The sequence below is a fragment of the Neofelis nebulosa genome, chromosome 8 (genome assembly GCF_028018385.1).
Source record: "Neofelis nebulosa isolate mNeoNeb1 chromosome 8, mNeoNeb1.pri, whole genome shotgun sequence".
Classification (NCBI taxonomy): Eukaryota; Metazoa; Chordata; class Mammalia; order Carnivora; family Felidae; genus Neofelis; species Neofelis nebulosa.
In genome coordinates this window covers 109,313,623-109,457,801 of record NC_080789.1, presented here as the reverse complement: position 1 = coordinate 109,457,801, position 144,179 = coordinate 109,313,623, and the positions used below count along the sequence as shown (strand labels likewise).

Sequence of the window (144,179 nt, the reverse complement as noted above, 5' to 3'; positions counted from 1 at the left end):
CATTGTTGCACTATATGCTAACTAATTAGGATGTAAATTAAAAAAAATAAAGTTAAAAAAGCAAATAAATAAATAAATAAATATTTAAAAAAAAGAAAAGAAAAGCTCTAGACATCTTAGGGGAGAAACAATAGAACAAAATGTGTGTGTGTGTGTGTGTGTGTGTGTGTGTGTGTGTGTCTACTGGCAAGCAGTGAGGAAGATAGGAAGAATTACTCCCATATGTGAGGTCCTACTGGACCTTCCTTAACCTTAAAGAGTCATTCAAAGGACAAAGAAACTCTTCCTGTTGTCCATGCTTGGTGGTGTCACAGAGAAGATTGATGATTCTCTATCTGGGTCATGGTTTAGAGAGTTCTAAAAAGTTTTAATGTGTATTTATAATGATTATATTTGATTTTTTTCTAAGATTTTATTTAAATTCAAGTTAGTTAATGTATAGTGTAGTATTGGTCTCAGGAGTAGAATTTAGTGATTCATCACTTACATATAATATCCAGTGCTCATCCCAACAAGTGCCCTCCTAAATGCCCATCACACATTTAGCCTATCCTTCTATTTACTTCCCCTCCGGCAACCCTCAGTTTTTTCCCTATAGTTAAGAGTCTCTCATAGTTTGCTTCCCTCTCTGTTTTTATCTTATTTTACTTTTCCTTCCCTTCCCTTGTGTTCATCTTTTTTGTTTCTTAAATTCTACATATGAGTGAAATCATATGGTATTTGTCTTTTTCTGACTGACTTATTTCACTTAGCATAATGCAGTCCACTTCCATCCATGTGTTGCAAATGGTAAGATTGCATTCTTTTTGATGTCTAATATTTAATTGTATATTGGCATTGTATATATCACATCTCCTTTTTTTCATTCATCAGTCGATGGACATTTGGACTTTTTCTATAATTTGGCTATTGTTGATAGTGCTGCTATAAACATTGGGGTGCATTCACCCCTTTGAATCAGTATTTTAGTATCCTTTCAATAAATACCAGTAGTGCAATTGCTGGGTCATAGGGTAGTTCTATCTTTAGCTTTCTGAGGAACCTCCACACTGTTTCCCAGAGTGGCAACACTAGTTTGCATTTGGACCAACAGTTCATGAGGCTTCTCCCCTTTCTCTGCATCCTCACCAACATCTGCTGTTTCCCGTGCTGTTGATTTTAGCCATTCTGACAGGTGTGAGGTGGCATCTCATTGTAGTTTTGATTTTTATTTCCCTGATGATAATGATGTTGAGCATTTTTTCATGTGTCTGTTAGCCATTTTCATGTCTTCTTTGGAGAAGTGTCTGTTCATGTCTTCTATTTCTCAACTGGATTATTTCTTTCTTGGGTGTTGAGTTTGCTAAGTTCTTTATAGATTTTGGATATTAGCCCTTTATAAGATATGTCATTTGTAAATATCTTCATTCCGTAGGTTGCTTTCTTAGTTTTGTTAATTATTTCCTTTGATGTGTAAACGTTTTTATCTTAATGAAGTCCTAATAGTTCATGTTTGCTTTTGTTTCCCTTGCCTTCAGAGACATGTCTAGTAAGAAGCTGCTATGACCAAGGTCAAAGAGTTACTGCCTGTGTTCTCTGGGATTTTGATGTTTCTGTCTCACATTTAGGTCTTTCATACATTTTGTATTTATTTTTGTGTACAGTGTAAGGAAGTGGTCCAGTTTCATTCTTCCTCATGTTGCTATCCAGTTTTCCCAATACTGTTTGCTGAAGGGACTCTTTTTTTCCATTGAATATTATTTTCTGCTTTGTTGAAGATTAGTTGGCCATATAATTGTGGATCCTTTTCTGGATTCTCTCTTCTGTTCTATTGACCTGTGACTATTTTTGTGCCAGTACTGTACTGTGCTGATGATTACAGCTTTGTAATACAGCTTAAAGTCCAGAATTGCAATGCCTCCTGCAATTAAAAAAAATTGCTAGAACTGATGCATGTATTCAGCAGAGTCACAGGATATAAAATCAACATACAGAAATCACTTGCATTTCTATACAAAAATAATGAAACAGCAGAAAGAGAAATCAAGGAATTGACCTCATTTATAATTGCATTAAAATCCATAAGATGCCTAGGAATAAACCTAACCACAAAGGTAGAATTCTGTATGTTAAAAACTATAGAAAGCTTATGAAAGAAATTGAAGAAGACACAAAGAAATGGAAAAACATTCCATGCTCATGGATTCAAAGAACAAATATTGTTAAAACATCTATACTACCCACAGCAATCTAAAAATTCAATTCAATCCCTATCAAAATAACACCAGCATCATTCACAGAGCTATAACAGATGATTCTAAAATTTGTATGGAACCAGAAAAGACCCTGAATAGTCAAAGTAATGTTGAAAGAGAAAAGCACACTGAGAGGCACATTCAATTTTGGATTAAGCTCTTGTGATGAATACAAAGATTTGTTTTTAAATTATATATGCATTGTTTTCTAATTTCCTGTGTTTCTTGTATATGTGTATACAGCTCATGAGCACATGTTTTTATAGTTTTATCTTTGTTTGAATGAGTGAGTTTTGTCATTTTATATTTTTTATGTCTTTATGACATTTGAATGTCACAAAGAATAACTCCTGGGCCAACTAATAGCAGATGGTTCACTGTTTAACTGCCTGAAATGCAGATGACTAATTTTACATGAATGAATATTTCCTTCCACAACATATAGCTTAGAGCCTAGGATATAATTGTAGGTTTTGCTCATGTGTTAGGGCAGATATAATTTATCCAACATTTCATAATATTGAGTTTCCATTCCTACATTTTCTCTTGAATTATGTTGTATTTTCCAGTGCTTGTTATCTGTGTCTGATTTGATTTTCAAGGTTATGTTAAAAACATTCCTACATGTAGGTTTCATAAAACCAACTCAAACTAATTTGAGATTTTGCTGGTTTATTAACTGAGGTTTCTAGGGGAAAATATATTCACCCAGTAAAATTCATAAACTAAAACAAGGTTGACTAATCTCTTTTTCTCTGTCTCTGTATCCTGCTTTTCTCTATGGTTTACATTTATATACGTATAGATAGTTGTTGGCAGGTCCAGATTCACATACTACTGATTACCAAGCTCAGCACACAGGTATGCATGTTGTCTCTTTCTCTCTTTGTTTTCCTTCTCAATTATATTATACAATTCCAGGAAAAGAATATTGATTTATCTCTGCTTAAATTACATAATTCTCTCTGAACCAGCTGCTGATAGAGGTTTCAGATTCTGAACAGTTAAGCATAGATAATGTGCCTGGCCCTAAGGCTAACCAGGACTTTTGGAACAGTGATGGTTAGGTTATCCAAAGAAAAATGCTTTGATATGCATATTTATGTCCATGTGTACATTCATTTATTTATTTGTTTATTTAGAGAGGAGAGGCAAAGAAAGAGGTAGAGAGAGAATCCCAAGCACGGAGCCAGATGCAGGGCTCAATCTCATGAACTGTGAGACCATGACTTGAGCCCAAACCAAGAGTTGGATGCTTAACTGACTGAGCCACCCAGGCACCCTTAATTCCATGTATACTCATAAAAATATTTCTACCTGAAATCATAAATTTTCCTGTATGCAATAAGAAATGCAATCTTTCTCTCACCAAAAAACAAGACAAACAAAAAAACAACTTGAAACGAAATTTTATTTTGTATTTTTCCTAAGCCAAGATATTGAGTAATACACATCTTTTGAGTAGGTCTGGATATGGCTTTTCATGGTCTAGTAACTTGCAAATAAATGACCCAGTTAACATAGTCAACATATCTCCATTAGGAAGTGAAATTTGGAGAAGTATTTACCACTTCTTGACAGTTTAGTGATTTCTTGGTTAACTAGTCTGGTCTCCTCAGACTAGTTAGCATGGTAGTCTACTCCTACCCATGTCCCTAGCCACATACTATCAATGATCTTAATTAACCTTGTTGGGTGTGCATTTGAGTGTGTATGTATTGGGATGTAATACTTGAGTCAGGCAGGGAATCGATAACAGGAGCTGTACAATTTAGGTTTCCTTATTTCTTTTATTTAAGTGAAGTCTCTCTTGTCTTACCTTGTGTTTTTCTATCTTTCAGTCTTTGTTAGTATTTAGGTTACCTTGAAACAAATAATTCATCTTTAGCAATTTTTTCAACTCACTGGATGAGCTTAATAGAAGATATTTAGGTTACAATAACTAATCCACTATTCAATAATGTGTACAGAGTATTATGTGCTAATGTAAATTTATGGTCTTTATAATTTTAATACAGTATACTATGCCATAAGTTTGTAGACAAATTTGTAGACTTCTTTGTATTTCAGATATTCTAGTATGTGACATTTTCATTTTATGTGTTATAGTTCTTGATTTCTCGGATGCATTTGATAATGTTCTCTTCTTACTCCTTCTCATGAAGTGCCTGATTCACACCTTTGTTTTTTCATATTGCTGTCTTTAAATGTTTCTCTCAACTTGCTGGCCACTATTCTTTATAATAAGTACATTGTTTTTCCAAGATTAAATTTCAAAACCACCCTTATTTTGAAATAAAAACGTGATGGATTAATTTTTAAAAAAATGACTCTTTATATCAATTATTAAATAATACCTTATATTATAAATTTGTTTTATATATTGTTAATGCTAATAGCCATCAACAGTCTTTTAAAGCCACTTATAATCTGAGCCTAATATGAAGAAAGTCAGCAATATGAGCCATTTTATCACTGGCTATCATAAGCTTAAGGGGAAAATTCTGCATCTGAAGATATTCTTCTCCTGTTTAAAATTAACTAACTTCAGTCCTTTCATTGCTATAAAGGTCTGCTAGCTGAGATTTGGAAGGAATGTTTTTATTATGATTACAGTAAAGCAGGAAGCAATTTTATCTTCTTAGTCACTTACAAGGAAAAGTCAACCACTAAAATTAAGCACATGAATTGGAGGACCAATATGTACTAGGACAGTTGTCCCATGACTCCTTTTACTGCTTTTACCTTGTTTGGCTGTCCTATACTCTCATTACTGTTATCCTTACAACATAAGCACAGTGTCTTCTTTTGTAGAGAAAATTGTTTCTACTCTTGTATTGGCAGAGAATTGGAGGTTATATTTAAATTCTTCCCAGTATCAAAATTAGATAGCAGATATCTACACTTCTTCAGCAGTGAATTTTCTCATACTTTTGAAATAATGCTAAAATCCCTCAGTATTCATGCAAGGGAATTATCTCAGCAAATGTAGTACCAATAAGTACAGGGTTTTGAATTACTTGAGTATTTATTGCTTTTAATCTGTTTCAAAAAGATTCATGTACTTATTTAAAAAATTTTTTAACGTTTATTTGTTATTGAGAGACAGAGAGACACAGAGCATGAGCAGGGGAGGAGCAGAGAGAGGAGAAGACACAGAATCCGAAGCAGGCTCCAGGCTCCGAGCTGTCAGCACAGAGCCCCACGCAGGGCTTGAACTCACAAACTGCGAGATCATGACCTGAGCCAAAGTCGGACGCTTAACTGACTGAGCCACCCAGGCACCCCTCAAATACTTATTTTTAAAAAGCACAGAAAAGACCAGTGAAAGAAACCATAATAATTGAAAAAAAGTAAGAAAAATTATAGAAAACAGTGGCAAATATTGACATGATCCTAAATAAGCTGGTTATTGACTGTATGTTTTAAGTTAATTCTAATATTTCTGACAGACCTTGACTGTTTTGACTGCTCCTCTCTCAGCTCTAGCCAAGAGGTTTCTATGAAAGTTGGTGTGTTTTTACTTGATCATCCCCAGTCACTGTACCAGAGGGAACCTGACCAAATTGTGTGTGTGTGTGTGTGTGTGCGTGCGCGCGTGTGCATGTGCGTGTGTGTGTGTGTGTTTTAACTTGGATAATTAGCTTGGTGGTTTAAGCCATAGAATATAAAATTGAGAATAATAAATGTTCATGTTTTCCATAACATGAAAGAAGTGAGTATGAAAAAAATGGAGCTTGACATGCTAAGAGAAACAAATCAAGAAGGGAAGACAGCACTCTCATAATTGAGTCCACAGTTCAAGTCTTTACTGAGATTCTGACAATCCCATTTTCCCTGTTCTTAGTAGTTCAATCCTTCTTTGGGACTCTGCAGGCCAATAAATCTTTTTGTCTAAAGTACACGTATTTCAGTTTCTGTCATTTGCAATCACAAGCGTCATAACTGATACACAATGACTTTAAATTTTCCATGGATATTTTAATTCCCAATCTGCTATATATTTCTGCGTCCTAAAAAGCTTATACATTTCACTTTGAACTTTTTCTAGCTTTCTTTAAAAATGTACTGATTAGAAGGGTGCCTCGGTGGCTCAGTTGATGACACGGTTGACTCTTGATTTCAGTTCAGGTAATGATCTCACAGTTTGCGAATTTGAGCCCTGCATCGGGCTCCATACTGCAGTGGAGAAACTACTTGGGATTCTCTGTCTCTGTCTCTCTCTCTGCCTCTCCTCCATTCACTCTTGCTCTCTTTTTAAAATAAATAAATAAACTAAAAAAACGTATTTATTAGAATGGGAACTGGGCATGAAAGAGTATAAGTAAACTAACAGAAAGGCCACTTTCAAAGCGCATGTCCTAGTTTCAGAAAGTGAATTATGTTGACTAGTGAGCACCGAATATATCACAAATCTGTGATCAATCACTATTTGGTATATTTGCTTTTCCTATGAAGATTTTTATAGTGCTTTAGGTATAGTAAGCTTTCCTTAAATTCTTTCTTTCTTTATTTTTATGTTTTAAATTTAATTTTTTAAAATTTACATCCAAATTAGTTAGCATATAGTGAAACAGTGATTTCAGGAGTAGATTCCTTAATGCCCTTTACCCATTTAGCCCATCACCCCTCCCACAACCCCTCCAGTAACCCTCTGTTTGTTCTCCATATTTAAGAGTCTCTTATGTTTTGTCCCCCTCCCTGTTTTTATATTATTTTTGTTTCCTTTCCCTTATGTTCATCTGTTTTGTCTCTTAAAGTCCTCATATGAGTGAAGTCATATGATATTTGTCTTTCTCTGACTGACTTGAATTGAAAAACATGTGAGGCGATTACTAACTATTCTTACATTCATAGCCATAAAGTTAGAATTGTCATCCATTATACACTTCAGGTTGGATATAACAACTATGCTTCGTCTACATCTCTTATATATCATGTATAACTACAATCTCATGGTACACAATTGTATCTCTTCACATTTCTCTATTTTCTATATTGGAAGGCATGAATTTAAGGCTTGATGTTAATTTCTCCATTTTTGGCCTAATATTTTGGAAAATTCACCAAGAGCTTGTCTTGTCAAAAGCACTTACTAGTCCTCATTTCCAGGAAGCACTCATTTTTTACTCCCATTCATTCTTTTCCAGACCAATACACAGCACTTATGTGCTGTATATGACATTTGTGGCATGTGTATTTTATTTATAAAAGGGAAAATTATATCATCTAAGAAGAATTTCTTTAACAATCCAGAAAAGTGCCCTATTACTTTCAGTCAGATTGATCTCATGAGCAGAGTATTTTTTTTTCTTTAGTTTCTTTTAGCACTTACAGGTCAAACTAGGAAAAAGAAAGGTGTGAACATTTGTATCAGTTTGAAAAAGGAAGTCATTTATTATCACACATCATATAACTTCCCTTCTCTTTTTATATGAGTCCCCTTGTTGAGATTTCAAAACCCGTTCTCTTCTTGCCTGCAATTCTGTTCATGGTGATATGGCATTTTCCCTAAAAATGAAACATCAATGTAAGCTTTATGATATTGGGAGGAACAAGGTTAAGAAAGGCATGTGTAAAATATGGAAAGTCCCAAACATAGTCACAATTCACATATTGTTTCTGTATTTACATGAAAACCTTGGGGGTTCTTTTTGTATATTGCTTTAAGCTCTTCAAGTTTTCCTTACCTCTTCTTAATGTGTTTAAATTGTATTTTCATTTGTATAACTCCTTTTTTAAATGGCTTTGAACTTGCAATATTTTAGCATATACTTCATTATTAATTTCTAGTTATTTTCAAGTTTCAAGTGATTTCAATTTTCATATGTATGATTTCTGTTTAAAAATAAAACTACATGATATCACCAAAACAGTGAATCAAAAGACTCTTGTCTCCATCCCCTGATAACAATCAATAAGCAGACAGCTATCCATGAGGAAAAACAGTTCTGGGGAAGCTCAGGAACCCACTTAAGGAAACTTTAGCAATATGATGGAACAAACAAAAACCTCGAGATTAACCACAAAAAAAGAAAGGAAGAATGGTTGGTTGCATTTTGCTTGAACCATCTTATCCTCAAACTGGCACTCTTAAGAGCCAAGAGATGATTCCCCAGATAGAAAGAGATCCTCTTGCTAGCAAGAAGAAGTTGTGATAGCACCCAAATTCTTCAGATTTTGGAGGCACCTCTGGAAAGACCCATTTCAGTTTTACCCCACCCAGAGGTGAGCAAAACTGACATATAAAGGGATAAGAAGGAACAAGAAAGAAGATCAGGGGCTATCAGTATCAGCCACACAATAAGAGTGACAACAGTTGCCAGTGACCTGTTCTGCAGAGAACCCAAGAAACTTTTGTCACTGAAGATATCAATGACCAGCATAGCTGCCATGGATGTCCTGCATATTTTATTGTTTTTTGCCCTTGGTATTCACATTTGCAGAAGTCAGCCACATGAGTCTCTCCCTGCTCATCCTCTGCCTCTCAGAGATGGGATTTTACCCTGACAACCAACCTAAGACTTTGTTACTGCATGAGTACAACACAACAGCCTGGACTTCTGTGCTTGACACATACTACCATGTGCATGCCTGATAGCCCGACCAGCTGTACACATGCACACTCTCAGCCTGATTTCTGTCACTGGCCTCCACTTCTGTGAGCTCTATCATAGGAAAACTCTGAAGCAATATAGTGCATGTGAACATCCAGAGCCCCTATAACTTCCAGTATACCTGTGGTTGACACTGGCCCTTGTTAATGACACTGGCCCCAAATACTATGTGTATGTGTGCAACCAGAACTTGCCACTACAAGGAAAATGCACCTGGTCGTCGGTTTATCATATGGACACCACCACTCTGACACGACCACTGCCAGCCCTGGTCCACAGTCACTGAACCTGAAGGTGCTGCTGAGGATCCAAACACTCCTTGCAACAACTTTAGACACCCTAAACTCAACAAGAATTGACTCAACAATTGTCAATGTTGTGGACACAGATAGACTGAACCAACAACATATTATGTCCCCCCAGACCCATCACATACCCTCACACTTGATACCCTGCAGCACTAGACCCAGTGTCACAGCATGATCCAGTATGCCCTTACCTACAGGAGAAGATATTTCTTTGCCTCAGCCAGCCCAGAAATTCTGAATGAAATGACTACTTCTTCAAGTGCATAGATACATACCTAAGGCTATAGAGTTCATGAAGAATCAGCAAAACTGACACCACTAAAGAAACACAGTAAACTTCCAGTGACTAACCCCAAAGAAATGGAAATCCATGAATTGTCATACAAAGAATTCAAAATAACTGTTCTAAAGATGCTTAGAGAGCTCGTAGAGGACATAGATAAATAATTTAACAAAATTAGGAAAACAATACAAAAACAAAATGAGTAAGTCAACAAAGTTATAGAAAATACAAAAAAATAGAAATTTTTTGGGTAAAGAATGCAAAGACTGACTTGAAGAACTTAATTGAGAGCATTGACAGCAGCCTGGACCAAACAAGAAAAAAATATATAATCTTGAAGACAGATCATTTGAAATTATCCAGTCAGGGACCTAAAAAGAAAAAGTAAAAGTGAAGAAAGTCTACAGAACTTACAGGACAACATGGAGAGAAACAATCCATGCATCACTAGAATCACAGGAAAGGGCAAGAAAAAAAGGAACAGAAAGCTTATTAAAATAAATAATGTCTGAGAACTTTCCAGGCTTGGGGTGATATAACAAAGCAGAGTGAAAGGGAAGTTTATAATGATAAATGTCCTTATTTTAAAAAAAAATTCAAATAAACAACTCAAATTTGCACTTTAACAAACTTTAAAAAGAAGAACAGAATAAGCATAAATGTAGCAGAAGGAAGGCGATAACAAAGATCAGAACAGAATTGAAACAGAATAGAAAAAAAAAAAAGAAAAGACCAAGAAAACTAAAAGTTGTCTTCTATAAATGATAAACAAAATTCACAAATCTTTATCTAGACTCACCAAGAAAAAAGAGGACTCAAATAAAATCATAAATAAAAATGAGACATTACAACTGACACTAAAGAAGTACAAAGGATAATAAAAGACTACTATGAATAATTTATACCACCAACTTAGGCAACCTAGAAGAACTGGGATAAATTCCTAGAAAAAGAAACCCTACTGAGTCTAAATCATAGAGAAACAGAAAATCTGAACAGATCCATAACAAGAAAGGAAATTAAATCAGTTAAAAAAAATTCCCAGCAAAAGAAAAATCTATGACTACATGGCTTCAAATGTTAATTCTACAAACATTAAGTTGATTTTATTTATTTATTTTTTTAATTTTTTTTAGTGTTTTATTTATTTTTAAGACAGAGAGAGAGCATGAGTGGGGATGAGGCAGAGAGAGAGGGAGACACAGAATCTGAAGCAGGCTCTGGGCTCTGAGCTGTCAGCACAGAGTCTGATGTGGGGCTCGAACTCATGAACTGTGAGATCATGACCTGATCCGAAGTCGGACGCTCACCCAACTGAGCCACCCGGGTGCCCCAACATTGAATTGATTTTAAAACATTAATACCAATTCTCCTCAAACTCTTCCATACACTTGAAAAGGAGATAACATTTGCAAACTTATTTTGTGAGAATAGCGTTACCCTGATACAAAACAGATAAAGATACTACAAGAAAAAAAATACTGTAGGTCAATATTTCTTTTTTTATGTTTTTTAACAAGGAGTAAATACTAAAAATCATTTCCAGAAAGTATTTAAATGGAGTGTTTCCTTATATTTGAATAAATATATGTGACACAGAAGATGGAGTGAAATTCATTGGTGAAATTCATTGGTGAAATGTCCTGGTTGATGTAGTCATTTTCAGGATGCTAAGAACAACTATAAACTAATTTTCTTTTGGCAGATTTTAAATAGTTAAATTAGGGGACTTTACATTAGGTCATACACATAGAAGAGAGTGCTGCTTTTTTCTATACTAGCAATGGAGCTCAGATTAAATGATCAGCCATATGCTACTGACCTCATTTCTAATAGGTTTATGTTAACCTTAGCAAAACATGAAAAGTCCTACATAAAAAGATTGCTGTGTGCTCACATATGATTTTCTTTCTGGTAGAATATTCAAGTACCCTAATTCTTAAAAGCCATGCCTTGGAAAACCTTGCTGCTCCTTAATGCAAATCATGCACACATGAGTTGCAGTGGTGTCATGCATCATTCACTGTTAATGAGTGATTCTAGTTCCTGATAACAGTTCACCTGAACACTGTATCATAACTAGTTTCTAAAATCAAACTTAGATATTAGTCACATTGGGTTCTACTTACTCTTATTTTAGGAAAGGACTTATTGAGGTCAGAGTTCCAAAATATAACCTTGAGAGAATGCATATCAAGGTAGCTTAGGGAGAATGAAGTTTCTGAGTACTATATGTTCTGAAGGAATTTGAGACTTTTTGATTCAATATATAGATAGATTTTGATACCAATATTTCATAATCTTTTCTTGTATACATTTTTAGCACTTTTGATCTGACATAAAATATATATTTACTTGTTTTGGTATATATTTTATTCTCCAAACTATAAACACCATGAGGCCAAGAGCTTTTGTCTCTTTTGTTCACTTTTGTATGCAAGTCAATGTTTCTAGTGAATATAGATCCAAAAATTGTCAACAAAATACTAACCAAATTCAACAGCACGCTAAAAGTGAGATTTATCCTTAGGATGCAAGGATAGTTCAACATATGCAAATCAATAAATGTGATATACCACATTAATAAATTGAAAGATAAAAATCATCACATTAGATGTAGAAAAAATATTTGACAAAATATATCATCCTTTCATGATAAAAATGCTCAATAAATTGGGTATAGAAGGAATATGTTCAATATAATAAGGCCATGGATGACAAATCCACATCCAACTTCATACTCAAATGGTAAAAAGCTGAAAGTTTTCTCTTAAAGAGAAACATGTAAGGAACAATTACATCATTACTCCTACTTGACATAGTGCTGAAGCACTAGCCAGAGTAATTTGGCAAGAAAGATAAATGAAACACTCAAATTGGAAAGGAAAAAGTAAAATTGTTTCTGTTGGCTGATGATATGATTATGTATATAGAAAATCTTAAGATTCTACCAAATAACTGTTAGAAATAGTTTTTAAAAATCAGTAAAGTTTCAGGATACAAAATCAACATACAAAAATCAGACATGTTTCTATACACTAACAATGAACTATCTGAAAAAAAAATAATCCCATTTACAATAACATGAAAAAATAAAATTTAGTAATAAATTTACACCAAGAAAGTGAAAGATCTATTCATCAAAACTATATGACATTAATTTTTAAAAAATTGAAAAAGACACAAATAAATGGAAAGACAACCCATGTTCAAAAGAGTTAATATTGCTAAAATGTCCATACTTCCCAAAACGATTCAATATATTCTCTATCAAAATTCCAATGACAAATTCTATTTCACAGAAATAGAATATTTCCATTTCTAGAAATAGAAAAAAATTCTAAAATTCACATGAAATAACAAAAGACTCATATACTCAAAGTAATGTTGAGAAGAACAAATCTAACAACATCACAATTTCTAATTTCAAACTACACTACAAATATATATCCAAACCGTATGGTACTGGTTAAAGCAGACAAGTGGATCAATGGAACAGAATTGAGAGGCTAGAAATAAGCCCACATATACAGTCAACTAATACCTGACAAGGGAGTCAAGAATATTAAATGGGGAAAAGAGTGTCTCTTCAACAAATGGTGTTGGGAAAACTGGATATTAACATGCAAAAAAAAAAAAGAAAGAAAGAAAATGAACCCCTATTTTATATCACGCAAAAATTAATCAAAATGTATTAAATATAGGACTAAAATGAAACCATAAAAATTCTAGAAGAAAACATAGGAAAAATACTCCTTTACATTGGTTTTGGCATGGATTTCCTAAATATGACAGTAAAAGCAAGAGTAACAAAATAAAAAATAAATAAGTGGACTACATCAGACAAAAACCTTCTGTACAGCAAAGTAACATTTAACAAAGTGAAAATATAATCTACAAAAAATTTCTAAACCAAATATCTCTAAAGGGTTAATATTCAAAATATATGAAGAGCACATACAACTCAATAGCAAAAAAAAAAAATCCTATTAAAAATTGAGCAGAGGGCTGAATAAATATTTTTTCCAAAGAACACATTAAAATGGCCAAAAAAACACATGAAAAGGTGCTAATCAATCATCAGGGGTATGCATATAAAGTTATAATGAGATATTATCACACACTTGTTCTAATGGCTATTATCGAAAGACAAGAGATAAGAAATGCTGGCAAGAATGTAGAAATAAGGAAACCCTTGTGCACTGTTGGCTGTAATATAAATTGGTCCAGCCACTTTGGAAAACAGTATGGCAGTTTTCAAAACAAAACAAAACACAAACAAAAGAAAAACAACCAAATAACAAAAATTAGAACTACTATTGATCTAGCAATACCATTTCTTGTTAATCAATTGCAGAAGATGAAATCATTTTCTGAAAAAGATATTTGCATTTGCATGTTCAGTGGAACATTGTTCATAATATTCAACACATGGCAACAACCTAAGTGTCCATTGACAGATGAATTGGTAAAAAAAAATGTGCGTTATCTATCTATCATCTATCTATCTATCTATCTATCTATCATCTATGTAATCTACAATCTGTCTATTTCATCTATATGTAATTGAGTATTATTCATCAATTAAAAAAAGGAAATTCTGCCGTTTGTGACATGGATGGATCTTGAGGGTATTATGGTGAGCTGAATATGTCATTGAAAGAGAAATACTGTACGATGTCAGTTATATTTGGAATCTAAAAATCAGCAAGTAGAATGGTGACTACTAAGGGTAGAGGACTGGGGAAAATGGGGACATGTTGGTCAAAAAGTACAAACTTTGAATCAATAAGTTCTGAGGGATCTAATATGCAGCATAGAGACTATATTTGACAATACTTTATTGTATGCTTAAGAGTTGCTATTAGAGTTGAGTTTTAATGTTCTCACCATCAACAAAAAATGGTAATTGTGTGAGGTGAAAGATGTGTATCTAACCTAATTAGGTAAACATCTGCAATATATATTTGTATAAAATCATCACATTGTACACCTTAAACTTACACAATGTTATATGTCAATTACAGTTCAATAAAACTGGGAAAAATGAACTCGTTTTTTTAGAACAATTTATCTCAAAGAACATTGTTTTATTCTGTCAAAATAATAACATTAAGTGAGCTATAAAAATATGTATTTGAGAAGTCTTGAATAATTGTAACACAAGGTCTATAGAAATGATTTCTGCTTAACAACAAGATTATATTTTGATGTAAAATGGAATCTGATTTAGGTATTAAAGGAAGGTGGGGTGGACAATCTGAAGATGATCATGGAGAATGAGGACTAAAGTACATGCTGGAAAATACACAGTGCGTTATGTTGCTCCCTTGTAAATGTCTAGTGCTCTAAAAAAGCACAAATCTCTCACAGTTCTCTGATAAGTTTTACTCATTTACTTCTCTGGAAAACTTTCCCCTTTGTATCATCCCTTCCTCTTAGCAATATAGGTGGGACATCATGCTGGAGTACAAAGAACATTGGGCAGAAATCTGCAGATATGATTATAATATTGTATCTACTACACCTTTCTGTGCAATGTATGCCATTTAACTTTCATTGGCTCCATTAAATAAAGGTAATGGCATATGTAATCTGTTAATTATTTACATGTTTATTAATCATAAATACCAGATATTAAGTATATTGTAATGAACAGAACAGTCTCTTCCCTCATAGAACATACAAGCAAGTAAGGGAGATGAACATTTTTAAAAATACAAAAATAGGGGGTACCTGGGTGGCTCAGTTGGTTAATTGTTTGACTCTTGATTTTGGCTCAGGTCATGATCTCATGTCATGGTTCATGAGTTCAAGCCCCTTGTCAGACCTCTCTGTCTCTGTCTCTCTGTCTCTCTCTCTTTATCTCTCTCTCACTTTCTCTCACCCTCTCTCTCTCTCCCACTCTTCCTCCCTCCCTCCCCTGCTCATGTGCTCTCTCTCTCTAGATGGATAAATAAATAAACAAACAAAAAAAAGCAAACATATAAACATATACTGTGTAATAAAATTTAGAAATCTATGATTATATAATGATACTGGGGAGCCAAACATGGTCTTCCTGGATAAATTATGCTTTGGACCTAAAATCTAGTTTAGATAGAGATGGGGGAAAGGAGTTAAGAGGGTGGAGCAGCATGGAGACCCTGAACTTGTCTAGTCCCTGAAATGCAGCTAGATCAGCATCAAACCATTTCGAACAGGAAATTGATCTGAGGATTAATGCAACAATCTATATAACCTGAGCCACAGAATTCGGCAGGTACACAATGCAGAGAGGTGAACTGGGGGAAAGACAACCCATGGAGGATAAGGAGTGGTTTTTTGCAGAGAGAGAACAGAGAGAGAAAAATAAAGGGGGAGAGTGTGGTGCATTGGGATAGTGCAAGAAAAGCACTCTCCCAGAAAGTATCTGGAGAAAAAGAGAGAGGAAGAGTGAAAACTCTCCCAGGGGACTGAACCAGAAATTTGTTCACTAAAACCACTGATGGGAAGAAAGGAGAGGGTTTCAATATCAAAATTCAATGAACAGTGGAGCACAGAGTCTGAAGTTTCAGAGCTCAGTGTCTGGTGGTGCTCTGGTGAGGAAGTATGGCAAATCCCCAGAAGCAGGCAGTGTGGTCTGAGGGGTCCATGTGCCACATGGGAAGAATCAGTTCCCCTGCTTGGAGTGCATTTGGTAGAGGACATAAGGCCTTCTCATATGCAAAGTCCCAGTGAACCCCAGAGAGCAGCCACGTTTGCCGGTATTGGGACAATGACTCCAGAGCGCAATGGAACCTGGCACCAGCTGTGTGTTGTGATTTGCCATGATTTCTGAACCTCTGCTACTATGCGATCAGATGAATGTTTCCTGGGGCAAGTCAGCACTGGGCTATTGGTCAACGAGATCATTCCCTAGAGAGTCAGTGTGGCCCAAGCCAGAGGAATCTCTGATGTATGGGGTTTTGAAAAACAACCCCATCTGAGATAAAACTCTGGAGGCAGGTGCCACCTTGCAGGTGGACAGCATGGAGAGGAAAGGTGGGGAGATAGAGGTGGGGAGTGGACTGAGGCTTGAGACAAAGGAGGGGTGTTTGACCATAGGTTGATGAAAGCACAAAGTTTCTGTGCCAGAGACTAGGGAAGTGGGTGAAGCCATTACCACCTCATGCATGCATGCACACTGATGCACCCCAGTAAGCTAAGCAGCACCATAGAGTGGAGAACGGAGCCATTACACCAAGCCCCACCCAACTGCACCCTCCCAACCACATCATCTAGAAGACCAGCACAAGTCACTCCATCTGCTTGTTGTACCAACTATAGAGTGCTTCATATCTTCAGTTCCAGGGGAAACTGGCTATAACTTCATTCAGGTTTCACTTTGTTTACTGATTCTTTATCCGTTTTCTTTGTTTCTGTTTTTGCTTACCTTGTATTCTTTTTTCTTTCTTTCTTTTCTTTCTTTTTGTGGATACAGAAAGAAAAATTTATTCCTTTTTACTTTATTTTTAATTTTCTTACATTTTTATTCTGTTTTGTTTCATTTTATTTTATTCTATTTTATTATACATTTTTTATCTTTAAAATTTTCTTACCTTGTTATTTCTTTCCTTTACCTTTTTCTCTATTCTATCAAGCTTCTTTCAAAAAGCAGACAAAAGCACATCTAAGATCTAGCTTCCTTTATTTGATCTTTTGTTTTATTTTTATTTTTTAATTTTAATTTCTAATTTTATTAATTTTTCTCTACCTCCAAAATGACAAAATAAAGGAATTTACCCCAATGGAAAGAACAGGAAGAAATGACAGCCAGGGACTAATCAACAGAGATATAAGTAAGATTTGTGATCTAGAATTTAGAACCACAATAATAAGAATTCTAACTGGAATTGAAAAAAGCATAGAAAACCCCAGAGAGTCCCTTTATGCACAGACAAAGTAAATAAAATCTAGTCAGGTCAAAATTTAAAATGTTGCAACTGAGATAAAATCTTGCATGGATGCCATGACAGCAAAGATGGGTGAAGCACAGCAGCAAATCAGCAATATAGAAGATAAAATGATGGAGAATAATGAAGCAGAAATAAAGAGGAAACAAAGGCAAAATATTACACTACAAGACTTAGAGAACTCAGTGGCTTATTAAAAAGGAATAACATCCAAACCATAAGAATCCCAGAAGATGAAGAAAGAGAAAAGGGGGAAGAAGGTTTATGTGAGAAAATTATAGCAGAAAACTTCGCTAACCTGGGGAAGGACACATATCACAATCAAAGAAGCACAGAGAATTTCCATTAGAGTCATCAAAAACTGACTATCACAAGGTGTATCATAGGCAAATTCACAAAATACAGAGACAAAAAAAAAGAATTATGAAAGCAGCAAGAGAAAAAAAAAAAAGTCCTTAACATAAAAGGGAAGACAGATCAGGTTTGCAGAAGACCTATCCACATAAACTTGGCAGACCAAAAAGGAGTGGCAGGATATAATCAACATGCTGAATTGGAAAAATATGCAGTTAATAATTCTTTATCCATAAAGGCTATCATTCAGAATACAAGGAGAGATAAAGAGTTTCCCAAACAAAAACAAAAGGAGTTCGTGACCACTAAACCAGCTCTGTAAAAAATTTTAAAGGGGAATCTTTGTGTGAAGAAAAGACAAAACAAAATAAAAAAGACCAAAAGCAACAAAGATTAGAAAAGACCAGAAAACGTCATCAGAAACACTAACTCTACAGCAACACAAAGGCACAAAACTCATATCTTTTAGTACTCACTCTAAATGTAAATAGCTAAATGCTAAAATCAAAAGACATAGGTATCATGGGGTTCCTGCGTGGTTCAGTCACTTACACACCCGACTTTGGCTCAGGTCGTGATCTCACCATCTATGGGTTTGAGCCCCACATCAGGCTCTGTGCTGACAGCTCAGAGCCTGGAGCCCGCTTCAGGTTCTGTGTCTCCCTCTTTCTCTGTCCCTCCTCGGCTCATAATCTATGTGTCTCTCTCAAAAAAAATAAATAAACATTTAAAAAAAGACATAGCATATCAGAATGGATAAGAAAACAAAAATCCACCTATATTTTGCTTAGAAGATATTTATTTTAGATCTAAAGACACATGCAGATTGAAAGTAAGAGGATGCAGAACCATCTATCATGGCAATCATCATCAAAAGAAAGCTGGAGTAGCCACACTTAGATCAGAAAAAGAAATAGAATTTAAAATAAAGACTGTAACAAGAGATGAAGATGGGCATTATATCCTAACTAAGGGTCTATCCACCAAGATCTAACCATTGTAATTATTTATGCCCCCAACGTGATACACCCAAATATATAAATCAATTAATCACAAACATAAACCCATTGATAATAATATCAAAATAGTACAGAACTTCAACACCCCACTTACAACGATGGATATATCATGTAAGCAGAAAATCAACAAGGAAACAATGGCTTTAAATGACACACTGGACCAGATGGACTTAACAGATATATTCAGAACATTTCATCCTAAAGCAGCAGAATATACGTTCTTCTCAAGTGCACATGGAACATTCTCCAGAAGAGATCACATACTGGATCACAAATCAACGCCCAACAGGTACAAAAATATAGAGATCTTACCTTGCATATTTTTAGACAACAACACTATTAAAGTCAAAATCAACCACAAGAGAAAAAATTGGAAAGACCCTGAATACATGGAGATTAAAGAATATCTAAAATCATCCTCGATGGGGAAAAACTGAGACCTTCCCCCTAAGGTAAAAAACATGACAAATATGTCCACTCTCACCACTGTTATTCAACATAGTGTTGAAAGTTCAAGCCTCAGCAATCAGACAACAAAAAGAAATAAAAGGTATCCAAATTGGCAAGGAAGAGCTCAAACTTTCATTCTTTGCAGACAACATGATACTCTATATGGAAAATGCAAAAAACTCCATAAAAAACTGCTAGAATTGGGGTGCCTAGGTGGCCCAGTTGGTTAAGCATCCGACCTCATCTCAGGCCATTATCTCATGGTTCGTGGGTTCAAGTCCCGTGTCGGGCTCTGTGTTGACAGTTCAGAGCCTGGAGACTGCTTCAGATTCTGTGTCTCCCTCTCTCTCTGCTCTTCCCCAGCTCACACTCTATCTCTCTCTCTCAAAAACAAACAAACAAACAAACAAACAAACAAACAAACTGCTAGAACTGATACATGAATTCAGCAAAGCCATAGGATATAAAAATCAGTGTACAGTAAATGGTTGTAATTCTATACACCAATAATGGGGCAGCAGAAAGGGAAATCAAGGAATCAATCCTATTTACAATTGCACCAAAAAAACATAAAATACTTAGGAATAAGCCAAACCAAAGATGTCAAAAATCTATACACTGAGAACTATAGAAAGCTTATGAAAGAAATTGAATAAGACCCAAAAGTGTTCATGGATTGGAAGAAAAATATTATTAAAACGATGATACTACCCAAAGCAATCCACATAGTCCCTTTAATCCGTATCAAAATGACACCAGCATTCTTCACAGAGGAGACCAAACATTCTAAAATTTTTACAAAACCACAAAAGACCCTGAATAACCAAAGTAATGTTGAAAAAGACAACCAAAGCTGGAGGCATCACAGTTCTGGACTTTAAGCTGTACAAAAAGCTGCAATCATCAAGACAATATGGTACTGGCACAAAAGCAGACACATAAATCAATGGAACCAAACGGAGAACCCAGTAATGGATCCACAAATGTAAGGCCAACTAATCTTTGACAAAGCAGGAAAGAATATCCAATGGAAAAAGGACAGTCTCTTTAGCAAATGGTATTAGGAAAACTGGACTGTGGCATGCAGAAGAATGAACCTGGAACACTTCCTTACACCATACACAAAAATAAACTCAAAATGGATGAAAAGCCTAAATATAAGACAGGAAGCTATCAAAATCCTAGAGAAGAAAACAGGCAACAACCTCCTTGATTTCAGCCGGAGGAACTTCTTACTTAACATGTTTCTGGAGACAAGGGAAACAAAAGCAAAATAGAATTATTGGGACCTCATCAAGATAAAAAGCTTCTACACAGTGATGGAAACAGTCAGCAAAAGTAAAAGACAGCTGATGGAATGGGAGAAGATATTTGCAAGTGACATATCAGAATCCAAAATCTATAAAGAACTTATCAAACTCAACACCCAAAAAACAAATAACCCAGTGAAGAAGTGGACAAAAGACATGAATAGACACTTTTCCAAAGAATATACCCAGATGGCTAGCAGACACAGGAAAATTTGCTGAACATCACTCATCATCAGGGAAATACAAATTAAAACCACAATGAGATACCACCTCACACTCTCAGCAGGGCTAAAATTAATAACTTAGTCAACAACAGATGTTGGCAAGGATGTGGAGAAAGAAGAATCCTTTTGTACTGCTGGTGGTGCAGCCACTTTGGAAAACAGTATGGATCTTCCTTAAAAAATTAAAAATAGAACTACCCTACAACTTACCAAGTGCGCTACTAGGTAGGTATTTATCTAAACAATACAGGAGTATTTATTTGAAAGGGCACTCCAATTTTTATAGCAGCATTATCAACAATAGCCCAAATATGGAAAGAGCCCAGACTTTGAATGGATAAAGAAGATGTGATACACACACACAAACACACACACACACAATGGAATATTACTGGGCGATCAAAAAGAATGAAATCTTGCCATTTGCAACAATGTGGATGGAACTAGAGTATATCAAACTAAGTGAAATAACTTAGAGAAAGACAAAAATCATATGATTTCACTAATATAAGGAATTTAAGAAACAGAAAAGATGAACATAGGAGAAGGGAAGGAAAAATAAGATAAAATCAGAGAGGGAGAAAAACCATAAGAGACTCTTAAATACAGAGACCAAACTGAGATGTTTGGATGTGAGGATGGGCTAAATGAGCAATGGAAATTAAGGAGGGCACTTGTTGGAATGAGCACTGAGTGTTATATTGAGGTGAATCACTAAATTCTATTCCTGAAATCATCATTACACTATATGTTAACTAACTTGGATTTAAATTTTTTAAAAAAGGAAAAAAAAATAGAGATGGAATGGAGTGGTATAGTGAGAAATAAAGAAATATATATTATATATTTATATATTATATATATTTATATTATATATTATATTGAATATATATTGAATATATATATACATATATATATATATATATATATATATATATATACACTTTTGAAATGCATAATGAACATAATGTGTAGGAATCAGAGGCAAAAAGATGTTGGACATTTTTCTTGGAATTATACTACTTTCAACTTCCAAATTTTGTTAGGTCTTACAGATATTGCTCACATTCCAAACTTTTCCCTTGAATCTTATCACTAAAATCTCCAGTCTACACTGACCTTTTAAGTTCTGAAATTCCATTTGTACATTCAGTATAAATAAAACTGTGTTTTGCATGCTTTGTACACTATAATGTCTACCACAGTGCTGGGCACCAGCATCTTTTAAAAAAAATCTTGTTGAATTTCTTGTTTGCCTTTGCCCTTAATGCAGGCTTCCTGTCATAGTGCTGAGACTAAGAATAATTCAAGCGTTGAAATGTTGATGCAAGGAACAATAGTAAATGTCTTAAGGTTTTGGGTCCTATCAATCTCATCTAGATTTAGGAAATGTGAAGTACCCTGACAGTACCACCAATTTCCTCTTACAGTGTTTCTAAAGGCACTATTCTATTATACTTAAGCATCTCTGACTGATGACATTAACATCTTGAACTCCTCAAGAAAATCAATACCACATAGTACAAGATGTTTCTGCTAAAATTGCCTATAGTAACAATGGTTTTTATTTGGATCATTCTCATTCCTGAATAATTTCTCTAAACTAGAATAAAGTACTAATCGAGATATGAAAAAACGTGTCACATACAGATCACCTCTTAAGTCTTAACAAACAAACAAACAAACAAACAAACAAACACTAGTTGTCTGTCAAAGAAGGAAAGATATACTAAAATTCATAATATCAGATTAACTGTATTGTAATATTCTGCTTCCTCTTATTTTATGTCTGGTGGAGATAGCCAAAAACAGAACTAAATTTTCTTTTTTCTTTCTTTTTTTCTTTTCTTTTCTTTTCTTTTCTTTTCTTTTCTTTTCTTTATCTCTTCTCTTTTGTTTCTCTTCTCTTCTTTTTCTTCCTTTCTTTTGTTTTCCCATCCCTTTCAATCCCTTCCCTTCTCTTTCCTTTTCCTTTTTTCTTTTCCTCTCTTTTTTTTCTTTTTCTTTTTCTTTTCTTTCTTTCTTTTTTTTTTTTTTTTGATAGAGAGGAGAGTGCATGAGCTAAGGAGGGGCAGAGAGAGAGAGAAAGAAAGAGAGAGAATCCCAAACAGGTTGCATGTTGTCAGTGCAAAGCCTGACTAGGGGACTGATTCTTGATCTCAGGAACCACAAGATCATGACCTGAGCTGAAATCAAAGGTCAGACACTTAACCAACTGAACCACCCACCTGCCCCAGCAGAACTAAATTTTAATTATACTCACATTGCTAGCTTTACCACTGTATACAAATATCTCTGTGAAGTATTTGTATATACCTATATAGACAGAGGATCTGATAAAAGTGTATTTTAAAATGAAAAATGTGAAGCACAGATGTATCTAACATTTTACAGCTTAAATATTCTTATATTAAATCACTTAAATCAATGTGCTATGAATGTGTGAAACTTACTAAAGTATCTTATAAGAAAGAATCATTCTTTCCAACATTCTCAGCTTTTTCTGCTTTATATCAGGGTTTTCATATATCAAATTTGCAAAAATAAAGCATGAAAGATTATTTTATAAATAAAATAAAGTAGGTATGTTATTTTACTTTATTACTATAAAGGTAAATGTAATCTATAAGGTAGATGTCCTTGGACTATTGACACAGCTCTCTAAAACCTTTTTGGATAAATAAGACCAAGATTACATAAACTGGATTGCACACTGCTGAGAAAAAGAAGGGGAAAGTAGTCCCTGAGGATTTAGGTGACTGAGAAAAATTTAAGGAGTTTTTATACTTGGATACAGCTTTAAAAAATGTTTTACCTATTTTTCCTTGCTCTGGGTACACATTGGAGGGCTTTACCAAATTTTTAAATAAGAGTATGAATTTGTAAATTGTTTAGAGTAGCCTCTGATTCCTAAATAATTGCCATTGTTGTTACATGAAGAAGAAGGAGAAGAGGGAGGGAGAGGGTAAGAGAGAAGAGGAAAGGGAGGGGGTAGAGGAGAGAAAGAGAAAGAAAGAAAGAAAGAAAGAAAGAAAGAAAGAAAGAAAGAAAGAAAGAAAGAAAGAAAGAAAGAAAGAAAGAAAGAAAGAAAGAAAGAAAGAAAGAAAGAAAGAAAGAAAGAAAGAAAGAAAGAAAGAAAGAAAGAAAGAAAGAAAGAAAGAAAGAAAGAAAGAAAGAAAGAAAGAAAGAACAGAGGGAGGGAAGGAGGAAGGAAGGAAAGGAGGAGGGAAGGAAGGGAGGAAGAAAGGGAGGAAGAAAGGAAGGGAGGAAGGGACAAAGAAAGAACTCTTTTAGCATAGTAAGAAGCTGTCAGAATTATTTAATGGAATAATTTGTAAAGTATGTTTTATTTTCCCTTTCAAGATTCAATGTTTTTATTGCCTGCTTATAGCTTTCCTATCTAAAATCTGTTCATCTTCTATGATTTGAAAAAAACAAAACATGCAAAATTGGTCTGTACAGGTGGCAGATTTGAAATTATTTATAGTGGTTGAAATGGGATATGTATCTTTATAATATTCTACCTCCAACCCTGCCTCATTTTTGAACTTGCTCAGTGCCATTTGATTTAATAAATTTTATATCAAAGCAAATCAAACTTTGATTTGAATATTATGAAGGGGAATGCATGATAGGGGCTTTGATAAACAGTGTTTCTTTCTCCCTCCCCCCCACCCCCTCGTTCTTGATCTCTCTGTCTTGTTCTTTGAGAGAAAATACTTCTTGGGTGATCAACTAGACAGTTTACTGGATTTCAGCAATAAGTAAAGGTATATCCCTCAAATATATTACATAAAAATTTATTAATGGGAAAGAGTACTTCATAGTATGCAAAGTGGAAATAAAAGGATAGCTTTTAATAGATAATTTAGATATATTAAGTTTTGTAAAAATAAATCCCCTCTTTTTGATCTGCAAATTAGACCTCGACTAATTCCTGAAATCATAAACAATTTTTTAAAAATAATCATTGTTTTAAATAAAAATTTTTAAGTAAAGCAAAACCTAAATACAAGAAAGTGTATAAACTATTAGTGTGAAGCTCAAATAATTTTTACAAAGTGGCACACCTATGCAAGCAGCACAGATTACGATATAACATTAAGCTCCCTCTCCTTCCCACCCAGCTTCAGTCTCTGCCTCACTCCAAAGCTATATCCTGATTTCTAATACCACAGGTTTGTTTTGCTTGATTTAAATTTCATAAAAATGGAAACATATGGCAGTACTCTCTCATACCTGACTTCTTTCACTAAACATTTTGTTTGTAAAATACTTTATTCATTTTTATGTCTATATGATATCCTATGTGACTAAGGTTTATCTATTGTCCTCTTAATAAATATTTGGAGTTTCTCATTTCACGTTGACACTAATAGCCCTTCCATGGTTATGGTTTTAGTATATTTTTTGCTGAAAATATACACACTTTTTTTTGGACATATTCCTTAGACTACTCTGGGACTAATTTCTGGGTTAGGACATATTTAGTAGATATTTCCAGTAGTTACCCAAAATTGCACTCTTACAAAAAGTATATGTGAATTTCAGTTACTCCACCTCTAAATCAACATATTGTATGATTTTTGAAAAATATTTTACATTCTGATGATAATACAGATATATCATATTTGAATTTACATTTTCTAGTAACTAATAAAACTGAGTATTTTTAAAACATATACTGGTTATTTAAATATCCTATTTATTAAGACTTCCTCAAATCCTTTGTATTTCCATTTAATTGCCTATCTTTTATTAATACTTTATATATTCAAGATATATAAATAAAATATCTTCTCACATTCTCTAGCTTGCATATTCATTATCCTAATAATGCCTTTGATGAACAAAAATTCTCAATTTAATATATTCCAATTTGTCAAATTTGTCCTGATATAGATTTTTTATGTTCTCTTTAGAATTATTAAAAAATACTAGAAAAAAGTTATGTATATATATATATATATACATATATGTGTATATGTATATATATATATATATATATGAAGATGTTTAGGTTTTAGTCTGTGTAGTACTACATCCACTGTTATAAGTTTGTCATATATATAATTTGATCAGGGCAATGTGCATTGAAAAAAGTCACATTTCCATATAATTATGAATTAAATATGAATTCCTCTAGGGCTCAGCCTAGCAGGATATAAGTAAGTTCAATGGCAGCCATTTTAGTTTTTTTTCTCATCCCCTGCATATACTCATATACGAATTCTGGGTTTAAGAGGTGTCAGGGAAAGACCGTTAGTGGTACAGCCATGGTACAGTCCATAGGAGGTATAGTGCAAAGGAGACTTTGCTTTTGTTTTACTTATATAGGAAGTGTGATGGAGTGCTAGGTTCAGCTAACTGTACTTGGGTGCTATTGTTCAAGAAAGACACTCTCATCTCATCTGGTTAAAACATTAACCTCTGCTACCTTGCTGCTAGTCTCTCTCTACTCTCAAGAAAAGGTTAAAAGGATGAGCACTGGGTGTTGTATGGACACTTATTTGACAATAAATTTCATATAAAAAAAAAGTATCTCAAATCTAGTTGGCTTCACCTTGGCCAAAGTGCTTTCCTTCATAATCATGTATTTTGAGATGAGACAACATCACCTCCTTCAAAAGATGTTAAGACACTGGTTAAAGAGAGGTTGACCTTTCTTCCAGAGTGATAGTGGATAATGAAGATAGTAACACAATCTATTTTTTTCTTACTAATATATGCCATTATAAAAGAAAATTCATGGGGCGCCTGGGTGGCTCAGTCGGTTGGGCGGCCGACTTCGGCTCAGGTCATGATCTCGCGGTCAGTGAGTTCGAGCCCCGCGTCGGGCTCTGTGCTGACAGCTCAGAGCCCGGAGCCTGTTTCAGATTCTATGTCTCCCTCTCTCTGACCCTCCCCTGTTCATGCTCTGTCTCTCCCTGTCTCAAAAATAAATAAAACATTTCAAAAAATTAAAAAAAAAAAGAAAATTCAAAGTATGAAAAGATTCTAAACTCATAGTATTTTAGATATTCACAAGTAAATATTCAGGATCTAAAGTTTGTTGATTCTTTCAAAAGAAATAATATCCAATATTAGAAAGCTAATACATTAATAAAATATATTTGATATATAAAATGCAAAGCATAAAATCAGATTCTCTTTCTCTTTCCCCTGATCATGGCTATCACCTTTAGTAAAATAATTTTTTCGAGTTAATTAAAGAAATCTTCTCAGAGTATTTACGTATCTTTTTTTAAATACTTTCCAGGCAAATATTGAATTGGAAAATATAATGGTATTTTGACTTTAACTTTTAAAAATGTAGTTCCTATGTGTTTGTCTTTTTGTTTTATTTTTGTGTGTTTTTTGTGGGGTTTTTTGTTTATTTTTAAATGTTTATTTATTTCTTTTTGGGGGGGGTGGCGGGGGAGAGAAAGCAGGGAAGGGTTAGAGAGGAAGAGGGAGACAGAGAATAAAAACAGGCTTTAGGTAAGCAGGTTCTAGGCCTGAGTGGTTAGCACAGAGCCTGACGTGGGACTTGAACTCATTAACTGTGATATCAGGACCTGAGCTGAAGTCAGACCTTTAAATGACTAAGCAACCTAGGCACCCCTTCTATGTATATATCTTAAAAATAGGAGACTTTCTTAAAGTTACAGGATGGGATGAAGTAATGCCTGATATGCGCACTCTTTATTACATGACCATATGGAAGTTATGGTCATGAGCAATCGATTATTATGATTTTCCTTAAGAGAAAAAAATAAAATTTGACTGAAGTCTTGGTGTTGGTAGGTTAATAGCTTTCCATTACTGTGTGTTCTCTATACTACTCATGGCTTTAACTCCCTGGGTTCTTGCTTAGATAATTTTATCTACCACATGACTCAGATAATTTTATCCCCCATCCCTGACACCTTCTAATGATTAATTTTAATTTTTTTTTCAACATTTTTTATTTATTTTTGGGACAGAGAGAGACAGAGCATGAACGGGGGAGGGGCAGAGAGAGAGGGAGACACAGAATCGGAAACAGGCTCCAGGCTTCGAGCCATCAGCCCAGAGCCTGACGCGGGGCTCGAACTCACGGACCGCGAGATCGTGACCTGACTGAAGTCGGACGCTTAACCGACTGCGCCACCCAGGCGCCCCTAATGATTAATTTTAGAAAATATCATTAGGTTATCTTAAACATAATGTTATTTTCTAGAAGAACTTGAACTTTTTAAAAACTTAACTAGATAAATAAATTAAACCTAATTTGACAGGGCTTATAAATAAGATGTACAATAGGACAGAAATGAAAACTCCACAAATATCCAGAAAAAAAATGATATATTTTTCAGAAATAGTTTCTAGGGTGAAAGGGTAAAGCCATAATATCCTTTGACTTTCCCTTTCCTTAAGCCATTTGTTATTTTTGACAAATAGTAACAGGTTTTTAACTTTTTAAATTCCAGTTAGTTAACATACAGTGTAATGTTAGTTTCAGGTGGACAATTTAATGATTCAACACTTACATACAACACAAGGTGCTCATTACAACAAATGCATATGACAGTAAAAAGTGATCTCTTGCAGTTCTCATGTATTTTTCATCATGTTTAGTGCAATACCATAAACTGTGAATGACAACATTAGACCCATACAAAGTGTCACTATGATGCTGTAAGTGTTCCCAAAAAGCAGACAAGTCAAAGTATTATAAGAAAAAGTTGAATTGCTTGGTAAATACTGTACATTGAGTTCTGCAGCTGGAGTTACCCACCATTTGAACATAAATGAATCTAGCATAAAAATCTTTGCAAAAAAAGAAAAAGAAATTCACGAAACTGTCACTGCAGCTCTGCCAGCAGAAGTGAAAATCTTGCACTTTTCATGAAATACTATTTTATCTTGTATTAAAAATGAAGCTTCTATGTGGGTACAAGATTGCTATAAAGAAGGCATACCTTCTGTGTTGAGAAAAATCAAAGTTATATGACAACTGAAACAAAAATCAAGGTGAAGGATCTGGGGCTGGAGAATTTGATGCCAGCAAAAGATGGTTTGATAATTTTAGAAAGAAGTTTGGCTTAAAAAAAAATGCCAAGATAACTGGAGAAACAACTTCTGTCAACCAAGAGGCAACAGATGAGTTCCCAGATGCCATTAAGAAAGTCATTGAGGGGGAAGAATCTCTGCCTGAAGAGGTTTTTAATGTAAATTAGAGTGCCCTCTACTTGAAAAAGGTGCCACAACATTTATTAGTAAAGAAGAAAAGTGACCACTAGGATTTAAGAGAGGAAGGGATAGGCTAACTGTACTGTTTTGTTCAAATGCAGTCAGGTTTATAACCAGGACCTCCCTTATATATAAAGCTGGTAAACCCTGAGTCTTAAAGAGAAAAATAAACACCAGCTGCCAGTCTTTTGGTTGTACACCAAGAAGGCCTGGACAATAATAACCCATTTTCAGGGTTGATTCCATTCATGTTTTGTCTTAAGTTAGGAAGTTCCTTGCCAGTAAGGGACTGTCTTTTAAAGTTCTTTTGTTATTGAACAATGCCCCTGGCCATCCAGAACCCCATGAGTTCAGCACTGAAGGAATAGAAGTAGTCTATTTGCCCCCAAATACAGTGTCTCTAATTTAACCTCTAGATGGAGAAGCCCATAAGGACCTTTAAGGCTTATTATACGTGGTGTTCTACGAAAAGGATTACCAATGCTATGGGAGAGAACCCTGATAAAGAAAACATCACAAAAATCAGGAAGAATTACACCATTGGAAATGCTATCATTGTTATAGAAAAAGCCTTGAAAGCCATCAAACCTAAAGTAATAAATTCCTGCTGGAGAAAACTTTGTGCAGATGTTGTGCACAGTATCTACAGTCTTTTGTGTCATATAATAGACTTAACAGGATTTACAAAAGATCCAGTTAAGGGAGTAATGAAAGAAATTGTGGATATGGCATAAAAGGTGAGGAATGAAGTGTTTCAAGATATGGATCTTGGAGAAATTCAAGAGCTAACACACACCACACCAGAGGAATTAACAAATGACTTGATGGAGATAAGTGCATCTGATCCAGCGCCAGAGAATGATGAAGATGTAGATGAAGCTGCCAGAAAGGGAATTGACAGTAGACAATGTGGCAAAATGTTCTGATTATTCAAGAATGCTTTTGCCTTTTTTTTTTTTTACAACATGGACACTTCTATAATACAGGCAATGAAACTAAAGCAAATGGGAGAATAAGGATTGGTATGGTATTTCATTTTTAGAGAAATGAAAAAGCAAAAAAATGTATGACAGAAATTGCAATATATTTCTGCAAAGTTACACCAAATACCTGCCTTTTCTTCCTCCCTTTTCTACCTCCTCTACTTCTTCTCCCTCTGCCACCCTTGAGACAAGAACAACTTCTTCTCATTCTTCTCTTCAGCCTACAATATGAAGATGAGTAAAATGATGATCCCCTTTCACTTAAGGAATAGTAAATAATCATTATGCTGTACAATTTAAAAGCCCATCTCTTGTGTATGTATGTGTGTTTCTGTGAAAATCTAAAAGCTATATGATAAGAACTGAGACTGTTTTTCTATCATTGTCATCATCATTTCCTAAATATTCATTGTCTGGAACATCATGTGTAATACTTGTATGGAAGTGGATAGCCTATCTTTACATAGACATGAGAGATATTTATCATAAGATTACTAACATGTTAGTTTTCTTACTATTTTATAACTGTTTTTTTATTATGAAATTTATTGTCAAATTGGTTTCCATACAACACCCAGTGTTCATCCCAACTGGTGCCCTCAATACCTATCACCCACCCACCTCTCCCTCCCACCCCCCATAAACCCTCAGTTTGTTCTCAGTTTTAGGAGTCTCTTATGTTTTGGCTCCCTCCCTCTCTAACCATTTTTTTTACTTCCCCTCCCCCATGGTCTTCTGTTAAGTTTCTCAGGGTCCACATAGGAGTGAAAACATATGGAATCTGTCCTTCTCTGTATGACTTATTTCACTTAGCATAACTCTCCAGTTCCATCCATGTTGCTACAAAAGGCTATATTTCATTCTTTCTCATTGCCATGTGGTACTCCATTGCGTATATAAACCACAATTTCTTTATCCATTCATCAGTTGATGGACATTTAAGCTCTTTCCATAATTTACCTATTGTTGAGAGTGCTGCTATAAACATTGGGGTACCAGTGCCCCTATGCATCAGCACTCCTGTATCCCTTGGGTAAATTCCTAGCAGTGCTACTGCTGGGTCATAGGGTAGGTCTATTTTTAATGTTTTGAGGAACCTCCACACTGTTTCCCAGAGCAGCTGCACCAGTTTGCATTCCCACCAACAGTGCAAGAGGGTTCCCGTTTCTCCACATCCTCTCCAGCATCCATAGTTTCCTGTTTTGTTCATTTTAGTCACTCTGACTGGCGTGAGGTGATATCTGAGTGTGGTGTTGATTTGTATTTCCCTGATGAGGAGCGACGTTGAGCATCTTTTCATGTGCCTGTTGGCCACCCGGATGTCTTCTTTAGAGAAGTGTCTATTCATGTTTTCTGCCCATTTCTTCACTGGATTATTTGTTTTTCTGGTGTGGAGTTTGGTGAGTTCTTTATAGATTTTGGATACTAGCTCTTTGTTCAATACGTCATTTGCAAATATCTTTTCCCATTCCGTCGGTTGCCTTTTAGTTTTGTTGATTGTTTCCTTTGCTGTGCAAAAGCTTTTTATCTTGATGAGGTCCTAATAGTTAATTTTGCTTTTAATTCCCTTGCCCTTGGGGATGTGTCAAGTAAGAAATTGCTGTGGCTGAGGTCAGAGAGGTTTTTCCCTGCTTTCTCCTCTAGGGTTTTGATGGTTTCATGTCTCACATTCAGATCCTTTATCCATTTTGAGTTTGTTTTTGTGAATGGTGTAAGAAAGTGCTCTAGTTTCATCCTTCTTCATGTTGCTGTCCAGTTCTGTCAGCACTATTTGTTAAAGAGACTGTCTTTTTTTCCATTGGATACTTTTTCCTGCTTTGTCAAAGATTGGTTGGCCATACATTTGTGGGTCCAATTCTGTAGTCTCTATTCTATTCCATTTGTCTATGTGTCTGTTTTTGTGCCATTACCATCCTGTCTTGATAATTGTAGCTTTGTAGTAGAGGCTAAAGTCTTGGATTATGATGCCTCCCTCTTTGGTCTTCTTCTTCAATATTACTTTGGCTCTTCAGGGTCTTCTGTGGTTCCATACAAATTTTAGGTTTGTTTATTCTGTATTTAAGAAGCATGCTGCTGCAATTTGATTTGGAGTGCATTGAATGTGTAGTTTCTGGTAGTATTGACATTTTAACAATATTTATTCTTCCAATCCATGAGCAGAGAATGTTTTTCCAATTCTTTATATCTTCTTCAATTTCCTTCATAAGCTTTCTATAGTTTTCAGCATACAGATCTTTTACATCTTTGTTCAGGTTTATTCCCAGGTATTTTATGCTTCTTGGTGCAATTGTGAATGGGATCAGTTTCTTTATTTGTCTTTCTGTTGCTTCATTATTAGTGTATAAGAATGCAACTGATTTCTGTACATTGATTTTGTATCCTGCAACTTTGCTGAATTCATGTATCAGTTCTAGCAGACTTTTGGTGGAGTCTATCAGGTTTTCCATGTATAATAGCATGTCATCTGCAAAAAGTGAAAGCTTAACTTCATTTTTGCCATTTTTGATGCCTTTGATTTCCTTTTGTTGTCTGATTGTTGATGCTAGAACTTCCAACATTATGTTAAACAGCAGAGGTGAGAGTGGACATCCCTGTCATTTTCCTGATCTCAGGGAGAAAGCTCTCAGTTTTTCCCCATTGAGGGTGATATTAGCTGTGGGCTTTTCATAAATGGCTTTTATGATGTTTAAGTATGTTCCTTCTATCCCAACTTTCTCGAGCGTTTTTTTTAAGAAAGGATGCTGAATTTTGTCAAATGCTTTTTCTGCTTCGATTGACAGGATCATATAGTTCTTATCTTTTCTTTTATTAATATGATGTATCACATTGATTGATTTGCGAATGTTGAACCAGCCCTGCAGCCTAGGAATGAATCCCACTTGATCATGGTGAATAATTCTTTTTATATGCTGTTGAATTCGATTTGCTAGTATCTTGTTGAGAATTTTTGCATTCATATTCATCAGGAATATTGGACTGTAGTTCTTTTTTTGCTGGGTCTCTGGTTTGGGAATCAAAGTAATGCTGGCTTCATAGAATGAAGTAACTCCAAACATTTTTGGGGGGAGGAGTAGAAACAATTATGGTTGCTGGATTCTTAAACAATAGTTTCAGTAATTGTCTGGTAAAAATAAATATATGTTGCGAAAAGAAAGAAAGGGAAGGGAAGGGAAAGGAAGGGAAAAAAGGAAGAAAGAAAAGAACAAAGAAAGAAAGAAAGAAAGAAAGAAAGAAAGAAAGAAAGAAAGAAAGAAAGAAAGAAAGAAAGAAGAAAGAACAAAGGAAAGAAAGAGAAGGGAAAGAAGGAAGGAAAAAAAGGTAGAAAGTGAGAGGTATTTGAATATTTGGATTTTCTATATACATAGATTAAATTTACTAAATAATCTGTCTCTTCTTTATATTTCCCATAGAAATAAAAATTTAACCTTTGTGTAAATATTTGTACAACTGAAAGCCTCTCTAGACTGCTTCCTTTGTCCTAACAGAAGTCAAGTATATTCCTGAAATGAAAAATATATACTATTAAAATAAAAATGTTTATTTAGACACAGAACATAGTGTTTGGGGATAATATAATGAAAAATGGCTGTTTCAAAATGAAGTAACTATGAGAATTAAATCCATAAAATAAAATGTATATATTTAAGATGAAAATTAAATAGTATTGTAAGAGGATTTTCTGGCAAAAAGGAAGATTTAAAATGTTAACCTGAGTATACACAAAGCGATAAAACTGATTTGCCACATACAACTATTTTGAAATATAAACTGACTTAGTAGAGACAAAAGAATCTAAAAAAAAACAATAAAGTCTTGTAATAAGCTTTAAAATAGGAATAAACGCACTGGGTGTTGTATGGAAACCAATTTGACAGTAAATTTCATATATTAAAAAATAAATAAATAAATAAATAAATAAATAAATAAATAATAAAAGCAAGGATGTCAAAGAATGGAAAATTAATGATGGATAATGCTTAGGAATGAAAATAAATGCCTACTTCTCCTGTTTGAAAAAAAAAATAAATAAAATAAAATAAAATAAAATAGGAATAAACAGTGAACTGACAAATTACTGTCTTACAAATCAGACTTTTATATTTTTTTGAAATAAGAGAACAAATATTAACAAGATATTTATGAACATTTTGCGAACAATGGAATTCTTATCTGCATACAGAGAGATAAAAACCTTAGCTTATAAAAAATAACCTATTATACAAAGAAGAAGGCATATTAAATAGGAAAAATAAACACATAAATGAAATACAGTCTTGGATATTTACAAAACACATTTTCCCTAGGAATACAAAATTTAAACTTCTTTTTTTGTTTTCATTTCAAGTTTTTTTTGTTTCCAGTTTAGAGAACATACAACCCTCAGTATGTTCTCTACAATTAAAAGTCTGCTTTATGATTCCCCTCTCTCTTTCCTTTCCCCTATGTTTTTCTGTTTCATTTGTTAAATTCCACATATGAGTGAAATCATGTGGTATTTGTCTCTCTCCAACTGACTTATTTCACTTAGCATAATATACAGTGACTCCACCCACATCTTTGCAACTGGCAAGATTTTATTCTTGTTTATGGATGAGCAATATTCCACTATATCATCAGCTAATCTTTGACAAAGCAGGAAAGAATATCCAATGGAAAAAAAGACAGTTTCTTCAACAAATGTTAATGGGAAAATTGTACAGTAACATGCAGAAGAATGAAACTGGACCACTTTCTTATACCATACACAAAAATAAATTCAAAAGGGATGGAAGACCTAAATGTGAGACACAAAACCATCAAAATCCTAGAGGATAACACAGGCAGCAACCTCTTTGACATCAGTCACAGGAACTTCTTACTGAATATGTCTCCCGAGGCAAGGGAAACAAAAGCAAACATGAACTATTGGGACTTTACCAAAATAATGAGCTTCTGCACAGCAAAGGACACACTTAACAAAACTAAAAGGCAACTTTCAGAATGATAGAAGATATTTACAAATGACATATCTGATATAGGGCTGCTCTTCAAAATCTATAAATAAGTTAGCAAACTCAACACTCAAAAACAAATGATCCAGTTAAAAAATGGGCAGAAGACATGGATAGACGTTTTTCCAAAGAAGACCTACAGATGGCTAACAGATACACAAAAAGATGCTCAACATCATGCATCATCAGGGAAATACAAATCAAAACTACAATGAGATATCACACCTCTCAAAATGGTTACAATTAACAACATAGGAAACAACAGATGCTGTCAAGGATACAGAGAAAGGGGAACCCTCTTACACTGTTGGTGGGAATGAAAACTGGTGCAACCACTCTGGAAAACTTGTTCTTCTTTAATATGTTCTGGGTCTCCATAGCTTTGTGAGGGAAAGTTTTGTTGTTTGTTTGTTTTAATTTTTTATATATTTTTTTGCTTTTTTAAAAACATATTTATTTAAATTCAAATTAGTTACCATACAGCATAGTATTGGTTTCAGGAGTAGAACCCAGTGATTCATCACTTACATATAACACCCAGTGCTCATTGAAACAAGTATCCTCCTCAATGCCCATCACCCATTTAGCTCATCACCCCACCTACCCCCCCCCTCCAGCAAAGCTCAGATTGTTCTCTATATTTAATATCTCTTATGGTTTGCCTCCCTCTATGTTTTTATCTTATTTTTCCATTCTTTCTCCTATGCTAAGGAAAATATTTGTTTTACATTCTATTTACAGGAAACACTTAGGACATCTGATACCTACATTATGTTTAAGTAAGTTTTATCTATTCATTAACCTATGAGGCATAGTCATTCTTTCTTCTAAACATTCAGGTTCTTTCTATTCAAAAATGTCTCCTTCATGGAGTTGCTAGAACCATCCTGAGTCACTACATTCTACCCCTCACATCATCTCCCTTTGTAATTTGTATGTACAAATTTGATCTATTGTGCTTTATTTCATATTCTATGAATGATTATATCATAAAAAGTTTAAAGTCTATATCATAGTTTCTTTGCCTGTGACTTCTGTACAGATGCAATACTCAGTAGGCAAAAAGAATTTAAAGTGTATAGAAGTTTAATGGATGACATGGTAAAATTTACTAAAATTGAAAAAAAATTTTCTAAATCATTGATTCCTACCTAGTGAATCACAGGCTTTTCACTGAAATCATTATTAATACTACTTGGTATTTAACACACATTGTGAGAAGATTGAATTCGCATGAATCCCTGTGTGCTGTTACCAAACCCAGTCTTAAAAAAATATTCAAAGAGCATAAAAATCATGGAGATAATTCTTCATGTGGCAATTGTAGTACTAACAATAGAGTTGAATAGAAGAAAAAATATATTTTTTTGAGCTTAGCTGATAAGGAGTACAAAAAAAAGTGCCTAACAGTATCAAGAGCTTCCTTCACCTCTTAGTCCATGCTTATACATATATCTCAGACTCTTCTTTCCTGCAACTCAGGAGAGGCTGCAACTCTTCTGTTCAAGGTATGTCCTTCAACCTTTACTATTGAAATGATTCCTGTTCTTTTCAAAGATTTTGATCCACTAATACTCATTTGCCCATAAATTTTAAGTCTTTCCTTTTTACAGACTTTAAGTCAATAAAAATATCATTAGAAAAATTATCTACACTTGTCCTGCTGCTTCCCCTTTACTTCTGTCTTTATCCTATCCTATTTAGGATTTTATAACTGCAGGATTCTAAACTGCCTGCCTAGCATCACTAGAAACATTCAGTTGATAATCCCAAGCTTTATTTTCAGTTCTTATCTTACTTAAGTTTAATGTAGCATTTTAAAAGTAAATATTTATTAAAATATAACACACCTATAGAAAATTGCATGAATCACAGGTATATAGGCTAAATGAGTTTTTTATATAGTATAAGCTACCTCTTTCTTCCTTCCTTCTTCCTCCTTCCTTCTTTCCTTCCTTCCTAACTCCCTTTTTTCCCTTCATTTCTCTTTTCTTCTCTCTCTGTTTTTTTAATTCTCTTATTTTGGAATCCCCCTTCATAGTTCTTTCTCTCTTATCCTTTCTTTTCAGCTTCTATTGCTGTTCCCTTTCCATATTTTTGCTACCTAGGTGTTTGCCTTCAGATTCTATCTTTGGATCTTTTTCATAAAAACCTAGGTATTCTTCAGAGTGATCTTATCTATTTCCATAACTCTAATTAAATCTAATTACCATTTCCATAACTCTAATTTCCATAACTCTCTCCAGTTTGATGTTTCATAAATACCTCAGACATAACACAGCAAAACTAACAACATAAAGCTATGAGTTCTAGAAGACTGCTTGTGTTAAAGTCCTAGAATTTTACTGACTAGATATGTGACCTTGGACAGGTCATTTGATATCAATGTTTTCCTTTTTATTATGAAGACACACCATGTATATTTTCTTGTGGCTAATATAGCAGATTGCCCCAAACTTGGTACCTTAAAATAAACAGAAATTTATTTTCTCATAGATCTAGAGGCCAGAAGTCCAAAATCAGTATCATTGGAACAAAATAAGATGTCAATATGGCTTCATTCCTTCCAGAGACTTTATGAGAAAAATTGCTGTTTGTTTCTTTCAGTTTCTGCTGATTGCTGGCATTCCTTAACTTGTGACCACATCACTCCAATCTTTGCCCCCATGGCTACACTGGCTCCCTCTGTCTGTATCAAATGTCCTCTGCCTCTCTTTTATAAGGATAAATTAGATGGCATTTGGGACCCACCAGAATAATACAGGATAATCTCCCCATTTAAAATCCTTAAATTAATCACATCTCCAAAGAATCATTTTCAAAATAAAGTAATATCCATAGATTCTGGTGATTAAGACATGATACCCTTGTGGGGGCCATTATCCTAAATATTTCATACTTCTTTTTTTAATGATTATAAAACTGAGTTTATTTTGTTTTTATTTCAAGGTCGTTATTCACCCTACTCTAAATGATAATAGAAATTATCTCATGGAGTTGTCATGTGGTTAAAAGGGTAATTTCAAATATAAAACTTAGAATACTTGAACAGAGTAAGTACTCACTATTTATTATTTTTATTGTTCTTTTTTTTTTTTTTTAATTTTTTATTTATTTATTTATTTATTTATTTATTTATTTATTTATTTTTTAATATATGAAATTTACTGTCAAATTGGTTTCCATACAACACCCAGTGCTCATCCCAAAAGGTGCCCTCCTCAATACCCATCACCCACCCTGCCCTCCCTCCCACCCCCCATCAACCCTCAGTTTGTTCTCAGTTTTTAACAGTCTCTTATGCTTTGGCTCTCTCCCACTCTAACCTCTTTTTTTTTTTTTTTTTTTTTTTTTCCCTTCCCCTCCCCCATGGGTTTCTGTTACGTTTCTCAGGATCCACATAAGAGTGAAACCATATGGTATCTGTCTTTCTCTGTATGGCTTATTTCACTTAGCATCACACTCTCCAGTTCCATCCACGTTGCTACAAAAGGCCATATTTCATTCTTTCTCATTGCCACGTAGTATTCCATTGTGTATATAAACCACAATTTCTTTATCCATTCATCAGTTGATGGACATTTAGGCTCTTTCCATAATTTGGCGATTGTTGAGAGTGCTGCTATAAACATTGGGGTACAAGTGCCCCTATGCATCAGTACTCCTGTATCCCTTGGATAAATTCCTAGCAGTGCTATTGCTGGGTCATAGGGTAGGTCTATTTTTAATTTTCTGAGGAACCTCCACACTGCTTTCCAGAGCGGCTGCACCAATTTGCATTCCCACCAACAGTGCAAGAGGGTTCCCGTCTCTCCACATCCTCTCCAGCATCTATAGTCTCCTGATTTCTTCATTTTGGCCACTCTGACTGGCGTGAGGTGGTATCTGTGTGTGGTTTTGATTTGTATTTCCCTGATGAGGAGCGACGTTGAACATCTTTTCATGTGCCTGTTGGCCATCCGGATGTCTTCTTTAGAGAAGTGTCTATTCATGTTTTCTGCCCATTTCTTCACTGGGTTATTTGTTTTTCGGGTGTGGAGTTTGATGAGCTCTTTATAGATTTTGGATACTAGCCCTTTGTCCGATGTGTCATTTGCAAATATCTTTTCCCATTCCGTTGGTTGCCTTTTAGTTTTGTTGGTTGTTTCCTTTGCTGTGCAGAAGCTTTTTATCTTCATAAGGTCCCAGTAATTCACTTTTGCTTTTAATTCCCTTGCCTTTGGGGATGTGCCGAGTAAGAGATTGCTACGGCTGAGGTCAGAGAGGTCTTTTCCTGCTTTCTCCTCTAAGGTTTTGATGGTTTCCTGTCTCACATTCAGGTCCTTTATCCATTTTGAGTTTATTTTTGTGAATGGTGTGAGAAAGTGGTCTAGTTTCAACCTTCTGCATGTTGCTGTCCAGTTCTCCCAGCACCATTTGTTAAAGAGACTGTCTTTTTTCCATTGGATGTTCTTTCCTGCTTTGTCAAAAATGAGTTGGCCATACGTTTGTGGGTCTAGTTCTGGGGTTTCTATTCGATTCCATTGGTCTATGTGTCTGTTTTTATGCCAATACCATGCTGTCTTGATGATGACAGCTTTGTAGTAGAGGCTAAAGTCTGGGATTGTGATGCCTCCTGCTTTGGTCTTCTTCTTCAAAATTACTTTGGCTATTCGGGGCCTTTTGTGGTTCCATATGAATTTTAGGATTGCTTGTTCTAGTTTCGAGAAGAATGCTGGTGCAATTTTGATTGGGATTGCATTGAATGTGTAGATAGCTTTGGGTAGTATTGACATTTTGACAATATTTATTCTTCCAATCCATGAGCAGGGAATGTCTTTCCATTTCTTTATATCTTCTTCAATTACCTGCATAAGCTTTCTATAGTTTTCAGCATACAGATCTTTTACATCTTTGGTTAGATTTATTCCTAGGTATTTTATGCTTCTTGGTGCAATTGTGAATGGGATCAGTTTCTTTATTTGTCTTTCTGTTGCTTCATTGTTAGTGTATAAGAATGCAACTGATTTCTGTACATTGATTTTGTATCCGGCAACTTTGCTGAATTCATGTATCAGTTCTAGCAGACTTTTGGTGGAGTCTATCGGATTTTCCATGTATAATATCATGTCATCTGCAAAAAGCGAAAGCTTGACTTCATCTTTGCCAATTTGGATGCCTTTGATTTCCTTTTGTTGTCTGATTGCTGATGCTAGAACTTCCAGCACTATATTAAACAGCAGCGGTGAGAGTGGGCATCCCTGTCGTGTTCCTGATCTCAGGGAAAAAGCTCTCAGTTTTTCCCCATTGAGGATGATGTTAGCTGTGGGCTTTTCATAAATGGCTTTTATGATCTTTAAGTATGTTCCTTCTATCCCGACTTTCTCAAGGGTTTTTATTAAGAAAGGGTGCTGGATTTTGTCAAAGGCCTTTTCTGCATCGATTGACAGGATCATATGGTTCTTCTCTTTTTTTTTGTTAATGTGATGTATCACGTTGATCGATTTGCGAATGTTGAACCAGCCCTGCATCCCAGGAATGAATCCCACTTGATCATGGTGAATAATTCTTTTTATATGCTGTTGAATTCGATTTGCTAGTATCTTATTGAGAATTTTTGCATCCATATTCATCAGGGATATTGGCCTGTAGTTCTCTTTTTTTACTGGGTCTCTGTCTGGTTTAGGAATCAAAGTAATATTGGCTTCATAGAATGAGTCTGGAAGTTTTCCTTCCCTTTCTATTTCTTGGAATAGCTTGAGAAGGATAGGTATTATCTCTGCTTTAAACGTCTGGTAGAACTCCCCTGGGAAGCCATCTGGTCCTGGACTCTTATTTGTTGGGAGATTTTTGATAACCGATTCAATTTCTTCGCTGGTTATGGGTCTGTTCAAGCTTTCTATTTCCTCCTGATTGAGTTTTGGAAGAGTGTGGGTGTTTAGGAATTTGTCCATTTCTTCAAGGTTGTCCAATTTGTTGGCATATAATTTTTCATAGTATTCCCTGATAATTGTTTGTATCTCTGAGGGATTGGTTGTAATCATTCCATTTTCATTCATGATTTTATCTATTTGGGTCATCTCCCTTTTCTTTTTGAAAAGCCTGGCTAGAGGTTTGTCAATTTTGTTTATTTTTTCAAAAAACCAACTCTTGGTTTCGTTGATCTGCTCTACAGTTTTTTTAGATTCTATATTGTTTATTTCTGCTCTGATCTTTATGATTTCTCTTCTTCTGCTGGGTTTAGGCTGCCTTTGCTGTTCTGCTTCTATTTCCTTTAGGTGTGCTGTTAGATTTTGTATTTGGGATTTTTCTTGTTTCTTGAGATAGGCCTGGATTGCAATGTATTTCCCTCTCAGGACTGCCTTCGCTGCGTCCCAAAGCGTTTGGATTGTTGTATTTTCATTTTCATTTGTTTCCATATATTTTTTAATTTCTTCTCTAATTGCCTGGTTGACCCACTCATTCGTTAGTAGGGTGTTCTTTAACCTCCATGCTTTTGGAGGTTTTCCAGACTTTTTCCTGTGGTTGATTTCAAGCTTCATAGCATTGTGGTCTGAAAGTATGCATGGTATAATTTCAATTCTTGTAAACTTATGAAGGGCTGTTTTGTGACCCAGTATATGATCTATCTTGGAGAATGTTCCATGTGAACTCGAGAAGAAAGTATATTCTGTTGCTTTGGGATGCAGAGTTCTAAATATATCTGTCAAGTCCATCTGATCCAATGTATCATTCAGGGCCCTTGTTTCTTTATTGACTGTGTGTCTAGATGATCTATCCATTTCTGTAAGTGGTGTGTTAAAGTCCCCTGCAATGACCACATTCTTATCAATAAGGTTGCTTATGTTTATGAGTAACTGTTTTATATATCTGGGGGCTCCGGTATTTGGCGCATAGACATTTATAATTGTTAGCTCTTCCTGATGGATAGACCCTGTAATTATTATATAATGCCCTTCTTCATCTCTTGTTACAGCCTTTAATTTAAAGTCTAGTTTGTCTGATATAAGTATGGCTACTCCAGCTTTCTTTTGGCTTCCAGTAGCATGATAAATAGTTCTCCATCCCCTCACTCTCAATCTAAAGGTGTCCTCAGATCTAAAATGAGTCTCTTGTAGACAGCAAATAGATGGGTCTTGTTTTTTTATCCATTCTGATACCCTATGTCTTTTGGTTGGCGCATTTAATCCATTTACATTCAGTGTTATTATAGAAAGATACGGGTTTAGAGTCATTGTGATGTCTGTATGTTTTATGCTTGTAGTGATGTCTCTGGTACTTTGTCTCACAGGATCCCCCTTAGGATCTCTTGTAGGGCTGGTTTCGTGGTGACAAATTCCTTCAGTTTTTGTTTGTTTGGGAAGACCTTTATCTCTCCTTCTATTCTAAATGACAGACTTGCTGGATAAAGGATTCTCGGCTGCATATTTTTTCTGTTTAGCACACTGAAGATATCGTGCCAAGCCTTTCTGGCCTGCCAAGTTTCAAAGGAGAGATCAGTCACGAGTCTTATAGGTCTCCCTTTATATGTGAGGGCACGTTTATCCCTTGCTGCTTTCAGAATTTTCTCTTTATCCTTGTATTTTGCCAGTTTCACTATGATATGTCGTGCAGAAGATCGATTCAAGTTACGTCTGAAGGGAGTTCTCTGTGCCTCTTGGATTTCAATGCCTTTTTCCTTCCCCAGTTCAGGGAAGTTCTCAGCTATAATTTCTTCAAGTACCCCTTCAGCACCTTTCCCTCTCTCTTCCTCCTCTGGGATACCAATTATGCGTATATTATTTCTTTTTAGTGTATCACTTAGTTCTCTAATTTTCCCCTCATACTCCTGGATTTTTTTATCTCTCTTTCTTTCAGCTTCCTCTTTCTCCATAACTTTATCTTCTAGTTCACCTATTCTCTCCTCTGCCTCTTCAATCCGAGCCGTCGTGGTTTCCATTTTGTTTTGCATTTCGTTTAAAGCGTTTTTCAGCTCCTCGTGACTGTGCCTTAGTCCCTTGATCTCTGTAGCAAGAGATTCTCTGCTGTCCTGTATACTGTTTTCAAGCCCAGCGATTAATTTTATGACTATTATTCTAAATTCACTTTCTGTTATATTATTTAAATCCTTTTTGATCAGTTCATTAGCTGTTGTTATTTCCTGGAGATTCTTCTGAGGGGAATTCTTCCGTTTGGTCATTTTGGACAGTCACTGGAGTGGTGAGGACCCGCAGGGCACTTCCCCCGTGCTGTGGTGTATAACTGGAGTTGGTGGGCGGGGCCGCAGTCCGACCTGATGTCTGCCCCCAGCCCACCGCTGGGGCCACAGTCAGACTGGTGTGTGCCTTCTCTTCCCCTCTCCTAGGGGCGGGATTCACTGTGGGGTGGTGTGGCCCGTCTGGTCTACTTGCACACTGCCAGGCTTGTGGTGCTGGGGAGCTGGCGTATTAGCTGGGGTGGGTAGGCAAGGTGCACGGGGGCGGGAGGGGCAGGCTTAGCTCGCTTCTCCTTAGGTGATCCACTTCAGGAGGGGCCCTGTGGCAGCGGGAGGGAGTCAGATCCGCTGCCGGAGGTTTGGCTCCGCAGAAGCACAGAGTTGGGTGTTTGCGCGGAGCGAGCAAGTTCCCTGGCAGGAACCGGTTCTCTTTGGGATTTTGGCTGGGGGATGGGCGGGGGAGATGGCGCTGGCGAGCGCCTTTGTTCCCCGCCAAGCTGAGCTCTGCCGTCCGGGGGCTCAGCAGCTCTCCCTCCCTTTGTCCTCCAGCCTTCCCGCTTTCTGAGCAGAGCTGTTAACTTATGACCTCCCAGACGCTAAGTCGCGCTTACTGTCGGAACACAGTCCGTCCGGCCCCTCCGCTTTTGCCAGCCCGACTCGGGGGCTCTGCTTGGCCGGCGAGCCGCCCCTCCGCCCCAGCTCCCTCCCGCCAGTCCGTGGAGCATGCACCGCCTCGCCGCCCTTCCTACCCTCTTCCGTGGGCCTCTCGTCTGCGCTTGGCTCCGGAGACTCTGTTCTGCTAATCCTCTGGCGGTTTTCTGGGTTCTTTAGGCAGGTGTAGGTGGAATCTAAGTGATCAGCAGGACGCGCGGTGAGCCCAGCGTCCTCCTACGCCGCCATCTTCCGGCTATTTTTATTGTTCTAATATGTTTCCTTTTTTCATATTCTCTTTCTTAGGAAAAGCTACCCAATATGAATGCTGTGATCATGTTATATAAATTTTATCTTCTTAATAAAAGATTTCTACTGACTTGGCTTAACCCTTACCAGCCCTTGCCACAAATTTTATAGCATACTGACTCTCCCTCATACTTCTTCTTCAACCTGTTGCTGAAGTTCTATGCCTAAAGTAAACACTACTCATAATTTTCCTCAGTTTAACAGCTTTTTTTGTATTCTCTTTGGCCTTTTCTATTTTCACCCAATTTTATAATGGCTTCCACACTGTCTAGGTTTGTTTGTCTTGTGCCCCACCTTGCTTGATTGAAATCAGAATTCAAAATTAATCTTAGATATCAGATGCCCAAGAATTTTTAGTCCTTACCATATTCTTAGTAGACTTCTAATAGACATACTGGCATTCATTTATTTCACAAAACATATTTCACAAACTGATCAGTATATGATTAGCAATGAAAACAGAAAGAGAATGAGACACAGTCTATTATGTAAGGTTGTTAAAAAAACAATTGTGGTAGGTGAAAAAATAGACCTGCAAAGATATATTTACTCTCTAATCCTTAGAACCCATAAGTAATTACCTTACATTATGATATGTGATTAAGAATCTTGAGACAGGAGCTTATCCTGGGCTATCTGGATAGACCATGTATTCCTATAAAGAGAAGCAGAAGGAGGTTAGAAATAGACACACACAGAGAACACAATTTAAACAGAAGATAAAGATTGGAATGATGCAGCCACAAACCAAGAGAAGCCAAGAAATACAACAGCCACAAGACACTAGAAGAAGCAAAAGACATATTCTGCCTGGAGCTTCTGGAGGTAGTATGACCCTACCAACACTTAATTTTGGACTGCTGGCATTCAGAACTGTGAAAAAATACATTTAAATTATTTTAAACCACCAATGTTGTAATAATTTTTTATAGCAATCCTAGTACATTAATAAAACAATGCAGAAGCACAATGGAGATCAGCCTGCAACTCCTAAATCAACATGGATGCAACTAATCAGGAAGGTTTCTTAGAAGAAGTCTTGGCTGAAATGAATGTCTCAATTGAATAAAACCTAATCAGATAGAAAAGAAGAAAACAGGGGCGCCTGGGTGGCTCAGTCGGTTAAGCGTCCGACTTCAGCTCAGGTCACAATCTCGCGGTCCGTGAGTTTGAGCCCAGCGTCGGGCTCTGGGCTGATGGCTTAGAGCCTGGAGCCTGCTTCCGATTCTGTGTCTCCCTCTCTCTCTGCCCCTCCCCCGTTCATGCTGTGTCTCTCTCTGTCTCAAAAATAAATAAATGTTAAAAAAAAAAAAAGAAGAAGAAGAAAACACACATCATGTAAGACCCAAAGGGAAGCAAGAAACTGTGAGGTGTTCAGAAAACCAAATGCATTTTGGTACTGCTGAAATTTTATCAACAGTGTCCATAATGAGGATGGAGATAAAGTTAGGAACAGATCATGGAGAACAATTTTTCCTTTTATAAATAATTATAATTTTATTCTATAGGTTATAAGAGCCAGTGACATTTCTGAAACAAGATTCTATTTAAAATGGTAGTTATATGGTAGTTGCACTACAGTGAACAAGATGGGTAATAGTGATACCACTTAGCAAGTTGCAAGAATAAAAGAGTGGACATATTAAAATTTTTTCAGTAGATGTAATCAGTAAGACTTCATGATTATTTAGCTGGCTTGGAAGGAAGGAAAGAGAAGAGGGAGAAAGACACTCATGTTTCTAGCTTCAATGATTGCTTGGCCAGGGGTAACTATAGAACCTGCAGGTAGAAATATTTAATATGTGTCTGAACATATAAGTTTGAAATTCATGGTAGAAGTGTAGGCTTAAAGATGCAAATATGAAAATTGCCTTAATTTATAACACAGTATTACATGTACATATTTTAATTACCTCTCTTTCTACTACACCAAAACTTAAGAAAGGGTCTATGTCTTATTACTCTTCATCTTCTTAGCCATTAGCACAAATTCAGAAGTCATACAATGTAGGCTTAATAAATAAATTAATGTTTTGCTTTGAATATTGGTGCTTTCAGTATGTAAAATTAGATCCGTTTTGAATAAAATGCTGCTTAATAGAGTTTAATTCTGTAGAAAAAGTCTAAACACATTCACCCTCAAAAATAATGCCATCACCTGATTTAAGAAAAGGAAAACATCATTATAAATTTAAAAAGGGAAGAGTGACTGAGTGGCTCAGTCAGTTAAGCATTTGACTCTTAATTTCAATTCAGGTCATGACCTCAGGGTCATGAGATCAAGCCCCACATCTGGGATTCTTGGAGATTCTTCTTCAGATTCTCTGAAGAAGGGACAGACTCTCTGTCCCTCCCTGATCATTCTTTCTTTCTTTCAAAAAAAAAATTAAAAATTTAAAACTAAAAAGGGAAATTATATACAAAAAATGGGAACAGAACATTTAACATCAAGGAAACCTTTACAGCCACAAATAAGAAATAAGAGGTAAAAGCAAATATTCCCAATACTAAGCTACATTCTCACTTATGCTATTTTAAACTGTTCTATACCACATGGAAATTTTAATAAAATATGTATCATTAAGGGATGGAAAAATTAATATTTGGTTATTTTCAGCTTTGATTTCTGTGATTCTAGGAAATTTGTACTTTATTTTCCTTTGTTTTTAAAAACAAAGCATTTAATAAAAGACTCCCTCTCTGTCAAGCAACACTAAAAATAGCTGTAGTTGGGCAAGGAAGATTGTCTTTAAGAATTCAATTCAAATCAAAGATTTTTATGAAATATATATTTTTAAATTATACCCACTCTTTAGTACCCCAATCATTTTCTGTTATAAGGTAACACATTTTACTCAAAAAGTTACTTTTAAAAAGATATACACATTATTAGACTCAATAATTAGCCACCAACGATTGTATTGATTAGTTAGGTATTCACACTTCCCCTGTGTAGAGGTCAAGGCTTAGAATGGAAAAAAAATACTCTATGACAACACAGGAAAAGAAAAAAATGGGGGTCGTGGTGGTATTTTTCTCAAATAATCAAAGCAGATTGATTTGATTAAAATACTTTTCATTGCTAGTAAATTTTTAGTGTTTTTTGTTTGTTTTGTCATTTTTTCCTTCACAAATAACATGTGAAGTAGAATTTTAGCCCTTGAGTACATTAAAAGCTTCCAAGAGTAAAGTCATTCTTTAAAACTTGTATTCTTTGAGCTGATCTATGGTAAGGATTGTGCACAGCAACTTCTTCTGGAATTGCAGCTGCCTTGATTAATGACCCTAGTATAAACAACAAAGCCTGGCATGTGAAATGTAATCAATATAATATTTGTTGAATGGCACAGTCATTATTAACTTTTACTTCACAGAACTAGCCTAAGAGTAACTTTTAAGAAGCGGCATGGACGTGCCCAGAAACTTAAGCACTGAAATTATAAGAGGGGTGCCTGGGTGGCTCATTTGGTTAAGCATCCAACTTCAGCTCAAGTCATGATCTCAGGGCTTGTGAGTTCAAGTTCCATGTCGGGCTATATGCTGTCAGCGCAGAGCCCACTTCAGATCCTCTCTCTCCCTCTCTGTCTCAAAAATAAATAAACATTAAAAAATATTATGAGTTATAACACAGAAGAAATTGAAGTAAAGGAAGAGAAGAAACAAGCTTTGTTGTAAAATGATTGCCATACCTTATCTGTGAGATTGAATATACTTATAAATGAAAGTAACATAATAGGCAAGATCATTAAACATAATATCTGCTTAATGGTGCCCTTTTCTTTTTTTTCTTTTCAATATATGAAATTTATTGTCAAATTGGTTTCCATACAACACCCAGTGCTCATCCCAAAAGGTGCCCTCCTCAATACCCATCACCCACCCTCCCCTCCCTCCCACCCCCCATCAACCCTCAGTTTGTTCTCAGTTTTCAAGAGTCTCTTATGCTTTGGCTCTCTCCCACTCTAACCTCTTTTTTTTTTTTTCCTTCCCCTCCTCCATGGGTTTCTGTTAAGTTTCTCAGGATCCACATATGAGTGAAAACATATGGTATCTGTCTTTCTCTGTATGGTGCCCTTTTCTAACAAGAATGGAAAGCATGCATATATACATACCTATATAAGTAAATTATTACATTAATTTTAAATAATTATAATTTAATTCATAGTGAAATAAATTGTTTGAAAATTAATAAACCAAAATAACTTGAGCACTGGGTCTTTTGACAATTTTGGTTCATCAGGTGTGACAGTATAAGGAGGGTCGGTAGTACTATAAGTTATATTCTGTTTTATCTTTATGGTACAAAAGGCTGAGGGGAGTACTTCTAGCCTTAGCTACTCATTTCTCCTTGAGACTATATTCTAGATGTTAAAATGTATTTTCACTTTCAAGGCTCTTTAATTAAGTTGAAACATTCCAGTCTGGATTCCAGCCTGGATTCATTTAAAATGATTTTTTTAATTTGTTTACTGCTTGTATGTTTTCAATGTAATAGCATTTAACATTATTCTGAGTGCAAAGAGTGCATATATCATTTAATCAAATACATATGTGCTTAATTTGTATAATATTAAGAGAATTCTCTATAAACTATAAAAAGGAGTTTTTCTTAATTTAGTGGTTTGGCAAAATTCATCCCACACATTTTAAAAGAATAAATATATTCTCATAAGCGATGGATGAGAATCTTGAATGTATAATAAAATATAAAAACTCAAATAAAAGAGATACTTACTGACTCTTGATTTTGGCTCTGGTCATGATCCCAGGGTCATGGGATTGAGACCCACATCATACACTGGGCTCTGTTTTGAGCATGGAACCTGCTTTGAATTCTCCCCCTTTCTCTTTCTGCCCCTCTCCCCGACTCAAATGCTCTCTCTCTAAAATAAAATATATTTTTTAGGAATTTTAAAAAGAAATTCTTATAAAAGTATACATAAAAGAAAGTTGACATGGATATGCAATGAAGTCCATAAGGATCTATAATGAAAATAGGAGAATAAAGAATCAAAATTTTAAAATCATAGTAGTTTTCCTCTCTGTGCTCTATTGGCATGTCAATTCAAAGGAGGATTAGTTTAAACTTTTTTTAAGTTTAAAGTTTAAATCTTTTTTAAGTTCAAAAATTTAAATTTAGGGGCGCCTGGGTGGCACAGTCGGTTAAGCGTCCGACTTCAGCCAGGTCACGATCTCGCGGTCCGTGAGTTCGAGCCCTGCGTCAGGCTCTGGGCTGATGGCTCGGAGCCTGGAGCCTGTTTCCGATTCTGTGTCTCCCTCTCTCTCTGCCCCTCCCCCGTTCATGCTCTGTCTCTCTCTGTCCCAAAAATAAATAAAAAACGTTGAAAAAAAAATTTTAAGTTAAAGTTAAAATTTATAATTTTAATTGTATGATTTATAAATATAAAAAATAAAATAAAGCATTATTGGTATAAAATATAACTTCAAAACAATCGTAATTGCATTGGGGAATTTAAATAGTATAAACACATCAAACTAAATTGACATTCAAAGAACATTTCTTGAGAGCTATACCATTATTGTGAGGGTTTTGCAGCTGAAAAAATCATGTTTGGAATAGTAATTTGTGATTTATAATCTCACTTTCAACCCTGAATGGCTTCATCTCCCCAAAAATCAAAATCAAATCAAATGATTCTTGATATAAATCCTGAAGTATCACTTGAAAGGCTATTTCTAGAAAATTTTGTGTAAAAGAAACATAACCTTGTTAAAAAAAAAAAAAGTCCTTTCAAGGCGATTTCATTGAAAAGTATAATGTGCATTCCACTGTCCATGTTTTTTGATGTTTTGTATTTGTGTTCTTAAAAGCAATGAATAGTAATCACTTTTGAATAGATTAGAATTTCATGTAGTAATTTTTAATAAATAATAAAATTAGAAATCTAATTTTTATCATTTAAAACTAGAGGATTTATTACATTTTTATTGTGCTAAAATATACATAACATGAAATTTATATTCATAGTGTTGTGCAACCAACCACCACAACTTTTTCATCTTGCAAAACTTGAACTCTATACCCATGAAACAATAACTTCCCATTCCTCCCACTTCTCAGGTTCTGTCAACACCGTTCTATGTCCTGTTTCTGTGATTTTGACTCTAGGAGTACCTAATAAAAATGAAATTATATAGTATTTATTTTTTCGTGACTGGCACACTTCACTTAGCATAAGTGCTTAAGATTCATCTATATTGTAGCATATGCCATAATCTTTTCTTCTTAAGGCTGAATATATTCTATTGTATATATATATATCACCTTTTGCTTATTCATTTACTTATCAGTGGATACTTGAGCTGCTTCCATATTTTAGCTATTTTGAATAATGCTGCTATCAACATAAGTGTAAATATCACTTGAGACCTTGCTTTTGATTCTTTTGAATGTATACCCAGAAATACAATTGCTGGATCATGTGCCAATTCTATTTTTAATTTTCTGAGGAGCCTCCTTACTGTTTTCCACAGTACTTGTACCATTTCACATTTCCCCAACAGTGCACAAGGCTTCCAATTTCTCCATATCCTTGCCAACACTCATTATTTTTTGATGGTTTTGTTTACAGTAGTCATTCTAATGGGTGTCAGGTAATATTTCACTGTAGTTTTGTTTTGTGCTTTCCTAATGATGATTGATTTCGAGTATCTTTTTGTGTACTTATTGGTCATTTGTTTATCTTCTTAGGAATGTCTATTTGTCTTTTGTCCATTTTTGAATCAGGTTTTTTGTTGTTGCTGTTGTTGAGTTTTATGAGTACTCTGTATATTCTGGGTATTTATCCCTTATTGGATACATAATTTGCAAATAATTTCTTCCATTCTGAGGGTTGACTTTTCATCTTCTGTTGATAGTGTCTTTCAATGCATAATTTCCTTTTAATTTCCATGAACTACAATTTTTTAAAGTTTATTTATTTATTTATTTGGAAAGAAAAAGGGAGCAAAAGTGGGGAAGGGGCAGAGAGAGAGAGGGTGAAAGAGAACCTAAGCAGCCCCCACACTATAGGCTGAGCCTGACATGGAGTTCAATCCCATGATTGCGAGATCATGACTGGAGCTGAAATCCAGTCGGTGGCTCAAATGACTGAGCTACTTAGGTGCCCCATGAAGTTGATATTTTCTATTTTTATTTTCTCACCTTTGCCTTTAGTGTCATATCAGAAAAAAGGGGGGGAGGGTTGCCTGAGTGGCTCAGGCAGTTAAGCCTCCATGATTTCATGGTCTGTGAGTTCAAGCCCCAAGTCGGGCTCTGTGCTGACTGGAGCCTGCTTCAGATTCTGTGCCTCCCTTTCTCTTTCCCTCCCCTGCTCATACCTCTGTCTCTCAAAAGTAAATAAATATTTAAATAAACAAGCAAACAAACAAACACAAAAATCAATGTCAAATCCATTGTTGTGAAGCTTTGGTACTTATGTTTATGTTTTAGAATCAAGGCAAGCCATCAGCATTTTTTTTTAATGGACTCATTAAATTTAGTTCACTTAACTATATTTACAGATTCCAGTTTCTAAACTGACTTAAAACAAGCTGTAACATGTTTCTTTAGTCTTCTCATAGTTCAAGTTTCCAGTTTTTAATTGTACTTTAATCTCTTATTTTGTATTCCTTTCCTCCTATGATCACTGTACAATTATACAAGCTCTTAGCATGAGTAGGTGAGTGGTAGTGATCACGGAAATATCTGAACCAAGTAAGACATGCTAAAAATACCAGCAACTACCATGGATAAGAGTTCATACCCATAGGCATTAATCAAAAGTAAAATACATATGATATTATTTATGTATTTATATAATGTATATTCTATATATATTAAATGAAAATAATTTCAAGAGCAAGGAATTACAACACTGTCTTCAAAGGACTCAAACAGGTAGAATTCCAAGTAAATGCCTCTAAAAATTGACAAAAAAACCCTAATGATTGAAATATTAAATGCAATGATAATTCAAACTGCTCTGTACAACAGGTGAAGTTAAAAATAAAATCAATAACTCAAAATATATGGAAGCATTATATATGTCTAAATAAATTATGCATAATGAAGTAGGAAGAGAAAAAATTATGGCTGGGATTTCTCACTATTGTGATCATTTTCTCATCAAAATTTAGAACAGTGCCTGGAACATAGTAAGGCCTCAGTGATTGTCTGCTGAATGAATTAATAAATATACTCAAAGTATACTTTGCTTATATGTTATTATGAAGCATACATTGTTTTGCATGTAATCATTTAATATTTAAAAATTTTAATACATAATGATATGCTAAGGTTTTTTTTATATACTTATTTTTCACACTTTATACAGTTCCAGGAAATCATTTTATACAGTTCCAGGGATTTATTTATTCATTTAGGCCAGGGGTCAGCAAACTGTAACCTGCTGTTCATTTTGTATAGTTTGCAAATAAAAAATGGATTTAATATTTTAAAGTTTTGTTAAAAAATGAAAAAAGAACATGAACAGAGGCTATATGTGGCTCATAGAGCCTAAACTATTTACTATCTGTCACTTTGAGAAAACACTTGCCAACCCTTGAAAAAGGCTATCTATTTTATTAACATATAGTTATTAATAATATACTTTATTATTATTCCTGATATCTCATTATTTTCTTTCCTTTATATTCTAAAATTGTACATGTCTATTTCCTTTTTTTTCCCTAAAAATTTTGTGAAAACTGTGTCATATTTGGTAATTTTTTGAGCAAAAAAAAAATAGCTTGCTAATATTTCCTAGCTGTAATTACTGTTATTTTGGCCTATTTCACTGAGTTATGCCTTTCACATTTACTTTTTGTTTGTATTTATTTTTTGCTTGTTGTATGCTTTGTTCCAAGTAAAATATCATTCCTCTTAACCTTAATCTATTAACTTACCAAAAAATAAATCAGCTTTAATTAAAATTCTAAGTCATGGAAAGGAGCAATTAAAAAACAACACACTGCTAAGAGACGAAACAATCAATAGGACAAGAATCAGATATAAAACAGACTTTGATCAGACAAGGAATTTGAATTACATTTGATTAATATTGAAAGATTCTAATAAAAAAGAAAAACATGCAAGATGAGAAGTGTCATTTATGAAAACAGATATAAATTATAGAAAGTATTATTGGAAATACTAGATTTTAAAATGCAGTGACAAAAATGAAGAATACTTTTGATGAGCTCATGAGGAAACTCAAAAGAGCCTAGAAAATAATCAGTAAATGTGAAGGTACACAACTTATAGAAATTATACTTATATACATTGTTAAATAAAGAGAGTTATATGAATTATATACACAAGTCATATCAATAGAAATGAGTAAAGAAAGAATAGAATTATAGTAGTAATAAAAATAGATTATTCAATATATTCAATATTAAACAGTCTAACATGTATTCTGTTATTCCAGAATATTAAAACAGAGAAAACTGAACTTGGAAAATATTTGAACAAATAATGACTGATGATTTGTCCAAAATTAATGATATACATCAAATCATACATCTAAGAATCTCATAGGCCATGAAGTGGGGTACACACAAACACACACACACACACACACACACACACACACACACCTCTGCACATAAAAGATAAATCTTTAAGAAAGCTTGACAATGAGGCATACATAAAAAGGGAAAAAAATCAGAAGACATCTTGTCAGAAACTAAACAAGTCATATTCCAATGGAGTAACGTCTTTAAAGGGACATGAGAAAGAAAAAAAAAAATTGACACCCAGAGAAAATGACTTTCAAAATTGAGGGCAAAATATACTTTCTTTTCTGGAAATATTACATAGATGCACTCTTTCTTATACTTCTATCAAATACAACTAAAACCCTGGACATTATATGTAAAATATAAAATGACTCTAAAAAACAGAGAGAAGATGGCAAACTACTTAGGGAACTCAGGGTCTAAGGAACAACATGATGTTAAGTTCCTTGGATTTCCTTTTTGCTTGATATATCCCAGACTTGTATTCAAAGAATACAGCACTCTAGAAATATCAATGATCCCAGACAAAGAAAACTCCAACATAACCAGCTCTGTGTATCCACAAGATCAGGAAAGAGGCAGTTAAATCATGCTAGAAGACGTTTAGACAGTAACCATATTCCAACCAAATACAAAATATTAAATTTTGGCCCCAGCCAAAACCACATCAACAAAAACTGAGTGAAGAAACTTAATTTGCACCCTTGCTGTGGTATAATGGAACATCTCAGCCAAATCCTCTCATATCTCTGATCCCCTTTCAATTTGGTATCAAAGAAAGCTCAGTAAGGAGACCATTCTCATGAGGTAATAAGAAGATTCCTTCACTTTATGATGTCAGTGGAGGCTATGAGGAAACTGTACTTAATCCCTTACTGTAGTAGTAAGGCAACCTAAAAATCCCTTTTGGGTAGTGTCAGAGGAGATTTAATGGATAGGAAGTGTTTCATCATTGTTCTGTATTACCAGACAACCCCCTTCCCCAAGACATCAGTGGAGCCTATAGGATGAACAGTAATTAGGTACTTCTAACTCTTGCAGCCAGGGAGTAATTAGTAGATCCTACTGGGGAGTCATAAGTCTCACCCTTGCTTAACAATAACATGAAACTCCCCACCACAAGTGTCAACAGAGGCTGAATAGGGAACATAGATTTTTATCCTAATACTGTAAAGTGATGGTGATGCCATCTTCCTACCACAGTAGTGTCAAAGGAAGTCAGCTTTGAAAGAAAAAAAGTGTAAATAAAACCAAAACTCTTGTTGGCTAATATCCAAAATGTCAAGATTTTAACTGAAAATAACTTGTGCCATTAAGAACCAGGAAGATCCAGGGGTGCCTGGGTGGCTCAGTCAGTTAAGCATCTGACTTTGGCTCACGTCATGATCTCACAGTTCATGAGTTTAAGTCCTGCATTGGGTTCTCTGCTGTCAGCACAGAGGCTGCTTCCGATCTTCTGTTCTACTCTTTCTCTGCCCCTCCCCTGCTGGTCTCTCTCAAAATAAATAAACTTAAAAAAAAAATGAGGAAGACCCATATGGAATTGAGAGAGAGAGAGAGAGAGAGAGAGAGACCAACATACCAACATCAAAATGTTGTAGATGTTAGAACTACCTGACAAAGACTTTAAGGAAGCATCATAAAAATATTTCAACAAGCATTGCAAAATGCTTAAGCATTAAAGGGTAGAAAGTTTCAACAAATAAATATAAGATATAAGGAAAAACATAAAGGAGTACTTTAGGACTCAAAAATACAGCAACCAAAATTTAAAAATCCAATAGAAACTTCTGGTTTCTGATCTGTCATGGAAAGACTTTGGAAACCATCATCTCACCCACACGAGGAAAAAGTTGAACAAACTAAAATCCAACAAGTACTCCTTAGATTTACCAGGGAATTGAGGCCACAGGGCAAACCACTGCCTCTGAAATTAAAGAGACAGGGTGATGGATACAGAGAATCAGAACTTATTGGAGTAGAAATCTCTAGGAGAATCAGTGTAATGGTAAGAAAACCTGAGGTGTAATTGATGAATTACTCATGGTTCAATGCATACAAGTTTGAGAGTTAAAAACTCCAGAGGGGCCCAGTTTTAGTTTTATTTCTAAGAATCCGACTAGGTTCTCATGGTAGAGATTGGAGAATGATCCTTTTGTGCATCTAGCAAAGAGAGGGAAACTAGCCATTTTGAAATACATACAGAGTATTCTGTTTTTCTTAACAAAGTCTATCCTCAAAAGACACAGTTTTACCAGAACCTAACCAACTGGGGTTTTACCAGAGCTTAACTCACTTGGGAGAAGGAAAATTTGCAACTCCAGCCTGCTTTAGCCTGTCTCCCTTAAAGCAATGGGTGGCATGAAGAACACTAAGGTGAGAGAGGGTGGACAGGTTCTGCAAGGTGGAAACAGTGCACAGGTTGTTTTGGGATTGGATATTATTGAGTCTTTCTGGGCTGAGAGGAGCTGTGACATTCAGTGGGGTGGTCTCTAACAGAGGCTGCTTCCAATTATTTTGCGGAACTCCTCTCACAAATTGGAAACGGGAGGTTTTGACCCTATAAGGTTTGTACTAAAACCATCATAGCAGCCTTTCTCTATGAAGGGGCTATAACCACAAAATGAATCTAGGGGTTATCCTAGGGCAGAAGTGGAAGAGGCGAGCAAATGTTCTGCACCTATGGCTCTTGATCTGTCAGCCCCAAGGTCTTGGGAGACACAAAGTCAGTATGGTGTGCCTCTGGCCTTCTAATGTGTAATGTACTTATCACCATGCTTGCCTCCAGCTCACCTCTCTATCATTCTCCCTTCAAGGACTTAAGGCTCTACCTCAGAGCATTCTTTTCACTGCTTGTATCTAGCTTCTACGTAACAGCCAAATAAGCATAAAACTTCACACCAAAGGCTTATTTATCCAAGTTCCTTTTCCCCAGTACATCATATTCAGTCTTTGACAACAACAACAAATCACAAGGCATACTAAAAGAGCACAACTTGAAAAGACAAAATTAACATCAGGACCAGTTTCAGAGATGGCAATGATGTTGCAATGATCAGACCTGGAATTTAAAACTGATTAATAAGTTAAGGACTCTAGGGGCGCCTGGGTGGCTCAGTCAGTTGAGCATCCGACTTTGGCTCAGGTCATGATCTCGTGGTTTGTGAGTTTGAGCCCTGCATCAGGCTCTGTGATGACATCTCGGAGCCTGGAGCCTGCTTTGGATTCTGTGTCTCCCTCTTTCTCTGCCCCTTCCCCACTCACACTCTGTCTCTCTCTCTCTCTCCTTCAAAAATAATAAATAAACATTAAAAAAAATAAGTTAAGGGCTCTAATAGAAAAGGTGGACAGCATGAAAGAGCACAGGTAATATAAGGGAAGAGATGAAATTCCTTAGAAAGGATCAATAAAGAAATGTTAAAAATAAAAAATGCTTAAATATAAAGACTTGATGGGATTATCAGTGAGTTGGGTATGGATGAAGAAAGACTCCGTGAGCTTAAAGAAATGTGAATAGAAATTTCCCAAACTGGAATGCAAAAGGAAATAAAAATGAAAAAGATGGAACATCATATGAAAGAAATGTGGGACAACTACAAAAGATGTAAATACATGTAATAAAACTATCAAAAGGTGAAGAGAGAAAAGAATAGAAAAATTATTTGAAACAATAATGACAGAATTTCCCCCAAATTAATGATGTCTATTAAACCAAAAATCCAAGAAATTCATGGACCATCTGCATTATTTATACTAAAAACTCTACAGTCACATATACATATTGGAACAGTAGAAAATCAAAAAGGAAATCTTGAATCAAATAGAAGGAAAAAAGCATCTTACTTATAGAGAAGCAAGGATAATAACTATGCTGGACATCTCTTGAGAAACCATGCAAGGAAAAAGAGAGTAGAGTGAAATATAAAAAATGTTGGGGGAAAAATCTGCCAATCTAGAAATCTGTACCTGGCTAAATTATACCTCAAGAGTGAGGGAGTAATAAAAATTTCTCAGATCAAAAACTTTTTTGAATAAATTTGTCCCCAGTAGACCTGCCTTGCAAGAAATGTTAATACAAAGAAAGAAAATATTATGTTAGAAATTTGGATATACATAAAGAAAGGAAGAGAATTAGAGAACAAATAAATGTAAAATAAATATTTTATTTTTCTTAGTCTTAGTTGTTCTAACAGATAACAACTTATTTAAAGTAATTATAGCAACAATTCTTTTTGTTAATTATAGCTTGTGAATAAGTAAAATGAATGACAGAAATGTTATAAGGGATGGGAAGGAGGAATTGAGAATACTTTGTTAAAATTTATTGCATTATAGTGTTAATTATTTGTGGAATGCTATAGTGTTAATCATTTTAAATGTAAATTATCTAAATACATTAAATAAAATACAGACTATCAAAGTAGATAAGCAAGACCAAGCTCTTCATTGTCTACAATAAACATACCTGACACATAAAGACACACAAATATTAAACGTAAAGGTATGGAGAAAAAATACCATGTTAAAAATAATGAAAAGAAAGCTGAAGTAGCTATATTAACTTAACAAAAAGTACACTCAGAATAGGGAAAATTATCAGGGCTAAGGAGGAGCATAGCAAAATAACACAGTGATCAACTCTTGAAGACCTAACAATCTTTAGTGTGTATGTACCTGAAAATAGAACTTTAGTATACATAAGACGAAAACTGCTAGAAATGCAAAGAGAAATGCATCAGTCCACTATTAGAGTTGGAGAGCTTAACAGCTATCAGTAATTGATAGGTCTAGCAAGCAGAAAATCAGAAGGAATATAGGGAGATGTAAATCAGCTGTATGTAATTGGCATCTATAGCATACTACATTCATGAACAACAGGATACACTTTCTTGACAGGCTAACATGGAATATTCACTAAAATAAATTACATTCTTGGTCACAAAACATACCTTAATACATTCAAAGAGTAGAAATTATATATAAGGTATGCTTTCAGATCATAATAGAATTATTTTTTAAATATACTTTATTTTCTTTTTTTTAACGTTTATTTTTGAGACAGAGACAGAGCATGAACAGGGGAGGGGCAGAGAGAGAGGGAGACACAGAATCTGAAACAGGCTCCAGGCTCTGAGCTGTCAGCACAGAGCCCGACGCGGGGCTCGAACTCACAGACTATGAGATCATGACCTGAGCCGAAGTGGGACACTTAACCGACCAAGCCACCCAGGGGCCCCAAAATATACTTTATTTTCAAATTTCTTTCCACACAACACCCAGTGCTCATCCCAACAAGTGTCTTCCTCCATGCCCATCACACACTTTCCCTTCTCCCCCATCCCACATCAACCCTCAGTTTGTTCTCAGTCCTTGAGAGTCTCTTATGGTTTGCCTCCTCCCTCTCTGTAATATTTTCCCCTTCCCCTGCCCCATGGTCTTCTGTTAAGTTTCTCAAGATCCACATTTGAGTGAAAACATATCTGACTTTGTCTGACTGACTTATTTCGCTTAGCATAATAACCTCCACTTCCATCCATGTTGCTGCAAATGGCCGGATTTCATTCTTTCTCATTGCCAAGCAGTATTCCATTGTATATATAAATCACATCTTCTTCATCCGATCGTCAGTTGATGGACATTTAGGCTCTTTCCATAATTTTCCTATTGTTGAAAGTGCTGCTATAAACATTGGGGTACATGTGCCCCTATGCGTCAGCACTCCTGTATCCCTTGGGTAAATTCCTAGCAGTGCTATTGCTGGGTCATAGGGTAGTTCTATTTTTAATGTTTTGAGGAATCTCCACACTCTTTTCCAGAGCAGCTGCACCAGTTTTCATTCCCACCAACAGTGCAAGAGGGTTCCCGTTTCTCTACATCCTTGCCAGCATCGATAGCCTCCTGAGTTGTTCATTGTAGCCACTCTGACCAGCATGAGGTGATATCTCAGTGTGGTTTTGATTTGTATTTCCCTGATGAGGAGCGACGTTGAGCATCTTTTCATGTGTCTGTTGGCCATCTGGATGTCTTCTTTGGAGAAGTGTCTATTCATGTCTTCTGCCCAATTCTTCACTGGATTGTTTTTCAGGTGTGGAGTTTGGTGAGTTCTTTATAGGTTTTAGATACTAGCCCTTTTTCTGATATGTCATTTGCAAATATCTTTTCCCATTCCATCGGTTGCCTTTTAGTTTTGTTGATTGTTTCTTTGCAGTGCAGAAGATTTTTATCTTGATGAGGTCCCAAAAGTTCATTTTTGCTTTTAATTCCCTTGCCTCTGAAGACGTGTTGAGTAAGAAGTTGCTGGGGCCAAGGTCAGAGAGGGTTTTTTTCCTGCTTTCTCCTCCAGGGTTTTGATGATTTCTTGTCTCACATTCAGGCCCTTTATCCATTTTGAGTTTATATTTGTGTATGGTGTAAGAAAGTGGCCTAGTTTCATTCTTCTGCATGTTGTTGTCCAGTTCTCCCAGAACTATTTGTTAAAGAGGCTATCTTTTTTCCAGTGGATACTGTTTCCTGCTTTGTGAAAGATTAGTTGGTCACACATTTTTGGGTCCAATTCTCGGGTCTCTATTCTATTTCATTGGTCTATGTGTCTGTTTTCATGCCAATACCATACTGTCTTGATAATTACAGCTTTGTAGTAGAGGCTAAATTCTGGGATTGTGATGCATCCTGTTTTGGTTTTCCTCTTCAATATTACTTTGGCTATTCGGGGTCTTTTGTGGTTCCATACAAATTTTAGGATTGCTTGTTCTAGCTTCGAGAAGAATGCTGGTGCAATTTTGATTGGGATTGCATTGAATGTGTAGATAGCTTTGGGTAGTATTGACATTTTAACAATATTTATTCTCCCAATCCATGAGTGTGGAATGTTTTCCCATTTCTTTGTATCTTCTTCAATTTCCTTCATAAGCTTTCTATAGTTTTCAGCATACAGTTCTTTTACATCTTTGGTTAGGTTTATTCTTAGGTATTTTATCCTTCTTGGTGCAATTGTGAATGAGATAAGTTTCTTTATTTCTCTTTCTATTGCTTCATTATTAGTGTATAAAAATGAAACCAATTTCAATCCATTGGTTTTGTACCCTGTGACTTTGCTGAACTCGTGCATCAGTTCTGGCAGACTTTTGGTGGAGTCTGTTGGGTATTCCATGTAAAGTATCATGTCCCCTGCAAAAAGTAAAAATTTGACTTCATACTTGCCAATTTTGATGACTTTGATTTCATTTTGTTGTCTGATTGCTGATGCTAGGACTTCCAACACTATGTTAAACAACAGTGGTGAAAGTGGGCTTCTCTGTCATGTTTCTGATCTCAGGGGGAATGTTCTCAGTTTTTCCCCATGAAGATATTAGCTGTGGGCTTTTCATATATAGCTTTTATGATGTTTAAGTATGTTCCTTCAATCCATCTCTCTTGAGGGTTTTCATCAAGAAAGGATACTATATTTTTTTCAAATGCTTTTCCTGAATTTATTGACAGGATCATATGGTTCTTACCTTTTCTTTTATTTAATGTGATGTATCACATTGATTGATTTGCCAATATTGAACCATCCCTGCAGCAAGGAATGAATCCCACTTGATCATGGTGAATAATTCTTTTTACATGTTGTTGAATTCAATTTGCTAGTATCTTGCTGACAATTTTTGCATCCATATTCATCAGACATATGGGATATGTAGGGGATATGTAGTTCTTTTTTTGCTGGGTCTCTGACTTGTGAATCAAAGTAATGCTGGCTTCATAGAATGAGTCCAGAAGTTTTCCTTCCATTTCTATTTTTTGGAACACCTAGAGAAAAATAGTTATTAAGTATACTTTAAATGTCTTGTAGAATTCCCTAGGGAAGCCATCTGGTCCAAGACTCTTATTTGTTGGGAGATTTTTGATAACTGATTCAATTTCTTCACTACTTATGGATCTATTCAAATTTCCTATTTCTTCCCATTTGAGTTTTGGTAGTATGTGGGTGTTTAGGAATTTGTCAATTTCTTCCACGTTGTCCAGTTTGTTGTCCAGTTTGTTGGCATATAATTTTTTCATAGTATTTCCTGATAATTGCTTGTATTTATGATGGATTGGATGTAATAAATCTTTTTTCATTCATGATTTTATCTATTTGGGTCCTCTCCCTTTTCTTTTTGAGAAGCCTGGATAAAGGTTTATCAATTTTGTTTACTTTTTCAAAAAACCAACTCGGTTTGAGTGATCTTCTCTACTTTTTTTTTTTTTTTGGATTCTATATTGTTTAATTCTGCTCTGATCATTATTTCTCTTCTTCTGGTGGATTTGGGGTGTCCTTGCTGTCCTGCTTCTAGTTCCTTTAGGCCTGGATTGCAATGAATTTTCCTCTTAGGACCGCCTTCACTGCGTCACAAAGCGTTTGGATTGTTGTATTTTCATTTTCATTTGTTTCCATATACCTCTTAATTTCTTCTCAATTGCCTGGTTGACCCATTCATTCTTTAGTAGGATGTTCTTTAACCTCCATGCTTTTGGAAGTTTTCCAGACTTTTTCCTGTGGTTGATTTCAAGTTTCATAGCATTGTGATCTGAAAGTGTGCATGGTAAGATCTCATTTCTTTTATATTTATTGAGGGCTGTTTCATGACCAAGTATGTGATCTATCTTGGAGAATGTTCCATGTGCACTTGAGAAGAAAGTATATTCTGCTGCTTTGGGATGTAGAGTTCTAAATATATTTGCCAAGTCTGGCCCAATATATTGTTCAGGGCCATTGTTTCCTTATGGATTCTGTGTCTACATGATCTGTCCATTGCTGCATGTATTAAAGTCCCCTGAAATTACCATAGTCTTATCACTAAGATTGCTTATTATGTTTGTGATTAATTGTTTTATATATTTGGGTGATTCTGAATTCAGTGCATAGACATTTATCATTGTTAGCTCTTCCTGATGGATAGACCCTGTAATTATTATATAATGCCCTTCTTCATTTCTTGTTATAGCCTTTAATTTAAAGTCTAGATTGTCTGATATAAGTATGGCTACTTCAGCTTTCTTTTGACTTCCAGTAGCATGATAGATAGTTCTCCATCCCCTCACTTTCAATCTGAAGGTGTCCTCAGGTCTAAAATGAGTCTCTTGCAGACAGCAAATAGATGGATCTTGTTTTGTTTTTAATCCATTCTGACACCCTATATCTTTTGATTGCAGCTTTTAGTCCATTTACATTCAGTGTTATTATTGAAAGATATGGGTTTAGAGTCAATGTGTCATCTGTAGGTTTCTTGCTTGTAGTGGCATCTCTGGTACTCTGTATTCTTTGCAACATTTCACTCACAGAGTCCCCCTTAGGACCTCTTCTAGGACTGGTTTAGTGGTGATGAATTCCTTCAGGTTTTTTTTGTTTGGGAAAACCTTTATCTCTCCTTTTATTCTGAATGACAGACTTGTTGGATAAAGGATTTTTGGCTGCATATTTTTCCTGTTCATCACATTGAAAATTTCCTGCCATTCCTTTCTGGCATGCCAAGTTTCAGTAGATAGGCCTGCTACTACTCTTATGCTTCTACCATTGTATGTTAAAGACCGTTTATCCCTAGCTTCTTTCAGAATTCTCTCTTTATCCTTGTATTTTGCCAGTTTCAGTATGATATGTCCTGCAGAAGATCGATTCAAGTTATGTGTGAAGGGAGTTCTTTGTGCCTCTTGGATTTCAATATCTGTTTCCTTCCCCAGATTGGGGAAGTTCTCAGTTATGATTTGTTCAAGTACACCTTCAGCCTCTTTCTCTCTCTTCTTCTTCTTCTGGAACCCTTATGATACAAATATTGTTCCATTTGATTGCATCACTTAGTTCTCTAATTCTCCCCTCTTGTTCCTGTATTTTTTTTATCTCTCTTTTACTCAGCTTCCTCTTTTTCCATAATTTTATCTCCTAATTCACCTATTCTCCCCTCTGCCTCTTCAATCTGCACTGTGGCCACCTCCATTTTATTTTGTACCTCATTTATAGAATTTCTTAATTCATCATGACTACTTTTTGGTTCCTTGATCTCTGCAGTAATAGATTCTCTTCTGTCTTCCATGCCCTTTTCAAGCCCAGCTATTAAACTTATGACTATTATTCTAAATTCTTGTTCAGGTATATTGCTCATATCTGTTTTGCTCAATTTTTTAGCTGTCATTTCTTTCTAAAATTTCATTTGAGGGGAATTCTTTCATTTCATCATTTTAGCTAGTTTTCTGTCCCTTGTGAGTTTTAAAAGTTTGTTATGTGCTCTGCACCTGTGAACACTGCTATATTAAATGAGGGTCATACACTTTCCAGGGCCTGTCCCTTTAGGAGGTGTTTTGTGGAGAGTGTTACTTGCTGTCTGTTGTTGTGACTTTGGTTATTTTATTTGTGTACTCGTAGTGATGTTTTGGACGCTTCACTAGGTATGTTTTGATTTATTCCTTGAAGTAGCCATGGAAAGGAAAACAAACAGACAAACAAACAGGAAACAAAGACACACAAACACACAGACAAATAACACAGTCAAACACACACACACACACACACACTCCAAAAGCAAAACACCAGAAACACCAGCTACAAGTAAAGAGCAGAGTGGAGGCGGTACTGATGGAAGAGCACATACAAAGAGAAAAATGACAGGGGCGGGGACAAAGAGAAAATAAACATTGACTAGGCTTACAGACTAAATGGCTTAATCCGAAGGAAAGGAAGGAAAATAAGGAAAGAGATGGGAAAAAGGAAACAAAGATAAAGTTACCCAGAGAGAGAAACTATACATTTTAATTCCAGAGACAGAAAGTAAAGTAAAAAAGGAGGTGTAGAACATGTATCAAGAGAATGGATGAAATGTGTCTGCTTAAACAAACCAAAAACCAGAGTAAGCAGTCTAGAGGAGGGAAGAGATAAGAAGGGAGAATATATCTAAATAACAAGAATTGTTCTGGAATTAAGCCAGGCTATGCAGCAGCACTGGTCTGGATGATGGAGCCGTCTGGTTCCACAGCATCTATCCCGCTCCAGCAGATATACAGTTAGCTGGCAGGGAGAGGCACAGTTTGGTGTAGGCTGGTCCCACCTTCATTATTGGCCCCAGGGAACAATCCCTGAGGTCCCGCCTTGGTGGTGGGGGTGGGGGTGGGGGAATGGCAATCCTTCAGTCTCTTTTCCACAGACCCAGTGGACTCCTTTTGAGTTGTCCTCACTGTGCTGCGAGTGCAGACGGGGCGGTCCTCCCCACTCCACTCACTCCCCTGACTCAGCACTTGGCTAGGATTCAAAGATCTGCTCTGTGAGATCTAGCATTGGGGAAACACCTCTCTGTGCATCCCAGCTGGCTTTGTCTGTGTCTCAGCTCTTCAGGGAGGACCGCCTATTCCTGCTATGGACTGCGCAGCTGACCTTGCCACCAAGTCCAGGGGTGGCTGACACAGGCAAGTTTTGTCTTGTCCTGTTGGAGAAGTAAATAGAGTAGGCCAAAGACGGCTGATGGAGTTAAAACAGACTCTGGTCTCTAGCTTAGAGATCCCTCCTCCTGATTCTTCTTCCTTTGCTGTGCACGCAGAAACTCCCACAGATATGGAAGCTGACGACTATAAATTACCCTCCCCACTTGCATTCCGGGCTCAGACCTTTGGAGAAACAGTCTCCTCTGAGCCCGCCAGTGTTAAATAAATCTCCAATCCACCAAGATCTCTGAGTGACTCTTGGTTTTTCCGCCAGCGTTCCAGCCTGGTTCTGTAACAGTCCCACAGCACTCCAGGGAGGGAGCCTCTTTCTCCTTAATGAGGACTGTGCCCTCGACACAGCCAGTGAGCCCAGGGGTGGCAGGTGCAGGCAGGCTTTGTTCTATCGTGTAGCACTCCAAGGAAAGGACTGTGTTCTACTGTGGACTTGCCCTTGACCTACCATCAAACCAGGGGCTGGCTCCCCTCCTCCCCAGGGGCATGAATGGGGCAGCTGGCCCCAGTCCAAAGTGAGCCCCACAGTTAGAGATGGGATCCCTTTCAGTCCCAGTCTGAGGTTTATCTCTTGTCCAGATACTTGTCCAGGAGTCCTACACTTCTCCAGCCTCTCTTTCTCTTCCCTTTGTCTCCCTGCAAAAGGGGATCCCTCCTCTCTGTGACTATGCAGCCTGTTTTCTCTCCCCCAGTTCTCAATCACCCACCTATAACCGGTCAAGGATATCCTAGTGTCTCCCTTTTAGACTCAGTCTCTTTTCCTCCCAGACTTTTGGGGTTCAAAGTCCTTTGGCTTCAGCACTTCTTTGTTTGAGAGACATGGGAAGTACAGATCCCCCTACTTCTCAGCCATGTTGTCCTGCCTCCAGATCATAATAGAATTGAATGAGACATCAATAACAGAAAGGAAACTGAAAAAGCACAAAATACTCAATGAGTAAACAATATACTTCTAAATAACATATTGCTCAAAGAAGAAATTTCAAGAGAAATTAAAAATATGTAAAACAAAATGAAAATAAAAATACAAGTTATCAAAATGTGGGATGCACAGAAGCAATGCTCAAAAGTAAGTTAACAGTGAATACAGGTATTAGGAAAGAAGAAGGACATAAAATCAATAAAAGGTGGAGACATCACCAAGATAGTGAAGCAGGAGATTCCATCTTCTATCCTCTCACAGAGATCAACAATTAGACAGCTACTCATAAATAAGGTGGCCTGGGAGAGCTCAGGAGCCCACTTAAGAAACTTCAGAAACACAGTAGGAAAAAACAAAACAAAAACAAAACCAAAAACCTTGAGAATAATTTCAAAAAAGAGAAGAATAAAAAGCTTTATTTTGCCTGGATTCTCTCATCCCCCAAACTGTACTTCTTTGAGCCAAGAAGGAATTTCCCAGCTAGAAAGAGGTCCCCTTGCCAGGGAATGAAGAGCTATGTGAGCATCCCACTTCCCCAGTCTTTTAGAATGCTTCATAAAAAACCCACTTTGATTTCACCCCTGCCAGAGACGAGTAAACCTGAAATATATAGAGATCACTCAGAACAAGGAAGAAGAGTCAGAGCTACCAGCTTTGGCCACACAGAGTGACAATGGTTCCCAGTGACCTGCTTTTCAGATGACCCCAGGAATTTTTGCCACTGAAGAAACTAAAGGCCAGCATACTTGACACAAACTCCCTACAGATTTCACTGATTTTCACACCACAGATATTTGTCTTTGAAAGTGCCAGCTGTTGGGGCGCCTGGGTGGTGCAGTCGGTTAAGCGTCCGACTTCAGCCAGGTCACGATCTCGCGGTCCGTGAGTTCGAGCCCCGCGTCAGGCTCTGGCCTGATGGCTCGGAGCCTGGAGCCTGTTTCCAATTCTGTGTCTCCCTCTCTCTCTGCCCCTCCCCCGTTCATGCTCTGTCTCTCTCTGTCCCAAAAATAAATAAAAAACGTTGAAAAAAAATTAAAAAAAAAAAAAGAAAGTGCCAGCTGCCTAAGTCCCTCCTTAATCCCTCCTGCCTCCTATCCTTTACTCCACCAGGATTCTGAGATTTGCACTGGCAGTAAGCCCAGGTCTCTGAATCTGTAAAAGTGTAAGGCACCAGTCTGCCCTGTGGCTGACCCCACCATTGTGCATGTATTTGGCACTAACCCCTTCAACTGTGCACTTGCATACTACCAGCCTAACCCTGACCTTCTAATACCATAGCCATGAGTGTGGTGAGATCTTACAGCCACAGAAGTGCATGGCAACAACCAAGATCCCCACAGCTTCGTGTAAGCTCAGATTCTTCTCTGTCTCCTGTCACTGGTCTGTACCACTGGGCTGATATGCAGGTAGCCCTTGAGCTGTCTATATGTATGTTCTTGATCCAACCATATCACTGGATTCCACTGCCATATATTCATGGCAAAATCCTTCAGCCACAAAAGAGCACATTGTGACTAAGGCCACCACAGTTTTTTGCAGGCCCAGTTTTGCCCTGCAACCAATTTTGCCACTACACAGACAAATGTTGCCCGTCTTTACAGTTGAGTGTGTGTAGACCACTGGCTCTGGTCACCACTGCTGTCTATCCTTATCCATAGCCATAGAATCTAGAAGACTGCTGAGTACTTCAAAGTTCTTGTAGCCTCTGCACATCATCAAACTGACAAAGGACAATGCAGTTATCAATGCTGTGGACACCAACAACCTGAGCAGAAAAGAAATCATGAGTTTGGACATAGAGATGCTACATGCCCCTGAATTTGGGGCCCTTCACCATTATACGTAGGAACACATAATGCTCCAGTTTACCTCCCACTGCATATACAAATATTTTCTCAGTGAAGTCAGTCCATAAAGTTTGAAAGAAGTGATTGCTACCTCAAATTTGCAGAAACTTCCACAAGGCTACCAGGATCACAATCACAGAAACATGACACTACCAAAGGAACACAGTACAATTCCAGTGACCTCAAAGAAATGGAGATATATGAATTGCCCAACATGAATTCAAACCAAATTTTCTAAATATGCTGAGAAGACAATTAAACAATAAAACAAGAAGACAATACAAGAACCAAAATAAAAAATTCAACACAAAGATAGAAATGATTAAAAAGAACCAAATTGAAATTTTGGAGCAGGAGAGTACACTGAACTGAAAAATTCAATAGAGAATATCAACAGCAGACTTGGCCAAGTTAAAAAGAATTAATGATATAGAAGACAGATCAAGCAACATTATCCATTAGAGGAAAGAAAGAAAGAGAAAGAAAGAAAGAAAGAAAGAAAGAAAGAAAGAAAGAAAGAAAGAAAGAAAAAGAAGGAGAGAAAGAGGGAGGAAGGAAAAAAGAAAACTAGGGCCAATGTCTTCATGAATATAGATGCAAAAATTCTTAACAAAATACTAGTAAACAAAATTCAACAGCACATTAAAGGGATTATATACCATGGTGAAATGGGATTTATCCCTGGGATGAAAGGATATTTCAATATATGCAACTCAATAAATGTGACACACCACAGTAATAGAATGAAAGACAAAAGTTATGTGACCATCTCAATAGATGTACAAAAAACATTGACAAAAATAAGCATTCCTTTGTAATAAAAAGTTGAGAAATTGGGTGAAAAAGGAATATACCTTGATATAATAAAAGACATGACATAATAAAAGACATACTCAATGCTGAAAGATTGAAAGTTTTTCTTTTAAGACCAGGCACAAGACATTCTCACTTGTATTCAAAATACCCTGGAAGTCCAACTGGAACAATTTGGAAAGAAAAATAATTAAAAGGCATCTAAATTGGAAAGGAATAAGTAAAACTGTTTCTGTTGATGACATGGTCTTCTGTGTAAAAATTCTGAATCACCCAAAAAACTGTCAGAAGTAAAGTTTCAGGATATAAAATCAACATCCAAAATTTATTTGCAATTCTGTACTCTAACAACAAACAAAGTAAGAATAAATTAAAAATTCCATTTACAACAATATAAAAAAGAATAAAATACTTAGGAACAAAATGAACCAAGGAGGTAAAAATATCTATATACTAAAATTTTTAGAGGGGTGCTTGGGTGGCTCAGTGATAAATGTTTGACTCTTGATCTCAGATCAAAATTTGATATCAGGGGTTGGGCCCCACATTGTGTTCCACGCTGAGCATAGAGCTAGCTTAAATAAATAAATAAATATACATTGATTTAAAAGTATTGAGAAAAAAATAAATAAATGCAGAGTTATCCTATGTGCATGAATCAGAAGAGCTAATATTGTTAAAATGTTCATACTATCGAAAGCCAAGTATAGATTCAATGCAATCCCTATCAAAATTCTAATTGCACTTTTCACAAAAATAGAAAATCAATCCTAAAATTTTATGAATCCTGAGAAAGAAGAACAAAGCAGGAGCATCACACTTCCTGATTTTAAACTATACTGCAATATATACGGTAATAAAAACTGAACTGCCATAAAAATGCACACATAAACCAAATGAACACAGTTTAGAGCCCAGAAATAAACCTTCAGATATATGATCTACTAATATTTGACAAGGGACACATGAATATTCAGTGGAGAAATGATAGTCTCTTCAATACATGCTGTTCGGAAAATTTGATAACCACATGCAAAAAGAATGAAGTTGGACCCCTGTATTATACAACTCAAAAACATTAACTCAGAATGAATTAAACCTTAAACATAGGACTCAAATTTTAAAACACCTTGAAGAAAACATAGGAAAAAAGCTGGACATTGGTCTTGGCCATAATTTTTTGGAGGTACGACATGAAAAGTACAGTAAGAAAGCAGAAGTAAGTAAATGGTACTATATCAATCTAGGAAGGTGCACACAGCACAAGGAACAATCAACAAAATTAAACAGCAACCTACAGTATGGGAGAAAATATTTACAAAACATATATCTTTTAAGAAGTTAATATTCAAAGTAAATAAGGAATTTTTTTGAGAGAGAGAATGAACAGGGGAGGGGCACAAGGAAAGGGAAAGAGCAAATCTCAAGCAGGCTCCATACCCAGTGCAGAGCCTGACTTGGGGCTTCATCTCACAACCATGAGATCATGACCTGAGCCAAAATCAAGAGTTGGATGCTTAACTAAGCCACACTCTCACCCCATAAAATATATAGGAGTTTATACAACTCAATAGAGAAAAGAAACAAACAAACAAAATCTGATTAAACAGTAGGTAGAGGAGCCGAATAGACAATTTTCCAAAGACACCATACTAAAAACCAACAGACACAGGGTAGGAAATTTAACATCAGTAATTATCCGGGAACTGCAAATCAAAACCATAAATATGACATCATCTCACAACTGTTGTTTGGCTATCATCAAAACCACAAGAGAATGAAGTGTTGGCAAGGTTGTGGAGAAGAGGGAAACTTATTCCACACTGGTTGTGGGAATGTAATTTGTATAGCCATTTTGGAAAACAGTATGTAGGGTATCATTTATATGTGGAATCTAAAAATATAAACCTGATGGAACCAGAGAGTGGAATTGAGGTTGCAAGAGGCTGAATGGTGGAAGAAATTTGGAGATATTTTTCTCCAAACTTAAAGTAAAAACTTTAAGTAATGATATGATAAAATTCCAAAGATCAAATGTACACTATGATGACTATACTTAACAATGCTGTATTGTATATTTGAAAGTTGCTACTGAAGTAGAGCTTTACCATTCTCACCATAACAAGAATAAAATGATAATTATTAGGTGAAGGATGTGTTAGCTAATATAACTGTGCAAACATTTGTCAATATATTGTGTATCTAATTATCTCATTGTATATTTTAAGTTTACATAATATTATATGGTGACTATGTGTCAATATACATGAATTTAAAAATATATTGATGATGTAAGCTTCCACCATAAGAAATTAGAAAAAAAATAACAAATTAAAACCAAAGTAAGAAGAAAACATCTATTTGAATAACCAAAATCCAGAACACTGATTGGTGAGGATATGAAGCAATAAGACTTCTAACACTGGTAGGAATGCAAGATGGTACACCACTTTAAAAAATTGGGTTGGTGAGTTTTTACAAATATAGACATATTCTTACTGTACAATTCAGGAATTACACTCCTTGGTAATTATCCAAAGAAGTTGGAAACTTACGTCCACACAAAACCCTGCACATGGATGTTTATAGCAACCAAAACTTGGAAACAACCAAGATGTCCTTCCTTGGTTGGTGAATTGATAAGCAAACTGTAGTGCATCCAGTGCTGAGAAGAAATGAGCTATCAAGCCATGAAAAAATATTGAAGACACTTAAATGATTATTATTAAGTAAAATAAGGCAGCCAAGAAAGACTACATACTGCATAATACCAACTATATGAAGTCTGGAAAAGGCAAAACTATGAAAACAGTAAAAAGATCCATGGTTGTCAGGAGTTTGGGAGGAGGAAAGATGGATAAATAGGTGAGTATGGGTGGTTTACAGGGCAGTAAAAATATTCTGTAAGATACTATAATGGTGGATACATGTCATTACACATTTTCTCATGCATGAATGTGCAACAAAAACAGTAAGTCATGATGTAAACTATGGACTTAGGATGATTATGATGTGTCAATGTAGATTCATCAATTGCAACAAATGTACCACTCTGGTGGAGGATGTTGATAATAGAAGAGAGTGTGCATGTTTGGGATCAGGAAGTAATGGGAAATATGTACTTCCTCCTCAATTTTACTGAGAACCTAAAACAGCTATAAAAACAATACAGCCTTAAATTTAAAGAAAAAAAGTAAAGAAAAATAAATGAAAAGAAAATAAATTATCATGAGAATGAGAACACTTAAGCTCTTACATAACAATAAATACATTAGCTATAAATGGTCTAGATACATTAACAAAAAGAAACGGGCAGAATGGATTTTAAAAATCATAGCTCAACTATATGCCACCTATAGGAAACTCAATTCAAATTAACAATTTAGGTAGGCAGATTGAAATGTAATGAAAGAATATATTATACACACACACACATAATAAGTAAACATTCATTAATGAAAAGAAAGCAGAAGTGGGGTGCCTGGGTGGCTCAGTCAATTAAGCGTTGACTTCTACTCAGGTCAGGATCTCACGGTTCATGGGTCCGAGCCCCACATCGGGTTCTGTGCTGACAGCTCAGAGACTGAAGCCTGCTTTGGATTCTGTGTCTCCCTCTGTCTCTCTATGCCCCTCTCCTACTCACATTCTGTCTCCCTCTGTCTCTCAAAAATGAATGAATGCTAAAAAAATTTAAAAAAAGAAAAGAAAGCAGAAGCAGCTATATTAACATCAGATAAAGTAGACAACAACAACAACAAATAACAAAGACAAAAAGGAACATTTTGTTCTGATAAAAATGTCAATCCATAAAGAAGACATAACAATCATAAATACATGGAACTAAACAACCAAGATGCAAAATTACAAAAGGCAAAAATTAGTAGAACTGGTAATAGAAAAAACAAAAACACAATTATTCTTGGATACTTCAATAATCCTCTCTCAATAATTGATAGACCAGCTACAGAAAAACATCAAGAGACTAAAGAAACTCGATAATACCATCAAACAACATGTTCTAAAGACATTTATAGAAAACTCCTACCAACAGCAGCAGAATACATATTGTTTTCAAATACCAAAAAACACACTGAAATAGACCATATTCTGGGCCATAAAACCAATCTTAGCGACTTTTAAAAGAACTGAAATCATAGAGTGCAAAGAGCAAACTAGAACTAAGTAACAGTAAGATACCAGAAAATCTCTACACAGTAGGAAACTAAACAGTACATTTGTACATAATCCATTGGTAAAATAACTCTCAAAGGAAAATTATAAGTTCATTAAATTAAATGAAAATGAAAATACAATAAATTAAAACTTGTAGCATACACCCAAGTAGTGCTGAGGGCAATACCTATAACATTAAATGCATGCATTGAAAGGAGAAAAAGTCTCGGCAATCAAAAAGAATGAAATCTTGCCATTTGCCACTACATGGATGGAATTGGAGGATATTATGCTAGGTGAAATTAGTCAGTCAGAGAGACAAATATCATATGATTTCACTCATATGAGGACTTTAAGAGACAAAACAGATGAACATAAGGGAAGGGAAACAAAAATAGTATAAAAACAGGGAGGGAGACAAAACATAAGAGACTCATAAATACTGCAGGGGGTGCGAGGTGGGGGATGGGCTAAATGGGTAAGGGGCACTAAGGAATCTACTTCTGAAATCATTGTTGCACTATATGCTAACTAATTTGGATATAAATCTTAAAAAAAGAAAAAGAAAGAGAAAAGAAAAGTATAGAATCACTATATTGTACACCTTAAATTAATACTACACTATATTAATCAACTGGAATTTGAATAAAAAGTTTTAAAAAAGATTAACCCCAATTATACACAATTTATCCTACTGAATATTGAAAAGAATTAAACTCTTCCTACTGCACTTTATGAAGTCATTAGTACCCTGATACCTAAGTCAGGCAAAGACAGCACAAACACACACAAAAAGAAAAAGATAAATTTAGAATAATATCACTCATAAATATAGATGTAAAAATCTGTAACAAAAATTATAAAATTTAATATAGCAATATATAAAAATAATTATACATCATAATCCAGGATAGCTTATTCCAGGAATGCAAGACTTGTGCAATATTTGAAAAATCAATCAATGTACTTCACTTTAATAACAGTTTAAAGAATTGATCACATGATCACACCAATTATTGCAGAAAAAAAACTGACAAAATTTGAAATCCATTCATAATAAAAAGTCCAACATAGTAATAAAGGGGAATTTCTTCAACGTTATAAAGAAAATATGTAACAACAAAAAATTATAGCTAACATAACACTTAATGATGACAGACTGGATGCTTTTCCACTATGATTAGAAGAAAGAGAAGGATTTCTACTCTTAACACTCTTTTTCAAATTAATGGTGGAAGTTCTAGTCAATGCAATAAGCAAGATAAGAACATAAAAGGCATACGTATTGGAAAGGGAGAAATAAAACTATAAATATATTTATATACACTGACTCTATTTACAGAAGACATGATAGTCTCCATTGAAAGTCCCATGAACTCTGCAGAAAAACCCAAAGAAATGAATTCAGCAAGTCACAGAATACAAGATAAACCTACAGAAAAAATTATATTTCTACATATAGAAGAATAGTGGACACTGAAATTTAAAATATATTATTTACAACTTCACAAAGTGGTTTACTTAAGAACAAATCTAATAAAATATATACAGGACTTGTGTGCTAAAAGCTACAAAATGATGGTCTAAATCCAGAAATATACTATGTTTACATATCGTAAGATCAACATAGTAAAGATGCAATTCCCTCAAAATTAATACATAGAGTTAAAACAATTCCTGTCAAAACCCCAGAAATATTTTATTTTGGATATAGACAAGATGATTCTAAAAATATATGAAAAGGTGAAAGAACTAGTATAGCTGTAAAAATTCTGATAAAAAGGAACAAGATATTAAAACATAGTCTACTCAGTTTCAAGGCATGAAGTAACTACTATAATGAATGTGGTTTTGGCAGAGTGATTGACATATAGATCAATGTAAATGAATAGACAAAAGAATCCAGAAATAGAACCACAAGTATGCCCAATTATTTCCTTGTTCAGGTACAAAAGTTATTTAGAATCAAAAAGAATTGGGGCACCTGTGTGGTTCAGTCTGTTGAGTGTCCTCCTAATTTCAGCTCAGGTCATGACCTCAAGATTCATGGGTTTGAGCCCCACTTAGGGGCTCACTGACAGTGAGGAGCCTGCTTGGGATTCTCTCTCTCCTTTCTGCCCCTCTCCCATGCATGTTCTCTCTCTCTCTCTTTCTCTCTCTTCCTCTCTCCATCTCTATCAAAACAAATAAATAAAAATTAAAGACTATAATAAAAAAGAATAAATAGTCTTATGAACAAATAGTTCTGGAGCATTTGGACACACATAAGCAATTATCTTTTAAGATACTCTGACATAAGTTTCATGTCTTATACAAAAATTAATATAAAATATAAGTGTAAAATTGTAAAATGTTGGGAAAAAAACAAGAGAAAAACATTAGTGTATATGGATAGACAGAGAGACTTGACACCACAAAACCATAATCAATAAAAAGAAAAATTGATAAACTGGACTTCATCAAAATTAAAATATTTTGCTCGAAGAAAGAACATGTGAAAAGGATAATCAAGCTACAGAATGAGAAAATATATTTACCAACCCCATATCTGAGAAACAGCTATTATTTATAATATAAAAAGAATTTTCAACATTCAAGAACATTCAACATTCAACAACTCAACATCCATTGATGAGGATATACAAATGAAAATATGTTCAACATCATCAGCCATAAGGGGAATGCAAATTAAACACACAATTAGCTATCTGGATGCATACTTATATGGATGACTAGAACAAAACAACAAAACAAAACAAAACAAATCGTGAGAACATTAATTCCTGGTAAGAAAGTAGAGAACCTGGATCACTCATAAATTTCTGGTGGGAATGTAAAATGTATAACCACTTGGGAAAACAATTTTGCCAGCCTTTAAAAAAATACAACTACAATATCCCCAGTAATTGCATTCTCTAGGCATTTGCCAAGAATTTTTGCTTACACAGAAACCTATGAACTAGTAATTATAGCAGGTTTTATTCATGGGAGCCCAAACCTGGAAACAACCCAGATGTCCTTCAACAAATGAATGGTTACATCAACTATGGTAGTATACCATATTATGGAATACTATTCAGCAATTAAGGAATTAAGGAAAAAAATAAATATAACAACATGATGAATACCCAGTAAATTATAGTGAATGAAAACACTCAATCCAAAAAGATAACATGCTGTATTATTCCGTTTATATTACACTCAATTTAACAAAATATAGAAATGGAGAAGAAAATAGTGGTTTCCAAAGATTACAGAGGTCATGGGGCCCTACAGAATGTGGGTATTGCTATAAAAGTGCAACATTATAACTTCTTGTGGCTGGATGGATGTGTTTTATATTTTGACTGCAGGAATGTCAGTATTCTGATTGTAATATTACATTATAGTTGTGTGGACATTACAACTGGGAGAACCAAATAAAAGAATCATTTTGTGCTATTCCTTAGAACTGGATGTGAATCTATAGTTATATCAAAATTAAATTTTAATTACAGGGGCACTTGGGTGGCTCAGTCAGTTGAGTGTTCAACTCTTCATTTTGACTCAGGTCATGATCTCACAGTTCATGAGATCAAGTCCCATGTCAGGCTCCACGCTGAGTGTGTATCCTGCTTGGGATTCTCTAACTCCCTCTCTCTTTCTCAAATAAATAAATACGCACTTTAAAATAAAAAAATTACAGAAAACAATAAAGAGATATAGATTTTCTCATACAAACAAAAAAAGATAATTTATTGCCAGTAGATAGATATAGATAAATAAGGATGATGGAGATAGAGATAGAGATGATAGAGATAGAGGTAGAGGTAGAGAGGATAGAGGCATAGTGATAGCTAGATAGAGATAGAGATAGAGACAGATAGAGATAATAGAGATAGAGATAGAGATGATAGAGATAGAGATAGATTAAATATAGGTATATAGATATAGATATAACAAGAATTTGTTCAGAAGATATATTTTACCAGGCAGAAACTTAGATATAAGTAAAATAATAAAGAATAAATGTTAGTAAAAGTATTTTTTTCTTATTTTTTGTTGATCTAAAGATAATTGAATGTCTATGTGATATAAAGAATGTTCTCTTGGTATAATGGAATTAAACTAGAAGTCAAAATAGGGAAGATATCTAGAATATCACCAAATATTTTAAAATTAAACAACATATTACTACATAACCTGTGGTTCCAATAGTTTGTCTTAATAAAAATTTTTCTAAAACCCTATTTTGTTTGGAATGACACTGAAAATATATGTCAAACTTTATGAGATTCAGGCAAAGTAGTATTTAAAGAGAAATTTATAGTTTGATATGTTTTTATTATATAATATGAAAGATCTTGAATGAGTAAGGAAATTTCCCACTTAAAGCAACTAGTAAAGGGGAAAGTAATTAAAACTAAAACAAGCCGAGAACAGAAGTATGGTCAACAATCGATAAATTGAAATCAATTAAATTTTCAAAAGATAAAAGACAAATTCAATGAAATAAAAATCTGGTTCTCTGAAAAAGAAATCAACAAAGTTGATAAAAATTTAGCCAAGCTAATTAGTGAAAAATGAAATGAGAGAAGACACAAATGACCAGTATCAGAAATAAAAGAGGGATGGGCGCGTGGTTGGCTCAGTTGGGTAAGCATCCGACTTCAGCTCAGGTCATGATCTCATGGTTTGTGAGTTCAAGCCCACGTGGGGTTCTGTGCTAACAGCTCAGAGCCTGGAGCCTCCTTCAGATTCCGTGTCTCCCTCTCTATCCCTCCCCCACTCATACTGTCTCTATCTCTCATAAATAAATAAACTTGAAAAATTTTTTAAAAAGGAATAAAAGAGGAAGCATCACTATACACCACAAAGAAATTAAAAGGATATTATGTATTACTTTATACCCAGAAATTCAACAACTTAAATAAAAAGCATGAAGTCCTTGAAAAGTACAAATTACTAAAACTCAATCAAGAAGGGATAAGTTAAATAGACCTGGGTTTCGTAGAGTAAATGAATTTGTAGGTAAAAACATTTCAACAAAGATATCTCCAGAGCCAGAAAGTTTCATTGGTGAATTCTACAAGACATTTAAGAAAAGAAAAATATATATAATACCAGCAATACAGTCTCTTTAGGAGGAAGAAGAAAAGGGAATATTTCCAACTCATTTAATGAGGCAAGCACTTTATACTAAAAACAGACAAACATATTACAAGAAAAAAAGAAACTACAGACTGATATCCTTCATGAACCTAACTGCAAAAGTTCTCCACAAAATATTAGCAATTCAAATCCAGTAATACATAGAAACTACCATAAATAATTACCAAGTGGGTTTTATGTGAACAATGGAAGGCTGGTTCAACATTTGAAAACTGATCAGTGTGATTCACCATATTGAAAGACTTTGTTAAAAAACAAACATATGGTCATACAATAAATAAAGCATTTGCAAAATTTAATATCTACTCATGTTAAATTTTTTTTTTGCAAATTAGGGATCGAAGGAAAATGTCATGTGATCCTGCAAAGGGGACTGCATCTTACCTCTATCCAGGACCCAACCTACTAGTGCAAGGTAATAATAAAAGACCTAGGTAAGTACAGTAAAACCTTGGATTGTGAGTAACTGGTTCTGCAAGTGTTCCACAAGATGAACATTTCTAGTAAATTTTAATTTTATAAATGAGTGATGTCTTGCAATACAAGTAATACCTGGTGCCAAATATCACATGATCACAACCGAGCCAATGGTTCTTGAAATTCACTTTGATATACAAGTGATTTGGATTACAAGCATGTTTCTGGAACAAATTATGCTTGCAAACCAAGGTTTTATTCAGTGATCCAGGAAGAGAGAGGACCTCTGCATTTCTCCCTGGATACCAAGACTCCAGGCTTTGCCTATGACCTGAAGTGATACCAGGAACATTGAAAAAAAAAAATAGAGAACTTTATGAATGTTTCCAATCAACAGGTTTATGACAGCACATGATACAAAGTTCTACACCCAAATAAGATGTGAGAAGAGTAGAATATTTAATTTCCTCAAAGTGGAGATGGAAATTGTTAAGCATCTTGGATAGTCTCTCTCAGTCTTACAGCCTACAAAATAATTCTGAAAGAGTGTGTCTCCAGTGAGCATAGAAAGGGGTGGAGGGGGCAGAAAAAGAACCAAAGTCTGAGAATGTTGAACAAGGAGTGATATTGCAGCACAAGACTGGATTCATGACTGAGAACCAGATGGAGCAATGTACATCTTAGTGGGATCAGGTACACTGGGGATGTTGTGGGTTATGGGGACCCTGTAACAAATTATCACAAAGTAATGACTGCTTTGAGCACAGCCATGCTAGTTAATGTTGAGACTCCATTTATATTGTTACCAAGATTCTGGGTCTTTCTCTCCCCATGTTGTTATGCCAGTTACACCTGTAATATAAGATTTTGCATTCTTGTATTATTTAAGATGGTGTAATATTGTAGCAAATATATCCAAAATGTATAATAGCTTAAGCACAGTAGAGTTTTATTTCTCACTAATATTGATAGTCCAAGTGGTTCCAAGTTAGCAAGGCTCTGTTTCACATGGTTCATTAGGAACCCAGGCAATGGAGGCTCTGCCACCTTGAAGGCACGCATCACCCATCTTATTTGGGTGTAGAACTTTTCCTGGGTAAAGATGCCTATTTGGGGAAACCTCTTATGATCTCATTTAACCTTTATTACTTTTTTTGTGACTGGCTATCTTTTTTTATTGTTATTATTTTATTTTTATGGAGGTATAATGGACATTATTAAAATTAGATGTTCAATGTAATGATTCAACATACTCATGTATATTGTAAAATAATCATCACAATAAGTCCAGTTAATACCCATCATCATACATAGTCACATTTGTGTGTGTGTAATGAGAACTTTCAAGATCCACTTTCCTAGCTGTTTTCAAGTATTTGATACAATATTATTAAATACATTTATCATGCCTTACATTATATTCCTATGACTTAATTTTACAACTGGAAGTTTATACCTTTGATCTGTTAATTACTCTTAAAATAACTTTAATTAATTCACCTCAGTTTAGTTTCTCCTTAAAGACCCAGTCTCTAAATACAGTCACACAGAGAATTAAGACTTTGATGTATAAATTTTAGAGGGATGCTGTTCAGTCCATAAGTCCAGTAAAGGATTAATTTTAGTACTTAGGTATCATCACATCTTTTCCTAAGATCTCTTTACTTGGCTCACCTCTCTGAATCTTCATGTAAGCAATGATTTTGCAAATATTTTTCAGGAAGTCAATTTTGCAAAATATTTTGCCGGAAGTCAATTCCCAACACTAGTTCCATTCAGCTGAGACCTGGTTTCCTCCTCATTCCTTTTAATAAGATGTAATTCAAAGGAAATGTAAAAAAGATCCATTACCAACTAGAGTTAATAATCAGGAATCACAAGTATGGTGATACTAAGAAACAAATTAATTTCAAGGAGGTCTGTCTCATCTAAATGATAGTCTTTAGCCAATGGTTCTGGACACCTAATTAGAGAAAAGACTACAGGAAGGTGAACAATTGTTAGGACCCTAATGACATAGCCAGAATTTCAGAGTATCTCATTATTATTTGGAAGTTCATGGAATGGAAACCAGAAGCTTCCAAATAAAATTTAAGGGGAAAGCTATGGCCTGCTGGGCTCTTGAAGCCCCAGCTTTTCTCTAGCAATTACCAGGATTGGGCAAGTGAACTATTTCTAGTCACTGACCTTTAGTTGAGTGAAGCTCTTAACCTAAGGCAAGGCTTCATTTTCATTTTCTTGGAAATTGAATAGATTTACGTATTTTCAATACAGTTGTCCCTTTTAACAATGTGGCAGTTAGGAGAACTTACCTCCCACACAATAAAAAAATCAATGAAAAAATCTATGAATAACTTTGACTCCCCCAAACCTTCTCTACTAATAGCCTACTGTTGAACAGAAGCCTTACCAATAACATGTTGATTAACATATATTTTGTATGTTATATACACTTGTATTATTATAATCTAGAAGAAAGAAAATTTTATTAAGAAAATAATGAGAAAATACTTTTGCAGCTCAGTACTGTATTTATTTTAAAAATCTGGTTTTAAATGGAGTAGCACCATTCAAATCCTTGTTGTTCAAGGGTTCACTGAATTTCTAAATGGATGGGTTAAGGGGCTCAAGACTTGAAATAATTATATCTGCTACTCTATTCTCCAGGGCTCTTGCTTCTCCAGCTACATTAGGATCTGAACAAGAGGATGACATTTGTTTAGTGATAGGATCTGTCCATTTGCCATTCAGCTCTCTTTTAATGTTGCAGCTTTCCCTTATTAAAAAAAAAAAAATAGAAAGCTTCTTGTGTTTTAAGCCAGGAAAGGCTTAAGGGAAGCCATTCTCTAATGTATCAGAAATATTTCTTACCCCAAAATCTCTTATGTAGGCAAAGAATATGTACTCTAACTAATCCCTGTTTTCCTGTGTCAGACTCTCCCTCAGGTATTTGAGATGCTTTCTCCTTTGGGTCTGAAGTATGCACTCCTTTTTACTCATAAATTAATTCAGCAAATATTGATTGAATACCTATGATGTGATTAGGGATATAGCAATGAAGAAAAAACAAGACAAATTTTTGTGGATGCTTTCACACTCTCTAGTGTAGGACTACTGACATGCATTGTACACTAGATAGTGGTCAGGAGAAACAATAAGACAGGAAGTAGGAATAACAAGTGGCAGGAGAAGACATTTGATTTTGATAAGACCACCTGGCATTCTCACAAGACTGCAAGCAGGCCAATGTCACAAGAAATGTGGAATATTGCAGTATGAAGTCAGAGACGTAATGGAGGACCATATGTCATGGAGGACCCTATCGGCTTTTCTAAGAACTAGAGCTTTCACTGAGGATGTAAAAGGACAACTGTAAAATAACAAGAAATACATACATACTTTCCCTTTTTTCCTGGCACAGGGATCCTAAAACCCTCATTTCCTATATTTCTTGAACTGATAAAAACACTAGGAGCATCTTCTGTTCTAATATTTGATCATTGCCCCTGGTTTCTGACAAAGACCTTTTAAATCCTTTGGAATTTCCAGGGTGATAGGACTGTCTTTTGGACTGTGATAGGACTGTGATTCTGGGTAGTGTCCTGAATGGCTCCTAGATGGGGGTTAGTGAAAGATCAAGACATAATTTTCTCTCACCCCTGTCTTCTCCAGAGAGAGGAGAGAGGCTAGAAATAAAATTATTAATTGATTCTGCCTTCTTGATGAAGCCTCCATATGATACCCAACAGCACAGGATTTGGACAGCTTCCAAGTTGATGAACATATATATTTGCCAGGAGGGTGGTGTACCCCAACACCATGAGACAGAAGCTCCTGTAACTTTGGATACTTTCAGACTTTTTCTCTTTTCATCTAGCTGTTTAACTATATCTTTTATCATATTTTTTTAGTATAATAAACTGGTATACCTAAGTGTTTCCCTGAGTTCTCTGAGTTGTTTGAACAAATGATTGAATCCAAGGTAGGAGGCTTTCATTTGTAGTCAAGTCAGATAGAAGTTGTGGGTAGTCTGGAGACCTACTATTTGTGATTGGCATCTGACGTGGCAGGCAGTCTCATGGAAATGTCAGAATTAAATTGGATCATAGGACACATAGTTGATGTTGCAGAAAATTGTTTAGTGGGAAAAACTAGTGTCAGAAATGTTGTGGGTTGGATAATTTCTGTATAGATTTTAGATACTAACCCTTTATTAGATATGTCATTTGCAAATATCTTCTACAATTCTCAAGACTGCCTTTTAGTTTTGTTGATTATTTCCTTCACTGTGCAGAAGCTTTTTATCTGGATGAAGTCCCAATAGTGCTTTTGTTTCCCTTGCCTCAGTAGATATACCTAGAAAGAAGTTGCTATGGCTGATGTCAAAGAGTTTATTGCCTGTATTCTCCTCTAGGATTTTGATGGTTTCCTGTCTCACATTTAGGCCTTACACCCATTTTGAATTTATTTTCCTGTATGGTGTAAGAAAGTGGTCATTCTTTTGCATGTTGCTGTCTAGTTTTCCCAACACCATTTGTGGAAGAGGCTGCCTTTTCTGCATTGGATATTCTTCCTGCTTTGTTGAAAATTACTTGACTATATAGATGTGGGTCTATTTCTCGGTTCTCTATTCTGTTCCATTGATCTACGTGTCTGTTTTTATGCTAATACCATACTGTACTGATCACTACAACTTTGTAATATAATTTGAATTCCATAACTATGTTGCCTCCTGTTTCGCTTTTATTCTTCATGATTGCTTTGGCTATTCAGCATCTTTTGTGGTTCCATATAAATTTTAGGTTTGATTGTTCTAGCTCTGTGAAACATGCTGATGGTATTTTGGTAGCACTGCATTAAATGTGTAGATGGTTTTTGGTAGTATAGACTTTAACAATATTTTTTCTTCCAATCCTTGAACGTGGAATATGTTTTCCATTTCTTTGTGTCTTCTCCAATTTTTTTTTCATAAGTGTTCTATAGATTTCAGAGTACTTGTACCTGTTTGGTTAGGTTTATTCCTAGGTATCTTATGGTTTTTGGTGCAATTGTAAATGGGAGCAACTCTTTGATTTCTCTTTCTGTTGCTTCATTATTGGTGTAAGGAATGCAGTAGATTTCTATAGGTTGAATTTCTATCCTGAAACTTTACTGAATTCATGTATCAGTTCTAGGCATTTTTTGGTGGAATCTTTTCGGTTTTTTGTATATACTCTCATGTCATCTGCAAATAGTGAAAGTTGACTTCTTCTTTACTGATTTGAATGTGTTTAGGGGTGCCTGGATGGCTCAGTAAGTTAAGCATCCGACTCCCTGTTTTGGCTCAGGTCATGATCTTATGGTTTCATGAGTTCAAGCCATGCATTAGGTTCTGCACTGGCAGTGTGGAGCCTGCTTGGGATTCTCTCTCCCTTTCTCTCTGACTGTCCCCTGCTCACACTGTCTCTGTCTCCCTCAAAATAAATAAACTTACAAAAATACATAAAATATTTAAAAATAAATTAATAAATAAAATCTGAATGCCTTTAGTTCTTTTGTTGTCTGGTTGCTGAAGATAGGACTTCCAGTGCTATGCTGAACAACAGTGGTGAAAGTGGACATCCCTGTCTTGTGTTCCTGATCTTGGGCAAATCTTTCAATTTTTCCCCAGTGAAGGTGATATTAGCTGAGGGTTTTTTGTATATGGCCTATATGATGTTGAGGTATGTTCCATCTATCCCCACTTTGTTGAAGGTTTTTATCAAGAATGGAAGCTGTATTTTGTCAAATGCTTTTTCTGCATTTACTGACAGGATCATAGGGTTTTTATCCTTTTTTTATTAGTGTCATCATGTTGATTGATTTGCAAATATTGAACCACCCTTAGAATGCAGAAATAAATCTCACTTGATCACAGTGAATGATTTTTTAATGTTCTTTTGGATTCGATTTGCAAGTATTTTGTTGGGAACTTTTGCATCCAAGTTCATCAGGGATATTGGCCTCTAGTACACTTTTTTTACTGGTCTCTTTGTCTGGTTTTAGAATGATGGTACTGCTGGCCTTGTAGAATGAGTTTAGAAGTTTTCCTTCCATTTCTATTTTTGGAACAGTTTGAGAAGAGTAGGTATTAACTCTTTTTTAAATGTCTGGTAGGATTCCCTGGGGAAGTCATTTGCCCCTGGACTTTTGTTTGTTGGGAGATTTTTAATTACTGATTCTTTTTTTTTTTTTCTGGTTATCAGTTTGTTCAAGTTTTCTATTTCTTCCTTCTTCAGTTTTGGTAGTTTATATGTTTCTAGGAATTTATTCATTTCTTCCAGATTGTCCAATTTGTTGGCATATAATTTTTCATAATATTCTCTCATAATTGTTTGTATTTCAGTGGTGTTGGTTGTGATCTCTCTGTTCTCATTCATGATTTTATTTATTTGGATCCTTTCCATTTTCTTTTTGGTAAGTTTGGTTAGGGGTTTACTAATTTTATTAATTTTTTCAAAGAACCAGCTCCTGGTTTCACTGATCTATTTTATTGGAGTTTTTGCTTGTTTATATATCATTTATTTCTGCTTTAATCTTTATTATTTCCCTTCTTCTTCTGGCTTTGGCTTCATTTGTTGTTCTTTTTCTGGCTCCTTCAGGTGCAAGGTTAGGTTGTGTATTTGAGATTTTATTGTTTTTTTAGGTAGGCCTGTATTGCTATATACTTCCCTCTTATGACTGCATCCACTGCATTCCAAAGGTTCTGGTGTTTCCATTTTCATTTGTTTCCATGTAATTTTTTTTTATGTCTTCTTCAATTTCCTGGTTGCCCATTTACTCTTTAGTAAAAAGTTCTTTAACCTGCATGTATTAGTGGTGTGTTTGACTTAATTTTTTCTTGTGCTTGACTTCAAGCTTCATAGTGTTGTTGTTGGAAAGTATGCATGGTATGATCTCATTCTTTTTGTACTTTTGAGGCCTGATTTGTGACCTAGTATGTAATGTATTCTGGAAAATGTCCCATGTGCACTCAAAAAGAGTGTGTATTCTATTGTGTTAGGATGAAAAGTTCTGAATACATTTGTTTAGTTCATCTGGACTTGTGTGTCATTCAAAGCTACAGAGTGTAATAGTAATGTGAAAGTAAAAGAGAAAAACACACAGGAGTGTAGTGGGTTTGTTTTTTCCCCCTACTTATTACAATTAGAAGTTTTTGTTTGTTTGTTCTTTTCTCCCCTAAATGATTTTTCTTACAATGGTAAAATACACATACCAAAGTTACCATTTTATCAATATTAAAATGTATGGTTGGGTGCCATTTTATAAATTTACTACTTTTGGCAACCATCACCACTATCTTGTTTCAGAATTTTTAATAGGCAATTTTTTAGAGCTGTTTTAAGTTCATGGTAAAATTGAGAAATAGGTATAGATATCATACATAACCCCTGCCCCACACATGCCTCCTCCTTTAACAACTTCCTCCTCCAGAATGGTACATTGGTTATAACTCATGAACCTATATTGATACAACATCACCCATAGTTCATTGTTTATGTGAGGGTTCACTATTGATGTTATACAGTGTGTGGATGGACAAATTTTTAATAACATGTATCTACCATTATAGTATCATACAGAATAGTTTCACTTCCTTCAAAATCCTCTGTGCTTAACTATTCATCTCATTTTCCCCCATAACCTCTGATCACCATTGATCTTTGTAGTTTTGTCTTTCCAGGAATAGCATATATTAGAATCATAAGTACACAGCATTTTCAGACTGGCCTCTTTCACTTAGCAATATGCATTTAAGTGTTCTTCATGTCTTTTGATAGACTATTTCTTTTTAACATTGAATAATATTCCATTATCTGAATATATCATAATTTATTTGTCCCACTGGAAGTTTTTTTGTTTTGTTTTTTGCTTTTTTTTTAAATAGAGGAATAACATGATCTATCTCTTGTTTTAACTGAATAATTTCTGTTTTATGCTGAGAACAGACAAGGGGACAAAGGCAGATGCTGGAACATGAATTGCACAATCCACGCAGGAGAAGGTGGTGGATTGGACCAGAAAGCTAGTACTAGGGGTGATATAAATAATAATATTCTCTATTTTTTACAATAAAGCCAACATGATTTGATAATTAATTAGAACTAAGATGTAAGTAAAACCATTCAGTTGAATTGTCCCTAAGTAAAAGTTACTGCTTTCTTCAGGGTAGTATAGGTTTTTCTTGTAGCTAAAACTGTTTTTTCCTTTTAATAACAAAATTCTATACCTTTGTATACAAGGTGAGCATGTTCTTTAGGCTCCATCTAATACCTTTGCTAAAATGGATCTATATCACATTATCTGAAATTCTAATATTTAGTACATAAATTGTCTTAATGCATACCCATATATTAGTAGGAAATAATGAAGAAAGAAAGGGTAATACATTATAAGGTAAAATTTGTTTGGGTTAGTGGCATAGTCCTACATTGCATTTATCATTGTCTAATCCAACCTGGTCCTCTCTTTTATCACTTCATTCTTTTTTTTAAAGTTTATTTATTTATTTTGAGAGAGAGAGAGAGAGAGAGAGCATAAGAAAAGAGAAAGGGAGAGAATCCCAAGCAGGATCCACATCATCAGCGTAGAGCCTGACATGGGGCCCCAATTCACGAACCATGACAACAAGACCTGAGCTAAAACCAAGAGTCGGATGCTTAACTGAGCTACCCAGGCACCCCAGAAGTTCGCTCTTGTAGGCTGGAAAGGTCAGTGAGAGTGTTTGAGTCTAAGTCAGCTATGTGAAGTATGGGCACACTTTAAAAAATCAGCTCTTTTAGGTGTTTATTTCTTTACATTATTAATTCAAGGAATTAAACTCGGTACAATTAAGTTTCATTGATTCTTCTCATGTTTTTGAAAGTGGATTAGAATGCCCCCAACCAGCTCTGAGAGAAGTGACATAAAAAAATAAGTAAATAAATAAAAGGAGGAGGAGCACCTGGGTTGAACGACCAACTTCAGCTCAGGTCATGATCTCACAGCTTGTGAGTTTGAGCTACGCGTCCGGCTCTGTGCTGACAGCTTGGAGCCTGGAGCCTACTTCGGAATCTGTGTCTCCCTCTCTCTCTGCCCCTAACCCACTCACATTCTGTCTCTGTCTCTCTCAAAAATAAATAAACATTAAAAATTTTTAAAAAAATAAAAGTGGGAAATCATAGAATAAGATGTCACTACTGGAGGTAACCTTCTGGCTTATCCAATATAAACTATTCTCTCACAACTTTAAGTACTTTGCCTGGTCTAGCCAGCTCATAGCACACCCAGGCTTTCTGACTCTGACTTTGGTAACTTTCCAATGCTAGGAAGAATAAGCAAGCTCTCAGATGGAGCTCTGAGAAGTCAGAAATGAGAAAAGAAATCCAGATCATTTTTTCCATCTTAAAAAAATGAATGTACTACCATACTCTGACTTCTCTAACAGAAACCCCTTATGCCATTAGTGTGAGCAGTCTTATATAATGCCTTTCTATTATGAAATATGAGGTCTTTAAAAGTAAATGAGCTGCAGTCTTTGTTAAAATGCATGTCTTTATGATAATCAGCCTTCATTAGAAATGTAACAAAATAAAACAGTGAGTTCCAACTTCTTTCTTCTTTCTGAATACACAGAAGAGTAAAATTCAAATAGATTTTTAGAATATATCACTAGAAGTTAATCATATTGTATTTTACTTACAAATGAAACCAGGGTGAATCCTATCTACTTTTCACTACCATATTTTTTAAGTTATGCTTTTAAACTGTGTAATCCAAAAGATTTTGTGGGAGAATTAAGCAAAGACACAAATTGATATCCATTTCTCTCATTTTCCATGTGTTTCCTTTGGTTAAATATTCTAAAAATATAATATGCTTCATGTGATATGAAAACTCTCTGAAAGGCATTCATATTGTTTGTACTCAATTATTTCACCAACAGATTTATAGTAGTGACTTCTGAGTTTAAAAATTCTGCCTCAATCCAAAATTACTTGTCAGACTATAATTTGATTATAAAATGGCAATCACAAAAGTAAATTGATAAGAAATTCTTTTACCTAGCAAACATGAGTTTAATGGCAGACATGAATAATCAATTCCTTTAACCCTTATACTTCTGAACATTTCCACAGGAAGTGATGGGGGGCAGTGGATGGCTATTTTGCATGGTGGATATTTTCTCAGGTATTGAGACATTTGAATCCCTATTACTGCAATGGGTAAACAAGATACTTAAAAGGAAAAAAATGTAGTGACCTGTAAAAATAATTTTCTTATTCATCTAGCAGCATGCTGCCTTTACTAGTTTTAAGAGTCCAATTTGTACATCACAGTGAGACAAATTGCTGTCATTAGAGTTTTTATACCACAAAGCACCTCTGAAGATGAAATTGTAATCATAGGTATAATCAAATGTATATTTGACCTTTAATAATAAACTCTTTACCCAAATGCATCAATAGAAATATCATACATAACATCACTTAGTAACAAAACTCTATTCAGCAAGTTAGTTTGGCTATGTTTAATGGATAACGTTCTAATAACTTACAAGGTATTTAAGATGTTTATTTACATAAATCTCTGAGACACTAGGATTTATTAAAGTTAATTGCTTGGTTATAACCATAGGCATCTTCTAAGATGGTGCCACTGAAATCCAAGTCTGTTGGAGTTTTTTGTGTCCTTATCACCTATGAAACTGAACTTACAGAATTTAAAATAGTCTCTTTCTTAGATGAACAGGATAATAGCCTTCATCTTGTCTCATTTAATAGCCATATGTAAATTCTCTCATTTAGAAGCATTAATTGAGAACTTTCTAAGAGCCAGTTGTTGTAATGGCCCTGGTAACACAAATATATTTCAGCCTTGTTGCAGGAGAGGGAGGGAATAAGGGAGAAAGGGAAACAGAGAGATTAGACAAAGAGAGAAAATACCTTGCCCTAACACATAGGGGAGAAAATCGATGTCCTGAAAATTATCTTTGTTAATTCTACTTATTTTTAGATGTGGTAATGAAGTAACAGGGAAAACAATAAATAAGTTTAATTCATTTACTTAATGAAGACATTAGGATATTTTAAAAAAGGAAACCAGGATAATCAGGTATTTATCTGCCTTTTTAAAATTATAGTCACTTCTTCATGTTTTATATATTTTAATTCAACTTAACAGACAATATATAATTGAACTATTTTTTGTGTTTTTAAAAGAAAGCTATTATTAGCTTGTATTATAACAATAATATAATGATAACAATGACAACATTTATCATGTGCTGGCCAATAGACTAAAACACTCTTCTATATTTTCTCAGTTTATTTTCACTGAAATCTTGTGTTCAGATAGTATATTCTTCATTTATATGGTTGAGAAAAGTGAGAGGGTTATTGGCTGGGAGAGCTAGGACAAAAACCCAAATCTGCTTCACTCCAAAACCATGCTGGTAATCACTGCACCATAACATCTTTCTATAGTTGTGTAGCACTCTATCTGCAAAGATATTGAGTTCACAGAAAGTGCTTAAGTCTCATAGTGACCTATATTCCAGATTGTAAAGTCAGCAATGACTTTACACTTCATTTAACCTGATCTATTCCAATTACTACACATATACTCACTTACTTAAGCTAGAAACTTAAGGCTTTACCCTAATTTTGTTCCTCTCCATCTAATCTATCACCAATCTTGCTAATTTGACCTACAGAATATTTTCCAATCTTCTTATATTTCTTTTTTTTTAAGCATTACTAAATCTACTTTATTTTTTTTTTATTTATTTATTTTTTAATATATGAAATTTACTGTCAAATTGGTTTCCATACAACACCCAGTGCTCATCCCAAAAGGTGCCCTCCACAGAGAAAGACAGATACCATATGGTTTCACTCTTATGTGGATCCTGAGAAACGTAACAGAAACCCATGGGGGAGGGGAAGGGGAAAAAAAAAAAAAAAAAAGAGGTTAGAGTGGGAGAGAGCCAAAGCATAAGAGACTCTTCTTATATTTCTTTATTTTCATGTTCATTGCCTTAGTCAAAAATAACATTGTGATATCCAATCTGAATATTCTAATAGCCATTTAACTTTCTCTTCATTCACTCTCCGTAACTCTGTCACTCAGAATGTGGTTTCTGGACCAAAATCAATGTCACCCAGAAGCTTGTAAAAATGCAGAATCTCAGGCCTCATTTCAAACATATGGACCTAAAATCTGTATTTTCCTATCCCCAGTTGATACCTCTCTGCATGATACGGTAGAGTGATTTAAAAATTTTTCTTAGTTTGCTAGAGGTGGGTTTGAGGTGGTTGGTGAAGGAAATTACAACCCCTAGATTTATTGACATTGGTTAAGAATAAACCAGTCTGAGAAACACCAGGTGCACAGTACCACCAGAATATTTTCAGCCAACAGACTCAATTTAAAGTTTATTTATTTATTTTAAGAGAGAGAGAGAAAGAGGCGGGATGGGGAAGGGAAGAAAAAGAGGGAAAGAGAGAGAAACCCAAGCAGGCTCCACACTATCAATGCAAAGCCCAATGTGGGATTTCATGACCTGAGCCAAAATGAAGAGTTGGATGCTTAACCAACTGAGCCACCCAGGCACCCCAGCAGATTCAATAACTCTTTTATTCAAAGTAAAATTTCTTTCCCTTATATCATTTTTGAGTCACACACATTTCCCAAGGGGAAGCTAGCTAAACCCTATATATATATCTGTTCTTAATTAGTATTTCCTTCATGAGCTTTGCTTCATTTTTGTTTTTTGTCTTTGTTTTTATTGTGTTCTATCATCACTATCAACGTGTGGGAGGCTCAGTGTCAGGGCAACTGGTGCTGGTATTTTTACAATTTTCAAAGCACCATAATTTCACTGGCTTGCCTTTATTCTCACTGTTGAAAAAATGAATACCACTCTGTAATTTTGACAGCTGCTCTCTGATTTGTCTGTCTCTATATAAGTTTTTATTGATCTTTTGGCTAAATGTTTACAATAACTCATTCTCTTTTCACTAACTAACTTTGTTCTCTTATCTCCCTGTCTGACATCTAGTGAAGTCTTTGTGCTTCTTGTTTGACTTTCTATTTAAAAATGTTTTTAGGGGTGCCTGGGTGGCTCAGTTGGTTAAGCGTCCCACTCTTGGTTTCGGTTCAGGTCATGATTTCACAGTTCGTGAGTTCAAGCCCCACATCAGGCTCTGTGCTGACGGTGCAGAGCCTTCTTAGGATTCTCTTTCTCTACTTTTCACTCTGTCCTTCTGTCTCTCTCTCTCTCTATCTCTCTCTCTCTCTCTCTCAAAATAAATAAACATTAAAAAATGTTTTAATGTCTTTGGACTCTCATACTTCCCTACCTCAAACTCTTCCATTGCATCACATTGTGCTTATTTTTTAAACATTTTCACATGGATCATAAGCTTTTCAGGAATTTATCCTCCTCTCCAGCATTTTTTTTGCATTGTTCTCCTCTTTCACTAACTACTCTCCAAACACAAAGGTCTCTTTTGTTTCCTCAAACTGACCAATATATATATTCCTCTAGCCCTCATCTCCTATACCTCTCTGCCTGTTTTGTCCCCCCTCATATTCCTGTTTAGCCATTACCTCCTGAAAGAGAGCTCACTTTGTTGTGTCTTCATCTCTTACCATATATGTATCTGTTGCTGTGTTTAGATTTTGGCCCCTATGAAAATAGTCTATTTCTGTTTTGTTCATGATTGTATATTGTCATGTAGGTTGTGATTGATCGATCTATTTATTTATCTATTTTTCTTCTAAGAATGGATCCAATCCAATTCCTTCATTTGACAGATAAGAAAACTTAAGCCTAGAAGTGTTAAGTTGATTTGGAAAAGGCCACAGTTTTGTTAGTAGTGGAGCTAGATATTCTGACTCTCAATGTAGTAGGCTTTTTGTTACATCTCTACTATATGTACATATACATATACATATACATATACATATACATATACATCATATACATATACATATTTTAGGAAATGACCTGGGAGATGTCAATCACATAGTTCATTTTACCACTTTGCTGTAATCATGTGTACTGAACTCCACCAACTATCAAAGCCAACAGTGTGAAAATGGCTGTTTTTCAATGATTAAAGCCAGCAGCTCTAAGATAAATAAAGAATGAACACTTTGCACTGACTCATGAATTTACTCCAGCAAAGTTGGTAGGAGTGAAAGGAATATTGGTAAACCAAACTATGACTCACTGGCTACCATGTCTGATTCCTCTTACTGGGGAATATATCCTCTCAGTCTCACTGGGTTCATTTCTCATCAAGTCAAGAGATCCAGGTTGTCACACCCTGTCAACCTCAATTGCCTTCACTGATGGGTGTGAATGTGGTGCAATTAGGAATGCGCCTCATTCTCCACATGCAAGAGAGACAAATCCAATATAGCAGGAAAATGGGGTTTAAGGGAAATTCTCTCTTAAGAACAAAAAATAAAATAATTTTTAAATTCCAAACTGTGGGATGCACTTAATCTTACCTATGCATTTGGAAATCAAATTAAGAAACTTACTTCTGATAGCATGGTTTAGGTCAGGTCAACATATGTCTATTTCTCCAACAACAAGCAACAAGAAAAAAGTCAAATGGAATAAGACAGGTACTATGCTCAGTTGTTATAATACCAATCACAACTAAGCATAATCCTAAAAACAAGAAAAAAATATTCTCATAAAAGAAGCAATTTTATGATTTGGCAAAAGGAGGTAAAAGTTCAGAATAGAACCAGTTATATTGTTAATCTAATTCACCTAGGGCATCTTATGTTCCTCCTGTGTAGGGTTGAAATTTTGGGGGTGGAGTAGAGTGAGGTCTGACTTGGCATTCTAGGGTACAGTGGTTACGTGGTTGCAGCTGTGAGGGTCAGTACATTGCCATGAACGCAGCAAAGCTGGAAATCACATTAATTGTATATGGTGTACCTCTATTGTTTATCTTCTGTTGCTGAAAATTCTGCTCAATTGAATTAGGCAACTACCTTTTCTCTAACCAAAGCATATATGGTAGGCATGTCCTCTTCAGCCATGATAATGTCTGTTTATATAATGAGATTGGCCGTTAACAAATTGAACACATTCTGGGGGTGCACCTGCACTGAGCATGCCATGTAATCAGAGTTAATTCTGGAATTAATAGAATGATAAACTTTGTTTTCCTCAGCACCTGCATCTAATATTGCAGCAAAATTATGCAATTTATTTAGGGCTACTGAAAACCTAGACCTTTAAGAATTAGTAATAGAGAGCACATAATTGTATATGTTGTATAAATAGCCCTTAATTATAAATCCAAAAAGCCCTTCTTCCTGCTACTGATGCAGAACTTCATGGTTGTCCAGTATGTGATTTCTGAGGAATTAAAACCGGATCAGGAAAAACTATTACAGCCAATCATGCTCTTCTGATAAAGCTTTGGGTTAGTGAGGGTTAACCCTCCTGTTCACATTTGTACAAACTGTGAGCAGTAGCATTTGTTCCATCAAAGAAAAAACATTATGCTGTGGTCAAAAGAATAGTAGACTCAGCCAAACTCAGTCCACCCCCTACTTCCTATGTAAATTTGGCAAATCACTTGATCTTTTCATACTTTAGTTTAGCTATCTATAACATCGTTCTTTAGACGGATTGATTATGTTATGCAAAAACTCTCCCATATTTTCAAGAAATTTTTTAGTCCTTTACTTCACTGTCAGTCATAAAGTTTGAGGCAAAGGAATGAAGTCTCTTAAGACTCTCCAAAAGAAAAGGAATCTTTTTTTTTCCATAGTGAGAATGCCACTGAGTGTTAAATAATGTGTGTGTATGTGTGTGTATGTGTGTGTCATAGGTGAGAGAAGGTTAAGACAGCTCTTGAAAAATCCCAGCCAAATATATATTGTGGTGTTTCATTTTGAAAGATGACACCATTGATAGAGATGACCAACTAAGTATCTGTGCTGACCAATGCAAGAATAGTAGTTTTCATTACACAGCAAGGAAGTAAAACATGAAATAAAGATTCAATTAAATTTGTTTTCAAAAATATTGAAGCCAAGAAATAAACAATAGTGAGGAGAAGCAGCTTTTCTTGGCACTTTCGTGACTGTCACTATCAAGATGGTAAACAGATGGGATGGGAAGAAAGAGTGGCCATGGAAAGTGGTTTCCTAATTGTATATCATGATTATTTATTTCTCCAAATGTCACAGGTTGGAAGAAAGAGATGAAGTATGTGGCTGTGCTTCTAGAGTTGTGAAACATTTTGTGCAAACTGTGAGTTCCATCAAAGAGAAAATATTATTCTGTGGTCAAAAGACTCAGTCCACTCCCTACTTCCTATGTAAATTTGGCAAATCACTTGAGCTTTTTATATTTTTATTTAGCTATCTAATAATATCAGGGGCTCAAACCCATGAACCAAGAGAGCATGACCAGAGCAGAAATCAAGAGTCAGCTGCTTAATGGACTAAGCTGCCCATATGCCCCAGGATATTTTTTAAAGCAATTACCTTGAATTAACATTGGCAGCTAAAGCCTAAAGATAGCTAAAGTCTTTCTTTCAACCATATTCAATAACCACATAACACCTACTCTTTCTAAATTAATCCAATATCTAAACTGAGTCACCATTCCTTGTGTCTTTTGTTTTGTTTTAAATCTTACAACAGCATCTAGAAACCTTAAATAATTTTTGAACTTCTATGCTCAGACATTCTTTCCAATACACACATAAACTAATTTGTTTACTGACTTATCTGTTAATTCATTATATATGATATATATACAATGTATATCACATATAATGCATATATTGTTTTTTCCTTACTGTGTGCTAGGCATTATTCCAGGAGCTAGGTGACTCAGAAGAGCACAAAACAAAGTTTATTAGAATTAAGCTTTCTTTCTGGTGGTTGGGGATAGGGAATGTTGGGAAAAGAGATTATATACATAACAATATGTGTAATTTTTATATAGAAATAGGTATATATATTTCATATATATGTATGTTTACATATTTGTGTGTATATATGTGTCTATGTATGGATGTGTCTACCTATATCTACCTAACTTCAGATTTGTAGCTACTGCTAGGCCTTTTTTGGTGTTTTTTAAAGGTTCCCATTTTCAGCAAAAAAAAAAAAAAAAAAAAACTTTAAAAAGGTGTTCTTCCTCTGGGTGACTTATCATGGAGCTAAAGAATAGGGCTTGGCCAACAGAACAGGAGCAGGCCTTAGTCCTGGCTTGCTTCCCATCTGTTAGGCACAACTGGCACCACCAAATATGGTAGTCCTGCTGAGAATAATCTACAAAAAGTACTATTTAATTAATATAGTGTGGTCAGGAAAGGGCTCTTGAACAAGGTGACATTTAAGAAGAGACCTAACTGGTATGAGGAGGTAGGCCTTGTACATATTTGGAGGGGATGCATTCGAGGCCTAGGAAGAGGTGTTCTTGGAAGAACAAGGAACCCAGCAAGTCTGGGTCAGACTGAGTGAGAGAGAGCAGAAAATTCAAGACATTAAGAGACATTGAAAAGTCTTTGGATTTTATTTTATGTGAAATGGAAAAAACTGACAAGTTTGGGGCAGAGAAATTATATACTTTCTGACTTTTTTACAGCCTCTATTTGAATGGATATGCCTCTTACTATGCTGTGTCTTTTTAAGTCTGACCTCATCTGCAAGAAAACAGAGGGCCTAACATGGACTCAATAACATGGACCTATATAACCTCCAGCCTTGCAGAGATGTTATTTATGCTATAATATAAGTAAAATGCATTGCACATTACTACAGTTTCTCAATAAGTGGTGTATATAATTTTATGACTATGTACATACAATTATATTGACTCCTTTAATATTTTTATGAATCTCATCTGATTTACCCATTTTTACTATAACATATCATATAATAGGATCTATGGGCATATTATGTAATTGAATGCAATTACTCACATGTTGTTAGAAGAATTAAAAATGAATAACTAAAAGAGAGACTATTTTGAAGTAAGAAAATATATTTTTTTGAAACAGCAACGTGGGAAATTTTGAAGACTCACCAATTTGAAAAATTTCACATTATATCCTCCCCCAAAATAAATAAATAAATAGTACAAGTAAAAGCATTCTAAAAATTAATCTTCTTAAGGCTTTTGCAGAAATAGACTTGCATTTTTTTTAATTAGTAAGAATACACACACACACACACACACACACACACACAGTACAGCAAACTCTAGATGGTTAAAAACTACATTTTGTCAAATTAAAAAGAAAAGCAAAATTGGAAGCTAAATATTATTTTTCCTAAATGACTGGTAAAATGAATTTTCCTTCCTCAAATAAGAAAAACAAGGCAATTCTAGTAAATTTTCTTTTATAGTATATCAAGATATTTATACTGACCTTCAAAAAAAGCCAGACTTAAAATAACCTAAACCCAAGTGTATTTTCCTCAGAGCTATGCTACTCTATTACCTTAACCACCATACATCATGTATGTCAAACAGTTTATGGAGAGAGAACATAAATTCTTACCCCAAGTCAGGAATGCTATCAATGAGTTTGGAAGTTTACATTCCGCTGGTGTAAGGTCACCATTTGCTGTCACTGTTGATCAATGAGCCAGCAAGTGTCTTTAGCCTTGGGCTATCTTACTGGGTTTAGCAAGTTTCCTAGTTTTAACAGGTCTACTTACAGAGCCTAGAAAATGATTTTCTACTGAAATTCACCAAGATGAATTTTGGTATTTAAAATAACAATGTATCTTAAAAAGCAGTAGTAATCTAAATTGTCATTCAAATGGTTAGTGTTTTAGAAATAGTGATTGATGAAACACAGGAGAAAGGATTATTTCTATAAATAAACAGAGGTTTAAAACCTTTTAGCAAGATAATTTATATCACTCAGTTTAATCTCTTATGACATAGTTCTAGTCTCCTAGCAATTTCACAATCTCTTTCAGTCATTATGAAGGTATCACTTTCCTCCCTGTATTAATACATGAAGAACTGGGGGGTAGTATCATTGATATTTTACTGACTTGTTGAAAAGTAGTAGTTTTTTCTCTGCGTCTGTGGGCACTGACACTTTAACCCACTTGTCTCTGATTTATTCAAGTTCTTGACAGTGCGAAAAGAATGGTGCATTTTGCCTGAAAGATCTATAGTTAAGACAATTTGACATATGCTTTTCTTCTCTCTGAAGTTGGGTATTTCTTAAAGTGCATTTATTTGTTTTGAGAGAGAGAGCAGGGGAGGGGCAGAGAAACAGGGAGAGAGAATCTCAAGCACACTCTGCACTGTGCAGAGCCTGACACAGGGCTTGATCTCACAATGAGGTCATGACCTGAGCTGAAATCAAGAGTCAGACTCAAATGACTAAGCCACTCAGGTGCCCCAGTCATCAATATTATTTCTTAGATGAAGTTTTTTATCACCAGGATTTTGAAAATCTATAGAAAAATTAAAATGACATTTTACATTAAATTCCAAATTTTATGGAAAAACACTCAAATACTTTAACCTACAATTATAGAGATTATCCAAAGGATAAATTGGAGGAAAATGCCCAACACATGATAAGGTAAATACAATAACTAAGATGCTTATAAATATTAATCTTTTTGTCAATGCATTTCTCCTATTGATTGAATTTCTTCTATAAATTGCTAAGTATAAGAATGGATACTACCAAGGAATTTCTTATCTTTTTGTAAGAAATAAAGTACTAATTCATGATTACATGGTTTATATGAATTTATGAACTCACGATTTACATGATTAACCTAGATATCCCTCCATTACAGGGTAATAGATTTTTCCTCTCTCACTCTATTTGGTCATCAGAGTAGTATCCCACAAGGGCAAACTGCTGCATGTAATCTTACTGAAGAGTGGTGGACTTTGTTCTCAAATAGGAATTACAGATATTCTAATAGAAATTTAGTACCAAACTGTTGCATGATACTGTGTAGTTCAGTTTGCTATGCATAGGCACATGTTCAACAGCTCTTTGGAAAATGTGTGCCGTAGTTCATAAAGAGACAGGGCAGGTTATCAAAGGTGTGGGGTAAATTCATCACTGATGCTAGAAAAACAACAGAGAGACCAAACCTTATTGACCAGAGAGTTAGCACCCTCAATTTTGTTCATGAAAGGACCAGTCCATGGTAATCTTAGTCTCTGAGTTATCATTAGGAGGTGGGTTTTTTTTGTTTTGTTTTGTTTTTGTTTTTGTTTTTGTTTTTGTTTTTTTGGAGACAGAGAGAGACAGAGCATGAATGGGGGAGGGTCACAGAGAGAGGGAGACACAGAATCTGAAACAGGCTCCAGGCTCTGAGCTGTCAGCACAGAGCCCAACGCGGGGCTCAAACTCACGGACCGCGAGATCATGACCTGAGCCGAAGTCGGATGCTTAACCGACCAAGCCACCCAGGTGCCCCTAGGAGGTGTTTTTAAAAGTTCCTAACAGCTAGTATCCAAAATCTATAAAGAGCTTACCAAACTCCACACCCGAAAAACAAATAACCCAGTGAAGAAATGGGCAGAAAACATGAATAGACACTTCTCTAAAGAAGACATCCGGATGGCCAACAGGCACATGAAAAGATGCTCAATGTCACTCCTCATCAGGGAAATACAAATCAAAACCACACTCAGATATCACCTCACGCCAGTCAGAGTGGCCAAAATGAACAAATCAGGAGACTATAGATGCTGGAGAGGATGTGGAGAAATGGGAACCCTCTTACACTGTTGGTGGGAATGCAAATTGGTGCAGCCACTCTGGAAAGCAGTGTGGAGGTTCCTCAGAAAATTAAAATTAGACCTACCCTATGACCCAGCAATAGCACTGCTAGGAATTTACTCAAGGGATACAGGAGTACTGATGCATAGGGGCACTTGTACCCCAATGTTTATAGCAGCACTCTCAACAATAGCCAAATTATGGAAAGAGCCTAAATGTCCATCAACTGATGAATGGATAAAGAAATCGTGGTTTATATACACAATGGAGTACTACATGGCAATGAGAAAGAACTGAAAAGAACAGCTTTAAATCCAAATGACAGCCCTGCCTTAGTTTAAAGCTAAGTCCTCTTTTCTGCTTATTATGGATCTTTGATAAAAAATACAATTGCTGAGAAGTCTGTTTTGCTTGCTGTTTGCTATGAGCATTGTGAAACCTTTCCTAAATGTAGTCTGGTATGTAATAGAATAAGTGATTGTACATGAACTAACCGGCATTTCTCGCTTCTGTAAACCGGCTTGCTTAACATATTTTCCCCTTCCCCTTGGTTCCTCAGGCACTTGAAAAAGGGAAAAATGAGAGACCTAGGCAAACTGTTTGCCTAGTCATCCTGGTCTGAAAAAAACAACCTTATCTTGCTTAACCAGCTTGTTCTGCTTCTGTACAACTGCTTGGCATAACCACGTATTCTTGACCAATCATTATGACACCCACACCCCAGTTGTGGTTTGACCTAAAGGCGGAAACCAATTAAATTCTACTAAGTGTTTAAATTAAGACATCAACCAATAACCGCTCTGTAACCGCGAAAAATTTCTAACTGCCCCATAACTTGTTTGTATCTGTCTATAAAAAGGCTGTAGAAACCTCACTCGAGGCCTCTTAGCATCACCAGCGACAAGTGCACAGAGGTCCAGGTTCGAACCTGCAATAAACGACCCTTGCCGCTTGGCTTTGACTTACGACTCTGGTGGTCTTTTGCGGGGGGTTCGCAACCTAGGGCATTACAGAACGAAATATGGCCCTTTGTAGCAACGTGGATGGAACTGGAGAGTGTGATGCTAAGTGAAATAAGCCATACAGAGAAAGACAGATACCATATGGTTTCACTCTTATGTAGATCCTGAGAAACTTAACAGAAACCTATGGAGGAGGGGAAGGAAAAAAAAAAAAAAAGAGGTTAGAGTAGGAGCGAGCCAAAGTATAAGAGACTCTTAAAAACTAAGAACCAACTGAGGGTTGATGGGGGGGTGGGAGGGAGGGGAGGGTGGGTGATGGGTATGGAGGAGGGCACCTTTTGGGATGAGCACTGGGTAGTGTATGGAAACCAATTTGACAATAAATTTCATATATTGAAAAATAAAAAATAAAAATAAAATAAAATAAAATAAAATAAAATAAAAGTTCCTAACATGATTTTTTACAACCTTACCTGACAAATGAATGGAACATGCTAAGGGTTTAAACAAATAGATTTTTTTTGCATCAGCTTATTCATTTGATTTATAATGAGGAGAATTACAAATACAATGTTTTGTCTATTTTATTCATCACCTTCAGGACCTTCAGGAAATATCACATGGCTGAATTGTTTTTCTTTTGAATTGTGGTACTAAAATGAATTGACTACATATAGTCACTTTACACACATACTAAAATAAATGTTTTAATACACACAGAAGATGTGTATCCACCGCCTGATGTTATTGACTAATTTCAATACTGATACTGCATCTTGATCAACTCATAGTGGCAATTATTTTAATTGCCATTTTACAAGCCATAGTTACTACATAATTATTTATAAAATTTTAAAAATATTACTTAAAAATTATAAGACATTACTTGAACTTTGATTTGACTGTCTTAAAAATAAAGCTATTTCCTACCCAATAAGACATCTCTAAGTGTAAGAAAATTATCTTGAGGAACACTGCAAAAATAAAATCTGGGAAATATTTCAAGTAGCAGCAATACTACTATAATTGCAAAACCTTTCTAAATGGCTAATTTAAAAAGAAAAATTTTATTTGAATGTGTAAATTCTACTACATTTGTTGAAAACCACGTTCTATATTCCTATAAATCACCCTACATTTTCAGAGTGGGACGTCCCCGATATAGATGCAAAACCTACAGCTTTTCAAAAGGTGACATACATGCCACTTGTAAACATAAAGCATGTGAATGTGAATGGACCAGAGATTTTCCCAGAAATCACTAAGACTACACTTATTATCAATATCATTTCTACTTGCAAGTAAGACATACCTTCTCTTACTCTTCCTACTTGCCTGGAGTGAGTCAACCACTCACTCACTCACCAAAACACCTTTTGTTTCTAAGGAATAACACATGTTTTTAAGGGGCTGGTCTCTTCACCAACTAAAATCCAAAGTTTTTTTTCTTGTATCCCCACATGGTATGAACATATGGTCATGAGTTTGGGTTCACATGGCTTTGATTGTATTGAAGCAGATGTTGGAGGGAGGTAAATAAGAAGTAATGTGAATGTAACTCATTCAGTAATGAAAACTGTGAGGAGGCTAACAGATGTGCAGGACAAGAAAAAGGTCAAAGTGTTCTCTGTATTATAGAGCTTGTCTCCACTGGTTCACCATTATTTTTCTCCATCTCATTTGTGATTAAAAAATAATACATAAAAAATGAGTTGTTTTTTATCTCCCCACTATCAATTCCACTTTCCAATAATTTGCGTTTTTTTAATTTGATATGAACTAGGAAATCTGAGAGTTCCCAGCCATTCTCATTATATATCATTGCCCCTTTTCTGCCTATTTCATCATAATACTTTTCACAATAACCTTTTCATAGACCTCAAAGAAAATCAAGGTTTCATTAAATGTTAGTGTCTTTTTCTTTTCAAAATATAACATTGGAGTCCATGAAAATTACTTATTTTAATCCCTAATACATGTAATCATTTTCAATACACCAGAAGCAAGGGGGGGGGGGGTGGGAACCTTCATTCAATACTCTTTTGAGTGAATTGTGAGGGAAGAAATGAGAAGGAAGATTAGAAAGAAAGTGTTTATATCCCCATCTATTTTATCTCTATATTATGTTTGACTCCTTGGTTAAAATATAATTAGTTTAAGTCATTACAAATTAAGTTATATTCTAAAGAAAGAAATGGTATTGATCTTTTTTTATCATAATATACATGTACATTTATTTTTTCTTTTAAACCAGATTTATTTGACACATTTATTTTTCAGGAAAAAATAATACCTTTTTATTAACTCATAGTCATGAAAACTCAATCTGGAATTTTTAATTTCCTTATTCTAACTTAATTTTTAAATCTCTGATATTGGTGAATCATAACCATTTAGTTAATACAAATGGAAATATTTTCTCATATTTTCTAATATTTTGATATTTTTAAAAATGAGTTTATCTTTTAAAAATATTTTATACTTTGTAAAAGCTAACTATTTTACTTTTGTATTTTATTTATTTTATTTATTTTATTTTATTTATTTGTATTATTTATTTATTTTATTTGTATTGTATTTTATTTTGTATTTTATTTTATTGTATTTTATTATTATATATTAATAATAAATTTTATTTATTTATTTATTTTACTTTATTTTATTATTTATAAATATTTGTATTTATTTTATTTATGTATTTACTTATATTATCTTATTATTTTATTTTATTATTTTATAGTTCAGGGATAGGTGATGGCCCAGTAGGTAACATAATAACTATTTACCTCTGACTAGCTATCCTCAAATATTATTGGTCACTACAGAAAGTGAGTGTAATGACCTTTTCTAGATATTATTTTATCACATCACACACTTGAATTTCTGCCTTCTGCAATCAAGCTTGTTAGAATAAATGTTACCAAGTGTCAGAATCAAGGTTTATTTTAAAGGGCTACTGATTGCAACATCTAATGAATTACATTTAGAGGAAGGCAGGAACAACACTTTGTGAAGAGTAATTGAACATAAAACTGGATGAAACCCTACACACCTGAACAGGTGCCTCTGCCAGCTCATAAGAGAGAGCCAGGACCAGAGCTGGAATGTATATCTTGATCTTACTAGAAACTATTCACTAGAAACTATAATTTTATAAAAATTATCAAATATCTGATCTGTGCTGGGCAATGTTCTAGGCACTGGTAATGCAAAAAAACAAATGAAAACAAATAATCTCTAAGAAACACCAAGAAAATGAGATAGATACAAAAGCCAAGAGAGAAGAAATTAACAAGGATAAGGGATTAGTCATTTCCATGAGCAAAGTGGAGACATTGAGATAAGCTTCAAGAAGTGTATGTGGGATTTGGAAATAAGAAGGTGACCTCCACAAGCGGATTTAGTATAGTACGTAGAAGGGAACTTAGATTGTAGGTAGGTTGAAAAATGTATAATTAGCTCCTAAAAATAAAAGCATGAGGAAGAGGGACCAACATGGTAGGGAAGTAGGGGGACCCAAGCTTCCCTCGTCTCTCAAACAAAGAAGTGTTGAAGCCAAAAAACTTTGAACCCCAAGAGTCCAGGAGGAAAAGAGACAGTCATTCTCCCAGGGACCCACCTGGACACCCTGATGGGCCATAGGTGCCTGATTTCTAACTGGGAGAGATAAAACGAATGGAGGGGAGGGATCCTCTTATGCAGGCAAAGGGAAGAGAAAGAACTGATGGGGAAGCATAGGACTGTATCTGCACAGAAGAAAAACCTCAGACCAGGACAGAGAAAGATCCAATCTGTAACTGAGGGGCGTTTTCTGGACTGGGGTTGGCTGCCTGAATTGCACACCCGGGGAGGAAGGGAGCCAGCCCCAGGCTTGGTGGCTAGGTCAAGGGTGCAGTCCACAGTAAGAGAAACTGATCCCCTCCATGAAGTGCTGTGGGACATGACAAAGTCTGCCTGCGTTCACCAGCCAGAGATCACGTATCAGGTGGTAGGGAGTGGTGATTTCCCTATACTGGGGCACGCAGAGTTAGAGTCTGTATCCCAGGTAAGTGCTAGGCATGGGAGTCAGTGGAGCGAGACAAACTACCTCATTTGCTCCCAAGGCATAGTGAGGAGGATGGCTTAAACAGAGTGGTTTGGGAGCCTAGGTCTGTAGAAGAGAAACTAGTGGGGGGGGGGGTCACCATTTTTCTCCCTACCACCACCAAGCATTGGAGAGCAGGGTCCACAGTGGAGGCAGGATCCACCTACACCAAACCACACCCCTCTGTGCCTGGTAATTGCATATCTACAGGAGCCAGATTGATGCTGATGAACCAGACTCCAGACCAGCACTACTGCTTTGCTTGATTTAATTCTCAGATAGTTCTTATTATATAGTTATATTCTTCCTTCTTTTTTTCCTTCTTATCTCTTCCCTCCTCTATTCTGGTTACTCTGGTTGTTGGTTTGTTTAAGCAGACACATTTAATCCAATCTCTTGATACATGTTCCACACCTCCTTTATTCTCCATTCTTTCTCTCTGGATTAAGCTGTATAGTTTCTCTGTATGGATAACTTTATTTTCTTTTTCCCCTGCCACCTTCTTTATTTTCCTTCCTCTCTCTGGATTAGTTTCTCTGGTTAATTTTTATTCTTCTTTTTCCCCATGCCTGTCATTTCTCTCTTTGTATGTGATAAGGCCTCTTCCATCATCACCACCTCCACCCTGTTGTTTACATGCAGTTGGTGGTCCTGGTTTTTTTGTTTTGGTTTTGGTTTGTGTGTGTGTGTTTGCATGTTTTTGTTTTTTGCTTGTTTTTTGTCCGTTGTCTGTTTGTTTTCCTTTCCACGTCAAGGAACATTCAAAACACACCTCGTGGAGGGTCCAAACCATCATTATGAGTAGGGAGATAAAGTAACCAAAGTCACAACAATGGAGAACAAGTAATACTCTCCAAAAAACACTTCCAGAAGGGCCAGGCCCTGGACAGTGTATGACCTCTCTTTAATAAAGTAGTGCTCGTAGCTGCAGGGCACATAACAAGCTTTAAAAACACATAAGGAACAGAAAACTAGCCAAAATGATTAAACGGAAGAATTCTCCTCAAAAAAAAAAAAATCTAGAAAGAAATGAAAGCTAAGGAATTGATCAAAACAGATATAAATAATATAGCTGAACAAGAATTTAGAATAATAGTCATAAGATTAATCTCTGAGCTTGAAAAAAGCGTGGAAGACAGCAGGGAATTTATTGTTGCAGAGATCAAGGATCTAACACATATTAATGATGAATTTAAAAATGCTATAAATGAGGTGCAAAATAAGCTAGATGTGGTCACAGCAAGGATTGAAGGAACAGAGGGGAAAATAAGTGAAATAGAAGACAAAATTATGGAAAAAGAGGAAGCTGAGATCTTCTGCACAACATATCATAGTGAAACTGGCAAATTACAAAGAGAGAATTCTGAAAGCAGCTAAGGATAAAGGGGACTTAACATACAAGGGTAGACACAGAAGGGTAGTAGCAGATCTATCTACTGAAACCTGGCAGGCCAGAAAGAAGTGACAGGAAATTTTCAATGTGATGAACAGGAAAAATATGCAGCCAAGAATCCTTTATTCAGCAAGCTTGCCATTAAGAATAGGAGAGATAAAGGTTTTTCCAAACAAACAGAAATTGAAGGAATTCATCACCAATAAACCAGCCTTACAAGAGATCCTATGGGGGATTCTGTGAGTGAAATGTTGCAAAGACCACAAAGGACAAGAGACATCACTGCAAGCATCAAACCTACAGATAACACAATGACTCTAAACCCATATCTTTCAATAATAACACTGAATGTAAATGGACTAAATGTTGTAATGAAACGACATAGGGTATCAGAAGGGGTTAAAAAACAAGACCCATCTATTTGCTGTCTACAAGAGACCCATTTTAGACCTGAGGACACCTTCAGATTTTTTAAAAATTTTTTAACATTTATTTATTTTTGAGAGACAGAACACAGCATGAATAGGGAAGGGGCAGAGAGAGAGAAGGAGACAGAATCTGAAGCAGGCTGCAGGCTCTGAGCAAGCTGTCAGCACAAAGCCTGATGCGGGGCTTGAACCCACAAACTGTGAGATCATGACCTGAGCCGAAGTTGGATGCTCAACCGACCAAGCCACCCAGGTGCCCCAGGACACCTTCAGATTTAAAGTGAGGGGATGGAGAACTATCTGTCATGCTACTGGAAGTCAAAATAAAGCTGGAGCAGCCATACTTATTTTAGACAAACTAGATTTTAAACTAAAGGTTGTAACAAGAGATGAAGAAGAGATGAAGAATATAATAATTACAAGGTCTATCCATCAAGAAGAGCTAACAATTAGAAATATCTATGCATCAAATTCAGAATCAAACAAATACATAAAACAATTAACACAAACATAAGCAACCTTATTGATAAGAATGTGGTAATTGCATGGGACTTTGGTCCATATAGAGCAATGGACAGATCATCTAGACAGAAAAGCAATAAACAATGGCTTTGAATGATACACTGGACCAGATGGACTTGACAGACATATTTAGAACTTTTCATCCAAAAGCAACACAATATACATTCTTCTTTATGTATAAGTGCACACAGAACATTCTCCAAGATAGATCACATACTGAATCACAAGACAACCCTCAATAAATATAAAAGAATTGAGATTATAGCATGCACACTTTCAGATCACAATGCTATGAAACTTGAAATCAACCACAGGAAAAAGTTTGGAAAACTTCCAAATGCATGGAGGTTAAAAAACATCCTACTGAAGAATGAATGGGTCAACCAGGCAATTAGAGACGAAATTGAAAAATATATGGAAACAAATGGAAATGAAAACACAACAATCAAAAACTTTTGGATGAAGCAAAGGCAGTCCTGAGAGGAAAATACATTGCAATCCAGGTCTATCTCAAGGAACAAGAAAAATCCCAAATATAAAATCTAACAGCACACCTAAAGGAACTAGAAGCAGAACAGCAAAGACACCCCAAACCCACCAGAAGAAGAGAAATAATGATCAGAGCAGAATTAAACAATATAGAATCAAAAAAAAAACAACAACAACAAAACAGTAGAGGAGATAACTGAAACCAAGAGTTGTTTTTTGTTTTTGTTTTTTTTAATTGATAGACCTCTAGCCAGGCTTCTCAAAAAGAAAAGGGAGAGGACCCAAATAGATAAAATCACGAATGAAATTGGACATATCACAACTAACCCTCATAAATATAAGCAATTATCAGGGAATACTATGAAAAATTATATGCCAACAAACTGGACAACATGGAAGAAATGGACAAATTCCTAAACACCCACACACTACCATAACTCAAATGGTAAGAAATGGAAAATTTTAACAGAACCATAACTAGTAAAGAAATTGAATCAGTTATGAAAACTCTCCCAACAAATAAGGGTCCTGGATCAGATGGCTTCCCTGAAGAATTCTACCAGACATTTAAAGCAGAGTTAATACTTATCCTTCTGAAGCTGTTTCAAAAAATAGAAATGGAAGGAAAACTCTGGACTCAATCTATGAAACCAGTATTACTTTGATTTCCAAACCAGAAAGACACCCAGAAAAGGGCAGAACTATAGGCCAATATACCTGGTGAACATGGATAGAAAAATTCTCAACAAGACACTAGCAAATCGAATTCAACAACATAAAAAAAAGAATCATTCACCATGATCAACTGGGATTCATTCCTTATCGTATAGATAAGAACTATACGATCCTGCCAATAGATGAAGAAAAAGCATTTGACAAAATACAGCATCCTTTCTTAATAAAAACCCTCCAGAAAGACGGGATAAAAGGAACATACTTAAACATCATAAAAGCCATTTATGAAAAGCCCACAGCTAATATCATCCTCAATGGGGAAAAACAGAGCTTTCTGCCTGAGATCAGGAACATGACAGGGATGTCCACTCTCACCACTGTTGTTTAACACAGTGTGGAATGTCCTAGCTTCAGCAATCAGACAACAAAATGAAATAAAAGGCATCAAAATTGGCAAAGAAGAAGTTTAACTTTCACTTTTCCAGACGACATGATACTCTACAGAGAAAACCCAAATGACTCCACCAAAGACTGCTAGAACCGATAACATGAATTCAGCAAAGTCACAGGGTATAAAATCAATGTACATAAATCAGTTGCATTTCTATACACCAATAAAGAAGGAGCAGAAAGAGAAATAAAGAACTTATCCCATTTAAAATTGCATCAAAAACCATAAAATACCTAGGAATGAACCTAACCAAAGATGTAAAAGATTTGTATGCTAGAAAACTTATGAAGGAAATTGAAGAAGATACAAAGAAATGGAAAAACATTCCATGCTCATGGACTGGGAGAATAAATATTGTTAAAATGTCAAAACTACCCAAAGCTATCTACACATTCAATGCAATCCCAATCACCAGCACTCTTCTTGAAGCTAGAACAAGCAATCCTAAAATTTGTATGGAACCACAAAAGACCCCGAATAGCCAAAGTAATATTGAAGAAGACCAAAGCGTGAGGCATCACAATCCCAGACTTTAGCCTCTACTACAAAGCTATAATCATTAAGACAGCATGGTATTGGCACAAAAACAGACACATAGACCAATGGAATAGAATAGAGACTCCAGAATTGGACCAACAAAAGTTTGGCCAACTGATCTTTGACAAAGCAGGAAAGAATATCCAATGGAAAAAAAGACAGTGTCTTTAACAAATGGTGCTGGCAGAATTGTACAGCAACATGCAGAAGAATGAAACTAGATTCTTACACCATACACAAAAATAAACTCAAAATGGATAAAGGACCTGAATGTGAGACAGGAAACCATCAAAACCCTACAGGAGAAAGCAGGGAAAAAAACCTCTTTGACCTTGGCCGCAGCAATATCTTATTTGACACATCTCCAAAGGCAAGGGAATTAAAAGCAAAAATTAACTATTGGGACCTCATCAAGATAAAAATCTTCTGCACTGCAAAGAAACAATCAACAAAACTAAAAGGCAACCGATAGAATGGGAAAAGATATTTGCAAATGACATATCAGATAAAGGACTAGTATCTAAAACCTATAAAGAACTCATCAAACTCCACACCTGAAAAACAAATAATCCAGTGAAGAATTGGGCAGAAGACATGAATAGACACTTCTCCAAAGAAGATATCCAGATGGCCAACAGACACATGAAAAGATGTTCAACGTCACTCATCATCAGGGAAATACAAATCAAAACCACACTCAGATATCACCTCACGCTGGGCAGAGTGGCTAAAATGAACAACTCAGGAGGCTATCGATGCTGGCAAGGATGTGGAGAAATGGGAACCCACTTGCACTGTTGGTGGGAATGCAAACTGGTGCAACTGCTCTGGAAAAGAGTGTGGAGGTTCCTCAAAACATTAAAAATAGAACTACCCTATGACCCAGCAATAGCACTGGTAGGAATTTACCCAAGGGATACAGGAGTGCTGACGCATAGGGGCACATGTACCCCAATGTTTATAGTAGCACTTTCAACAATAGCCAAATTATGGAAAGAGCCTAAATGTCTATCAACTGACGATTGGATAAAGAAGAATGGAATACTGCGTGGCAATGAGAAAGAATGAAATCCGGCCATTTGCAGCAACATGGATGGAACTGGAGGTTATTATGCTAAGCGAAATAAGTCAGTCAGACAAAGTCAGATATCATATGTTTTCACTCATATGTGGGTCTTGAGAAACTTAACAGAAGACCATGGGGGAGGGGAAGGGGAAAAAATTACAGAGAGGGAAAAAAGCAAACCATAAGAGACTCTTAAACTGAGGGCTGATGGGGGGTGTGGGAGAGGGGAAAGTGTGTGATGGGTATGGAGGAGGACACTTGTTGGGATGAGCACTGGGCATTGTATGTAAGCCATTTTGACAATAAATTATATTTTTAAAAAGTTAAAAAATTAAAAACATGAAACAAACCAATAGAAAAATTAACAACACATATAACTAAGCAATTTTACAGATGAAGCCCAAAATACCTATTTAAAAATGAAACATGGTTCATCCTCAGTTATTAATGACATACAAATGAAAAGAATGAAATACCACATTATTTCCATTAGCTGTAGTAGTTGGGTGCAGGGAGGGCAGTATCTGACAACTGATGTTGGGAGAACATGGAGAAATAAAAAATTCTCCTAAATGTAGTAGGAGGAGGGGCGCCTGGGTGGCTTGGTCGGTTAAGCATCCGACTTCGGCTCAGGTCATGATCTCACGGTCTGTGAGTTCGAGCCCCGCTTTGGGCTCTGTGCTGACAGCTCAGAGCCTGGAGCCTGTTTCAGATTCTGTGTCTCCCTCTCTCTCTGCCCCTCCCCTGTTCATGCTCTGTCTCTCTCTGTCTCAAAAATAAATAAACGTTAAAAAAATTTTTTTTAAATAAAATAAAATAAATGTAGTAGGAGGAGTGTAAATTGCTACAATTTTAAAACCAATGTGACAATGCCTAGAAAAATGTGTCTTGTCCCCACAACCCAGCAATTTTTCTGCTAGCTATATTCCCTACAGAAATTCTTGCACAAATGCACCTGGATGCATGTATAAAGATGTTTGCTGAAGCACTGTAATAACACACATTAAACAACAGTCTTTGGGATAACAGATATTTATAGTGTCACTGCCTGATTCTGGTCCGAAACTCAGGAAGGCAGACACTTCAGCGCTTTAACCAGTTTTTTGCTTTGGATTAATTTCTTTGCAATGGAGATATTTGCCTTTCATTGGAGTGTGCTTATATCCTTTCCATTCTCTATTTCTATATTGTATTCAATGTTGCTAGTTTTTATCTCTATTTTGAAGCACCAAAACTCTATTTTAAATATACATTTCCAGGGGCACCTGGGTGGCTCAATCAGTTAAGCATCCGACTTCAGCTCAGTTCATGATCTCATGGTTCATGGGTTCGAGTCTTTGCTGGACACAAATATAGAGTTTATAATGGGCATAAATTGATGGCTTTAAATTAAAATGGGTCTTAAATATAACTTATTTTTCTCTTAGTGACCTAGTTAGCTTGAGCTGCCATAACGGAATATCATAAGCTGAGTGGCTTAAACAACAGAAATTTATTTTTCATAGTGTGGAAGCTGGGAGGCTCTGGTGAAAACTCTCTTTGTGGCTTGTAAATCATGCCCTTTTCACTGTGTTCTCACACAGGGGAGAGAGAGTGTAGATTCTTTGGTGTCTTTTTATAAACATACCAATCACATCATATCAGGGCCCTACTATTATAATTCATATAACCCTAATCACTTCCCAAAGGCCCTATCTCCAAATATCATCACAGTGGCGGTTAGAACATCAACATACAAATATTAGAGGGACACAAATATTCACTTCATAACACCGAGTTTGATTTTATTTTATATCTCAATTCTGTAAGATAGTGGGAGTTTAATTTCAATCAGTTTTAGGTAATTTCTGCCTACTCATGGTATATACCTCTTGTTCTCTATGATGGGTCTAAATACCAAGGACTAACAGAACACCAGGGCATTAGAGAGGTGAGCAGATCTCTCTCTATATATATATTCCTCCTCCCTCCCTCTCACCCCTATTCTGCTCAGTAACATCTACTTCCTCTTTACTATACATCATCATCTGGCTACTCTCCATTCAATGTTAGATATAAAGAACAGTAACACCCTCCCAGGCCTTTCTGTCTGGACACTCCCTGCGGTCATCTCTGCACTACCACTCTCAATGTTTTGGGCTTCTTGTAATTTTCTGAAGTTTGCCTCCATCTGGAGACCATCTCAGGAATCAAGTTCCCTGACTCATATTTTTTAGGACTGGCTGCACAATTTGTAAAAGCCCAGCTCAAAATGAAAATGCAGTCTTGCTTTTTAAAAATTATTAGAAATTTCAAGACAGCAAAAACAATTCATTAAATTAACTGTGGAGTCCTGAAAGCATGGCCCTGTGCTACTGCATGCCTGTAAAGACAGGAAGATGCCAAAAAAATCAGAGAAACAAGAAACAGAACAAACAGAAAACAAAAATTAAAATGTGAAATTTGAGCATTAAAATATCACTAATCACATAATTACATAAATGTAAATAAATGTAAATTGTCTAAATATAGCAATTAAAATACATGATTTGTCATAGTAGTTAAAAGTATGAGTGAACTAAAACAAAAGTGACTGAACTGTTTACTGCTTAAAAGAAACATTTTTTTTCAAAAGTAATCGTAAAGGCAGATAGAAAATAAAAGAATAAAAAAAGACTTATGCAAAAATTAATAAAAAATTAAAGGTAGTTATATTCATATCATATATTAATAAACCTACTAGGGTAAATAAACTTACTAGAGACAGAGGAGATTATATAAAGATAAAATGGTCAATATGCAAGGAACACACAGCAATCTTAAATATGTATGCACCAAATAAAAAATATACGAAGAAAAAAACTGATAGACAAAAAGGAAAAATAGACAAATTCACAATTTTACTTGGAGGCTTCAATACCCTATTTCCAACAATTGCTAAAATAGCTACACAGAAAGTCATCAAGAATATAACAAAAGTCAACAACTCCATCAATAAACAGGATCTAATCAAAGTTTATTGAACACATCAACTGACAACAAAAACACTCATGAAATAGTAGTAAGATAAACCAGCATATTTACAAAGGTGTGCATTTATCACCATGATCAATGTTAGAATATTTTTATTACTACCCAAAAAACCTGCACCCCTCAGCCATTAACCAACACTCCCAAATCCTCATCTCCTCTGTCTCTATGTATTTACTTTTAACATTTCATGTAAATGTAATCATACAATATATTGTCTTTTGTGACTATATATGAGTCACTTAGCATATTGCATTCAAGTCTCATCTATTTAGTAGTATAACTTAATATTTCATTTTTATGGCTTAATAATATTTCATTATATAAATATATCACAACTTTTTCCAATTGTATTGAGAAAAAATTTACAAGCATGATTGTGTAAGTTTAAGGCATGCAGCATGGTGGTTTGACTTACATATACTATGAAATGATACCACGATGGATTTACCCAGTATTCATCTTCTTTAGATACAATAAAAAAAAAAAAAAAAAAAAACGAAGCAAAGAAGAAAAAGAAATCTCCTTGTGATGAAAGCTCCTAGGATTTACTGTCTTAACAATTTTCCAGTATGTTACACAGCAGTGTCAGCTATAGTTATCATGTTGTACATAGCATCCCTACTACTTATTTACCTTGAAGTCTGTATGTTTTGAGTAGCTTCCTTTAATTATTTCTCCCATCCATCTCTGATAGTCACAGGTCTCATCTCTTTTTGTATGAGTTTGTGGGTTTCTTTGATTATATTTGTTTATTTTTAGATTCCACATATAAAGTGAGGTAAAATAGTATTTTTCTTTCTCTGTCTTATTTCACTTATAATGCATCTAGGATTCATCCGTAGTCACAAATGGTAGGATTTCCTAAGTTTTTATTGCTAGATAAGATCCCATTCTTCTTTTTAAAAAAAATTTTTTAACGTTTATTTATTTTTGAGACAGAGAGAGACAGAGCATGAACGGGGGAGGGGCAGAGAGAGAGGGAGACACAGAATCGGAAGCAGGCTCCAGGCTCTGAGCCATCAGCCCAGAGCCCGACTCGGGGCTCGAACTCACCGACCGCGAGATTGTGACCTGAGCCGAAGTCAGATGCCCAACCGACTGAGCTACCCAGGTGCCCCAAGATCCCATTCTTTATGCATACTACAACTTCTTTATCCATTCACCCATCAATAGACAAATAGGTTTTTCCATATTTTGGGCATTGTAAATAATGCTGCTATAAACTTGGGTGTGCAGATATCGTCTCAAATTAGTGGTTCCTTTTCCTTTGGATATATTCCCAAAAGTCTAATTCCTGGATAGGTGTTACTTCTATTTTTTTTTGAGGGTCCTCCATTTTATTTTCCATAGTGGTTTTACCAATTAACAATCCCACCAACAATGCAGACAGGTTTCCGTTTCTTGACATCCAGTCAGCATTTGCTGTCTCTTAATTTTTTGGTGATGGCAATTCTAATGGTGTGAGATCATATCTCATTGCAGTTTGAATTTTCATTTCCCTAATGGCTAGTAATATTGAACATTTATCATATACTTATTGGCCTTTTGTATATCTTCTTTGGAGAAATATCTATTTAGATCAGCCACTTTTAAATTGGGTTATTTGGAAAATTTTTGCTAATAAGTTATATGAGTTCTTTGTATATTTTGGATATTAACCATTATCAGATATGGGGTTTGCAATATTTTTTCTAATTATTTAGGTTGTCTTTTCACTTTTTTGATTTTTCCATTTGCTATACAGAAGCTTTTTTATTTTTATTTATTAAAATGCTCATTTATTTTATGGAGGGGAGTGGCAGATAGAGGGAGAGAGAGAATCCCAAGCAGTCTCTGTGCTGTCAGCACAGAGCCCTATGTGGGGCTCGATCTAAGGAACCTGAGCTGAAATCAAGAGTTGGATGCTTAACTGACTGAGCCATGCAGGCACCCCTGGAAGCATTTTGATTTGATAGTTCCACCTGATTATTTTGTATTATGTTGTTTGTGCTTTAGGAGTCATCCAAAAAAAATCATGACCAAGGCACATGTTAAAGTTAGTTCTTATGTTTTCTTTCAGATGTTTCACATTTTCATTTCAAATGTCTTACATTTAAGTCTTTAAATCCACTTTGAATTAATTTTCATGAATGGAGTAAGATACAGGCTCATTTCATTTATTTACATGTAAATATCCAAAACTATACATTCAGAGATCATTTCTATAGTTCGTTACATGTACATATCCAATTATCCCAGCACCATTTATTAAAGAGACTATCTTTTCTCCATTGAATGTACAAGTACTTGTATGTGCACTCTCTCTCTCTCTCTCTAAAATAATAATAATAGTAGTAAAGAATTAGAAATGAAGAAGATGAGGCAGAGGGAGAGAAAGAATCTTAAGCAGACTCCACACTCAGCATGAAGTCCAATGCAGGGCTCAGTCCCAGGACCCTGGGATCATGACCTGAGTCAAAATCGAGTCAGTCACTCAACCAACCAAGTTACCCAGGTGCCTCAACATAGTTGAAACCCCCTTCCTTTCCAATTCTGATATTTTTAAATTATTTTTCTTATGTAATTGCTCTAGCTAGGACTTCTAGTACTATGTGGGAATCCTTGTCTTGTTCCTGATCTTAGAGGAAATGCTTTCAATCTTTACCATTGAGAGTAATATTAGCTGTGGGTTTGTCTTACATGGCCTTTATTATGTTTTTGTCATGAATAGAAGTTGAATACTGTCAAAAGTGTTTTTTTACATTTATTGAGAAAATAATGATTCTTCTCTTTCATTCTATTAATGTGATATGTCACATTGATTTGCATATGTTGAACCATCCCTGAATACTTGGGATAAATCCCACTTGATCATAGTGAATGATCCTGTTCTGCTTGCTTTGCTGCCAAATTTGTTTTGTCAGCATTTTTTTTGAGAATTTTTGCATCTATATTCAACAGAGATATTGGCTGTAGTTTGTTTTTGTTTTGTTTGTTTTTCCTTTAGTAGTATCCTCTTTGAATATCAGGATAATGCTAGCCTGGTAAATTAAGACTGGGAGGGTTTCTTATCCTTCAAATTTTTTTAGAAGAGTTTGAAAAAGATTATTGTTAATTCTTCCTTAAGTGTTTGGTTAAATCCGCCAGTGAAGCCATCAAGTCCCATGCTTTGCGTCATTGGGATATTTTTGTTAACTGATTCAGACTCCTTACTAATAATCAGCCTATTCAGACTTTCTATTTCTTCCTGATTCAGTCTTGGTGACTTGTAGGTTTCCAAGATTTTTTCCATTTCTTCTCAGTTGTCTAATTTGTTGGTATACATTTGTTCATAATAGCCTCTTATGATCCTTCAAATTTCTGTGGTATTAGTTGTAATGTGTCTTTTTCATTTATAGTTTTGTTGATTTGGGTCTTTTCTTCGTTGATCTCCACAAGGTTTGCCAATTTTGTTTATCTTTTCATAGAATCAACTCCTACATTAGTTAAGATTTGTCTTTGTTTTTCTGTTCTTTATTTCACTTATTTCTGTTCTTTTATTATTTACTTTCTTCTTCTAACTTGGGGATTAGTTTGTTTCTCTTTTTGTAGGTCCTTAAGGCATAGAGTTAAGATTGCTAATTTGGGATCTGTTTTTGCTTTTTAATGTAGGCTTTTATTGCTATAAACATTCCTCTTAAAACTTTTTACTTCATCTCATAAGTTCTGGTAATATTGTGTTTCTACTTTTTTTAAGAAATTTAAAAAAATTTGCTTTAATTTTCCTTTGATTTATTGATTATTCAGGAAAGTATTGTTTAATTTCATGTACTTGTAATTTTTTTTTAAATTTGCTCTTAATTATTTCTAGTTTCATGTGATTGTGAGCAGAGAACATATTTGGTATGGTTTCAATCTTCCGAATTTACTGATTTGATTTGTGGTATAACATATGATGTATCCTAGAAAATGTTCCATGTGAGCTTGAGAAAAACTGAATTCTACTCTCATGGGACAGAATGTTTTGCATATGTTGAGGCACCTGGGTGGCTCAGTCATTTGGGCATCTATCGATTTTGGCTCAGGTCATGATCTCACAATTTGTGAGATTGAGCCCCATGTCGGAGTCTGTGTTGACAGTGTGGAGCCTGCTTGGGATCCTCTCTCTCCCTCTCTCAATTCTCCTACTCCATTCCCTCTCTTTGTCTCTCTCTCTCAAAATAAATAAGTAAACATTAAAAAAAAAGTATGTTCTACATATGTCTACAGGTCCATTTTGTCTGCAGTGCTGTCCAAATTTCTGTTTTCATATTGATTATCTGACTGAATGATCTATCCATTGCTGAGAGTTCTCCTTTCAGTTGTTATTTTTTGCTCTATATATTTAACTGCTCCAATGTTGGTTGCAAAAATATTTATAAATGCTATATTTTCTTGATATTTTGTCTCTTTTATTAATACATCATGACCTTTTTTGTTCCTCTTTTTTTTCCATTTTTAGTTTACCGTCTATTTTGTCTGACATAGGTATAACTATCTCTGTTTTTTCGGTGTGTTTTTGTTTTTGTTGTTACCATTTGTTTGAAATATCCTTTTCAGTCCCTTTATTCTCAGTCTATGTGTATCTTTAAGGCTAAGTAAATCTCTTGTAGATAGCATATTGTCAGATCTTTTTTTTTTTAATCTATTAAGCCATTCTTTGCCTTTCCATAGCAAAGTTAATCCATTTATGTTTAAAACTATTATTGATAAAGACCTACTATTGTCATTTTTTTAATTGTTTCTTAGTTGTGTTGTAGATCCATTGATCCTTGTTTATTTTCCTGCGGGGTTATTATGTATGTTTTGATGTCTTTAGTATTAGTATGCTTTGACTCCTTTATCATTTTTTTCTTTTTTTGTAACTAGTATAGGATTTTTCCTTTTGTTGACCATGAAGCTTTCATAAAATATCTTAAAATTATCCTATTTTTTATTGATAAAAACTTTACTTCAATAGAATTTATAAACTTTATACCTTACTCTCCACATTTTAGACTATTGCTTTTACAATTTATATGTGTGTTTTTGTATTGTGTAACTTAATAGATCATTGTAGTTATGACTCTTTTCATTATGTTTTTTTCCTTTTTTTTTTTGTTTTTACTTTTGAACTAATTTTAAGTGAATTACACACCTTATTACAATGTTGTAGAATCTAACCATGTCTATATATTTACCATTACCAGTTTTATTGGTGCTACCTCTTTATGTTTTTATGTTAATTAGTGTTCTTTTACTTCCACTCAAAGAACTCTGTTTAGCACTTACTATAAGGCAAAACTGGTGACAATAAACTCCTTCAGTTTTTTTTTTTTTATGGGAAGATTTATCCCTTCTTTTGTTTCTCAAAGACAGCTTCACCAGGTGTAGAACACTTGGGTGAGTTATTTTCTTTCAATGTTTTGATTATGTCATTCCATTCGTTCTTGATCTGAAAAGATTCTGTTGAGAAATCCACCAATAGTCTTATGACAGTTCTTTTGTATGTAATGTCTCTTTTTTCTCTTGTTGCTCTTCAAATTATTTTTAATTTTTATTTTTTTTACATTTACAGTCTTTAATTGAACACATAAAACTGTACTATTTAATATATTTTTCCAGGACTTTTTGTGAAATTCAGATCATAGTGTATCATTTACCTTCTCTCTCTTTTTTTTTTTTTTTTGATCATCTACAACTTGTGCACAGTTCTTGAAAATAACATCTTCATCCTACCTTATTTTACCTTTGAAGTTGGCCTGAGGCAAGATTAAGGAGAGGGTTTCCATTCAAAATGTTCTCCATATGTATTCTTCCTTCTTCAGGTTTCTGTTCTTGTTCCTCTGTAGACTGCTTTTCAGCTCTTTCTTCTATAATGTTTTCTAGTTTTGCAAGAAGTACTGCAGAATCATCATCATCACTCTCTTCTTCAAAATCTTCATCTTCATCTTCCTCATCAGTTAGGGAATCATCTGCATCAAGGTTGGCAGCAGGAACCTGGTCTAACCAAGGCTTCTTTGATATTGAGAAGGAGGTGGTATGTTCTCGTATTGGACAATCTCTATTTTTTTTTCCTCTCTCGCAGCAGCTCACTCTCTTTTTCAGCTCTCTCCTGAAGTCATGGTTCCACACTTCTTCAGGGGCATCCTGAATAGTTTGTCTATATTTTCTCCTTGGATGAAAAAGTAGGTCTCTACTTGAATATTGTCTTGAGAGTTGGCTCAAATCACCTCTCTTTTTCATCTCTCACTTCTCACAAGTTAAAGAGTTGGCCTAGCAGTTGCTGCCATGTATTATGCTCCCAGAAACTTCTGTGCCTGTTTTTAACTTTTGACAATTTAATTATAATGTGTCTTTGGGTATCCTTGTTCAAGTGCCACCTGTTTGAGGTCTTTTGGGTCTCATCAATCTAGATGACCATGTCACTCCCCATGATTTTAGAAGTTTTCAACTCCTATTGCTTTAAATATATTTTCTTTTACTTTCTCTTTCTCTTCTCCTTCTGAAATTCCTATAATGTGAATATTGTTTCTTTACATTGTGTCTCATAATTCCCATAGGCTTTCTTCACTCTTTAATACTTTCTTTTTTTTTTTTTCTCTTCTGATTGGGTAATTTCCAATGTTCTATCCTCAACGGCACTGGCTCTTTATCTTCTGTATGGTCAAGTCTATTTTGAAACTCTGCTGAATTCTTCAGTTCAGCTATTGTATTTTTCAACTATGGGATTCTATGTTTGTTTAATGGTTGCTATTTCCTTGAACTTCTCATTTTGTTCATGCATTATTTTCTTAGTTTTTTTTTAGTTATCTATGTTTTCTTATAGTTCACTAGACTTTTTAAAGATTATTATTCTGAATACTTTGACTTTTCATAAATATCCACTTTTTATGGTCAGGTATTAGCACTTTTAAATTTTCCTTTGGTGGTGTAATATTCCCTTGATTTTTCATAATCTTTAATTCCTTGAATTGGTATCTTCTCATTTGAATAATCAGACTCATCTTCTAGAGTTTACAGGTTTGTTTTGACAGAGAGGCTCTTTACCAGTCAGCTCAGTTTGGGTCTCTGGATGTGTCTGCTAGTTATGTCCTTGCACATTTGAGCCCAGCTCTCATTATATATATTTGAGTAAGGCATCTGTTTGGGCTCTGAGGATAATAAGGGGTGCTGTACCACTAAAAACAATTGGATAGGATTGCTGACTAGCTTTCCTACTAGTGAAGCTGCAGGATGGGCTCCATGTCTGTCTAGATTCTCTGATTAGGCTTACTAGATGGTTGGGATTAGGTACTACATTCAGTAATATATGGGGCTATGAGACAGCTTCCTTGCCCTGGCCAGGAAGTAGGATGTGTCCCAGGGTCTACATGGTTCATTATTTGTGGATGCAAAGCAGGCCAGAGTGTGTACTCTGTTCCCTAGTCAACTAAAGTTACTGGTTTTGCTCTACAAATGAGGAAAGTCATGTGCTGTGCTCTCTCTCTCTCTCTCTCTCCCTCTCTCTCTCTCTCTCTCTCTGTTCAAGTGCCACTGTATATAGATTGGTTGAACAGCTTCCTATGTGCTCTAGGTAGTCTCTCTGAGTGGACATGCTGATAGTTGTAGTCAGTGAAAAACCTGCCTACAGATTAGATTTCTTGCCTGTGTACAGTAAGATAAGCAACTCTAATGCTGACAAAGCTCTTTGCTGTCTCAATTCAAGCTGACCTACACTCCAAATATTCTGGTCAAACAGGACCATTGGCTTTGTTTTGTAAACTATCTGCTTCACCTGCCCTTCTCTAGGCTTGAGCACTGCTGGACCACACAATTTACAGCAGTTTTTACCAGCCTTCTGGTTACAAATCTGGAAGACTCTTTTCACAGAAGATGAGGCTAGGTTTCAGTTTCTTTGTCAGAGTTGGAGGGGAAGAAACCCCTCTAGGTCACTCTCAATTTCCAAAATAGATTCTCCACTTGGGAGGAGCCAGTAGCTACCATCATCACTGGTTATGAATTATTCTACCATGGTGGATTGCCTGCCTCTACGTAGTATAAGAAGCCACTATGTCCTGTACTGGCTTTCCTCTGGATGAAATTAACTCTGCCTGACCACATCTTGGTGGAAATGTTACTGGGTTGTTCAGCTTCCAGGAGTTGTTGTCACCTCTTTTGGTCTGTGAGGTCAGAAGACACTGTCACAGCAAGTGAGTTCTGTGACTGATAAAAGGCATCCAAATTGGCAAGAAGGGAGTCAAACGTTCACTCTTCACAGACAACATGATACTCTATGTAGAAAACTCAAAAGACTCCACCAAAAACTGCTAGAACTGATCCATGAATTCAGCAGGGTCACAGGATATAAAATCAATGTACAGAAATAAGTTACATTTCTATATACCAATAATGAAGCAGCAGAAGGAGTAATCAAGGAATCAATCCCATTTACAACTGCACCAAAACCATAAAATACCTAGGGATAAACCTAACCAAAGAGATGAAAAATCTATATACTGAAAACTATAGAAAGCTTATGAAAGAAATTTAAGAAGACATTTAAAAAAATGGAAAACATTCCATGTTCATGGATTGGAAGAACAAATTGTTAAAATGTCAACACTTCACAAAGCAATCAACATATTCAATGCAATCCCTATCAAAAAAACACCAGCAGTCTTCACAGAGCTAGAACAATCCTAAAATTTGTATGGAACCAGAAAAAACCCCGAATAGCCAAAGCAATCATGAAAAAGAAAACCAAAGCTGTAAACATCACAATTCTGGGCTTCAAGCTTCATTAAAAAGCTGTAAACATCAAGACATTATGGTACTGGCACAAAAACAGACACATAGATCTGTGGAACAGAATAGAGTACCTAGAAGTGGACGCACAAACATATGACCAACTAATGTTTGAAAAAGCAGTAAAGAATACCAAATGGAAAAAAAGACATTCTCCTTAACAAATGGTATTGGGAAAACTGAACAGCAACATGCAGAAGAATGAACCTGGACCACTTTTTTACACCATACACAAAAATAAACTCAAAATGGATGAAAGCCTTAAATGTAAGATAGCAAGCCATCAAAATCCTAGAGGGGAAAACAGGCAACAACTTCTTTGATCTCAGGCATGGCAACTTCTTACTTGATGTGTCTCTGGAGGCAAGGGAAACAAAAGTAAAAATGAACTATTGGAACCTCATCAAGATAAAAAGCTTCTTCACAGTGAAGGAAACAATCAGCAAAACTAAAAGGCAACTGATTGAAGGGAGTGGATATTTGCAAATGAAATATCAAATAAAGAGTTAGTATCCAAAATCTATTAAGAACTTATCAAACTCACCACCCCAAAAAACAAATAATCCAGTGAAGAAATGGGCAAAAGAATAGACATCTTTCCAAAGAAGATATCCAGATGGCTGATAGACACATGAAAAGATGCTCAATATCACTTATCATCAGGGAAATACAAATCAAAACCACAATGAGATACCACCTCACCCCTGTCCGAATGACTAAAATTAACAACTCCTGCAACAATAGATGTTGGTAAGGATATGGAGAAAAAAGAACACTTTTGCCCTGCTGGTGGAAATGAAAACTGGTGCAGCTTCTCTGGAAAACAGTATGGAGGTCTCTCAAAAAATTAAAAATAGAACTACCCTATGACCCAGCAATTGTACTACTAGGTAATTATCCAAAGGATACGGGAGTGCTGTTTCAGAGGGACACATGCACCCCAATGTTTATAACAGCACTATCAACAATAGCCAAAATGTAGACAGCCCAAATATCCATCTATTAATGAATGGATAAAGAAGATATGGTATATATATACAATGGAATATTAGTGAAAAAAAGAATGAATTTTGCCATTTGCAACAACATGGATGGAACTAGAATGTATTATGCTAAGTGAAATAAGTCAGTCAGAGAAAGACAAATATCATATGGCTTCACTCATATGTGGAATTTAAAATAAAAAACAGATGAGCATAATGGATGACAAGAAAATATAAACACAGGGAGGAAGACAAACCGTAAGAAACTGTTAAATACAAAGAAGAAACTGAGGGTTGCTGGAGGGGTTTGGGTGAGAGATGGGTTAAATGGACAAGGGGAATTAAGTAGGACACTTGTTGGGATGAGCACTGGATGTTATATGTAAGTGATGAATCACTGAATTCTATTCCTGAAACTATTATTACACTATGTGTTAACTAATTTGGATGTAATTTTTTTTTTAAATTAAAAAAAAAAATCCACTCTGGCAGATCTGCACTCTGCCAAGTTTTCTGGTCAGAATGTGCCCCTGACTTAGTTCTCCAGATTAATAAAACCACTAGTTGGGATTACTATTTGGGCACTGCAGGTATGAACTCAGGTTACCAAGATCCACATCCTAGTTGTTTCAATTCCACTCCCCCTTCTCTGTCACAGTCAAATTCTCAGTGGTTGTGAGGTTTCCCTACAATCACTTTAGAGCTAGAGCAGAATAGGGACCCCCACAAAGTGACCCCATTGCTGGAGCATCAGGGAAATTGTCTCCTCTTTATTCTCTTTTCCCACTGTAAAAACAAGATTCAGGGGATACTTCTTGATATAGTGGTTCACTGTCCTGGAGAGAGGCATTGTGGTCAATGTGTGGTTGCTTCTGTTAACATCTAAAGCAGTCTATATTGGGGGAGGGTGCCTCAGCCTCAACCCCATGATCCACAATTTTCTCAGTGTTGTTTTGTCTTGAATAGTTGTTAGTTGTTCCTCTTATGAGGGGGAGAACTTTCAGGAAAAATCTTTTTCATTATATTGTTAATATCCATATAATACTCTTTGAATGACAAGTTTAGTATTTTTTAAAACTATATTTGTAGCTACTAATTATATTTAAAAAGTCAAGGTTTCAAGAAAATAGTTTGGGAAACTTGAGACCAGGTAAGGTAAAAGGAAGCAAAGGGAAAAAATATACACCACTACAGAAATTCTTATGCAAGTCACAGTACTAATATCTGGGCTCAACAATACTATTTCATTTGTTATAGAATATTTATAATTACTTTATAATAATTATTGTTTATTATAATTAATTTGTTATAAAATTATTGAATAATCTTCCTCTCTCCACCTTGCCAGTATAACAACAAGGCTCCAGTATAGCCATAGTGGATTATAGCTGGAAGAACAATAAGATGCAGACTGTTTCTGAGTAAGCATATTTAGGGTATCTTAAGGACAAGAGGAGAGACAAAATGGACACAAGAATTTGAAGCCTCTGGTATCAACAGCCTCAGCAAATACTAAGTGCAACCCAACTCCCAGCCAAATTAATATTTATCTTTACGCTAAGTACCTATATACCTTTATGCTAAATACCTATGTATTACCAAATACAAAATGTCTGGATGTTGACAACAACAACAAAATTATAAGACATGCCCACAGTCAAGAAAAAACGCATTCTGAATAGATAAATTAATCATCAGAACCAGACTCCAAACTCAGATATGACACAGATGTTAGAATTATCAGACAGCAAATTTAAAATATAATAATAAAATGTCTTAAGTCTATAATGAAAAAAGAAAACGTGTGTGTGTGTGTGTGTGTGTATAATGAAAGCATAGAGATGGAAACTCTAAGAATAAATTAAAAATTTTAACAATTAAGGGTGCCTGGGTGGCTTAATTGGTTTAGTCAACTCTTGATTTCAGGTGAGGTCATCTCACGGTTCTGTGAGTTTGAGCCCCACATGGGCTCTGTGCTGACTGCATGGATCCTGCTTGAGATTCTCCCTCTTTCTCTGTCCCTTCCCTGTTTGTATTCTCTCTGCCTCTATCAAAATAAATGAATAAACTTTAAAACAATATATGAAAACTTATACACAAAAATTTAAAAAATAATATGTTGATGGGTTTGTCAGTAGGCTATACACAGCCAAAGCAATAATAAGTGTTCTTGAAGAAAGATCAATAGAAACTTCCCAAACTGAAATCCAAACAGAAAGTAGAATAAAAATAACAGCAGAGCAATAAGTATCATGGATTGTTAGTTTCTAAAGGTATTATATATGCATAACTGGAATATCAAGATATGAAAGACAGAATAGAGTAGAATAAATATTTGAAGTGACAATGACCGAGAACTTTATAAAATCAATGATAGCAGATTACAAACCTGGAAATCCAAAGAACACCAAAAAATGATTACACTCCCACACCCTCCCTCATGAAAGAAGAAAGAAAGAAAGAAAAAAAGAAAGAAGAAAGAGAAGGAAAGAAAGAAAGAAAGAAAGAAAGAAAGAAAGAAAGAAAGAAAGAATATATAGGCATATTATAGTCCACTTGCAAAGAAAAGTTTGAAAGAAAGCAAAGCAAATAAAACAGGTACATATAGAGGAACACAGATAAAACTGATAGGTTTCTCATCAGAAGCAACCAAAAGGATAGTGTAGTGAAATATTTCAAGTGTTTTGAAAAAACCCACAAATTAAAAATTGTATATCCAGTGAAGTTGCCCTTAAAAAGTAAAGAAGAGGGGCGCCTGGGTAGCTCAGTTGGTTAAGCATCAGACTTTGGCTCAGGTCATGATCTCTTGAGTTCAAGCCCTGCGTTGGCTCTGTGCTGACATCTCAGAGCCTGGAACCTGCTTTAGATTCTGTGTCTCCCTCTCTCTCTGCCCTTCCCCCACTCATTCTCTGTCTCTCTCTCAAAAGTATTATTTTTTTAAAAAGGTGAAATAAAGATTGTCTCAGCAAAAGAAGGGCAGAGATTCAGTGCCAGCATCCCTGCTCTGCAAGAAATGTTAAAAGAAATTCTTCAAGTAGAAGAAAAATAAACTTGGATCTAACCTAAAGAAGGGAAGTGCATCAGACAAGTAATAAATGAAACTAAAACAAAATCACTAATACTTCTGATTTCTTAATTGATTTAAAATATAACTGATGCAATAATAGTAACAGTATATTGGGTGATGATAACATATGCATAAGTAAAATCAATAACAAGAATTTCACAAAGCACAAAAGGGGGAAATTGGAGATATTTAGTTATAAGTTAATTATACTACACATACAAATCCCACAATGTTATTTGAAGATAGACTTCAATTAGTTCAGTGTATGTTGTAACCTCTGGGGCAAGCAATAAAGAGTTTTTATCAATAATTGTAATTAATATTCTGAGGAAAATAAAATAGAATACTATAAGAAAGTTCAATTACCATATTATTTCACTCATGGAATTTGAGAAACACAACAAATGAACAAAGTGAAAGAGAGAGACAGGCAAACCAAGAAACAGACTCTTAACTATAGAGAACTTACTATAAAGAACAAACTGATGGTTACCAGAGGGGAGGTCTATGGGGAGATGGTTTCAATAGGTGAAGGGGATTAAGAAGTGCCCTTGTGATGAGCACTGAGTGTTGTATGGAAGTGTTGAATTTGTACACCTGGAGCTAATATTACACTGTATGTTAGCTAACCCAAATTAAATAAAAACTTCTTAAAAATTCTATTAAAACCATAGAAATGCAGCAAAAAGAATAGTTATACACATGTTAAATATTAATCTAACTTCATAACCAACTAATTTTAAAGCGTATGGTCTAAATACACAAGTTAGAAAACAAACTTAATAAAAAGACTAAAGGAATTGAAAAAGATACCATACACTAACACTCATCAAAAGAAAGTTGGGGTACCCATACCAATTTCAGGAAAAGCAATCTTTAAAGAAGGACATTATTAGGGATAAAGAAAGGTATTACATAATAATAAAAGAGTCAATTCTTCAAGAAGATGTAGCAATCTTAATCATGTATGTATAAACAACTGAACATCAAAATACATAAAGCATAAATAAGTAAAAACTGAAAGAATTGGTAGAAGTAAAAAAATTACACTCCTGTAGTTGGAGATTTCAGCAACTCCTTCAGTAGATAGATCAAGCAACCAGAGAATCAATAGTGACATATTTGATATGAATAGAGATATTTGTCAATTTGATCTTATTGACGTTATACAATACTGTATCCAACAACCAGATAATACATATTCTTTCTAGATCCTATGGAATTATAATTTTTAGCCATGGAATACTCATTAGAAAATTTAAAATAATAGAAATAATACAAGGTGTATTATTAGACCACATGAAATTAAACTACAAATCAGTAACAGAAAGATAGCTGATAATACCTGGAATAATTAGAATTTAATATTTGGAAACTAACACACTTCTAAATAATTCACCAGCCAGATACTTCTTAGGTTAAATTTTAAAAATTTGAACTAATTGAAAAACTAAGATATAACATTAAAATTTGTAAGATATATATTTCAGTCAAAATCTACTCCTCCATGGGGAAGAGTGGTAATTTAAAAGTGAAAAAAAAATGGTAGCCCATATTAAATAACAAAATCATATTCAGGAACAAGTAAAGGATACAGATCAATGTACTTAAGAAAGAGGTAGAAGGAAATTATAGACATTATTTCTCTTTAAAAGCTAGGGGAAATTTTTTTTTATTCTTCTGTATTGTAATGTAGTAAATATATTTTCATGTCAAGAATTTTATGTTCATTTGAGTTTTCTGATAACTTTTTGTGTGGTAAAGCATTTTTTTCTTTTACTTTTCTGTTTTTATTTGTTACTCTTTTCCAGCTTTATTAAAGTATAACTGACAAATAAAATTGTAATATATTTATTGTGTACACCATGATGATTTGATATATGTATATATTGTGAATGGTGAAGTGTTCCTAATGAAGATTAAATAGTGTAATCAGTTTTACTGAATCATCTTTAGTTCCATCCCTGTTTTCACTCTACCTTTTCATTCAGGTCTATTTTTAGTTGACTCAGGACTCTCATGACTCATGACTTTTCAGAATTCTCATGACTCTAAAATATTATCTACAAAAAGTTTCTAAATTCAAAACTTTTACAAAGCTATTGTATTTTGTTATTATGTATTTACTTTCAGCTTAATTTAATATAGCCATTTAAAAGTAATTATACCTTCTAATGAACTTACTGATTAATGAAGCTTCATATAATTCTCATAATATCATAACGTTTGGGAATTGAATTGAATGTTGTACTGCTAGTGAAATAAACTCAATTTCAGGATATCCATTCTCTTTAAGGGATAAGAGATCCATACACCTTTGTGACTGCTAAATAATTTTAAGCTACATACTCAAAGGTAAATGTGGAATATTTTAGTCTACTGAGCTTATTTATATTAATGAATAAAGAAAGAAAAAGAAGAATCGTTTATACTTCTCTTTCAGGAAAAGAAGCAATGGGAATTAGGATACCAAGAATGTGCATAAATACCGATGGCGAACAAAAATTAAATCAATATATTTGCATTAAGTACCAGGGATTTAAAATCTAAAACAGGTAAGAAAGAGGGTATGCAAAAATAATTTATAGTGACTGTACAATTCATAGTTTTCAGTAAAGCACAATTTACTGTATGTTTTATATCAAAATGAATTTCCTCTGGAAAAAAGCACCCTCTGGCTTTCTACAGCACAATATATAAAAGAAACATTTTAATTTTGACTCCTCTTCAATGACAGTGACCCCTCTGCCCTCTCTATTTTATAAATTATTGACAAAGCATCAGTAAGATTCCAATTGTACAACAGCTAATTGGCCCCTCTGGTCATTTCTCAACAACCCTGAAAAGTTCATTGGTTTTAGATAAAGTCTTTCTGGGAATTTCAGGCTCAAAGATTCTGAGAGTTTGAACAAGTTTGTGTTCTCTATTTTTTTTTAAATACAGTATTTTGAGGTCAAGGCTTGACAAATAAATAGAGGGTTGAGACATTTGTTTGCAAAGGAAAAAATGAGAATGAGAATTAGTATTTTATATGGAATTAAATTTGAAATGCATATTTAAAGCAAAAGTAGACTTCAACTAATTTTAAAATTGGGGAAAGATAAATGTTGACATGAAATCATTGATATAAAATGAATATTGGCAAAACTATTATGAGAAAAGATGCAAAGATAAGAATATTTATATAAATATTGTCATCTTCAAGGTATTGTCATACCTTAAAATGATTTTTAGAAGCCTTAAACTGCTATCAAGACTTTGGCTCTCAAAATGTATTATTTTTGTCTATGCAATAAAAAATGACTTTTTACTGTGAAGTGGTTGGATATAAGATAAAAATGCTTATAGCTTATATTTGAAAGACTTGTGGAATATTTTCCAATCTCTTTTTGGAATTTTATTTTGTTGAGAATTGCTATGTCAGACAAACTCTTTGGACTTAATGTCTACCTTTCTATTACACTGTGACCTCTAAAATATGCCAAGTGCATCTCTGTAGCTTTGATATTAGCTCATCATACACAATAGCATTTAATATATATTATGGTTATCCATATCTATGACTAAAACAGAAATGCAATTATTTGCCAGGATCTTATTTTCACATACATCGTTTTTCTTTTGTAGTGTGATTACTAAATTATAGTCTTAGGGATGTCTGTGTATGTGTGAGTGTATGCATGCACACATGTAAATGTGTGTGCAAAAAAAATGAGTAGAGGTGATGGAAGCAATTTTTCCTTATTGCTTAACTGAAAATTTTATTTTTAAGGATATTATTTTAGTTGTTTATATCAATAAGGTCTCAGAAGCTATATCAAACACTTTATTTTAATAGGACATGTCCAAGAACCTTTTGCTTATCTCAGTATAATGTATGTTCTGGGATGTAACTATTTTTTTTCTATGTATTATCTTTAAAACAACTAAAATCAACATTTTGTTTTGACTACCTCTTAAGTTTCTGTAACTGATGGAATTCATACAGATGGAGAGGAATACAAATGGGACATCTGGAGAAAAAATGAAAAATCAAAAAGAGGAAAAAAATGAATGAGAGGACAAATATTAAATTTTTAAATACTTTGGCTCCGTCATGATCTCATGATTGGTGAGTTTGAGCCCCGAGTTGGCTTCTGTGCTGACAGCTCAGAGCCTGGAGCCTGCTTCCAATTCTTTGTCTCCATCTCTCTGCCCTTCCACTCACAAGCTGTTTTTCTTTCTCTCTCAAAAATAAATAAACATTTAATTTTTTTTTAATTAATAAAATTATATTTCCATTCAGATCCACAAATGTTTTAAAAGCTAGTGTTTCTCAAACATTCTTCCAGGCAGTCAATTTTCAAAGCAATCATTTTTCAGACAAGAGGAAGATAAAGGGGTATATTTTATGCCAAATCAATCCCAATTCAAATAAAGATTTATTTCCTTTTAATTTTTTGAAATTCTAAATAAGAATGTAAACATATCAAATTATGTTCAGAATGTATATCAAGAAAAATCAAACAGAGGCACTGCTCAGTCTAATTAAGAGTTAAAAATAGATGTATTTCGGAAACAAAGGTAATTATCCAGTGATAATCTAGATCTCAAACTGTCACGTGAGTAGCTTCCCCCATCTTCCTTTATGATCACATAACTTTTGAAGACAATAGATATCAAGCACATAGAATCATTATTTTTGACCTCTGGCTACCAGAACACATAGAACAAATCTCCAACCACCAGATTTTATAGTGATTATATGAGTAATGTTTGGATATGTGGGTGAACTTGCTTGATATCTATTGTCTTCATAAGTTATGTGATCACAAAGGAAGATGGTCCATAAGAGAAATTGAATAGAGTACTACACATATATGTACATAACTGCATGGACCTATAGAACCCTTCTTTCTAGTGGCAGTGAATGCACATCGGTCATGTGCAAAACAGGCTATTGTGTCAATGAGTACAGGGCTCACACCTTACACCAATCAAACATTGTTTTTCTTTGCACCTATTTATATAATTTTTAATATTGAGAAATCACATCTATCATTAACAAAAAAAAAACAAATCACCCGTTAATTTTGCTACGTAACTGTGCAAAAAATAGCAGTGAGGTTATTATTAGCCAGAAAATAGAAAGAAAGCATAAATTTAAAAAATCATTTAATTATATCTTAAATTGCACTGTAGCATTGATTACTATAAAAGCAAAGTTATCATTATAGTAAAACAGCAATCAATGTATATCTGTACTCTGGAAACAGGAAGGGTATAAAAATACATAACAAAGTGGAAAAATAAATGTGAACTCAAAAACATAGTATTTTTCCATCTCAGCAGCAGGAGGAGAATTTCTAACCAATGCCACTTTTTATGTACAACACTAACACCAAGATATCAATTCTAATACTATACTCCATTAATAAAAAAAATTAGATTCCTTGAAGCTAGTTAATTCCATGTTTTGGAGTAAAAAAAAAAAAGATACCCTAAATCTAAGACATTTTGTTATAAAACATCAAAGGAATTTTGCAAATTTTAGGGGAATTATAGAAAAGTGTCAATAAAGACTATCCTACTAGTCAATTTCTAATTTATTTTATTTAATTTTTTTTTAAGGTTTGTTTATTTTTGAGAGAGAGACAAAGCATGAGCAGGGGGAAGGGCAGAGAGAGAGAGAGAGAGAGGGAGACATAGAATCTGAAGCAGGCTCCAAGCTCTGAGCTGTCAGCATAGAGCCCAACACAGGGATTGAAACCATGAACGGTGAGATCATGACCCAAGCCAAAGTCAGACACTCAAACTACTGACTTCTACTAGTCAATTTTTTAACAGTCTGAAAATAAAATAATAAACAGCAATATTTCTATTTTGCTTTATTTGATAATGGCATAGTATTTTGTTGTTATATAATAATAACTATATAATATATATAATATATATAATAATATATAATAATAACTACATTTTATTAGGAAGTTTGAATTTTTAAAAGAGCATGCATTCATAATAATCCCCAAGAAAAATGTTGGTAAAAATTGTTCACAAAAAGAGCTATAATGTAAAAGAAGAGTAGATAAAATAGAAACATAAATTGGGATATTCATTTGTTGGGGATTTTATTTCTTCTGTAAATTAAGTATATAATGAAGCATATCAATATAATTACAAGAAAAATGGGCAATGATAAAAGTATATCATTTAGGGGTAAAGCATGGATTGTATACAACCAAAGTTAATGTGAAGGCTTGGATCTAAAATATTATTGATTTGGCACAATTTAAGTTTAATAATAAATTAGAAGTTTAGCACGATGATCAGTGATGTGTATTTAAATAATTTGATGTGCGGGGCAACTGGTTGGCTCCATCAGTTGGGCGTCTGGCTTTGGCTCAGGTCATGATCTCACAGTTTGTAGGTTCAAGCCCCACGTCAGCCTCTGTGCTGTCTCCCTCTCTCTCTCTGCCCCTCCTCCGCTCACACTGTTTCCTCTCTGTCTCAAAAATAAATAAACATTAAAAAAATTTTTAAATAATTTGATGTACTCACCAGGGCTTACCTTGTGCCTTGAAAATGAATCATTAATAACCCAGAGCCTTAGCTATTGACTTGTCTAAGACACCTTTTTTTTTAAGTTATTAAGGTTATTAAGACTATATGATGGTGATGAATTTGGAAAGGAATAAAAACAATGATGATGAAGATACAAATTTAAATAAGTGGTAGTTATAAATAACATTTATAAACAGTATTTTAATTTAACTTTTTAAATGTTTATGTATTTTTGAGAGGAGGGGAGCGAGGGGGCAGGGTCAGAGAGAGAGACACACACACAGAATCCAAAGTAGGCTCCAGGCTCTCAGCTGTCAGCACAGAGCCTGATGCAGGGCTTGAACTCACAAGCCGTGAGATTATGACCTGAATAAGCTGAAGTCAGACGTTTAACCAACTGAAACACCCAGATGCCCCTATAAATACTATTTTTAACTATGTTATGGGAAATATTCCCATCAGTTTTATACTTTTTATGACTTGTCTGCCTGTAAGATATTAAACCATTTAAGAGAATATGTGTTCAAATCATAATTTTAATTAAAGTTAAAGTGATTATAGTCACAGTAAATGTGTAAATGTTAGGGAATGTTTAACCTTTGAATCCATACAGATTTATATGATATTTTTTACTAATGTGTAACTATTTTAGCGTTTGATCATGTAATCTTTAAAATATGCTAGTTGATTGACAAATCAACAATATTGGACACTATCCAAAGTTCAAATGAACTTTTTTTGGTATTGTTTTCACCAAAATCTTTTAGCAATTAAATATTCTATTAACAAACTAGTGTCCAAAAGTAAAAACACAAAAAGATACTAAATGCAAAATCCCTATCATAGGGATATCATAGAAGGATATCATAAAATCCTTCAGGAAAAAAAAAATCAAACTCTCAAATTGTATCATCAATGGGCTGCCTGGGTGCTCATTTGGTTGAGTGTCTGACTCTTGATTTTGGCTCAGGTGATGCAATCAGGGTCATGGGATGGAGCCCCATATTGGGCTCCTTGCCTAAGATTCTCTTGCCTAAGATTCTCTCTTCTCTCTCTCTCTCTCTCTCTCTCTCTCTCAATCTCTCTCTCTCTCCCCGGCCTGTCCCTCTCCCCTGCTAATGTGTGCTCTCTCTTTCTCTATAAATAAATAAATAAATAAATAAATAAATAAATAAATAAATATTGTATCATTAGCAATTAAAGAATTAAATATTTAAAACTGTACTCCTTTCACTAATAAGTCCCCCATCTATACTTTATTTATGAACACTGAATATAGCTCAGTTTTGCTTTAGCATTTCCTGTTCTTTATATTTAAGCACTCAGAATACTAAATGGTATTTTAGCCACCTGATTACAATTAAGTCAACAGGTAATGCCCAGATCTGTACATGGGGTTGGAGGGTAGCTAAGAAATAATTTTTTTTTGTTTTTCTTTTATAAAATTGATGACAGGTTTAAGGCAACAATGAAAAACTATTTCTCCCTTGAGATAAAAAAGCTGCTACTATGCTTATATTTGTTGTTGTTGAAAGTATTACCCAAAGGATAGAAATAAAATGTACTTTGATTAATTCTACATAGTGTACCTCTTATCATGAACTAAAATCACTATAGGGAAAACATTATATGTTCCATAAAAACAATTTAGCTTTTAAGTTTATAAAACTTATTTCTGCATATGTCAATCCAAAAATGTCTGGAGATATATACTTTTATATATACCCCTATATTCCCACAAAAGATGTTTTAAAATACTGAATAAAACTAATAAAATAAATAAAAATTCTTGACCTTTGTCTAATTCTATACCAGTACATAACAGACACTTTTTCTAACAACGTTTTAGATCCCATGTGCTAAAATGATTGGGACCTTGTTAATTGAAGATGTTCATGGTTAAGGTGGTGTCATGATTTTTTGTGGTAGAGGTCAAATGCCTGAATAAGATAGGGGATTCAGGCAATTCTCTATTCTATTCTTGACAATCCTCAATGCTACAAAGAAACAAGCATTACCCCAGGATCCACAGATAAGGTGGTTATGGCTTTCTCCTAGCCCAGTTTGATTAGGGTTTTCATAAGAGGCATGGATTATTTAACTTAAAATAGTTAAGTACTAATTTTTAAATTGTGATAGTAAACACAGGAATTTTTAGGCATTAAAGATAACCTCACTCATGTTTATTTCAATTTCAGATACTACTAATCTGTTGCGTTGAAATCATTTCAATAGCAGTAGCCTCAGTTGCTCTCTAGCTAGTCTTATTTTTATAAGCTCATGAAGGTCTTTGTTATAGTGTTTTCTTCAATGGCACATGAGTTATGAAAAAAATGGGTTCTGAAGATCACTATAGTAGGAAGCTACAATTCCCATACTTAAGGAAAATATGGGAAAAAAAAGCCTAATAAGGTAACATGAGTTTTCTATTAAGATTTTTAAGAGACATAATGCATTTCAAAGAAATATGCAAATATGTCATGCTGTGTACCATTTAGCACAACTTATTTTCTCACAGCTTAGTGCAATTTAGTGCTTTGAGCAGTGAAAACCTCTGCCAGAGTTATTAAAAGCATGAGGCATCTGTAGTCAGAATGCTAACATTAGCAGCCTACAAAAGAAAAAAAACTATAACCATAAGTTAGAGAAATTACTATGGAGGTTCTTTCAGAGCAAGGCAAAGATTTAATGAGACACAGATGTTCCTGATGTTTTCTCATATGCATAATTTCATAGCTGTACATTCTTATATTTTGAAGATTTTTATTCCCATTCTTTTGGGGGCTAACACCTTTAATACTTTTCCAGTCAACAGGTAGAGATGACAATACCTGATAATAATTGTTCCAAATGTGATACTAAAAATGTGTGTTTGCTCACTTTAATCAACAGCTCCATGCTTACAAAATGTAAAATTGAAATGCAGTAGATAGTGGCATTAAAAAGAAATATAAATAGTTATGCTTTTGCAAATATATGATATATCTTGTACCTTTTCAATGAATTACAATTAAAAAATAATGAGAGGACTGGACGGTATATGAAATTAAGACTAAGTGAAATTAGTGAAATTAGAGAAAGACAAAAATCATATGACTTCACTCACATGAGGACCTTAAGAGACAAAACAGATGAACATAAGGGAAGGGAAACAAAAATAATATAAAAACAGGGAGGAGGACAAAACAGGAGAGACTCATAAATATGGAGAACAAACTGGGGGTTGCTGGAGGGGTTGTGGGAGGGTGGATGGGCTAAACGGGTAAGGGGCATTAAGGAATCTACTCCTGAAATCATTGTTTCACTATATGCTAACTAATTTGGATGTAAATTTTAAAAAATAAGAAATAAAATTTTAAAAAAAGAATGAAAGGAAGGAAAGTTAAAATAGATATATTTAGTTTGTTTATAAATTTTTCCTGAGTCTAGTGAATAGGGCCAGGGGCAAGGGATGCAACTTGTGCTGTTGCATAGGACCCCACATTTAGAAGTCCTCTGCACTAAGTTAAGCTCCGTTGGTGTTAATAATTTTTAAACAACGGGTTCCTTATGTTAAATGGTCAGTGGACTCCATGAATTTAAAATTGGTCCTACCAGTGAAGTTTAGATACTATGAACCCTGTGGAAGTCTGTTTCAGAAGCAATGAAGATTTGACAGCAGGGAAAAAGAGAACTGAAGAAAGATGAACTGATATTCAATATCTTTTTTCCCTAACATTTGCCAATTTTTTGTATAGGGCAAAAAGCTGAGAATTTTTATTGAAAACTGCTTCTAATAGAGCAAAAACTTATCAGAGATTCATCAACCTGACCATTCTTAACAGAAAAAAGAGTTGGATAGCAGAACTGTCAAGGTAGACACATGTTGCTTTTTCTTTAGGTCTACTTATAGCTCTGGGCTCAGGTTCTGGGGTTAGTCCAAGCAGAGACTGCTCCTGAGGAACTAGCAAAGCTGTTGGCAATCGTGATGGACTAGTAATAAAATTTTGGAGACTCAATGTCCTCAACATATGGCTAATTTTCTCCTCTCACAACTTCTGAAGTCTGAAACTTGAGGGGCTAAAGGATAAATAGTTAATTAAAAAAAAAACCACACTGTAAAACATAGTGTAATTTCTCAAAGCCTAAAGATGCAAATGAAATAGATTCATTAGGTAGAAGAATAACTAAAGATGCACAGACAATAATTGAAAGTCCTAGAGGGAATTGTGATCTTATATCACTAAGTTAATTAATATAATAACTTTGAAAAACTCTTTGGCCATAATTACTAAAGCTGAACATTAGTATACCTTATGACACAGCATTCCCACTATTGGACATATGCCAGAAATACATACATATATTTCCAAAGGTCCTGTACAAGGATGTTCATAGCAGCAACTCTACCAAACTGTAAACCACCCAATATATATCAAGAGTAAAATACTGAAGTATATTCCTACATTAGAATTTTATACAACAATCATAGTTAACAACTATTGCCATACACAACAGAAGGTATTTATCTCATAAGCAATTTTTATTGAAAGGTGCCAGACAGAAAGCAGTGTTTCAGGTTTGATTCCATTTATTGACCATTCAAAGACAGATAAAACTAGTCAAAGCTAATGGAAGTCAGAACAATAGTTGCCTGAGTGGGAAGAATAAAGTAGTTGGATAGGCAATTTTTGGAGTCTGTTAATGTTCTATTTATTGATCTTAATGCTAATTACATGGGTGTGATTCACTTCTGATAACTGATCAAGATGTGCACTTATTCCTTTTACACACACATATTTCAGGAGAAAAAAGTTCTTATATAATGTCACAAACATTCACATATAATCTCTCTCACTCACCAGTTTTAAAAAACAAATTTGGTGGGATAAGAAAGGCCAGTGTACAGCAATAATCTACACACACACACAAAAGAAATACAGTGTATTTTTGGCATATTTTAAAAGTGAAAATAAACGTTTATTTTAAAGAGAACAAAATTATCTCCCATATTTACAAAGCCTTTCATAATTCAGTAGGTATCTTGTTGTTTGGTAAGTGAGTGCTGAGTAAGTAGAAACAATAACTATAAAAGATGTGATTAAGAAGTTTGACTGTGTCAAGGATAGGATGGAACCACAAGGAACTTTATAAGAAAAGGGCAAGTTCTCCTTTCCAGTTATAATAGGCCACTAGTTTCGTGGTGCATGGTCTCTTGGAGATCACAGCAGGAGTTGGTCACTGTCCCACCTTTTGAGTAGAGTGGGAGAAATTTGACTTAATGCTAAAATTACAACCTAACAAAAGTGATATTGCCATCCAAAGTGTTCAATTTTCTCTATTTCCAGGAGAATCAATGTTGTTTCTTTTGAAAAGGGGATAAATAATGATTTATGTAATCTAGATAGGCTGTCATTGTCTCCAGATCCAGGATAGTTACTATCCAGTATCCCTCAAAGGAACTGTCTCTGTTATACCTCATTTCCCTACTTTGCCAACTTTTCCTCAATTGCAAAACTTAGCCACTTCACCACTTTTTCAAATAATGAATTTATTTAAAATTCCAAGTATTTGGTGATTTTTGGAAATAACAGGTGATTTCTGAGTTAATGGAGAAAGGTCAATTTCTCTCACCAGGACTCTTTTTTCTCCTTGGTATATTTCACTTTGCCCATATTTGGTAATATTTTTTCCCTTTAGCAATGAATTTTTTATTGAGATTTTAAGGTAAACAACATATTTATTTGTTATATTTTTATATCCCAATATAATTGTCATTGTAACATTAGCTACTAATGTTAAAATGTTTAAAAAATTTTTTATTTGGGCATAGTTGACACACAATGTTACATTAGTTTCAGCTGTGCAGCATAGTGATTCAACTTCTCTGTACCTTATGTTATACTCACAAGTGTAGCTACCATCTGTCACCATATAACATTGTTACAATATCACTGATTATATTCCCTATGCTGTCTTTTGGTGTTATGACTTACTAATTCATTCCATATGTGGAAGCCTTTATCTAATCACTGTCTGTTGTTTGTTCATCTCCAGAGCCTCTTCACTCTGGAAATCATCAGTTTATTATCTGCATTTATAGGTCTGATTTGCCCATATTCAGGATTTTTTGCACATTTTACAACTATTCTCATTCTTCTGTTAGAGAACTTTCTCACTCTTTCTGCAGCCTACTATACCCAGAACCTAGAGGCTAGGTTTCTAAACCAAGCTGTCTCATCAAAGCTTGTTCTAAACAAAATAAAGTCTAAAAGAGAATTATCTTGCAGCAGCTTATATAATAATATTTTCTCTTTTTTATAAAATATGCTTTGAACTTGAGTTAATTTCCAGGTTAAAATGTTTTACTTTAGAAGTGCCTACTATACCCAAATACAACATTCTGTTAAGGTAAGAGAAGATACCTTAAAAGAGATAAAAAACCAAACAACATTGAAAACTAAGGACAAATTTCAAAGCATCATTACAGGCTAGAAGCATTTTTCAGATCTGAACTGACATGTACCTTTAGTATGACTATGAATGATTTTCCAACTTCTATTCCTAAAGTGGAAAGAGATACTTGAAGCTCAGTCCAACATTTTTGTTGTGAGACACAGAATATAACAATGGAAATTGGGTAACTAATCCCCCAGAGACATAGGTAAATTGCTTAGAGAGTCAAAGACTTGACTTTTCTCCTTGCTCTGTCACTTAGTAGTAATGTATCTTTGGATACTTAAACTCTCTACGCTCAGTTTTGCCACTTATGATGCAAGAATATAATAATATCCACTAAGCAGAGTAACTTGGGCTTTAAAGTAGATAATGACAGTACCAAAGTAAATATCAGTAAGTGTCCCATTGTACTTCCACTTAACATTAGTACTTCTATTCCATGTTGACTTGTATCATAACAAGAAGTCATATAAGATGACTTGGTACCCTTGAAAGTGAAAGCTCATGGAATAAGGCCTAAATAAAGAGCTGCAGAAAAGAAGATCCTGTAGAGCATTTTCCTATTGGTAACTATAATTTTTAAAATAAATCTGTCTCATCAGGTATCAGGATCCAAAAGAATGAGTCTAGTAGAAATACCTCAGATCCTCAGAAGTCTTCCTGAATGGGAAGAAGGGCTAGGAGCACAGAAATTATCCACACCATCTAGTTTTATAACTAAAAAAAAAAGGGGGGGGGGAGTTGTTCAGGATCAACACTGAGTACACAGACAAAGTGTAATATCTGTGTGTGGCAAATACCAGAATTGGGAGGACCCTTAGCACTCAATGATCAGTAAAGGGTAAGTCTCATGTGTTTATGTTCTTTGGTTTTGGCTGAAAAAGGAACTACTACACCAGAAATATTTCTCTTGACATACTGATACAGAGTAAAGGATGAAAATACTACTTTTTAATATAATTTATTATCAAGTTGGCTAACATACAGTGTATACAGTGTGCTCTTGGTTTTGGGGGTAGATTCCCATGATTCGTTGCTTACATACAATACCCAGTGCTCATTCTATCAAGTGCGCTCCTCAATGCCCATCACCCATTTTGCCCTCACCTCCCCCATATCAAACCTCAGTTTGGTCTCTATATTTAAGAGTTTCTTATTGTTTGCCTCCCTCTTGCTCTATTTGTAACGATTTTTTTTCCCTTAACTTTCCCCATGTCTTCTGATAAGCTTCTCAAGTTCCACATATGAGTGAAAACATATGATATTTATCTTTCTCTGACTGACTTATTTCACTTAGCATAATACTCTCCAGTTCCATCCATGTTGCTGCAAATAGCCAGATTTCATTCTTTCTCAGTGCCAAGTAGTATTCCATTGTATATGTAAACCACATCTTCTTAATCCATTCGTCAGTTGATGGGCATTACGCTCTTTCCATAATTTGGCTGTTGTTAAAAACACTGCTATAAACATTGAGGTACATGGGCCCCTATGAATCAGCACTCCTGCATCCTTTGGATAAATTCCTGGTAGTGCTATTGCTGGGTTGTAGTGTAGTTCTATTTTTTTAATTTTTTGAAGAACCTCCACACTGTTTTCCAGAGTGGCTGTATCACATTGCATTCCCACCAACAGTGTAAGAGGGTTCCCATTTCTCCACATCCTCGCCACCATCTGTTGTTTCCTGAGTCTTTCATTTTAGCCACTCTGACTGGTGTGAGGTGATATCTCAGTGTAGTTTTGATTTGTATTTCCCTGATGAGGAGTGATGTTGAGCATCTTTTCATGTATCTGTGGCCATCTGGATGTCTTCTTTTGAAAAGTGTCTATTCATGTCTTCTGTCCATTTATTCACTGGATTATTTGTTTTTCAGGTGTTGAGTTTGGTAAGTTCTTATAGATTTTTTAGATACTAGCTCTTTATCCGATATGTCCTTTGCTAATATCTTTTCCCATTCCATCAGTTGCCTTTCAGTTTTGTTGATTTTCCTTTGCAGTGCAGTAGCTTTTTATCTTGATGAGGTCCCAATAGTGCATTTTTGCTTATAATTCCCTTGCCTTTGGAGACATGTTGACCTAAGATATTGCTGCGGCTGAGGTCAAAGAAGTTGTTGCCTGCTTTCTCCTCTGGAATTTTGATGGTTTCCTGTCTCACATTTAGGTCTTCCATCCATTTTGAGTTCATTTTTGTATATGGTGTAAGAAAGTGGTCTGGTTTAATACTTCTGCACGTTGCTGTCCAGTTCTCCTAGCACCATTTGTTAAAGAGACTATCTTTTTTCCATTGGATATTCTTTTCTGCTTTGTCAAAGATTAGTTGGCATTACATTTGTGGGTCCAATTTGGGGTCTTTATTTCATTGGTCTATGTGTCGGATTTTGTGCCAATACCATACTGTCTAGATGATTACAGTTTTGTAGTAGAGGCTAAAGTCTGGGATTGTTGCCTTCTGCTTTGGTTTTCTTTTTCAGTATTACTTTGGCTACTGAGGGTCTTTTGTGGTTGCATACAAATTTTAGGATTGTTTGTTCTAGCTTTGAGAAGGATTCTGATGCAATTCTGATTGGGATTGCATTGAATGTGTAGATTGGTTTCGGTAGTTTTGACATTTTAACAACATTTAGTCTTCCAATCCATGAGCATGGAGTGTTTTTTCATTTCTTTGTGTCTTCTTCAATTTCCTTCATAAGTTTTCTATAGTTTTCAGCCTACATGTCTTTTACATCTTTGGTTAGGTTTATTCCTATGTATTTTATAGTTCTTGGTGCAATTGTAAATGGGATCAGTTTCTTTATTTGTCTTTCTGTTGCCTCATTATTGGTGTATAGAAATGAAACTGATTTCTGTACATTGATTTTGCATCCTGCAACTTTATGAATTCATGTATCAGTTCTGGCAGCTTTTTGGTGGAGTCTTTCGAGTTTTACATGTAGAGTATCATGTCATCTGTTAAAAGTGAAAGTTTGATGTCTTCTTTGCCAATTTTGATGCTTTTTATTTCATTTTCTTGTCTGATTGCTGATACTAGAACTTCCCACACTGTGTTAAACAACAGTGGTGAGAGTGGACATCCCTGTCGTGTTCCTGATCTCAGGGGGAAAGCTCTCAGTTTTTCCCCATTGAAGATGATATTCATTGTGGGCTTTTCATATATGGCTTTTATGTTAAAGCATGTTCCTTCTATCCTAACCTTCTTGAGGGTTTTTATTAAGAAAGGATGCTATGTCTTGTCAAATGTTTTTCTGAATTTGTTGATAGGATCATATGGTTCTTTTCTTTTATTAATGTGATGTATTACATTGATTGATTTGCAAATATTGAACAAGCCCTGCAGCCCAGGAATGAATCCCACTTGATCATGGTGAGTAATTCTTTTTATATGCTGTTTAATTTTAATTGTTAGCATCTTATTGAGAATTTTTGCATCCATATTCATCAGGGATATTGGTGTGTGTTATCCTTTTTTGTGGGATCTCTGTCTGTTTGGGGAATCAAGGTAATGCTGGCTTCATAGAATGAGTCCAGAAGCTTTCCTTCCATTTCTATTTTTTGGAGCAGCTTGAGAAGGATAGGTATTAACTCTGCTTTGAATGTCTGGCAGCATTCCCCTTAAAAGCCATCTGGCCCAATTCTCTTGTTTGTTGGGAGATTTTTGATAACTGATTCAATTTCTTCACTAGTTTTGTGTTGGTTCAAATTTTCTATTTCTTCCGGTTTGAGTTTTGTTAGTGTGTGTGTGCTAGGAATTTGTCCATTTCTTCCAGGTTGCCAGTTGGTTCGCGTATAATTTTTCATAGTATTCTCTGATACTTGTTTGTATTTTTGAGGGGTTGGTTGTGATATGTCCAATTTCATTTGTGATTTTATCTATTTGGGTCTTCTTTCTTGTCTTTTTGAGAAGTCTGGCTAGAGGTTTATCTTTTTTTTTTTTTTGTCAAAAAACCAACTCTTAGTTTTATTGATCTGTTTTCTGGTTTTTTGTATTATATTGTTTATTTCTCTCTAATCTTTATCATTTCTCTTCTTCTCCTGGCCTTGGGTTTTCTTTGCTGTTCTGCTTCTATTTTCTTTAGGTGTGCAGTTAGATTTTGTATTTGGGATTTTTCTTGTTTCTTGAGATAGGCCTGGATTGCAATCTATTTTCCTCTTAGGACTGCCTTTGTTACATTCCCAAAGATTTGGACTGTTGTGTTTTCATTATCATTTGCTTCCATATATTTTCAAATTTCTTCTTTAATTGCCTAACTGACTCATTTATTCTTTAGTAGGATGTTCTTTAACCTCCATGCATTTGGAGGTTTTCCAAACTTTTTCCTCTAGTTGATTTCAAGTTTCATAGCATTGTGATCTGAAAATGTGCATGGTATGCTCTCAATTCTTTTATATTTATTGAGGGCTGTTTTGCGACCCAGTATTTGATCTATCTTGGAGAAAGTTCTATGTGCACTCAAAAAGAATGTGTATTCTGCTTCTTTTGGATGAAAACTTCTGAATATATCTGTCAAGTCCATCTGGTCCAGCTTATCATTCATGACCATTGGCTCTTTCTTTCTTCCTACCTTCCTTCCTTCCTTCCTTCCTTCCTATCTTTCTTCCTTTCTTTCTTTTTCTTCCTTCCTTCCTTCCTTTCTTCTTTCTTTCTTTCTTTCTTTCTTTCTTTCTTTCTTTCTTTCAGGTTTTAAATGTTCTATTAAAAGTCATTGTAATTAAATATTTGAAATAAAAAATATATATTCCTTCCAACTTGAAATTATTTCATAAATATTAGATTAACAGTAAAATTTTATAAAATACTCTCAAAAAGTAGCATTCCAGAGAAAATAAACAAATTCTAAAGACAATCTTGTATTTACTGATTCACATTTAAGAAATTGTAAAATCCATGAGTTTATAGAAGTGTAGATGTATGTTTATAAAACAGCAATAAAATCATCTTAAATCAAACCATAACATATATTTCTTGTCAGAAACACTGTCCTATCAAAACAATTGTTTTCAGTTAAGAATTCACCAAGTAACAGGACTGTTTTACCTAAAACTTTTCCACATTAAACTAGATGTTCAATTAGTATAGCTTAGTTTTACCTGAGCATATAGTTTTTACCTTGAACATCATACAAATTGAATCATATAATTCATGGGCTCTTTTATGTCTGACATATTCTATCAATATACACCAACTTACTAATTAATTCTGCTGTATATGGATGTTTGGTCTTTTTCCGATTAGGTCTATGATAAATCATTTCTCGTGGACATTCTGTTAAATGTTTAAATGTTTATGCATCTTCATTTCTATGGGATATATATGAAGCAGCAGAACTGATGGATATCTACCTGTATCTATCTGTCTAACCTATTATCATTTATCTATTATCTATTTTTTGCGTGTAATTTTTAAATAATTTTTACTCTTAGATGTGTAATTAATTCTGAACTAATATTTGTCTGTATTATTAGGTAAGTGTCAAGGTTGGATTTTTTTATATGGATATCTAAATTACTCAATATTATTTGTTGACTCCTGGTTCTTTCCTCACTAAATCACAATGAGACATTTGTGTTGTAAATGAATTGCTATAAATAAATTGACCAAAAAGATAAGGGTTTTTTTTCTGAAATATGTGCTCTTATTACCTTGATCTGTTTGCCTATCA

General features: G+C 35.0%; 1 pseudogene; it reads right to left on the bottom strand.

The window, feature by feature from the left end:
- Positions 1 to 67,627: 67,627 nt before the first annotated feature.
- LOC131483904 (spliceosome-associated protein CWC15 homolog) lies at positions 67,628 to 118,950 on the bottom strand (annotated as a pseudogene).
- Between the last annotated feature and the right edge of the window lie 25,229 nt (positions 118,951 to 144,179).